Genomic DNA, 125904 nt, shown 5'->3' with positions numbered 1-125904 from the left:
ACCTCCTAATACCCTCAGCTTGGGGGTTAGCATTCCAACACATGGAGTTTGGAGGGACACAAACCTTGAGACAATGGCACCTGACCTAAAGCCTAAGGCTGTGCTTTAGGCATGTTCTGAATTTTTCTTCCTCCTGTCCATGCAGAAGCTGCCTGCTTTACCAGGGTTCTTTGCTCCCCCTCAGTCCTCTCCTTCCCGGATGATGGCTGTGCTGGGGTCTCAGGGCCTGTTACTCTCCCTTGACCTGAACTTGCTCCCTCTGGAGGGGTGAGGTGGGGAGAGGCGAACTCTCCCTCGCTCTGCTGTCTGTTAATTCCCCAGAGCTTCACACATACAAGGACATTGTCAGGTACAGACGTTAAGACTTTATCAAAGATAAAAAAAAAAAAAGATGACCAGAAAAATTGCTATTCTTAGGGTTTAAGAGACAAAAATTCCTAAACTTTTGACAGGAAATCTGAGAGATTATGTCAGTTCTGGTGCCTGGCTTAAAGTCTGTCCTCCTCAGAGAAATCACCCCTCTCTCAGCCCTCCACCTCGGCCAGGCAAATAAATCCCCCTCTCCTGCCTGCAGGGAACTGGTATGTCCCTTGAAGGCAGCCCTAGTTGTTCACCGTGGGATGTTCCTGAAGTCAGGGTTAATCAGCCCGGAGTCCCAGCAGGGAGGATGCTCTCTCTCAGGTCCCTGTGAGAGCTCACTTCCTCTGCGTCTCTGGGATCCTTTGCGTACTGACCCAGGCTAATCACACGGGGGACGTAGGCTCCTGAGGACAATCAGTGGTCCTCGGGAACAAGGCATCCTCCAGACCTACCGAGGAGAGAAACGTTTTTCTAGAAGACAACGTAACCTGTAGCTGCATCCTTCATCTGCCCCAGAGAACATTTGGCTTTATCGTGCCTTGCCCTTTCCTCAGCTCCCAGCTTCCATACTCGTGCCCTCTGGCTTAACTGTGCTAGAGAAATGGGTGCAGTCCCCAGCACCCAGTACCACCCCTCTCCAAGCCCCAGGGCCATCCGGCCTCAGTCACCCCTCTCTATGGGGTAGATCTACAGGAGGTTTGAGTTGACCGGGGCTCCCGTCCCATCCTTGGCTGTTGGCATGGTGGCCTTGCAGCAGGTCAGGAGGACGAAGGGGTCGGGGCAGTGCAGTGAACTCTCCAGGAGGAAGAAGAGATCGGCCCACCTGGCCTGTTCTGGCTTTTTCTGCTGGGTCATTAAGTCATTTTCTAAAGGCCTCAAAGTTCACACCCTTTGCCTGAAGTTAGGGAACTTTTTTTCCATCAGAAGAGTGAAATGAGCTATTTGCACTTTCATATATTTGAGAAGTAGCCTTTCACTCTGGCAGGTTCAGGCTGCTAAACCCACATTTCTACCGTCCCAGGGCCCCACCATCACTGGCACCCAGAGCAAGAGGCAGGTCCCTGTGGTGCCTGAGCAGCAGGTTGCAGCTCTGGACACCCAAATTGTTGTGTCCCTGATCCCTTTACACCTGGCTAGAGGTGTGTGGACAGAGTGTGGGTCTCGGGCCCTTGCCACAGACATCTCCCAGGACTCCACTGCTGCCTTTAGCTCGGGGTGGGGTGGGAGGGGTTTACCTTTAGAAAAACTTAGACCCTGGGGCTAGGGTTGGGGTTCATTCTAGGGCTGGGGCAAGAGGAAGCCATGGAAAGGGAATGAGGTTGAAAATTGCTGGGGGGAAGAAGGGCTCCATTGAACAAAGCATTCTTCTTCCCTTACTGGTGGACTGGAGAATGTTCAGTCCTGGTTACAGAAGAGCCCTGAGGGCCATGGGTCCTCTCCTATCAGTTCCCAGGAGAAGAAAGCCCCAGGGAGGAAGAGGAAATGAAATACAGGGAAAAAGCCCACGATGATAAAAGGGAGTCTCTATTCTTTCTCATCCTTTAAAACCAGAGTATTTGGAGACAAATAACCCTTTATAATGTCTTTAACATCCACAAACCATTTCAAGATGCCTGCTTTGTTCATTTTGGTAGCTGTTTTCATTTGGGTATTTATTTATTTATTTATTTTTGGTGGGGAAGACACAAATCACCAAAGGGAAAGTTCAAGACTGGGGGAAAAGTGGTCGGTGACTATTTTTTCATATTGGTGGAATATCCTTTCACATTTTCTCTGAATGTCTCTTGCCAATTGCCAAATCTTAATTTGATTAAAGGCCTAACAGTGAACACCAGTTTTGGAACAACTTTGCCATTTTTGTTCAGAACAATAAGCAGCAGAAAGAACTGAAGGGTGGGGTGTCAGAAGGCATCTAATGGGGGGTGTGGATACTGTGGGTCACCTGTAGCCACCTGGCTTCGACATGACCAGGAGAGGGATCCCTGTCTTAGCTGTGGGGGGAGGTAGGGGGCTGCACTGGTCTCTGTCTTCAGTGGGGCAGCTTTGGAAATCAATGGAGTCTCCTGGAATATCACACAGACCAGCTCAAGCTGCTGTAAAATGTGGTGTCATTCATGCATTTAACAGATGCTTATGGCGCGGCTGGCCCTCTGCTAAATGTTAGGGACAGCTCTCTGGGGACAGACAGAGCCACCATCTGGCAGCCATATGGAGCCCAGCAGCCTGATGCCCTAGGTGACAGCGCATCTTGGTCTTCTGCCACCTGCTAGCATCACGCTCTGACCAAAACCTTCGCACGGGACACCTGGCACCAAGTAGGAGCATAGACATGTTTGAATCCAGGACCAACCACTTACTTGATGAGTGACTTGTCCTCTCAGAGCTTCAGGTTCCTCATCTATTCCTACTACAGAGTAGGGATAATGGCATACCTCGGAGGGTTGTGGTGACGGTCGTTTGTCATTTGACCAGTGCTGAAACATGTAGGTGCTTGGAAAAAGGTGGCTGTTTAGAAACATATTAATATTCAAGCACAGTTGTACATATTCCCCTCTGGAACACCTAAAATTGTGTGTTCAAGCAGTAGAAAATGTTCAGAATGGGTTGATGCCACATTTATCCACTCTCCCTCTGCAAGCACACACGTGCACCTTGCTGCTGTGGAATTTTCCAGAAGGGAAGGTCCTGAGGATGCCAAGCCTGGATAGACACCCTGAGGGACTCAGGGCACCCCCTCTAGCTGGCTTTCCCAAGACTCTCCACTGCCTTTGGCAAAAAGAGTGTGAGAACCCGAGGAATCTTTATTTATGCAGCCAAAGGGTGGGCCTTGGGGGCTGTAGCTCTCTGACATCTGGTCTGGCAAGAAGAAGTATGAATAACAAACTCAGTAAGCTTTTAACTGATGTTTGGCTCTGGGAATTCCCAATAGTCTGTGCGGTGGTGGTGGTGGTGGTGGTGGTTGTAGGGAGTTTGCCCAGGAGGGACCCTTCGCCTAAAGCAGACTGCGTGGGCTTCCTTGCCTACTCCTGGTGACTTCCACTGCCCTAGACACAGGGGGGCGCTGCAGCCCCACTTTTGTCCAAAGATAGCTGGCTGCCCTCCCTGTCGGAGCCCTGAAAGATAATAGTTTTCCTTTGTGCTTGCATATGAGTTCACATTCTTCACATCCGCCTATGTGGAAATCAATGGAAGGTCAGCAGAGTTCTTAGAAAACAAAGCAGAAAATATGTAGGGCTTCTTCAACCAGGAAACAAAAACTTATGCCAACAATACATTTTTCATTGTATAACCATTTAAAAGTCGATATAAGCAAAAAGAATTCCAGACACGCTGTGAGAATAGTGTTCAAAACACACACACACACACACACACACACACACACACAAATGCGCACACGGTATAGGACGTTATGAGTGATTTTTATTTATTTACCAAGATAAGGTATCACTCTGCAAACTATTTTGTTATATGCTTTTTCACTTAAAAAGAGCCCTAGTAAACTTTTACCATCTTTCCTACACTTATTTTTTTTTTTCAAAGTGACTTTGGATATCCAGGACTATCAAATCTGGGGTTTGAAACCCTAAGATATGAGGGTTGAAAATGAAAAACAAGACTTCTTCATGAAAATTCCTAAGTGGAGGGAGGGGAGGCTTAAAATGCTTAAACTTGGTCACTCTCAGAGCAGCACCTGAGCAATACTGATTTGCATAGTGGATAGAAGACAAGTAACTTCCTAAAACTAAAAGAGCAGTAAAAACCTTTAAATTCCTGGAGGATATGCCTTCTTCCCCCAAACTGATCCCATTTCTTTTTGGACTGGTTGGCAACAGTCAGGTGGGCTGGTTGATTCTCCCAGCTATGAAAGTGGAATTCAGCACTATATTTAGGTGGGAAGGTTTTGTTTTAGGAGGGTGGGGAGGGTATGGGAAGATACACATAGGCAGAAAGGAAGCACAGGCTGTGTGGTCAGACTGGCAAGCTCTGTTCCTTGCTGCCCGGCAGGGTGACCTCAGGCAAATTACTTAATCACCCAGAGCCTCATTTGTAAAATGTGGCAATAAAACTCCTCTTGTTGTCCCCAGTTTCAAGTCAGTAACACATATAAATGACCTAGCACAGTGACTGGCAGATGATAGGCACTACTGCTCTGTTGGGGGCTGCAGACTTTTTCTGCAAAGAGCCAGATAGTGAATTTTTTAGGCTTTGCAGGCCATACAGTCTGTCACGATTACTGAAGTCTGCCATTGCGGTACAAGAGCAGCCACCGACAATAAGTAAACAAATGAGCGTGGCTGTTTTCCAATAAAAGTTTATTTACAAAAACAGACTGGCGAGCTGAATTTGACCTGTGGGCTGTGGTTGCTGGACCCTGCTCTGAACCAGACCTGTCCAGTAGAAATATAACAGAAGCCACATAAAGAATATTAAATGTTTTTCATAGCCACACTAGGAAAGGAAAAAGAAGCAGGTGAAATTAGTTTTAAGAATATATTTTATTTACTTCAATATATCCAAGCTATTACTGCTTCAACATGTAATAAATATGAAAAATCATTGCTGAGACATTTTACTTTATTTTTTGGTATTGTTTTCTAAATCTGCCGTGTGCTTTAAATTTACAGTACATCTCATTTCGTACTGGTCACATTTCAAGTGCTCAGTAACTGTATGGGTAACACAGCCTAGATGGTGCTTCTCAAACTGCAGTATTATGCAACCATTTCATGAGTGGAGAAAGCAATTTACTAGGAAAAAAATCAAATTTGAAAAATGCAAATGGGAGAGAATAGAAACTATCAGTGTAAATTGCATGTAGAAAGGATGTGGATTGTTTCCTACAGTTTCGTGTGTACATGCATGCGTGTGTTGCATGTGTGTTGCATGTGTGCATGTGTGCTGAGTCATGACAAGAAACAGAAGACATGTATTTCTTCCTGTGGATTACAGTCAAACATGTTTCAAATTCACTTTACATACTAAAGTTCAGTGGTTTTTTATTTTGTTTTGTTTTGTTTGTTTTTTTAAATCAGGCTGAGGTGTTTGGCTCCTTGCAGGCTGTGGCCAAAGCTATCTGTTGACTGAATGAACGTCTAAAAGCTGCCAAACCAGTTACTAAATGTCATGCTGACCATTTAAAAAATACAAATCAAAAGTTCAAACTTTAAACTTCATCACCTCTATACTTAGTTTTAAAGAATCCTCATTTTGCAGTTAGCAAACTGAAACCCGGAGAGGAGAAATGCCTCATCAAGACCGCAAAGCCTGAGAAGTAGCTTTGGGAGTAGAATGCATGAGGAACTCCATGACCTTGCCCTGGAGCAAGCTCTTCCTTCACCTGCGCAAATTGGAAACTGGGTCACTTTGCCCAGTGACTTAAGTGTCACGAGTCACTTTTGCTTGGGATATTTGAATATATAAAACAAAAGTTAAAGAGATATTGCTTAAAGCATCTCATTCTCTTATTGATTCTTCCACAAATATTTCTGAGCATCGAAAGGTGAATCACGTGCTGGGAAACCAAGGTGAAGAGGGACAGGTTCTATGTGCAAACAGCTCCCAATGCAGAAGGGGAGTTATCTTTCCATAAACATGTGTCTGAGATTATTTAGAGTGAAGTAGAGAAGACCTTGTTGTGTGTGGCATATGGCGTATGTGTATGGCATAAAAGATGTAAATGTGAAATTGGTAAAACCTGCTTTATATTTTTAATTATTATAGATACATAATAGTTGTGTATCTTTATGATAAAACTCACTTTTCCTGCTGACTCCTTAGCAATGTGATGAACTATATTTTAAATAAATCTATGGTTCATTAGGTCTTTCCTTTTTCAGTAAAAGTTATTTAAGGCTCATTTTCATGAAATAAATTCTGGGCAAACCCCCACCGCCTAATTGCATTCCATTTTCTTCCTTTCCCACAGGGTTGATACGTAGAAAGAACGTGGTCTTTGTATTCAGGTAGACTTGGGTGCAAATCCTGCCTCCGCTACTTGAAGACTATGAGGCATAGGCTGTATTTTCTAAGACTCAACTTCCTCATCCATAAAATGGGGATGATAATGCTGACCTCATAAGCTTGTAGTAAAGATTAGTTGGGAAAATATATGTTAAGGAAGAAAAACTTTAAGTGTGAAAAATGCTTTTATAAATGAATTTTTTATATGAATAAGTTTTCATTAATGTAATGAATCAAGTCTAGAAATGGTGGTTGGTTTCCCCCCCCTCCTCACTTCCTCCTCCTTCCAGAAGGGTGCACTGTGATGCCAAGAAATACGTTTTGGTTCCCTTATGTAAAGGTCCTGATGCTTAATGGCTTGCAGACTTCATTTTTAAGATATCTTTTCTTCACCCATTCACATCTCTCTCTTACATATGTATAGTTTCTGTCAGGAATTCAACATTCACAATAAAATGGCCCAGACACATTTTTTTAAAACAAATAGTCCTTTCAGTTGTTACCATGGCAACCACTCTCCGGTCAGTTATCCAGAAGTGAATTATTAATGAGCTTCGTCCAGGACACAGTCAGTAAACACACCCCTTGTTCTCCAGGGGAAGGTAGCATGGCTACAGTGGAAGCAAGGTCACCGTGCGGGACAGTGGGGGATGCTCCTGCCTCCTCATCCAGTGTGGGAAAGACACGAAAGAGCCAGTCACTCACGTGGGATCCTCTTCAGCGGCCAAAGACCCCATGTTCCTGGCATTTGGAGGTTGCGTAAAAGGCTTGGCCCCTCTCTGAGTCACTTTTCCAGAAGCGGGATGCTTAAACTGGCATTTTCCAGAAAAATTTGACCCGTTCCTGCTTAAATCATCCTCTCCCACAAGTTAAGGCAACCGTCCAGCAATTGGTTGACCAGCAGCAAGTTCATGTACCAAGTGCACAAGAGAATGGGGGAGGCTGCTGAAAGATGGGAAAGTCAGAGGGTGTGTTTTCTCAGCTTACTGAGACAGAGACTCCTGCCCCTCATTCTTATTTGAAAATAAAAAGCACTGTAGCTTAGTCACAGATAAGCTTCTAAGACAAAATAATTTTAAGGCAATTTACTTAAGCTTTCTAATCCTCAGTTTCTACATCTGTAAAATGGGTTTAATAGTACCAAATTTTTTAGGGGTGGTTGTGAAGATAAATGTGTGGAAAATATATGGCGAAATTCCTGGCACACACTAAGCCCCTTAGTTTGTTAGCTATTGCCATCAAAATGATCTATCCCTAGGCTGTATATCAATATTTCTCGGATGTCAAATCACCTGAAATCTGTTATGATATTCAAAATACAACCTTTTAAAGCTCATGTTTTTTTTTCAAAAATAAAAACCAATTTTCTTTAAAAAAAATGCTTGAAATTGCCATCCAAATAATAATGTATCAATGTCTTTTCTTCAACTCTTTTTTTCAGTTGAGTTTGGGTTTATGCCGACATCCCTGAATTTTATTACAATAGTGACTGAAGGTGTCAATGTCTGAAGGTATCTGGAAAATACATATATTTTAAAAGACATCTTTTTCTGGCACAGTAAAAGAGTGAGGAATGAGAGAAGACAAGATAGGACTAAAAATTTAGGTATTTCATGGAAGAGACAAACCTGGCAGCGTGAAAGAAAAATAGCAGGAAACATGGTTGAGGCCCAGGGAAAAATACAAGTGTCATTATTTTTAAAGCCTTGTTATGCTCCTTGCTTTCTGTCTCCTCTGTTTAAATTCTTCTAACTCTGATGAGACAGATTCTACACAGAGTTCCAACCAGAGAATCTGTAGGCGCAAGAAAAAAATTATAATAATATATAATAATGTAAGACTGGTTTGAAGATGCTAAGGAGAACCCAGAGAACCAGAGAGAAATAAAACCGGGCTCTGTGTCTTTGAAGGAACACACCTTGGGGAAAGATCAAATCAGGTGACCAGATGACTGATCTGGCTTATTGTGGAATTGGTGTTCTGATAAAATGTACAGGCCCCGAACTGTGTATCTTTAATGTATTCTGAAAAGAACATTTTACTGCCACCCTTACCCCTGTGCAGGTTCTTCTGCCTAGGGAGGATGGGAGCCAAAGCACTGCAAAACCTGGAGCCTTTAGCAACAGACGGACTAGCTGTGTGACCTTCAAGAAATTGCCTAACCTTTCTGAGCCTCAGTTTGCTCATTTGTAAAAAGGGGCATAATATTTTCCTTGCAGTGTTGTGATGAAGCTGAAATGAGAAACCAGGTTTTAGAGGGGTTGATGATTGGGTTTCTAAAATCCTTTTAAATTCCCCAGATTCTGTGATTCCAAGACTTTGCGTAATAATTCAATAGAACAAGCGTATAAGCGGCCAAACTTCTGTGATCCTACTTCTTTCCCCTAAAACCAGTGAACCTTGTGAAAATTTGGAAACTGGGACACTGACTAATATGCCGTAGAGCAAATGCATAGGTAACTCCAGCAAGTGAATAAGCTTCGTTGATGAATCAGTATTTTCGAATCCACTGAGCCTAAAGCTGAAACTGGGGCTCATTTAGGCTTCTTGGATCCAACATGTCCTTGACATTTTGAAGCCATATGTTGTGCAGATGGCCTCTGAGTTGGTCCTCCTTATTCAAGAAGGAGGAAGGTCATATTCATTTATCTGTACATGCCTTTTCTAAGATTTGGGATTAAAGGATGGAATCAGAACTGTGACAGTCCACGAGCAACCCACGTGGATGACAGTAGTCATCCTCCACATTCCACGTGGGATCTGAGGTCATCTGAAGTTTGGCAAATGAATGTTTTTTATACATTTTCAGTTAAAATATTTATAGTGTTATGGTATCATTTAAAAAAAAATCATTCCCAGATCTAAGTGACTTTGTTGATGAATCACCCAACCACCTGTCCAAACTGCATTTGACAAGAGAGTGTCTATTGTTGTGTTTCATGTTCTTGGTCCCATGAAATAGCTATACTTAGCAATACCATACTCTCCTCTTTTGTCTGCGCTAGGGTGAGGGTGTTTCTCTTTCAAGCAACCAAAAAAAGTCCCGACTAGCACAGATGGCGGGCCATTGCTAAACTTTGCTGTGTTGTGGCAAAACAGTTTCTCAACTGTCCTCCTTATCTTGTTAACCATCAGTGCTCCAAACATGTCAGTGGGGCAACTGCTGTCCCTCCTGCACTAAGAAGCCCCACGGACAAAGTCTGGAGGGACAGCCACGCAATAGATGTACTGAGGGAGATGGTATCATGCTAGTTGCTCCTCAAAATGTCAGCACCGCTCTCCAGAATCCACCAGGCACCATTCAGCAGACATTGATTGAGCACCTACTGTAAGTCAGGAGCTTTGATAGGTGCTGGAAATGCAGAGATGAGTAAGACAGGGTACGTGCTCTTGAGTGCTTTATTCCATAACGATAGCAACACTTACACAGGACCTGTTCTATGTCCAGCACTGCTTTAAATGCTTCCTGTGCATTAGCTACTGTGACCTTCAGAACAACCCCATGAAGTAGGTATTATTATCATCCCTGCTTCATAGATGGGGAAACTGGGACACAGAGAGGCTGGGCGACTTGCCCAGTGACATAGTAAGTGAGCGGAACCCGGACCCACACCCAGGCGGCTGGGCCCATCCCCTGGCACCTTCTGCTTGTACTTTCCCTTTCCTCCTCAAGTCTTGTAGCATGTTCTCAGGCTTACTTCTTTCTTAACAGCCATTACAAAAAATAACAAACAACAAAAAAGATACTTTCAGCCCAAAAAGGCACAAGGCAACAAAACAAAATGAAATCATCCAGATGCTACTACTGTTATTATTTTAGTTGATGTCCTTCAAATCTGTGTGCTTGTTGATCGTGTAAAACTCTACATAGTGTTTTGAAGCTGTCTTTTTTCACTTTGGATTATGTTTGATTTTTCCCACTGTTTTCTTCCTTGACATAACAATTAATACTCATTTTTCATGTTCTTAAATCACAGCTACACCATATAATTGACTAAATTAATCCCTTATTTTGGGACATGTAGGTTGCTTCTGACATTTCACTGTCATAGCACTGTCATCAGCACCTCTGTGCAGACGTTCTGTCCTATCTGTCTGATCATTCCCTTAGATGGTCGTAGGCTTTTAACTTCTGCATTGTCCAGGCGGGGAAAGCAAAATCAGATTTCGGAATCAGGTTCAAAAGAACCATGTGAGTTCCTTTCATTCCTGGTGAGCTGGAAACAGTAACACCTTAAGTGTTTGAAGAAGATCTAAATTATGCGCTTTCTACCTTTAGGAGGAATGTTAAAACTGATTCATCCTTTTGGAAATATAGGGTATCTTCTTTCTGAGAAATGGATTCATGATGTCTCACCCAGGTGTAGCTACACGAAGATTTCACTGGTCCAGTTGCCGCTTCTGACCCATCCCGAAGAGTCACGCTATGGAATGTTGGAGAATCAAGCACGAGAGGGTCAGGAAGAAGCAAAATAGGTTTGACAGGAACTCTGTGGTAGTGAAAGTATTGAGAGCTTGACAAGGGCAGGAGGAAAAAAAGTACAGTGTGAAATAAACAGCAAGTAAAGGTCCAACACACAGCAGGTCATTCTGCAGGAAAACAGTAAGCAGCGCATAGTCGTTGACCACAGGTGTTGTAGGTACACGGAGCTGAGTTCCAAGCCTGACTCTGTTTTGCAGTTGCTCTGTGATCTCACACAAGTTGTTCAATCTTTCTGAGCCTCAGTATCTTCATCTGTTCAATGGGCATGTTATAATACCTGCTTCCTAAGGCGGTTGTGAGAACTTAACCAAATCATGTAAGTACAGATACCATTCCTGTTTGTTGGTGGCTCTGTGCAGGGCACCGTACTGTTATAATGTCATCATCATTTTCCTCATCATCACTTCGCTCAGTGGAAGGGGACTGTGTGATGAGAGGGCAGTGCTCACACGCTGTTGCAAGACAGGAAAGTCATCAGGAAAGTTGGGCTTTTCTAGAAAAGACAACAAACGAAGAGGGGCGATATGACATCTACAAGAAGCAAATATTACGCTTTGTTTTCCTGAAGCACAAAGTAGAATCAGCGTGGAATTTCCCACCTGCCTTCTGAGGCAGATGGGGGCAGTTTGGGGGCCTCCGCTGAGGGGGCTGGAATCCTCTGAACCAGCAGAGTGGGCGTGAATGGACAGGCTGTGGCTTGTATTTTAATGTCCCCTGATGTTTTTAAAATTTGACATTTAGAAATAGCTCTGCATTAAGATTCTTTTTTTTTTTTTTTTTGGTGTTCTTGGTGGAACTCCAACTCAAAGGGAAAGAAGGGGGAATTTATTGGCTAAAGTAACTGGGGAGTCTAAGGATTCAGCGGGCTTCACATACAGAAGGACTAAGGGCTGAGTTGTGTCACCTGGACTCTGCTCCCCTCCCCATCTCTTGTCTGGGCTGTTTCTGGGTTGTCTTCCTTTCAGGCAATGATGGCTTCTGGCAGCACAAGGCTGCAGCATCCTCACAGCTCACGATCCCAGCAGGAGAACTTCCAGGAAGAAGCCCAGGGTTCATCGTTGGGGCTTCAGTGCCACTCGTTCCTGCTCTGATCTGCCAGGTCTGGGTCATTGTATTCCCCTCTACGGAAGAGAAAGAAAAGGATGGTTCCCCAAAGAGATGCTGGGAAGACAAAAAGGAAAGAATAGAAGGGAAGAGAAAGCAAAAGAAGGAAGGAAGGAAGGCAAGGAGGGAAATACCAGGGCTGTCTGGAAAATATCCAGCCACGTACTATGTTCTCGTGATATTAACAGATGCTTTCTGGATTCCCCTTGTCTATATGTGGCTACTACAAACTCACAAAGTCTCCTAATTAGGTCACTTGCCCCTGAGCTCAGTAATACTTCCTTCTGACTTACTCTGCCAAGATTTCTTTTTCCTCTCTTTCTTCCCACCTCCACCTTCATGTATGTGTGTGTGATTTTGAAACCAGGTGTTGTTTTCCATCACCCGAAGCTGCGGCAGTTGCTGTGAATCCTGCTTCTTTAAGCTCAGGGTGTCATTAGTAGCATAACAGCCACGCTGTGCAACTTAACTTCTCCCTACAGATTCTAAAAATACCCAGAGGCGCTCAAAACAAACAGCCAGGCACGCTGGGTGCAGGGGCCGACACAGACGCATCGGCCTCTCAAAATTGCCTTAGCGCCGTCACTGTAGGGAGAGCCAGCGACTCCCTCAGCTCTCGTATTTATTTATTTTGTTTTTATTTTTGGCTTACCTACCCCTCTGCTTATGCAGAAGAGACGAGAGTTACTGATGGAACAGCACTGATCGGAAGGAAGGGAAGGATGGAAACGAACAGCACGTTTGTTGGCGCTGTCTTTGCGCGGCTCACGGTAGACCTGAACTAAGATGTATCAAGAGATCAGACCAGTCCAGGCAGCAGCAGAGATTAGCTGGGATTTAAAATAAAACTCTTTAACAAGAGATCACCTAGAATAACTCTCACGCATGTACCCATGAAGAGGCCCAAGGACCACATTCGGAGAAGGTTAGTGCTCACAATGGCCAGGGCCACAGCCTGGGATTATTTTTCAAAGGCAAAGCAAAAACCACGCTCCTTTCTGTGGCATCTTTAGGTGGAGTCGAGCCATCCAGAATATCAGGGTCTTTGTAGTTCCAGGAAGTGCTCCCGCAGTGCTGAGGGGATTGGCATCACAGGCTGTGCATCTGCAGTTTGGGGACCTGTCTGGCGTTGGGTGTCTTAATAAACCAGTGAGCTTTTGGGTTTTCCAAAAGCTGGCTGAGGGATTAGATGATAAAATCAGATGGGTTATGAAAATATGTGAGTCATAAGGGATCTGACCTTTTATAGATTGCCTGGAACAATCAGATGTCTGCTTAACAAGACAAAGAACCTGACCCAGGATAAAGCACGCAAGTAAAGTCTTCTGCTGTTGGTGGTTAAATGCAACCTATTAGATGTTGCTAGTGATGATTATGGAAAGGAGTGAAACAAAAGGCCATAGCTTCCTACCAACTCCGTGGGTGTCTGGACTACAGGGAACATTTGTTTTAGCTGTTGGGAATTGCTGCACGATTAATAGATCGCCCAGAAGTTGTTCTCAGAGCAACCTTTCTGTTTGGCCAGTTTATGGCAAGATCCTGGGATTTAAATTAAAAAGTTAAGCCTTAAGGATAAGCAGGAGCAAGTTCTTGGGACAGAATGTGCTTAGCATTGTTTCCATCCATACGTGAGTGGAGGAAGCGTGTGTGCCCCAGACATGTGCTTCTCATTGGAAAATTCACTCACATGTCTCTCTCTTTCTTTCTCTAGACTGGTTCTCATAGAAAGTCCTTGGCATGTTCGCAAGCCTCAAGTAAAGGTTTCTAAGCTCCCAAATTGCTAGGTGGTCTCTTCCAAGGCACATGTCGGAGGCAGGGGCTCCCTGCTCTTTGTAGGTGAGGGTTGGCTCACCCAGGGTTTCATGTCTGCCTTAAAAAAAATAAATGAAAAGTCTGCATTGCCTGTTGAAATTGCATTGCCTAAATGTGGCAAAGGATTTGGAATAGTTTTATGAATCAGGGCAGCCTAAAAATGTTATTAGTAATAATAGCAGCAGCAGCAGCAACAGCAGCAAGAGCTAGCATTTATGTAGCACTTCCTATGTGGCACTTCCTACACAGGCACTGCTCAGTGTGTCACAAATTTTAATGCATTTAATCCACAGATGACGGAGTTTCAGATTCACCCCTCCATCTTCTCCTTTGCTTTCCATGAGCTAAATTTAGCCAGATTGGCTATGCGAGATGGTCAGGTGATTGCCAACTTTAACCACATCCTTATAGACATGACTTTTAATAGAGTTTAATTGAAGAGAACCACAGGTTATATATTTGTCTGGAGATGGCCCTTGCCTTTCATTACTCTTGGTTTTGTGAGCAGTGAGTTTGAGGCACAAGAGTTATCAATTCGATTGAGAGCTTCAGCAAAGTCCCATTTTGTTTCCCCTGTCTTCCTTGCTTCCAATGCATTGGAAAGGTTCTTAATTTTATGCTAGGCGGTTCTTAGTTTTTATGAAAAAGGGAAGTGGACTTTTAGAGTTGATCCCAAAGACACAAATTGCCTATGTGAATGAGAAGGAAATAAATCAGCCCAGGTTTGTGACAATTTTAAACTGTTTCAGACCAGCAGCATCAACGTTCTTTTTTGGCCTTTCCTCTGCCTTTGGTGACAGAGGTATACTGCGCAGCCGTGAGCTGCTCTCATATTGCTGTCTCCCCAGGAGACAGGGCCCCCAGGTGTTCTGTGTGTCATTCCCCAAACAACGTTTCAGAATAATCAGTCCCTAAAGAAACACTTTGCAAAGGCATCAGGCCACTTTGATTTGAGCCTGGGTTTTAGGATCTAGGGCTTCTGTCTTTTTCTAAATTTGCATGTTGCTTTTCCGTTTCAGAATTTGACGTTCTGAATCGCAGAAGGGCTTTTGGGATGGGAGGCAGTGGTGGTGCTGATTATATTTCCAAGTGTGAAACCAATCGACTGAGCTTAGATTTATGGAAGCTTGTCTGGTTCGATGCGGCTTTGTTCTTCCGGCTGAAACTTCTAAAAGAACTTCCAAGTTCCTATACAAGGCTGGTTCCATTTGCCGTGTGCAAGTATTTTTATCTAGCAATGGCCATTTAGTGAAATGGATTGTGAATCGGTATTTCTTAAAGAAAAGCCCATGTTGGAAGGAAGGAAAGGAGTGTTTGCAATTTTCTAGATAAGTTAGAACATGTGGGTGTCTAAAATAGATGAAAACAAAACAAAACAAACAGAACAAAGTAAACAAACAAAAACTATTTGCTTAGGGTCTGAATTATTTGGATTTGGTAAACATGGCGGCAAAATCAACTGGATAATGCCCAAGTCAGCATGAATATGCCTCTTCAGGCCTCTCTTTGAGGATCTCTTTTCAGGGGTTGTTGGGAGGTTCATTTCTTGTTAGCTGCTTGATGATATCTCCACCTTGGGAGTTTTCTGTGGAAATAAATGGACAGAGTGAGCAGGTATGCATGGCCTTAAATTCTGGCATGGTTCCACATAGCTGCCCGGTGCTGGGCAAGTTACTTAACCTTTCTGAGCTCAGTTACCTCATTTCACAAGGGAACTGGTCATCACTCTCCTTTTGTAATGGCCAAATGGGGTGACGGATGTGGAGTACCTGCTGCGTAGTGTGTGCACTGTGATATTCATCTGGCTGACTCTGCATCCCACTCTCTGGGTTGAGGATAAATCAGGCAATTATTTGACAGGCACAGCTAGTCCGATATTGGCTTCAACAGGAAAATTGAACAAGATGCTTACAGTCTCTTGAGACCCGGTGTCTACGCTATCTCCTAATTTTACTTGCTGTGTGATTTGGGGAAGTTGCTCAGCACCTCTGATCTTCCATTTCCTTATCTGTGAAATGGGCTCCTTCCTCCCTAAGGCTGTGGTGAGTATTAAATGAGCTAATGTAGACAGTGTTCTGCACATAGGAAAGGGGACCGACGCCTCTGTTGCTCCTTTATCCCTCTGGCCATCAGCTGTCTCGACCTCATGAAGACACTTGCCCATTTCTTCCATTTCTGGAAGCTCATTTCTGCCTAGGAAGTGATCCCTCAACCACCAAGTGATCCAGGCCATTCCTACCAGCAGACACATCCATGTGGTGGGGTTGGGATTTGTTCAATAGCGACATTCAGGATGTGAGTCAAAGAGAGTGAAAGACGGTAGATTCACATCTTGAAGCACGTGCAAGTAATCTGTTCTTCTGAAGCGGATCCAGGTTTCTAAACATAACCGTTGCCAGCTTTGTAAAAAAACCATTATTCACAATTTAAAACAGATTTAATATTACATCAAGATCAGCACTTATTCACATACATGAGTGGAAACAATACATTTGGCTACAATTACAAAGATAAACATATACGTGTATAAACTGAGAATGACAATGCCTTTGATTCTTTTGTCATTTGTATTTTTTGGTTTTTTAGCACTTAATTTTTTTTCTTTTCAGATAATGTTAGACTTACAGAAGAATTGCAAAAATAATGCATAGAGTTCCTATATTCTTCTCATGCAGCTTCCTTTATTGGTAACATCTTACATAACCACAGACCATTGATTAAAACTTAGAAATTAACTTTGCTACAATATAACTAACTTAGAATTTATTTGGATTTCACCAGTTTTTCCATCAAGGTCCTTTCTCTGTTCTAGAATCCAATCCAGGGTCCTACATTGCATTTAGTTGTCATGTCTCCATAGCTTCCTCCAATCTGTGACAGTTCATCAGTCTTTCCATGTGACCTTGACATTTTCAAAGAAGATTGATCAGTGATTTTGTAAAATGTCTCTCAATTTGGGATTGTCTGATATTTCCCATTTCTAGCATTTTAGCTGACTGCACTCCATATGTTGTATTGCTCAGGCCAAAAATCCAGTGACAAATGGAAGTTACTAGGCCTAATACATTATCTAGATACTTCTGAGACTAGCCTGGCTGGGCATTATAGATACTGAAGGTTTAGAGTATAGACTCTGGAGCCACACAGCCTGGGTCCTGTTCTTGGCTCCGTGACTTACCTGCTGTGTGACCTTGTGAATGTTACTTGACCTCTCTGTGCCTTAATGTCCTAGTCTACAAAATGGGGATAATAATAGAACCAGCTTCTTAGGGTTGTGGTGAAGATTAAGCAGAAGTGTGCAGTGCACAGAACAGTGCCTTGCAGGTAGCGATCACTCAGTGTGCCTTAGCTGTTACCTTCTTCCTCCACAGCCCTTCCCACCCGAGTCTAGACCCAGCGATCTGCCGGTGCCACTGCTCAGGGCTACAAGTGCATGTGTATTTCTGACACCAGTGATGACTTTGCTGCAAAGACCCGGGGTTTTTAGACATGGTTCTCACACCCCAACTGGAATAGCCACTTCAGCTGGAGGGCCCAAAGCTTGGATGGTAGCACCACATGGAGCTTCTGCCTCCAGGCCTCCCGCTGTGCCCAGCTCACTAGCCACCGCCTCCTGCAACCGGCACAGCAGCCCTGGGACCTGCTCAGAAACCGCCCCAGCCCCCCTTTCCTATTCTGTTTTTATGCCCGTTGTTCTGCATGTTTTTGGACCTCCCACCCAGCTCCCCTCTCTTCCCCTGTTCCTCTGGATTGATGTGAAGCAGCGGTGCTAGGTGGTAATGCCCAGCTTCTCCAGAAAGACTGACTGGGTTTGCTTCCCAGCCCTACCCCTTCAAAATTACCTCAATCTCTGTGCTCCAGTTTCTTTGTATCTAAAAGGGGCTAGTGCTTAATAATAGTAGTAATAATCATAGTTCAATTTAGTGAGGCTTTATTCTCTGTGAGGCACTATTTTCAATGTTGCCTCTATTATTTTATTTAATCCTCATCACCACCATATGACATAACTACTAACATGATCCCATTTTACAGATGAGGAAACTGAGAAACAGAGCGTGTAAGTCACTTGCCCAAGATCACACAGCTAAGACATGGAGGAGTGAGGATTCAAACTCCACCTGGATTTGGAGCCCACGTTCTTAGGTACTACGTGTGAGGGTTAAATAAGGCAATCTATAGAGAGCACTTAGCAAAGTGCCCGGCTCAGGGTTAATACTTTAAAATTGAGCTGTGATTAATCCCATGATCTGATTTCTGTGTCCTCTGGCTGCTGGTTTACATGACTCCGGGATGCTGTTTCTAGTGTTTGTTAATCGTTGCCCCCGGGCTCTGTACCATGGCAGTGGCGCTTCGCCTAGTTTTCAGGCAGTGCCCCCCTGCCCACGCTGCGTAGCTCTTCACCTGGATGCAGTGCAGTCCGCAGTCCTCTCCCTGTTTCGCATCTACTCATTTTCGGGGGTTTTCTCTCTGTTCCCAGTCGGTTCCACCTTGCCCCTTAGCCCTTGTTTCTGCCTTCTTCCCCTCACCCACCACCCGGCCTCACCGCGTCCCTGGGCCAGTTGCTTCCCAGCCTCTTGCTTGGTCCCTGGGACCTGTCCCGTGGCACGGGCTGGGGCAGATGCTTGTGATTGGTGTCCCTGCTGGGTTTGCCCAACTCACGAGGGTGCCAACCCTGCTATGGAAACAGCAGCACTTGGCCATGGCCCTTGCGGTCTGAAAGAAGGTATTGACAGGGGAAGGGAGCTGACAGTGAGCACAGGCAGCCAGCACTCCACACGCGACGCTTTGTTCCCTCCTCTCAGGGTGCCCTTTGCCTCATTCCGTGACTGGAGGCCCCTCCTGCCCCTCCAGGCTCTGTCAAGCCACTGTCTCTGGGAGGAGGCTGTCTCAGTGCCCCACTCTGGTGAGTCTCGGTGCTTGTGAATTTGGACCCTGGGTTGCACGCAGGCCTGAGTGACCGTGCTGTGGATAGTGGGCACAGTCCGGACGCTCCGGCCAGACAGCCTGGGCTCGCATCCTGCACTACCACCTGCTAAACGAGCTCAGGCAAGTCACTGAAATCCTCTGTGCCTTGGTCTCTCCACCTGTAAAATGGAGATCCTCCAAGGTACCGACATCACAAAGTTATTTTAAGGATTAAATGAGTTAATAAAAATGAGGGGCTTAGAATGGTGCCTGGCACAGAACTCTAAAAGTGTTATTGATTATAACTGTGAGAATTTCTCGAGGCCACCTACAGCATCATACTCGTATTGGTGGCTGGTCCTGGGCTAGGTCCTTCCTGGTTCTTGAGAATAAGTTTGCAATAAGCACTTTATTTGAGGATTTGAGGATAAATATCTCAAATAAATTGCATGGAGTGTGTACTTGGGAGATACTAAAAGAAGTAGAAAAGTTCATAATCTAGCTCAGGGGGTTTTAATGTGGGCTACATGCTTGGGCCCCAGAGCCACCGAAGCAGGAGAGAGGGGACTGGTACACAGACACCACAAGAGAACAGGACAGAACGAAATGATTGGCTGATGGTGTGAGTGGTTGATGAAAGCTCTGTATAAAGGGAGGAGAGTGTGGGTCTAGCTGAAAATGAGTGACAGATGCATCTGATCCGAAGGGACCAGAGAGCAGGGAGGCAGGGCTGCGGGGAGGTGTGCCAAGGAGTGACTCTTGCCAGGCACGCTTCCTTCTCCTGCCCTCTGTCCCTTCTCTGCTTTCTGTCCAAGTCACTTCCTTGCTCACCTCCTTCCCTTCTATGCTGTGCCCCCTTCTGTAGCTGCAGGCAGTGGTCCAGGCAGCACGGCTGGAGGGGGATCCAGATGTAGTGCCAGACCCCAAGGCTCCTTCATGCACTTCCCAGGAGCATTAGTGGCTTCGTGACTGTCTGGTTGCTCTCACTTTGTTTTTGCTTTTCAAATTAAAAAAAATTTTAGACCTGCAGCCTGGGTGAGTGAGCCTCAAGATCAAGTAGAGGAGTGCTTCTTACTTAAACTCTCACATATTTAAGAATCCCCTGGGATTCTGCTAGAAATGTGGTTTCTCCTTCCGCAGATCTGGTTGGGGCCTGAGATTCTGCATGCGTACCAGGCTCCCGGGTGACGCAGGTGGTTGCGTGAGTGCACTCTGAGTGGCAAGAAGTCAGCCTGTTAATTCAGCTAGTTGCACTCCTGACTGTTCGGTAAAGAATTGAAGTGACCATAGCGCGTGTCTCAAGCATCGTTGCAGATGTTGCCTACTCCTAAAAACATTAAATGAGGTTACAGAAACTTCCTTTGCAAAGATTTTGAGGCATCCTGGGCGTGTGCTCTCCCCTGGTGGTACTAAGGAAAACAAGGCCACAGATTCAGGTTCAGCTTCTCCGGAGGCCGGTCAACTTCCCTTGGCTCCACTGATGTAGACTCTGCCCCGTAGCCACCGGCCACCAAGCTGTAGTAGGAGAGGGGTGGCGTGGAGGGTGAGACCCATCTGTGGACGCTGAGCAATGAGGTCTGAGGGCCCAGCTAGACCATGGCAGTACTTGTCCAGGTCAGCGGGAAGGGAGTGAACCTGGTTGTGGCCGAGTTAGAGCCACATTAGTGTGACAAGAGGAGGTGATAAACAGGAGGCAAATGAAACGGTAGAAAGCAAGGAAATGGAGCTCACATTGGGAGTCTCAGTGGCACGTGGGGCAAGGTGAGCTGCTCGGGATGGACGAGGCAGGGGTTTGTCACTGAGGGTGGCCCCCAGGCTTGGGGGTGCAGGACCAGAGTGAATATGGGTAAGTCCACTCATTCCACCGCCCCTGCAAGAAAACAGCTGGAAACTCACCCTACTGACGGGAGAAGGGGATGCCACCCTCTGGGACTTTGCAGAAATGGAATGATTATTCAAATAGGAAGGGCAAGGTTCATATCTTCCTTGTATTCTAAACTTATATCCTGGCTACTTTTTCTTCTCCTTGGCCACCTGGCATGTGCAGCTCATCCTTTTCTTGGCCCGGGAGGTCATAGAAGCTCTGAGATGCTGGGAGGAACACTCAGCACTGGGGACTTTGACTTCTGCCCGGGCATGTCTCCCCTCAGCCACCACCTCTAGTGGGACAGCCACTCAGAGAAAAGGAAAGCATTCTCACCTCTCCCTGGCCCTGCCCTCATTCCCCCTGCTGGGCCCTTCTCCTCACTCTTAGCTCTGTGCCGAGAGCCACTCTACCACCCACTAGACCAGAAAAATACCTGATAATGCTCACCCCATTCTTTGGTCTTCTTTTCTAATCCATAAATGCTCTCTGCCAGTCTCTGGGTATTTGCCAAGACCAGTCTGCTTCTCTCTTGGCTGAGAAGCCATAGTAACCCCAAATCCAGCATTATTTTTGTTCACTTGAAAGCTAAAGTGACTTATGTAGTTATTTCAGAAGGGAGAATTTGACCCCTTTCTGGACGAGGCTTAGCCCTGCATTGATGGTGGACCACCCCTAAAGGTAAGTAGGAAGGGGTAGAGGAATGTTCTGTGGTCATCCCTCCTTCACCCCTTTCCCTAAATAGCCTGAGCTCTGGAATCATGCAGGCCTGGGCTCCATTCTTAGAGCTATCCCTCGCTTGACCTTCAGCTAGGTCCAGCCTCAGTTTTCTCATCTGAAAAATGGGGCTATGAACACTGTATTTTCACATGAAGACATTGTGCATGTGAAATCAGATGCTCTGTATAAAGCCTGGCTGATGGTTTGTGGCATGATAAGTACTAACGATTGTCGTTGCTGGTACCTGTGCTGCAGCCTCATTGAGGGTAGCATGTATTGCCCCTCCGTGCCTTTGTGCAAGCGGTTTTTTTCTGCCTGAAGCGTTGTCTCTCCTCACCCCACCCAGTTTTGCAAATCTATTAAATGTTACCTTACCTATCACCAATTCTTGATTTTCAGCAACCAGATACTTTATTCCTACATGGGATATCTCTTACATTGCTAGAATTTTATTGGCATTCGTTGTGTATTTGGATTACTGACCTGCTACTCCACCCCAGGCCCCTGCCTCAAATACGTACACCTTATTGACGGCAGTGGTCAGTTCTCAAAGCACAAGGTCAGCCTGGTGTGGCCTGCAAGGTGGAGCACAGAAGGCAGTTGATGAAAATTCAGGGTAAATGTATCACATCTTGAAGCAGAAATGCCAAGCTCTTTTCAGGCATGTACCCATGGCTATATCATGCTTTGGTGGGTTCGAGGGATCTTGTGTTTGGGACAATGCTTTTTGGTAAGAGTCAACAAAACCATTTTCATAAATAGGAGAACAGATGTTCCCGCCCAAAACATTCCCTTTCCTGCTTCCCACGGATGCCCACCCTGCAACCTCAGGTGTCCTCAGCCATGGCACTGACTCCTGGCACTGCCAGCCTGCCAGGACTCATGGGAGACTCCTGAGAAGGTCCATGCTGTCCTCCACCTCAGAATCCAGGGGTCAGATCCAAGCCACGCAGAGCCCGGCAGGCACTGGGGTTGGGGGGCAGCTCTTCTGGTCTCTTCTGCAGTCTCAGGGCTCCCAACACAGGCTCAGGCCTCAGCCAGAGGCTCTGGGGGGTGCTCAGGCTGCAACCCCGTGCTGGGCTGAGAGCACCCTGGGTCCTCAAACCACGTAGCCTCTTTATCTCCAAGGCCCCATGGCTTTTTATGTCCAGCCCCCGGCGTGGGTTTCCATTCATTCTGTACACATTTGTTTTGCTTCAGCTTAGGGGAGGGGGAGAACCCCGAGGCTTCTGATAGGGAAGCTTGAGCCCTGTAAGCTGATTTTAGCCTAAGGATGGAGAAGCTACAAGCGGGTGATGCTAAAATAGAACTTGTCACGTTTATGCTAAAGGGGTGTTACTCTCCTCTCCCCCCACCTCAGTTACATGGCAGAAGACCCCTCTATTCCTTTGATCTCTAAAGCCTCCAGTCTCTGGGATGTGGTGGGGAAAGAAAACCCACTCTGGGACGTGTTATTTCTGCTGCTCGTACACTGTCCCCTCGGGAGCAGGGCTTGATGTTTTAAGACCAGAGAGGGACAGGGGAGGGAAGGCGAGCAACATGTGTGGTGTGCTCTCGCCCAGACTTGTGCTTTTCCGAGATTTGAAAGTATTCTCTCCAGGTGGTGATCTGAAGTAGAGTTTAATTAAAATCAGGTGAGAAATGTAGAAATGGAATATCTTAAAAAGAGAAAGGTACAAGAATGGCGTTGTCCACACACACTCACCCCCATCATGACGTGAATGGCAGGGCTGTGCGTTTTGATGCTTCTGCACGTGGTATCGATGAGACCTCTGTCCTCGTGCACTTTATTCCACAACATGGCAAACCCCGGGGCAAGTTGGCATGCTTTGGCGGCCAAACACATGGCAGGTGCGTCACAACGGGGCCTGAATCTGCTCTAACTGACGGAGCAGTTGTGTCCATGCACCAGTGCCTTCTCTGTTTTAGTGGGAGGCAACTAAACAAGCAGTTAGGAAAAATAAACTAAAACAGGACAGAAATAAACATACCTGAGTTAAAATACGGAAGACAACCCTTGCTGCTCCTTAAGTCTTAGTGGAGTGGGAAAATCAAGGCCATGTGACCTAGGTAGCTGACTCAACTGGGCCTTAATTTCTTCATCTGTAGAATGGGTATCAAAATAGCTACCACACTGATTTGATGATAATCAGTAATAATGACAGCCATAAATGATTGAGCATGACTGCAGGCCAAGGATTTTTTTGAGGTCTTAACGTTAGGAGGTAGCGACTATGATTATCCCAATTTTGCATATGAGGAAAGAGAAGCTCAGAGAGGTTAGGTGACTTTGCCAGAGTCACACAGCTAGGAAGGGATAGAGCAGGACCCAAACCTTCTCCAAGTGGTTAGGTATGACCTCTACATGTGACAGGCTGTAACATCTGTGCTGTCGATCAACCATGTTGTCAATCGACTATACCGGATCCAGGGAAATAACACAGCTTCACTCAAAGTGTGAAACGGATGCCCTGATGACATGAAAGATGACTCTATGGGGCACATGAGATGACTGGGGGGTGCACTCATGAGGGATTAAGTCACGTTATGTCACATGGTAAGAAACTTACTCCCTTTTCAATTCTCTGTCCATCTTTCTGGCTGTGACAAGGGTCAACCCTTGGTTAGGTGCTGTTGTGCCTTTAACACTGTCCTAATTCTTTCTAATCTCCCTTTTTAGCAAAGAGAGAGCAGGTGGCAGAGGCTTCAGCACACAATGATATCTAACTAGAATTCAATAAAAAATGGTTTTTGTCATGTTCATTTTCACTCCCACTTTCTATTTATGGCGAGTGATACTGGTTTTTCATTGATAGTGGCAATGTAAAATTTTCTCTTCGAATACACTTACTGAAGTACAAGAATCAGTCAGTGTCAAATATTACTGAGGAAGTAACAGTAGAGGTGGTTTTCAGATAGGGCAAAAATAGCGCTGGCTGATTGTGAACAACTCAAGCATAAGAAATGCCGCGATAGCCCGTGAGTAGTTTTCAGCTGACGATGGCACGTGGATCAGACTCAATCAATGTCAAGGGCAGAGGGAAGGGAGAAAGCAACTCTCTCTTTTGACTTGTTAATGGAGAAAATAAATCAGCTGTTTGTGAACTGAATAAAACAGTGTTTCCCTGGAAATTTTCCCTGAATTTAGCCTGTTCTGAAGGCTGAGCTGTAAAGCAGGGGTTGGAGAAAAAGAAGTTTGCCTTGGTCTTCACTGAACCATAGACGCTGAATGCTGGGATGGAGCTTAGACCTCAGGGTCAGATCCTGCACTAGAAATCTGAGGCTCCAGATGGGGAAGGGATTTCCCCAAGGTCACCCGGGCTGAGAGCCACTGCAGTGTGACTAATGCTTTCATCCATTTCTGGGCCAAGCTCTTCATCTTTAGTCTCTTTTCCCACAATAGCCACCAGGCCTGGACTGGCCCATGGTAAAACCCAGGCGGCTCAGGGAAAATCTACCGGTCAGTAGGTGCTCACCAATTCCCCAGCACGAAACATACAAGGGGAAGAAAGTAAATAATTGTCTCCAAACTCAAAGTGCTGACAGGTTATACGATATGATTTTTACCCTAAGATGAACGTCATTTGCGAGTTAAGTAGCCCAGGTATTCTATAACAGAGCCGGTGAGGAAAGCCCTCCTAGGTGTGAGAAGCCCTGTATTCGTCAGCTTTCACCTGGTTCTGCTTCAGTAATAAACACCCCCAAATTTCAGTGGCTTCCAACAATGAAAGTTTGCTATTTCCATCTGTTACGTGTTGGTTGCAGGCCAACTGCAGGTGTTTGCCACGTCGTCTTCGTCTGGGACCCAGGCTGAAGAAGCATCCCCTGCCTGGGCCATGCCTCTCTCATATCGGATGGGAAAAGAGCAGTATCAGAACCAGGGGAAGGTTCCTAATGCTTCTGCTCGGAAGCGACACGTGTTACTTTTGTTCAGTGTTGGTTTGGGTTCCTAGGAGCAGATTCTAGGACAAGGATTTGAACTCACGAACTTTGGGAAGTGCAGAAAATGCCAGCAGGGGAGTGGAGAAGCAAGGCAGGGAAGGGAAGGCAGCCAATCGAGTGTGGGTTACAACTCGAGTGTAATCTCATGGGGGAAATTCTGGAAAACAGGGCAGATCACATGCCTCGGAGTTATCCTCTCGGGGAACAAGGGCGCTGGTCTACTTACACAACCAAACCTGCCCGTCAGTGGCTGAGGGCTGCTGCCGGGGAGTGTTTGTTGCCCAGCGCTTCCAGCCTCAGTGGGCACAGGCAGAGTAGCCCTCCAGCTTCCGAGAAAGCCCTCGGCCAAAGAGACAGACCCTCGCAGTTGGAAGTTGGCTGGGCTGCATGAGAGGGATGGGGAGGAGGGCTGTGAGTGGGGGCGCCACACACATCTGAGACAGGCTCTATCTCATCCACCAAAGCCGGTCCTCAGGGCTGGGGAAGTGTCCTCCTCCCACAGAGGTGCAGCAAATATTTGAGAAGCGAAACACAATTTGCAACAGATCTGGAGCTCTGATGTATGAAGTGCGGTAAACTCTTTCGTCTACAGAGTGAGTGATGCTCAACTGAGGGCTAGCATCCAGCCCAGGGTGTCTCGACCTCGGCACTGTTGGCATTTTGGGCTGGATAATTCTTTGTCGTGGGGGCCGCCCTGTGCATTGTAGGATGTTTGGCAGCATCCCTGGCCTCCACACGCCGGATGCTCACAGCCTCCCTCCTCCCCGCCCCGCCCCACGTGTGACAACCCGCAGTGTCTCCAGACAATGCCAAGTGTCCCTGGTGGCGGGAATCGCCCCTGCAGAGAACCACTGGTGCAGACCATTCATGCATTGCTAATTCCCAAGGAAGCGAAATAGATCGTAGGTGCCTGGATGGAGGCGCTCACAGCCCTGTGGGAGAGACAGACAGACAGACATGTAAACCATAATGGCCAGTCACTCTAGTCTGCAATACTTTGAAATATGTAAAGGAAACTGAAATCATTCAGGAGTGGGAAACATCAGTTTTCCTGAGGTCTGGAGATGATCCGGGAAAGGTTACAGAGGCAGAGACAGCTGAGCAAGGTTTTGAAAGACGAAGAGGAGTTTTCTGGATGAGAGATATGAGATCCCACATGTGGAAGTTAAATATAATCTTTGGTGATTGTGGAGACTTGGGAAAGCTGTACTAACAGACGTTGGAGTACTGACCTCAGAGCCTTCTCCTACCCAGCAAGGCCGATTGCAGGGCTGGAGTTAGACCAATTTTACCGTGCTGTGTAAGGAGCAAGGTCGCGGGCTCTGGGTGTGCTGAGAGGAGTTGCCCAAATGGCATGGATTACAGCTCAGCCTCAGGGGGACCCAAAATGCCCTTGCTCTATTATTGTATAGTTTAGAGAAAAGGCCAGTTTATTCTATAGCCCCCTCAGCGTCATTTCCTGACCCATCAACTTTGATGTTTGTCCCATGGTGTTGTACAAAGAAAATTGTATGTGGTTTTATCACTTAACATCTCTCTGCCTCAGTTTCTTTACCTGTTAAACAGAGACCATGAGGTTTTCTCTCTTGCCAGCTTCACAGTCTTGCTCTGACCAGACAATGACATTACATAGCATTGGCCATGTGTTCGGATGGACCATGTTCCTGCCCTGCTCTGCCATCCACCAGGTGTGGATTTCTTTGGCTCTCTCTCCGTTTTCTCGTCTGTAAAATGGGTATAATACCCACCTCAAGAGGTTGTCTTGAGGACTGAATCCTGTGATGTCTACAAGCCCTCGGCCCTACACATGGCACACACAGTAAGAGGAGAATAAATGAGAGTTAATCATTACCATAAATACTACGAAATAGGTTGAGTGTGCATAATGGTAGCTAACTTGTACTGAGTGCCTGTCATGTTCCAGGCACTGTCATAAGGGTCTGTTCGTATTAACTTATGATTATCTGCATTTTACACATGAAGAAACTGAGGCACAGAAGCGTCTGATTGCCTAATGGCGTGGTGAGTGAGTAGTAGTTAAACTCCACCAGACTATCTGAGCAAGTAATCAGTTTTCTGGGCTTTTAATACTTAACATTTTCCTGTAACTCTGAAAAAAAATTAAGAGCTTAGTTAGGGAGTTACTTTTACCGTATGATTAGAGCCAGTGTAGCTACTTTGTGGTAAATGAACTTTTCTCGCTGTTGACTGAAGGCCTTCAGTACACTTACAGAATATTAACAAGAAGATGGGTGAGCAGAGATGTATTTTTAACCACAGTACCTGAGCTGGCTTCTCGGTGTGAGTCTACTTGGGTAAATGACAAATCACCCAAAACTGAGCCTTTCCAGAAATGTCTGTGAGAACAGCACAAAGGCAAACTTTCTGTTGCTTAACTCTCCCCAGAGCCTCCACCCCCGCCCGCTGAAATACAGTGCTGAGAGTTTGCCAGCCTCCCGGACACCACCTCCTCAACAGCAGGCCTGTGCCTTCTCTCGCTGGGTGCTGGGGACACATACGGCGTTCTCAGTGTCAGGGAGAGTGACTGTGTTCCGGGAACTGCACTTTAATCCAGCCTCTGTGCACAGAGGGGTGGCAACGGAGAACAGCACAGGTTCCCTGTGTCTGAGGTCACCCCTCCTCTGCCCGTGCCCCTGCCACTCGCTAAGCTCTTGTCTTTTCTTTTTTTTTTGAGACAAAGTCTCACTCTGTTGTGGCGTCAGCCTAGCTCACAGCAGCCTCAAACTCCTGGGCTCAAGCCATCCTCCTGCCTCAGCCTCCCAAGTAGCTGGGACTACAGGCAGGTGCCACCACACCTGGCTAATTTTTTCTATATATTTTTAGTTGTCCAGGTAATTTCTTTCTATTTTTAGTAGAGACGGGGTCTCACTCTTGCTCAGGCTGGTCTCGAACTCCTGACCTCGAGCGATCCACCCGCCTCGGCCTCCCAGAGTGCTAGGATTACAGGCGTGAGCCACCGCGCCTGGCCAAGCTCTTGTCTTTAATGAAGCAGAAAACACCACTGAGCATGGGCACGGACCCGGCCTGCCTGGTGTAGTTTTGTGTCCCTCTCACGGTAGGGGCTTGAATGAGAAGGAATCAGTAAGTGAAAGGTATGAAGACCCCGTCTGTCCAAACACACCTATCGAGTACCAGTCGCTGCACCCAGAGATGATTTCTTCTCCTCTTTCTTTGGCTCAGGTCCTGGCTCCAGTTCTTGTCCACCCTGTGTCCTGGGGCAAGTCTCTTTCTCTCTCTATGCCTCTTGAGTAAGGTGGAGGTGATAATATGAATAATTCCGTGCAGAAGGTGGCTGGAAGAATTCAGCGTGAAGCACCTGGCTGACAGAAAGTGCTCTAAGTGTTATTTTTTCTGTTTGTCGTTTTAAGACAGAGGCAGACGTGTTAGAGAGGGCTCTGGGGGAATGAGCATCTTAGAATTCCAGTTTGGAGGGATCTTAAAGCATCCTCTGATGACACGTGGAAACCCTCTGATGAGCTCCCTGTTTTACAAATTGCAAATATCTTTAGCCACCCAGAACAAGAGGCATCTGTGGCCACTCTGCTCTCAGTAGCTGTGTCTCAGGTTCCAGGCTGTCCCCCACCTTGCCTGTTACCAGGCAGCAGGCTGCCGTCTGCCTCCTACTCAGACAGCCGTGCTCTGAGCAGCACCAGAACCCAGGCTGGGCCTGACTAATCGATGAACTGGTTGTTGTCGCTGAACAACACCCAAAAGGTGGTTTTGCTTTCCACACCTCACCCACAGCCCCGCCACCGCCTCTCCACTTTCCATCCCTTCTCACACACTCATGCCTCACACCTCTCCTTCTCTGGAGCCACGGGAAGCCCCTCCAGCCAGAGGCAGGGTGTAATGGTAATACGCACAGGCTCAGGATCAAGGGCCTCTCGTTGACCTGCTGTGTGAACTTGGGCAGGTTACTGAACCTCTCTGTGCCTTCTCCTTGTCTACAAAAAGGAATAACAGTAGTGCCTACCTCATAAGGGTGTTGAACGACTCAAACAAACCAATGTGAAGCACTTAGAATGTGCCTGGCACATAGCAAATCTTCATGACAATTAGCCAATAGCAATATCCTAAAGTGGTAAATGGCACCACAAGAGGATGTAGATGCTGCAACCAGGACTTGAATGTAGTCAAGCTGCCAAGACATGAGACCGGAAAATCCAGTTTGCTGTGGATTTGCCATGGGTTCCCATGGCAACTCTCAATAGCAACATTGCTCAAAGGGCTCATAAAGTCAATGGTTTTTGCCTAAGAAATATTTATGGAATGAAGAAATACATGATCATGATAATAATAATTGTTTCCATGTGCTGCATGCTATAATATGTTCCAGGCACTTTCACATAAACTGATTGATTTCATATTCACAGCAATCCTATGAGTTGTTATTATCATTATTATCCTCCCATTTTATGAATGAGGCATTTGTGGATCAGAGGTGTTAGGTAGTCTGCCTAAGGTCACACAGCTCACAAGTGGTGGAAGTAGGATTGAAATCTCAGGTGGCTCTCCAAAAGGTGTCCACTGCATGCTACAGTATGCTTCTTCTGGCATATTTATCTATGGTTGCTACTAGGAACCAGCGGAAATGCAATCCTTTCGCAGATGTGAACATTTCAGACTGGGATTGAAATGATCCACGGCGGGGCCAGAGTCACTTGGTGAGAGAACCACAGATATGGTGAGGAGTGTGTCTAGGCGATCAAGACCTCAGGACACGGGGTCGTGCAGAGGCCCCACAGTGGGGGAGCTCTCCATCGGGTCACCTGTCACACATCTTGGATGTCTGCTCTCTGGAGTGGGTGACAGTTCAGATATTCCCCTGGCCCCTTCCGCACTGTCACCTGTCCTGGTTGAGAACTGAGTCTCCATTCTCTGTGCTACACTTTGGTCAGATTAATAATTCTATAGGGCAGCCTGAATCCTAACAATCTTCTCACCAAAGTCTTTAATTATTCTTCCGCACCATGAGAATAAATCCAATTATGTAGCATAGGCTCAGGGCCATCTATGATCTCAACCTAATTACCCGCTCTTCTCAGCCTAGAGGATAGCCACAATATGGAGATTTGATGCCTGAGTGGGGGTGAGGGGTGCGGGGAGGAGGTAAGAGTGATGAGAAGCCTTCTCTGGAAGCTGGAGGGGCCAGCCAGCCTGGATTCCGAGGGCATCATGTGCTGTGTTAAGGAGCTTGGTCTTTATGCAGTAGATCATTGTTTCTGAGTATGTTCCTCTATCACTACTAAATCTATAATATGTGTGTAGTTCTTATGTAAGAAAAATAAAACAAAAAGTAATCAGGCTCTGGGTTCCGATAACCTTGGGTATGGCTTGGTTAAACAAAGTTGAACAAGTTTCTTTGCTGCAGAACTTCTCAGAGCCTTTACTACACTAATGCACATTATAAGCCTTCAAGACTAAGCAGCTCTTTCCAATCTTATCTGACTCCCTTGACTTTCAAATCCAGAAGCATTTTGGGGGATTAGTGTTCTGAGAGACACAGTCTGAGAAATGGTGCTGTTTTCCATGGAAACCATGGAGGGAGATGTGGGGCTGGTGTTTAGGCCTATCTCAAAATTGCAAGTATTCCTCCATTTTACATTTAATTAGAAAACAAGCAGAGGTCCTTCAACAAAATCCAGGAGTAAATTAAGCTATAGAACAGTTAGAATTTAAGCATAGAGAAAGGACCAGAAGCTGGGACATCTCTGGGCCTTCAAAGAGGCTGGTTTCTTTCCTTGGCATTGGGATTTGGAAGTTAAAGACTCAGTACTCTGATGGGTCAGGCTAAATGTCAATGAGCAAGGCTTCCGGGGACGAAGCAGCTAATGATGACAGTGGCTGGAAGGACAGTGTTAGAGAAGTGAAGGCAGGTGCCAAGGGAGAATCACCTGGTGACAGAGTGACCTACCTCTCCCAGCTCAGGCACTTACTAGCGAGCTGCTGGGATCACCCAGTGGGAATTCACAAAACCTGAGAAGGAAACAGCCGTGGCTCTTGCCTGAGGAGAGGAAAGCGACCTCAAAGGCCAAAGATGATCCTGATGAGGTCTTTAACTCCCATAATTACACAACTTCCAAATAAACACGTAGTGGCCTTGGCTCTCACGTCAAATGACAGCAGTCAATAGGACAGTTTGTGATGTCCTAGACATCAAAACACGGGCTAGGTAAACTTTAATGCCACCGACAGGATTTCCTGTGTGGTGCAGCAGGACCGGGATGGACGGCAGCGTGCGCTCCAGCGCTACGTGGCCAGTGCGCTCCTACAGCCGGCAGAATGGTCAGGTGGGTGAGAAATCCTGAGTGGGGTGGGGGTGGGCTGTGAGGGGCCAGGAGAAGGGAGGAATGGCTTTGCATTCCTGGAGTAAGAGGAGAATTGAGAAAGTGGAAAAACGGGTTACTATAAAACACTCCTGAGAGCCGATTTTGGTATTTAGCAAAGACACTCTCTTTTCCTGGGGGCTGAAGTGATGTGAGGCCTTCTCTCCTGTGAATCAGATCTTCCTTAGACACGTGGAGGCTCAGAAAAAGAAGGAATCAGAATTGGGAAACACACTGTGATTATCAGGAAAAACAATTGGCTTCTGAAACGTCTTAGGATGGTAAATACAGTGTGCAGGTCCCTGGCAGTGCGCCAGGCATATGGTATGTGTCTCAGTGAATACTCTCGAATGAACTAATGAATGAATCGGTGATATTCATATCTTTCCACATAGAGTTTTCCCCATTTAATTGACTGCTTACATCACATTTAACAAGATATTGAGTGGTGAGTTGGAAAAGCTGTTATCTTTTACCAAAATCATGATCTGTGATTGCATCTTAAAGAGCTTAAGCACCCAGAAGTATGTGGCACTGTCCTTGATGAGTATGTCCTCTGCACTGAGCCGCAGGTTCTTTCTAGAGGTTATGATGTTAGTGTCGTCAGCAACCACTGCGGAAGCAATTGGTCCAGATAAAGATCCTTGAATCCCAGCTCCGCCATTTGCCTGTTGTAACTGTATTTCCAGGGTGAAGTAAATGACGCTATTAAGATTTTACTGTCAACCAGTTTACCCTGCTGCAAAAGTCCTTGGGTCCAAAGATTCAAAAGTGTAAGTGATGTTGCACTGCTTCCTGTATTTGGTGGGAAAACCAGCAGGCCTGGCTTTGATGACGAAAAATGTATTTTCTAATATTACTAAATCCATAAAGTCTTTGGTCCGATGTTATACCCTGGGACCTTGTTAAGTATACAGAGTGTGGGTGTTACAAAGACCACCCCCTCCCACTTCCCCTTGCTATTTATTCCTTAAAATTACTCTTTCTTTTGCTCCATAATTGGAAAGAAAATGGCTGGTACTTATTTAGTCTTTTAACACACATCTGTCTACTCAATGTTCACCAGGTTCTGGTTACTGTTTTCGGGTTACCAGATTAAACATTGCTCCAATATTTACTACTCTAGCCTTTCACATGTTAGTTTCCATTTTCAGAAGTCCAAGAAGATAATAAAAAATAAGTCAAAACAAGCAGAAACTGCGATAGCAGTAACTCTGGTCACTGGTGTTCTTCCATCCTAACAGTGAGGTCTATGCTTTAAGACTTGCTACCAACAGGGTGGAAGAGCATGAGCTCACATTGACCAAAGGAGCCCGCCACAAGGGAGAAATTCTTTGAAGCCTTGTATGTTATTTTTGGAAATCAAACGAATTTTACATCACACTCCATTATCTATTTGTTTTAACTACTTCGATATAAACATTATGATTGAAACTGCCATGTTTCTCTGGTTCTATTATATGTCATCATTTAGAAGAGTTTCCATTGATTTCATAACAGCATTTTTTGGAGAGGGGACTACATTAGTTATAAGACACATTCCATTTTCAGAAATGTTAAAACATGGAGAAAATGTGTAATTTATTTATTTATTTATTTATTTATTTAGAGACAGAGTCTCGCTCTGTTGCCTGGGCTAGAGTGAGTGCTGTGGCATCAGCCTAGCTCACAGCAACCTCAAACTGCTGGGCTTCAGCGATCCTACTGCCTCAGCCTCCCAAGTAGCTGGGACTACAGGCATGCGCCACCATGCCCGGCTAATTTTTCTGTATATATTTTTAGTTGGCCAGATCACCTCTTTCTATTTTTAGTAGAGACAAGGTCTCACTGTTGCTCAGGCTGGTCTCAAACTCCTGACCTCGAGCGATCCACCCGCCTCGGCCTCCCAGAGGGCTAAGATTACAGGCATGAGCCGCGACGCCCGGCCGAAAATGTGTATTTTAGAATCGAGGAAATTCAGTACAATTTCTGGTCTTGGAAGAGGTGCCATGTTTCTGTGGGGGCTGGGCCTGTCTTCTGGTATCTATCAGCCCCACGGGGGGTGGAAAGTGCCTCAGTGTGTGCTGCACAGTCTCAGATGTGCTGTTGGGTGATAGGGTGGGAGAGAAGTCTGAGGAATCACCCAGGGCTGCTTCCTTCTGCCTCTTCTGACTCCTTTTAGGGTAGGGTTTCTCCATCTTGGCACTATTGGCATTTGGGAACAGATAATTCTTTGTCTTGGGGGATGACTAGCAGCGTCCCTGGCCACTACCCACTAATAGTGACTTTTCCCTAGTTGTGACAACCAAAAATGTCTCTAGGTGTAATAACATTGCTCGTGGCTGAGAACCACCATGGGAGGGCAAAAGAGAAACATCTAAAGAAGTGGACCAATACAGACTGGCCTCAAGATTTTCTTTTTATTCCAGAAGTTTCTTGTCCCAGTATGCCACCAGTAGGACACCTTTGTCCTTTAGTAACAGATCTATGCTTTGCCCTCTAACTGCAAAGTGGTCAGACCCGAGAGTTTCTAAGGACCGTTCTAGGTGTGAAATTGTTCTCAGTAGTTGCTAGGATTATAGGCTTTTAAAGAACATTAATAATAACCCGTAGTCACCATTCTAACACCCCTGTCTGTTGAAGTCTTCCTTCTTTAAAGTTTAGTATGTATATTAATATTGCACTAAATGCTACGTTCTTTATTTAGTTAACATCCTTTCAAGAGAGGCTTTGGCTTGTAATTGAAATAGGAGTAAGGAGGAGTCACTAGGAGCCAGGAGGGCAAAAGGCACAAATAATAAGCGTCTAAATATCACTTAACATTCAGTGAATTAAATATCAACATGCTCTGGTGATGGCTGAAAGACAACAAGACTTCTTTCTTTTCTGAAGGTCTAGGTCATGTGCGCCGTTGCTGTTGGTTATTTGCCAGGGATTACTGAAAGAACTTTTGATCATCTGAGGTGAGAATCAGTCATTTGTCTTTTTAGCTCTGTACTAGAGACTCGAATTTATTCATACAGCAAAAATTCACTGAAATTCCTATTGTGCGCTTTATGGGTGATTGAGCGGTGAGGAAACAAGGTCTCATTCTGCCTCAAGGAGGGTTCAGTCCAGTGGGAGAGAGTGGACATCAGTCAATCACACGGACCAGTCAGGCAATTAGACCTGTTCAGTTAGGCCAGGGAGGCTTCCTGGAGGAGGCAATGTTTGATCCACATTGGAAGGATGAGCAGGAGTCTGCTAGGCAGAGAGCTGAAATGGAGGCATTGCTTCTGAGCATGCATATAAATAGCAGGGAGCATGGAAACCTTAAGATCAAAGAGATAAAGAGAAAGTCAGCACATCCTCATCTGTCTCCAGCAGAAGGTTCTTAAACAGCTGCATTCACTCCATTCTAAATCACCCTTAGCTGCAGGTTGCACTCGGAATTTACTAATAGTATTTCTGTAAACAGAGAAATACTACAATAGATTACATATTGACTAATATACATCCCAATTTGAGAAATATTAAAAAAATTAAAAGCCTATCTTAGAACCAAGGAAATAAGGTGTATCAAAATTCAAATGTCAGTCTTGAAATGGTCACTGCTATTATTGTTTTTCTTACTGTTGTTCCCTTGGCCACCACTACCAGCTGGGATGGTTTCCATTGGCTGTCTCCGCTGCTCAGGCACCTGCCTCCCATTATGTTGAAGGATGTTTTGCTTCCTGCCCAAACCCCTCCCCTCCCCTCCCAGCTCCCTAGTCCCAGTCCCCTGGGTTCCCATCAATTTCTCACGCGGTACAGTTTAGCCATGCATGGTCTCACTCCCAAACGTCTCAGCCCAGTCCTCAGAGTGAAATGTGTCCATCCAGGTGAGACCAAGGGCAGCCCTCCCCCCAGGCAGCGCAGCACGCTCAGGGAAGGCTCACAGTGCTAGACGGGGTGACAATATCAGGGGGAGAAACTTTGCCACTCTTTGGAGAAGGGAACCAGGGCCTAGCTGGTTTCTCAGGAGGCAGCATTAGAATGGCTTCTAGAAGGGTGGGCTTGGCCCTGGGCGGCACGAAAATGCCCTCTCTCCGTGAGCTCTGAGGCTCGGCCAAGGCAGGGGTGGCTAAAGAGCTAACCCGCCCCACCGGCCAGCTAGCCATAGCGCTGACTGCTTCCCAGAGCTTTTGGTAATTAAATGTCCCTCTGCAGAAAGCCGTGGCTTGGGCTGGAGAGGGGCCACAGGTAATTCATTCCCAACACTGGCATTCTTCCTCCAGCATCAGGAGCAGGCTTGACAACCGAGCCGTGCTAGGTGAAGGTGGACATTTGTCACCAGGGCACTGTGTGTAAGCAGCAAGAAGAAGAAACATGTGCCAATGAGGTTACTTGTAGACTAAGTAATTCTTTGTCTTTACTCTGAATAACATACTTGTATTTTTAGCAACTTTTTTGTTTCTGATTATAAAGCCGACTTCATTTTTGTTGTAGAAAGTTTGAAACACAAAGGAAAGAATCAGTAAAGAAATAGAAACCATCCTTCATCTTACCTTTCACAGACAGCCACTGGGAACCTTTTGTGGTGTCTTTTTTTTGTTCTTGATGCAATGTGCATTTTTTATAAAATATAGGTCGTTTTCCATCATACCTTTTAAATGCACACACAATACAGTCCTAATTATATTGTATCTGATAGGAACATTACATATTACTTGGAAATCAGACTGACTATGTTTTAGCTCATGAACCCCCTCAGTGCCAGGGCTGAGTGGGGTGGCACAGCCAGGAGAACACATGTCCGTGTGAGTAGGAAAATGCTGTGGTCTGCGGCGTTCCTCAGACAGACTGCACAGTCCCAGGAGAAATCAGTGAGCTGTCTGGGAGAGGAGAGAGGTGCTGCGTCATTCCAGCAGGCGGAGAAGGAGTGGGAAGCTCCCTGGGGAAGGCATCATGCAGGGAGTGGAACACGGGCTTGTGAGTGTTCATGGTTTGGAATCTGTCTCTGGCACTAACCAGTTGTCTGATCACGGTTAACCTACCTAAGCCTCTAAACCTCAGTTTTCTCATCTGTAAAGTGGGACCGATGATATTATCTATTTCACTGGGTGATTGGAGGATAGTACCTGACTTGGAGTAAGTACTCAATGAATGTCGGCTATCATTAGTATATTATTATAGTTAATCTCTCAGATGAAGACTGGGTCAGCTGATCCCATTAGATGAGGATAGCGGGTAGATGGGTTCACTGTTTAAGATAATCTTTAAAAGGAAGTAAAAATATTGGTGGGTTTTAGCATAGTATTTCAGAGAGGAGGTGCTTTTAAGGGTTGGGGGAGGTCAAAAGAATGGAATCTAAAGGCTCCTTCCATGATGTTTCCAGGTCATGAGTTGGGGGCACGTCCACCCAAAGGTCTGAGTCCAGACCAGAAAGAGCTTCCCAGTCAGGCTTGATGGGGCTGCTAGGAGTATTTGAACAATTTAGCAAAAGGTTTGTTTTATCAGCCAAGCTTTTTTAGAGTCCTAAATCTAAAATCTGGGATAAAATCTTGTCTTGGTGTGTACTTCTGGAAGGAAACCCAGCCTCCTAGGGTTGAATCTGACTAAGGTCATGAGCTTGGAAATAACATAAGGTGGTCGGAGAGATTTGAGTTTGAATCCCAGCTCTGCACTTTATTAGCTATATGACCTTGGGCAAGAGTCTCAATTTCAGCCTCTCTTTACCTTCTCACTTAATCTAAACATTTGTACCTTTTGAGTTATTGTGAGGATTAAAAGGGACAAAGTCTATGACGTGCCTGACTCAATATAGATGCTTAATAAATGTTGATACCGTCTTCCACCCCCTACATCCTGTAAGGTAAAACAAGGCGGAATAAGAATGTCCAGGTTTCTTTACCTATAAGTAAGTAACTGGAACAAGAAGAATTAAAGGCAGAAGCTCACTTAGCCTCTAGGGTCTGGGAGATGTCCTCGTGTCATTTGACAGTCCATACTTCCTAAAAACCAGTAGTGGGCCTCCAGTATTCCCTGGTACATCTTAGCAGATATCTATTGCATGTACTACGTGTGCCAGGCACTGTACTGAAGCCTGTGCATGGGCGATCAGTGCTTTCATTTCATGGAGGAGAAAAATTGAGGCTCGGAGACATTAAGAAACTCACCCAAAGTTTCTTTGCTGTTAAGTAGTGGAGCTGGGAGTTGTACCCAGGTCTCTTTGTCTCTGAGCCCATGTTCACAACTACGCCAAATACATGGGTCTCTAACTGTATAGGTCTGGTAAGTACAAAACAGATGAGGATGGCCTTTTCAGCTGCTAGGTTGTAAGCCCCCCGAGCCCAAAGACTGTCTGTTACCCTCCCTCCCTCTCCCCTCCCAGGCACGCAGCAAATGGGGATCCCTGGCGGTGCGTATGGGGAATCTAAACGTCTGGGTGAGGCTTTCTGTACAACACAGACGTCCTGGGAGGAGTAAGCACTGATTCCTCAGAACCTGAGCTCATTAGATGTTTATCTTTGGTATGGGAAAGACCGGGACTTTCTCAGATCCCGGCGGCTGCCTGCAGCGACAGGCACTGAATGTCTGGCGAGGAAGGGCGCTTCCCTCCCTTTATTCCTCACAAAGGGACGGGAGTAACAGGCAGAGGAAGGGGAGCTGACATGAGGAAGACTCTCAAGCCTTCACAAGAGGAAAACATCTGAATTACTGGTTCCCAGGCCCTGGGCATTTGCCGGACAGGGTTTGGAGGGTCTGAAGGCCACATGAAGAATCCACGCCTCTAAGGATGCACAGAACATCGTGACTGAATCTGTCATTTCCTTTTATTTACTGTTCCCTGGCTTTTGATTCCTTTTGCACTTGTGATTCCTTCATGGTTCTCCATTTTGATATGGGCTTGGTCTTCATCTTTACTTTCATCTGTGTGGCCCCTACCTCAGTTCAGGCCTCGTGCCTCCCTGCCTGGGCACCTGCCGTCCCCCCACACCACGTCCCTGCCCCCTGTCTCCTCCCTGCTTCTCCCAGATCAACCTCCCTCATGGGGCTGTCTGTCTCTGAGCCTTTCCCCACCTGCCTGCGAGCTTCTGCTCTCTCTCCTCTGTCTGATGTAGCCTCGGCCTTCCCTCTCCTGTTGAAAGTCTGCCTGCGGTCTTCCGAACTCGGCTCACGTCCTTCTCCTTCGTGACTCTGTTCCAAACTATTCCATCAATTTCTTTGTCTTCTTAATTCTAGGAGCACTGACATGTGCCTGCATCGGGTCCTTCGGCAGTTTGTCACATGCTTCCTCCTGTCCTTTCTCAGGGTGTCTTCCCCTCTTGGACTGCAAGACAGGTTCCTCGCCTGTCTGCTTTCCTGCCCGTCTGTGTCAGGAGCTCTTTAAATGTCATGTTTCTGTCTTATTTATTGAGTATCCACTACCTGCACGCACCCTGTTGAGGGTTGAGGGACAACAAATAGGAACTATTGGGTTTGCTCATCAATAAATATTAATATTTGAGGTGAGCCCCCCCAGAAATGTGTGCCCATTGCCCCAGCCCGATTCTAGACAGTTTTTTCACCAACCCCGGGGAGGCCAAGCCAGGCGTGTCTCAGATGTTTGCATTCCGCGTCTCTCTTCTGTAAAAGCAGATGCCCCAGGAATGCTTTGGATAGCCCCAGTTCTCAGGCCTGTTCCTGGTGAGGCCCTGCTCATCCATGCAGAGCTCCTTAGCTGTGTCAGTTGGTACCAGCCCCTCCTGCAGAGCAAAGAGGGGGATCTGTCTCTGGGGTGGGCGCTTCCTATGATCAAGAGCTGCCCGAGTTCGATCCAGGTGGAGCTGGGACCTGTCACTGGGAGTTCAGACCTAGACAAAGTCAAAATGGGACGCTGGCTTCAGAGGAAGAGACCCTTTCTGCCATCCTTGTATTCCAAAAGCTCACAGCAACCAGCTTCTTTGTCCTTATTTTCCTTAGGAACAAATGAATTTGGTCATTCATTTAACAAACATTTGTCAAGCACAGTGATCTCTGTTTCCCCAGTGCCTACCTGGCACAGGGCCTGGCACAAATGTAAATATGACGGTTTATGTTTTAAATGAGCCGACATCTAGGAAATAAATTGAATGTAAATTACTGAAAGCAAGGATAGCAAAATCGGGAACATATGTGGCTACTCCTTAATTTTGTGTCCAAGGCAGATATTGTTAATGGTAGAACTCATTCACTTTGAATCTGGATTCAAGTGAGGAGTCGGCCTCAGAATCCTTCTCAACACATTGCACCAGCAGCCACTTTTACCAAATTGCATTTTGTCCATGAAATGAAATCTGCTTGGAATCCACTTTTATCTTTAAAGTGGCCCCCAACAGCTCAGATAGAAGGAAGAGGGCTCAAAACTGCCAGTATATTGAGTTGTCATGTCTGTCCAGTGTAGACTGGGAGGCTCCATTAGTGGGACTGTTCAAAAGTAACGCTGTTCTTGGGGGTACCCCATACGATCGCTCCCTAGGACACTGTCATGCTTCTGCCCTCTCTCGTGGCTCCTTTCTGTCTGCCTCTTATGGATTCTTCTTCCCCAGCTCAGAGGTAGCTGTCTTGTAGGGTTTAGCTCTCATCCTTCTTGAGGTCTTTTTTTCTTGCCTATTCTCCTGGGTGGAGAGCTAATCTCTTCCCTCAGCTTTTTATTAGCACCCAAATCTATATCATCAGAAAGGTCTTTTTCCCAAGTCCAGACTCCTTCCTTTAGCATTGAAGCAATTCCACTACCTGACCCTGTTTGTCCCGACAGCCTCCTCCCTAGCCCCGGCTCCTTGACTACACAGTTTCTGCCCTGAGCACCTGGTCTTCGTCCATCCTGGGCCCGAGTTGTAAATAGCATCAACCGGGGTCCTCCTTCCATGCCTCGGCACATGCCCCTCTGCTCTGCTTTGTCTCTTCACATCCAGCTTGTGAGTCTCAGCTTCACTGTCACTTCACTGAGAAAGCCCTTTCAAACTTCTTCGTGATTTCAGAAGAGAACACATATGGTGGGCTTTCAGTCACTCAACAAACAATTGCCACGTGCCTCCTCTTGACTCCTCAGTGCTTACGGAGTGATCCTGCCCTCAGGGAGCTTGCAGTCTGTCCATATTGCTGTCATTAGCTGCTCTTGTTTATATGGCACATGTGTGCCGTGAGACATGCACCCCCTGTGGTCAAGGGCTGGGTCCCAGTCCTTGCATCCCCTCCATCCTGTGCACATGACAGATGCTCAGCACGTCCTGAGTTGACTAAAAGGTGGCTTCTTCCCCCTGCCTGGTTTGCCGTCCACTCTCCTGAGTGGGTGGTTCTCTGGGAAGCTCGTGAAGGGCTGGAGAGCTGGCAGGGGAAGGAACAGCCCCTGGAGACTAAGGGAGGGTGACGTCCCCCCTCTGTGCTGGACCCCAGAGCAGCGGGAGCTGGGGTGGAAATGGATGCCTCAAATGGAAAGCAGTCCTGGGCAAGATGCATGAGGAACATGGGTCTGGGGTCTAATTTGCACCTCTTGTGCTTAATGACTTTGAGACCTTGAGCAAGTTGCTTATTTTCTCTGTACCTTGATGTTCTCATCTGCAAAATGGATCTTCAAATAATACAAACAATCCTACAGAGAGGTTGTGAGGTTTAAATGAGTGAATGAGTTTAAATGAATATAAAACATTTCAAATAATTCCTCGCATAAGTTTTGGCTATCTTAGATTTTTCTGGCAATGGGATTTACTGACTTTCACTTTCATTTTTATATCTTTCTGTGACAAAATGCTTATTATTTAGGTAATCTGAAAAACATACAGTAAAACTATTTCTTTCTTTCCTTTTTTGGTTTAAAAGACAAGGCAAAGGCATCTAGTGGGTAAGAAGGTTATAGTGAACCCTGCTAGCCTCTGCCCCTTGCCCAGCGTGGGTATTTCCTGGGTATTCAGGCTCCTTGTCCCACGCCTGTGCTTGTCGCTGGTCCCCTGCCAGTTCCAGCAGTCAGACTGCTCACAGTGGAGGCGCCAACCCGCCTGGATGGTGCCACAATCGGCACACAGTAAACGGGGAACAGGGAATAAAACCATCCAGCAGTTTCTCCGCAAGGAGGATGCGATGGTTCGACAGTGCAGTAGCAGGCGCACGGCTGGAGTTTCTCAGGATTTAGCAGAAAGTTCTGAGAGCTGGAAGGCACTTTGCAGAGCCCAGGGGAGAAAGGAAGGAGGGCAAGCTTTGTAAAAGTAGGAGCAAAGCCTGCACGTTTTATGAAGTGTTTTGTGGTGGAGCTGTAACTGGAGCCCTGGTACTTAGCAAGAGTTATTAGGTGTGATGGTCTTAACACTGAGAGCCCCATGGCAGCACGTGTGAGGCTGGCATGAGACGGGGCTGAGCGTCCTGGAGTGGGCTGCTTGGACTCAGCGTGCTGCTTAAATCTGCATATTGATTGTTTTAAAAATGACTATTATTAGTTTTTTACTCTTGGGTCATTCAAAACTCTACTTAAAGACAAACCAAAAACAGTTGTCAGTAACTTGCTCTCTGTTGGACACACAGCTAAGCCTAACTGAATGGTCTGATGCTCTTACTACCTTCTGGAGACTAAAAGCATCTTCAATGCAGAATCCAGTGGAATCTGATGCTATCAGGCTACTCAGGACTCCAGAAGCCCTTCCTGCTACAAAGGACAGTGAGCAAGCTGCAGATTGTGCTCAGTCCCTCAAGCTTTTGGAAATTCAGAACGAGCAGATTGTCTGAAAAAAGGTTTTGGCCTCCTTTTTGTCTTTCTTTCACCCTACGAGGGATGGCAGCCAGGACTCAGCCTTTTGGAGCCACAGTGCCATGCCAGAAGCAACAAATGCTTGGAGTAGAACAGAGGATCTTAACCAGGGGCCATGGGTACAGGTCTTCAGGGGTCTGTAATTGTAAGGAAAGTTTGTCTGTGTGCATTTTCAGGGGAGAATCCCTTAATCCCATCAAGCATGCACACATAGAATTTTGCCTGTGCACTTACTAGTGACGAGATCCTCGTTGTTGTTTCTAGAATTTACCATGCTTGCTCCTGCCTCAGGGCCTTTGCACTTGCTGTTCCCTCTCTAAGGATGCTTTTCCCCAAGGTCCCACGTGATCACCCCTACTTTCTTCAAGTCACTGAGTATGTCATCTCCTGACCACCTTATATTAAATATCCCCTGTCACTCTCTGTCACACTCACCAGTTCCTGGCTTATTGTTCTTTACAGCACTTATTCCCATATGGCTTTAATTATTTGTTATCTCCCTCCTGTGGTAGGGAAGCCTCTGTGGTGCTTGCGGCTGTATCTGTAGCATATAGAACGGCGCCAAGCCCAGAGTAGATGCTCAGTAAACATCTGTTGAATAGGTGAGGAAATGGACAGATTAATAACTTTGATCCTATGGGTCTCTGATATAAAAAAAAATTTTTTAACGATGGAAAAAGAGGATCTAAGTTCTCAGTAGGGTCACTTCTCAGCCACGTACCTTGGGTCCCAAACATTTCATCTGCTATGAAACGGTCCCTTGGGCACTGCAGTATATGTTTTAGGCAGAAGCCTTCGAGGGATTTCAGAATGCTCCTGCATTTATTATTAATTTCATCAGTCCTTGAATACACCAGGGGCGTGTGCATGTGTGTGTCTGTGTGTATAAAAATGGAGGGCCAGGTCCTGGTGCACAGATATTATCATCATCACTATTATTATTATTCTGGTACACAGATAATGGGTTATTCCCATCTGAAGACGGGGAACTAACATTACTGACACACTAATGTGTTTTTTTATGTCCTGTCTGAAGCCTCACAATGTGTCAGAGCAGGACAGTGACAGAAGTCCCACATGCACACTCCAGCGCCACCGTAGAATCATCATTATTTCACGGTAACACACTGCTGGTTTGCTTCTTGAACTGGTCACTGCTTTGTTCGCCGACTTCCCAGGATTATGTTTACGTAATTTCCTTCTGGCCTCAGCCTGCTCACCATAATCCGAGAGGACACGTTGGGGGACTAAGATGACCCTTATGTAACTTGTTACGTAACAGTCCAGAGATGCCGAGTCTCGCTCGAGTGTCTGCAGGGTTTTCTTAGAAAGTTCATTTTGATGGAGTTTTACGTTGTCCCTTTCAGCCAATGAATGCTTTAAAAAGCATTCCCTTACTTCTGAGACGGCCAAAGGGAAGGAAGGAAACAGGACAGTCCCGACTGTGGCCCTGTAGCAGGCACTTAGCAGAAGTTCTTGGATCTAATTTATTCGTTCCTGCAATCTTCTTCCCTTGTATGAACAAGGAAACTGAGGCTCTTGGGGATTAAAGTGAATTGCTGAGGCTCGTACAGCTAGAAAGTAGTGGAACTGGGCTTTAAAGCCAGATGCAGTTTCTTCCGATAGAATGTGCGCATGCGCGTGCGTGCCTGCGTGTCTCCAGGTTTGGGGAGCGTGGAGTGGTTCAGAATCGTGCTGGCCGGCTGTGTTTCATGTCCCATTCTTTTGAAATCTTAAACTTTGTCCACTGACTGTAATAAAGCAGATAGGGGCTCAGACCGTTCCGAGGACTCAGTACCTTGGAGGCCAGACTGAGGCCAGCTCTTGGGTTTCCGTGCCCGGGATGCCCCGTCCTGGACCCAGCTGTGCCGAGAGGGACTGGAGGCCTTTGTGGCTGGTACTTTGGATGCCCTTCTGCCACCCTTTGCCCTTTACCTCTGCCTTGGCACTGAGCTGGGTCGGACCCTAAAGAAACAGGTCCTATGTAATGTTTGCCGGGCATGAGCCGGGTCCCATGGCTCCTTCTCTCTGCTCAAGGAGCTGACACATGAGCAGAGAGCTCACGTCAGTGTGACTGTCTGCAATGGCTGGTATGACAAAGCCTGAAAGGACAAGGCTTAACCAGAAAGTCCAAGGAAATGAGATTCTGGCCATTTAACTTTTAGGGTCATTGAGAGAGGAAACCAAGAGGGGTTTGTCGTGAAATATATTTTTGGCAGTTTCCTCTTATTGTTAATCCTGACATTGAAAAAGTAATAAACATAGATGGGAAACCATTCAAACAGTGCTAAAAAGTATGCAGTGATCAGTGAGTCACCCTGTCATTTGAGATACCCGTTTACTCACTCTCCTCAGAGGCCACCACTATTAACGGTGTCCTGTGACCCCTCCAGAAATATAATTTGTAATCTTTGTATATACAAATATGTGTATATATATTTGTGTTTATCTATCTTCTATCCATATAATGTTCCATCCATCCATCCATCTAGCTTATGCTTAACTCTTTTGGTTGAAAATCATTCAAAACTGCTTGAATTCATTCTCTTGTCCTGGCGTGGTGTGTTGAGAGCCGTACAACCCTGCCAGAGGGTCTTGTGAGTCCTCAGGATGGCTGTCTGAGAGCCAGTGCTCACTAGAAAGTTCTCCAGCCATCGAAGGTATAATAACATTGAGCCACACACCAACCAGAGACATTCTGGTTTTGTTTCCACACTATGTGTCTCCTCCTGGAGTCTGCCCTTCTCTTTAAAGCAGACTACGAGAAGGTGCCCTGTGAGATGGGCAGTTCCAGTTAGCTGTGATTTTATGGAATCTGTACTTCAGCAAAGTCTGTCCTAACTCATTCCTTGGTGCAAAAGCATCCTGACTCACAATCTTGCTCCCCACATTGAGACGCCCGATGACATACCTTGCTTGCTGAATGACCAAATATCCCAACAGAGGGAGGTCAATTTCCTCCCCAGCAAAAATTTTTGCCGGTTGAATGGCAAGAACGTGGGACTGAGAAATGGCTATGACACCACCCTTTATTATAACTTCCCCAAATGACTACATGAGAAGCTAGTACTCTACTGGGCCTCGTCATGGGACAGTCACAAGTAGAAAACAGGATGATCCCCACAGAACTACCCTCTAGAGAGCAGCAATGAGGTTTGGAAGGCTCCCGCTTCAAAATTGGGAAAACAATCTGTTGGTTAGGACTAGCTATGTGACTTTGAGCAGGTATATCTTAATGGGGAAAGTAATTATGTCTATCTCAAAGGATTGTTTTGTTTTAGTTGCAGGAGACAGAAGCCTGACTTAATCTGACTTAAGAAAACGAGAGAATGTATTGGTTTATTAGCTGAAAAGTCTAGAGGTCACTTCAGGCATAGCTGGATCCAGAGGCTGAAATCTTATCATCAGGACTCATTCTCCACATCTTTTGGTCTTCAAACATGGGCAGGTCATTTCCATGCGGGCTCCTGGCAGCTCTGGACGCATCCTAGTAGCTCAGAAACCTCAATAAAAAGCAGCTTCTCCTTCCCACTTTTTCTAGCAAAAGTCTTAAGACTCAATGTCATTGGACCAACTTGGTCCACATGCCCACTCACAAATCTCCGTGGTCATGGGGATGGAGCATCCTGATTCACCAGGCCTGAGATGAAAATGGGTCAGCTCCACCCAAACCAAGAGACAAAGCTGAGGAGGGGGAGTGCCCTAAGGGAAAGTCAAGAGGCTGGAACCAAAAGAGTAGGAAATAGACACCAGGCAGGGAAAAGCAATAGATTTGCTATGTAGGGTCTACGTGATGGGGGTCAGGAAGTTTTTTCTATAAAGGGCCAGATAACAAATATTTTAGGGTTTCTATTGCAACTACTCAACTCTGCTTTTGAAGTGCAAAAGCATCCACAGACAATAGGTTAACAATAGGCTTGGCTGTGCTCTAATAAAACTTTGTTTACAAAAACAGGCAGTGGGCTGGATTTGGCCCACAGCTATAGTTTGCTGACTGCTGGTCTATGCAGAGCCTACACAGTCTTCTTGCCCCACATATGCTAGAGACCTCAAGAAATAAGATCTGGCATACGCAGATCTGGCATACACAAATGCCGGCTATTATTATTATTGTTATTATTTATGCTGTAAGTAAAGATAATAATGATAATATTGATGGTAATTATAATAACACTAATTGGATAATGAAATTGTGAGTCATATGTCAGCAGTGTAATCTAGAATTGTTTTCTACACTGTTGGTGGAGTGTCTACTCCATATACTCTTAGAGCTAGAGGGCACTGCAAAAGTATCCAACTCAAATACCTCATTTTATAGATGAATTCTAGGTGCAGATAAGAGACAGCACATGCGCAAGTTCACACAGCAAGCTGTGGCAGTTTTGGAGTTTGCAGTTATTTCCTCTAGCCCTTCTGCAACTTGAATGACTCTACCCTATAGGCGTGGTATGCCTAGTACATTTGAGCACACAGGTATAGTCAGATATCTATCATTGATTTTTTAATCCAAACTAGGTAGTGTGGTGATAGTATTAATAAGATTCTTGGCATGTTTTTGGGCCTGTGGAAAGACCTGATTTGGGACTAGCATGTGTTATATGACTCATGAGAACTCCCTGCTGCTGAGATGACTCAGATGTCTGTTTTACACGAAGATTACCAAACACCTCTCACTAGTTTGAAAACAGTGAGTAAAATGAATGGTTACTCATTGCCTTTCTGACTACCCTCTTTGTCACTATTTCTGTTGGCCTAGCATGCTGGCAGCCATTTAGACAGCGAGCCTTCAGTTTGGCTGCATGCTGGTGAGAGGATTCCCCTCTAATCCCCCATCAACTTGAGTCGAGAGAGGCCTGTGGGCACTTTTGTCTACACTCAGTGTGAATCCGTTCACTCATTCTTTATGACTCCGGCAAAACCCTCCCTGGATTTTGGTTAACCAGCAGCTCTGCACTGATCCAAGAGGTGGATAGTTTAGTACCACAACTCTTTAACTCTTGGTTTTTCTTTTTCCAAATTTATTTTCAACTGTCATCACTCAGGGTCATTTACATAAATCAATACAATAAAATATTTTCACGAATCAAAAACAAGTCATAGAATCTTCTGATCTCAAGTACTACAGAGACCTCAGTAAATAGAATGGAAAATTTGGGGTTTGGTTTACTATTCCTCTAAGCCAAGGGTCAGCAAACTTTTTCTGTAGTTCCTGTATAGTAAATATTTTAGGCTTTGTGGGCCACAGGGTGAGCCATGATTTGGCCACCCCTGCTGTAAGCTCTAGTAAATTATAAATACAAAACCAGAGGATGGAATATTTGAATTGGCTGCCCAGTTACTTGCATATAGTCTTCAAAATCTGGGCTTTGGAGTTGGGCAGATGTAGGTTTAGCTTTATGGTTCCACTGGTTACTAGGTGATTTTAGGCACATTAGTTCCCTTAGTTCCTTGTCTATACAACGAGGATAAAAATAGTACTCTACCCATTCCTCCATTCCTCCCACCTACCCACAGAGTTGTTGTGAGGATTAAACAAAGGAAATCACTTACCCCAGAGCTGGTATGCTCTGCAAATAATGATAATAATATTATCACACCCAATACTCTTATTGATATCCAAGCCCACTGGGCAGAAGCAACCATTCAAGAACATAATACAGTTAACGCGTTGACCAGATTACCTTCACAAGGGTCTAGGTGGAGACCATCAAGAAATCTTTTTTCAGGATCTTTTATGGGAGAAAGTCTGAAGAGACTGGAATGGATTTTGCTTTGCGCTGTTGCCAGAATCCCGATACTAACTCATGACAGACTGTCTTCCTTTCTTCAACAAATGAGGCCTCACATCAGGCAGAAGAAAATCTCAAATTAAAAATCCATTTCTGAACGTTTTCTTCAGGCACAGAGTTAAACTACATGGCATGCCTGGGGTCAGGGTCCTCAATGTAGTCTGAGAACCAGTGGTGAGGGGCGAGTCCAGGCCAGAGGAGCGCTAGGACCTTGGCGGATTAGCTCCCAGCAGCTTCCTTGTGCTGCCTTGATTGAGCAACTACTGTTGCTATGGCTGAGTTTGAAAGAATTTGGCCTGAAGCTGCCTATATGGCAACATCTTGGGGTAATTTTGCTTTCATTAAGCAAGTTTTATGGGTATTTAGGAAGAATTAACAGTTATGAAGTTGAGGTTGGGTGTATTGGTGAAACTGGACAATGAGAACACACACACACACACACACACACACACACACACACACACACGCAAACTACTTGAGACAACTGAAGGTCACTTCTATGATGCAGTAACTAGAGGAACATCTGAGAATGTTATTCTTATCTTAAAGTTCCAGGCTCTTGCAGCTGCCATGTTATAGGAAAAAGGGATTGGGTTTGGATGAAGACAGACCAGGGCGTGCTTCCCAGCTCTATCCTTTCCCAGCTATTTGACAATGAGCAAGTTACTTAACTTTGCTTGCTCATCTGTAAAATGACTAACAGTTGTTTCTCACATTGTACAAAATGTCTGTCTTAAGAGATGCTGCAAAAAAGTCTGTCCAGCCAGGCTCTACAGCGTGTGAGCACAACTCACTAGATCTGTACATCCTACATCCCCCACCCCAGTGTAGACTTGTAAAGAAAAGGTTGACGTCATGTCTCAACATTTTAGCACATACTGAGTCATTACTCCAGACAGTTCTAATCTTGGGGCCATTGATAATGATGAGAAATACAGAGAAAATGATGAAACCCTCTTCCAGCCCCTGAAATCTCCCAGGCTGCCATTGGTTATTCTTCATGCACCACCTCTGCCTGCTCTCAGGAAGGTGAGATCACAGGTCACTTGCTTCTGTTTTCATACTTATCCCCAGGGAACCTCTGATAGTAGTGGTAAATTAAGTGACATCTTTGGTAACAACAATGTGATCCACTCTGTTAAACCACTCCATACCTATGTTGTAGCCTGGTGAATAAATACTCTTGTTTGGGGATTTTATTTAAGCATAAATAAAGAGAAAGCTCCCACCTGTACATTAATGGGACCAAATGGGATAGGGACTGCTAACTTATCAGGAGCCAGCCAGGTACTCACCTGACATCAGGAGATAGTTTGTTTTCCTCTTAACAGTTCCTTCAGAAAAATAGCAGTACAGGCATTATGATAAATGGTAATTGACATTTGGCATTGGTGTTAAGGAGGCAATAAGGACTGGTGGGGACTGTGGCAGACTGGAAAATCCATGCCTGTCTGAAGGATAATCACTTCTCCGTTCTAGCTGATTATTGCCATTTAGGAATCTGAGTTCCAGGATAGCTGTATTTTCCAGTACATAAGAGAAAGGTGAAATCTGAATTTCAGTGGGAAATATACCACCTTTTAAATGTTGTTAAATGATTCAAATTTAGAAAGCAACAGCAACAACCCTGTCCTATCCTCGAGTTCATAAGCACTTATATAGATTGAAGGGGAGAATTGAGTGGGGAGGAAAGAAGTTGGGGGGAAATGTTGGTATGGACTAACACTCCCCAAATTGTATATAGCATTTATTGTGACACTCTCCAAAGTAAAAAAAACTTGCCTATTTTATCCTGTTCCTTAGATGCTACTTACTAAAGCAGGAAAGTGGACAAACACCTTGAGTACCTTTCAATAACAAGTTTGAAACAAAGAGCATTGATGTTTAGTTAAGAAAAACTTCAATGATTAACAGCTTACTGGAATTTATCACTGAAAATTAAAAGGTTTTATAATTAATTTCCAACTCTTTATCATTAGCATTGTTAAAGTTACTGCTTTTTTAAGTTTAGCAATAAAGTAAATGAATCCTTACCTAAAAAGGGTGAATAAATTCTGTGACTTCTCTCCATTATTTTTGGTATGACGTTATAGGAAAATGTTTTATTTTCTTAGCAGCTGAGAAGGAGACCTATTTGGGGAGTGAATACTTGATAAACGGTCAGGGTGGGAGGTGAGACCCCCTCCAGGGAGTGTGGCTGAGGAACAACAGCTCGCAGCGGTTTGACAAGTCATCAGGTTTGTGTTTAGCTCAACAGACTAAGGAGGTTAAGGGTGAGGAACGAAGTAAAAGAGAAAGAGGAGAGATATTTAGGGGTGTGGAGAGGAAGAACAAAGTTGCTTAAAATGAGATTTTATTGCATGTTCACTGGGTGGTGTATGGTGCCAACTTCTTCCCTTTCTCCCCATAAAGTACAATATCCATTTCTCAGTAGTGGAGTGTGGAGTTGGATCTGTTCTCAAATAAGGAACAATGGACTGAGTGTGCGCTGAAGGTGGCCGTGGGGCAGATGGGGAGAGAGTGGGTGGAGGAAGAAGGCGAAAAAGCATGTCTCTTCTGTGTTAAAGTCCAAGGAGGTATTTGAGTCCAGAGATCTCATCTGGACTTCTCTGCAGATCTTATTCAACCCCTGTTACTGTATTTTGCCCTAGCACTTAATGCAATCTACCAGTTTGTACTGAACAGCTATTAGGTGCCTAGCATGGTGAGTGCCATTATATGGAGGATTCAGGCAAAGGCAGGACGTGATCCTTGCTTGGACGTCATGATTTAAAAGTCAACCAGATGAGTCACTGACTCAGGAAGAAACCATGCTCAGCAATATATCTAACATTTTACACATTGAGCAGGAGCTAACCTTTCTTCCAAGGCACTTGGGATGAAGAGTTTTTACCTCGGTTGCTAAGGAGTCAAGTGATGTCGAGGATCTGGCAGCCAGTGTCCCACACCGTTACCACTTCCGGGCTGTCCAGGAGATGTGGAGCTGCTGGAATGACTCCAGGAAGTACATAAGTCAAGTCATGACCACTCGTGGTCATTAGAAGCCATAGTTGCTTTTGGCAAGGTCACTAGACATTAGTTGGACTTCTGGTGGACTTTAGGCTAAGGAGTTCTATAATCCTATCCATGTGCTTTGTTTCGGTTTCTGTCTAAATCCATGTCTATAGGAGGAGCCACTTACCCAGTGCTCAAGCTGAGAAGATTCCTGCCACCTGCTGCCAGTTCCTGTAGACTGGGATCCCTATAGTACCTCCACATCATTAGTCTCAGCAATTCTCATCAAGTACCTAATATGTCCTGGGCACAGGGGTAGATATATGGTCCTTCCTTCAGAGTCTAAAGTCTAGTGGGGAAGGCATTTAGACCTTAAGCAAACCATATGATTGTGATGAAATGTGCAATGTAAGATCCTAGAGGCATGAAAAGTGCATTCGGGGTTCAGGAAAAGATTATTCAAAGGGACAACATCAAAGAGTCAATTAAGACTTCAGGTTCTAATGTGAAAAGTAATATAGTCCCCAAACACCATGCACTGCATCTGCCTATTAAAAAGGCGGAGTGGGAGTGGATGATGACAGCGGACACCTTCCACTTGTGCACTATGCCCTGTGAGCACAAAGCACTGTGAACCAACCCGGTTCTGTAAGCTGCCGGTGCAAGAAATGCACATTCTTCTCCTGTGAAGAGCAAGGGATGGCACAAGTCCTCTGGGAGGCCTTGAAATGCCTCCCTGGGCAATGGAAGCCATTTAGACACCATGTTGCTGAGCCTTTTAAATGGCTTATTGGCTAAGAAGAGAAAAATGTTGCTTTAGTCTGTGTCTGTCTAGGACCTCCCTCAAAGCAGGAAGAAACGAGGAAGGCTGGCGCAGAAGACACCTGCCTACGTCTCAGCAAGGGGGTGCTGAGGAGTCAGGAGCTGGCTGAGCGCGCTGCCTCTGAACAGATTTCTAGAAGGAGCAGAGGAGCGAGTGTTGACGGGGAACTCTCAGCATCTGCCACCTTGCCTCTCAGGCTCTCTGTAAACGTCTAATAAGACGTTTGGGGGCCAAAGATAGATATATTACATATATTTACTTCTAGCTCCATAATTTAGTTTGCCTGTCTGTTTTTTAACTTTTTACTCCAGTATGGCACTCTTACAAAAAAGCACAGAAATCTTATGTGAACAGCATGATTAATTTTCACAAACTGAACACACATGTGCAATGAGCATCTGGATTAAAAAGAAATAAGAAAGAAAATTGCTAGCATTCAAGAAACCCTGCTGAGCCCCCAGAATTTCAAATGCACTTGACTCCAGGACTGCCCGGGCAATGAATGGTGTGCACCTGGCAAAGTTTGTGTCAAATATTTTGGCATCCTCTCCTTTTGTGTGGCTTCTGGGTGTGGTTCCGACCAGGACCCATGTCAAGGTGTTCCCCCCGGAAATTCCTATTTTCAGGGAGAGACTGAGAATCTCCTTTCTACTGGGGTGGCAGTGAACGGGTCGCTTTTTCCATGTACTTTTGGCTTAAATCTGGGTTTCCTGCTTGGATGCAAAGGGACAGGTCTTTCAAGGAGGAGTTTTAGACTTCTGAGAGCCAGAAGTGGGTGACTTTGAAGGTCTCTTGGGAAACTTTGAGGAAGCCCTTAAGCATCATCTGGCAAAAGCATAGTGTGGCACTTCCAACCCTGCCGTGGGAAATCTCACCATCCGCATGGCCGCGATAGTGACTCGCCTTCTTGCTTGAGGTTGTTGCTGTGTTGTGAGGGTGGCTGCTCAGTCTAGGAAAGAGACGAAAGACACACAGACAGACCACGCTGGAGAAAAGCAATTATAAGGTGTGACCAAAATTCCCAGAAAGTCCCAGCTACTGTATACAGCACGTGGCCCGTTTCTGCCAGGTGCCTGAGGTGCTGCCGCTTACCAATCCACTTGCTAGTCACCAGCCCAGCCACTCCCCTGTCTGGGAGACTGATTGGGAAGGCTCAGCTTGGGAAGGTTCAGGGTCCAGAAAAAGAACCTCCAGGGCCTGACGGGCCAATCTGGGGCTCTGTTTACCAAATGTGTCCCTCAAGGTCAGGATCCATGGAGTCTTGGAAAGGGAACGAATGCTCATTCGCTCTGTGGGAAGGACGACATTTTGGAAGGCCCAAATTTAGAGATGTTGATGCTTGGCAGTTGGGTCCTAAGAGACCCTTCAGGGACCAGGGCATCTTCCTGGGTCCTCATCAGTTTCCCCCAAAGGCCCTGTTGGCTGAGCCTACCTGGCTCATGGTTCTATATACGTCCCCCCACCCCCCACTCAGAGTGCTGGGAGCACCGGGGCCACCACGCCTTGGCAGGGCACCTGGATCAAAGCTGCCAGCAGAGCAGGGCCAGCCCTGCTGCGGTGCTAAGCTGCCCCTTCCCCCTGCCTACTGGTTCTTCTAATGCAAACATTCCCTGCTTCTGGCAGGACAAGGACTTTCCCATGTGAAGCCATTTCTTGTCTTCTCAGATTTCTTAGGCTTCCGGATCACTGCCCCCTAGAACCTATGACCACAACGTATTTTTTATCTACTCATTAGTTCATTCATTCATTCAACGTACACTAATTCAGCATCTACTAGGAGGATGCTAGGTGTGGGGGAGACAGAGTCAAACAAGATGCATTCTTCCCTTCAAAGAGACTATGTTCTAGTGGGCAAAACAGACATGTAAACTGTGAGAAATGCCTGCGGAGCACTGGGGATATGGTCACCTGCAGAGGGAGCATCTATCTAAAAAGCAAATCTGGGAGTCAACAAAGCCTTCCCGAGGGAAGTCATGTTTGAGTCGTCTTGAAGGAGAAGTACAAGTTGGTCTGAGAAGGCTGGGCTGGAGGGTGGGGCAGGGAGGACTTCTCAGCCGGTGGAGACAGTTTGCTTCAAGGCCAACCGCCTTATTCATCTGGAAAGGGGGCCAAGTTCCCTGTGGCTCAAAACCCAGAGTGCACACTGTGTGAATCTCCCCCAATTTATTAGACTTGTCTGAAGTTTTCAAATTTTCTTCGTGTTGTTCCAGGAACCAGAGGCGGGTAGCAATTACTTAAGAATTAACATGACTTTAGGGACTGGGTGGCCGGTGTATTGCTGGGCCATGGCATAATCTCTATTTTTAGGAGACATTCCCAATAAGGGATGATCAAACACCCCACCCCAGTCTCTCGCCAGGTTCACTGTTTCTTGTCTTATTTCTGGTTCGGGTGGAGAACCTATCCGGAAACGGGCAAAGCTGTTTGGTCAGAGCTGGCTTATGTCTCCACCCTGGGGAGGATTTCACAAAAGTCTAGAGGTTTTTGTACTTCAGGTTGTATTCCTGGCGTTGAGAGTCATTCCACTGTAGCAGGGCTCATGGCAGCGGGAGCTTCCCAGGCCCCCCCACACTCTGGCCCTTCTGGGACTTTTCCTTTATGAAAAGCACAAGTACCAATTTATTGGCAAAGAGATTTACTAAGACTCAACTGTTAATGGACATTTTGCAGCATTTGAAGCATTTCAGACAAAGAAAGGAAACTAAACTTGAGTATCTATTATGTATCAGATACTCTGTGGGTAGTTTCATAAATATTCTCTCATTAGGGCTCTCTAATGACCCATTGAGTTGGGTGGTATTGTCCAAAAGACTAAATGTCTTGTCCCAGCCACAGCTAGAAAAGGGAGATTTTCCACCAAGAATCCAGTGGCCATGTAATTATATAATTGCATTCCACCAAGCTGCCTTCTGGAAGTTGCTAATCAAAGCTGGTGTTTTAACATCTGCTTCTGGGCAGAACAAATAAAATTTTTATTCATCCCTTCAGAATTTTGTCTCCTACTGCTTCCTCTTTGCTCCTTGGGTGAGGACACCCAAAGCCCAACTTGCCATTCATGTCGTTAACTGGGTTGGGCCACTGGGCCTGGGAAGTGATTCGGAAAGAAGATTCTTTTCCCTCAATTTCTCGTCTTTTCTGGGAGTGCCACCTCCAGTTCCACAGGAGTTGACTGTAACTGATGTAGGTGGTGTGTTTGGCAAGTGGCTGGTCCCAATGCCAGTTTGCCTGTTTGACTGGGTTCCCACGGCATTGACCTGCCCATCTTAGAAATCTAGACTGAGAATGGGCCAGGGTGGATGAGGGTTGGAAGATGCCCATGTCTGCATTGTGTACTGAATTTGACCCCAATCCAGCTTCCGTGGCCCTAGAGAAACATGCTTCTGTAGCAGAGAGACAACGGTGAAAGCAGAGGTAAAGACACAGAGAAACGGTTGTGGTTTGGTTGTTACTGGCTTGTCCCTTGTCTGGCTTTCCCTGCGAGGGTTGTGATGCAGCCACCGGGCTGTCCCTTCATGGTCAATGAAATGACTTGCTTCACGGTAAACTCCAAACTTACTCAGTCCTGGGCCCCTAGAATGGAATCCACATTTCTGGAACTGAGTGCTCTTAATATCCTTTTCCTCACCTGGAGAGTTAGAGAATCACAGAATTTTAGAATGTTAACACATTTCCAATCCAACCCTCCTATTTTGCAGATTAAGAGACTAAGACCTAAAAAATAAAAATAGGCAAAAATTGATACCTAAACTCTATTGGTACCTTACATTAAAGAGTGTGTTTTTACCATTTCTTAGCATTTCACCCGATTGTCTGTTGATCACGGGCAAGTAACTTTACATTCGTTTTACCCTCATCCTATTCCTGACACACCCAGTTAGCAGCAGCCCTGGAATTAGAATGCAGACCTCTTGACTTCCAAGCTCATCAGTCTCATCTTGCACACTAGGTCCAATCCTGTCACAGTTGCATGATATCTGTAAACAGGGCCTTTTAGCCAGATTCTTGGATGTCCAGGAAGAAGCTACAGAGAAGATGTATAGTTTGTGAAGTCTGGAGTGCTCACTGGCAAGACCCTTCCAGAAAGGACTTTTGTGATCTAGCAAATGGACACAGTGAGGACACAGTGAACAGAAGACAGGAATGAAGGGGACTCTGGAGGCTGTGATCCTCTAGGTTTCATGCACAGGATCTGTGAGGATCCAGGATCTGTCATCAGAGAGTGACTGACATCTCAGTCCATAAGCATCTTTGACACAATTAAGCCGGGTGTTACAGAACCCAGCAGGGATGGACAGTCCTGCAGGCTGTTGGAAATGCCAGGCTGTCTTACAGTTCCAGCCCCTTTCACAGCAAGGGTGGTGTTCTTTAGGGAGCTGGGCAAATCCCGGATGTGGACAACGATGGAATCACCATGTCATGGTGCTCGGTGCTCAGAGCTGACACCACTGGTATTTCCAGCATCCTTATCGAACCACATCAGCTGTCTTGGGGAAAGGCCCCTCAACAGGTGCTGTTTTTGTTGATGAGGGTTAGTCTTAGGCAGCAGTGGGGCCGATGGGGAAAGCCCTCAGACCTCATGTCCTCCTGGAGAAACACTCCAGTTCCTTTTTGGCTCCCTAGGGGAATGTTCTTTTGCCACCTCATTGAACCAGTGAAGGAGGAAAAAAGAATTTGGTGCCAGGTAAGATGACACTGAAGTGTGCAGCAGGAAATCTGAATCCAACACCACATCTAATGAGCCTATTATTAGAGGCTCTTGGCAGAGTGAGGGAAAGCAAATGCTAATGAAAAGCAGGTTCTGAGAATAGTTTGAAACTTAGCATTAGCCCCATTACATGTTCCCTTTTGAGTCCCAGAGGATGATTTGCACGATAAGCTGAGCTTGCTGTTAAAATAAGACTCACGTGGATTTGCATGAGAAAGAACTGGGCAGCGATTGCAAAAATTAACAGCTGTTTAAATAATTCAATGGAGAGACTAAGACCGAAGGAAATTATAGACTCATTGTTAAAGTTTTTAATTATTCCAACAGCTGTCTCATCACATGGCCTTACTTTGTTGGGCAGTGGAGGCCCCTTGAAAGATCAGATTTAGTCGGTTCACTGAAACCTCCAACATTAAGGAATTGCAGTGCTAAATCCTTCAGCTAGGAGGCACTCAGGTAGAAATCAAGGTGGTCAGCAGTGTGGCAGAGCATTTGCCTTGATGGATTTGCTATGCCCAAGCCCCCCCTGGGCTTTCAAACTCTTTGTTGCTTTGTTCCGCCCGCACAGCCACAAGATGTAGGAAGGGAGTATTAATAAGGAGGTGAGTGTGCCACACTTGAAATCACTGTGTTTATCCAGCGGACTTACCGGACCAGGTCTGGTGCTTTCTGCTCGTTGCCTTGGAAACAAACCCACAGCCTGTTGAGACCTCAGGTTTTCCTCCTGTGTGCAACTCACTTCTTCCTGGTAACCACTTCTCTTGCTAGGAGCTGGGATAGTTGTTGAAACCCCATCATATTCATGGTAGTAATAGGGCCCAGCATTACGTATTTGGCATTCATTTGAATCCATGTGAAAACCAACACGTGGACACCAGAGGTTGCATCTGGTGGGAGATTTAGGCTCTGGGTGGCTACACAGATTTACAAATTGTGTATGTTGCATTTATTTGCTAAGCTCTAGACAAATTGCATAATTAATCTAAGGAGACCCCCTCATTTCCTCCAGGTTTCTGTTCAAATGTCCCCTCCTCCCAGAAGCCTACCCTGGCCACAAGATTGCACTGTGCCTCCCCACACACCATCCTCATCTCCTTCTCCTAGCACTCAGCACCACTTGAAATATATTTATCCACTTCTTTGTTCTCTCACTAAAATGTACACTCCATGAGATCAAGGGCTTTGTCTTTTTTGTTTATTGCGATACCTTAGCACCTAGAACAGTGTGGAGCCTGTTAACAGGTGCCCAGTAGAGATTTGTGGAATCAACTAAAGCATGGCCAGAGGCTTGCGAAGAGGCATGCTGCCAGCCAGTCTGTATGAGGGCCGCATTCCCAGGAGCAAGCAAGAGGCCTTTGCAGTCCTTAATTTCTTTTAGCAAACTTTTGTCAAGTACTTGGTAGTAGGTGTTAAAGATTGTCACCCTGTTCTCCCAGGGCTCACAGGATGGTAGAGAATGTAGACATTTAAATCAAATCCACCCTTTAAGGTTCGACTCAGGTATCAGCCCCTTCTGGGAGCCCCTCTCGAACATCTCTTCCTCTTACCCAAACCTGGGTTAGGCACTGTTCGTGCGATTTCCCATAGCATCCTGTGCAGAGCTTGGTCATGGCCCATACTTAAAGCAGACAATTACAGTGCAATGTGCCTTGTTTCCTCCTTTAGTGAAGGCTCCTTAAGAGTAAGGACAGTACCATACTCATTATTGAGTATAGTGTCTGACACATAGACAGTACTCAAGAAATGCACGTCATCCCTTCAATTGCCACGGTTACCATATACATTCATAATCAGTATTTGTATAGCTGTGTGGGAACACATTTAAAAAATGTATCTGTTATTCTAAAGGTATACAGGCTTAGAAGCAGCTCTATATTACATTATATGACATTCTATAATGTTATATTCCATAGTAGTCCCCATTTCAGGCTCTCTTGGTGTTCTGGGAGATGCAGTGGTTAGTTAGACTACTACAGAATTTTACATAGAGTTCTTGGGAAACTCCCTGTGTCTCCAGCTGCAAGCTGGAGTCTCTGATTTACTTTAAACATTACATTCTATGGGCAAGTGTCAGGAACTCTTACAAGCCTGGAGTATCTGTCTAATTCCAAGACGGCAAGTCACAGAAATTCTCTCAATAAATACTTGTGTGTTTCTGACATTTTGATGCTGCCACTTTGATGTGGCTGTTTTGATTCAGGGCTTTAGGGACATTTTGTCATAGCCTACAAAACAAGCCATTAACCATGTATCAGTTTTGTACAACTAAGAAATGTGTGCAGCAGGCATCCAACCACCTCGCCGGGTTGAGTGTGTATATTAACCTAATGTTTGTGTGTTTTCACTTTGACATGACTGTTTTGATGCCCGACACTTTCATTACATCATCTGGATCTTGCCAGAATGTTTGCTTTAAATACTTGTTAGTCTTACTTGAATACCATTATGTGCCTGATTCTAATTTCAACGGCAGAAGGGATTCAAATGTAGCAGAAGACAAGGAGATTAACAATCTCGAGGGGACTGCAGAGTTTTGCCAAGGGCTGGCTCAGGAAATACATTCACCCTTGCCGAAGCCATATTACCTCTGTTCTTTGTTCGCCATTTCCCAGTTTAGAGCTTCAGATGACTGGCTGGAGAAATGTTTAAAAATGTAAAAAGATCCCAGTGCAAACACAGAAATATGGTCTATCCATGTTAAAAAGATCATTTTGATCATTTTCCCCTGCTGTGCTGTAAAAAGAACTTTTCTGTCTGTTCCACTTGGTGGCGGGAGGAAGTGGTATTTGTTGCTCACTGATCAGAAAGGCCCTTGAACGCGTGCTGGCAGGAGTCATGGCCTATTTTCTTTTTCAGATGGTCAGAGTGGTCATTTGTGCACACAAATGTCAGGAAAGCAGAAGTTGCCTCAAAAATTAACTAGATGAGTAGAAAATTAGGCCATTAAGGGGAGAGTAAGAAGCTTATATTTTGACCAATATTTTCATCTGAGTATTTCACCAGACCCTACATTATTCCCAATTTTAAAATAATCTGTTAGTAAGTATGTTAATCAGCTTGTTATGAAAAAGCAAGTAGTTGTATTTGGGTCCAGGTCTTAACTCTGAGACTGGAAGTCAAGTTCTTGGGGTCTTGTTGGAATGGCTGTGTGAGTGGGTAAGCGCCGTTTACTAAATGTCACCCTTGCCATGAAGTTGACAAGTGTTATGTGTCTCTTCTTCGTGTTCCCCAGAGAAAGGAACTACCTGTGTCAGGTGTCATGCTAGCACACTTCTGTTTAATTTACACGAGGTAGGTAGCTGGCTCTTTTTTTACGCACCACACAGCCAGGAAGTGATGGAGTCAGGAGGTGAAGCCAAGGCTCTCTGACTTTAAACCCCATATTACCCCTGTTACAACCAGGGATTCCAAACCACTGGTCTACAAATGGGGGTTAGTTCCAAGCACAGGTTTCTCCTGTCTGGAGTGAGAATGTCTGGATAAGGGGAACACCCTCGTGTCTTGGAAGGTGCTGTCATCCATTCAGAGATGGTGGACTCCCTTTCTCGTTATTAAAGCCTTTTTCTTTCTTTTATCAAGTGATGGCGATTGTAAATGGCAGCTACAAAAATGTCCTAAGATGTCAGAGTAAACAATTAAGCCTCCTTAGGGCAATTTCCAAGCTTAAATTTGGAATCTTACTGGCCTGGGAAAGGAAAAAGCTGGGAAAGGGGCAGGGTACCCACTACCCTGACGAGGGTTCCACTCGGCAGACCCCGGGATGGCTTAGGTTCATCTGGGGTTCATCCAGAAAAGGGCTGGGCTGCACCTACAGATGAAGGTGATCAAAATGCTTCTTACGGCCATACTTCTTTGACTCTGAGTGATACTGGCTCTTGGGCAGTTTGGCAGAGTCCTGGTAATGCAAGTGACCTTTTCAAAACCACAACAGACTGAATTTTTTTTTTTTTTTTTTTTTTTACTAGATGAACCATCTTTTCCACAAGAGAGGTTAAACTTGGATTATCAGCTTTTGTGAGCTTTATTTGTCACAGGGTGGGGAAGGCTTGAGCTTGGAGGCATTTTAATTTTGATGTAACTCAGGCCTGACTCTCCTGAAGAAGCTACCTTTTTGCTATTGTTACAAGAACAATAGGGCTCAGGTTTTGGAGCCAGAAATATCTGCATTTGAATCTCCATTTCTTTTAGCCTTTGCTAAAAGACAAGGCTTAAGTAAAGGCGCTGTAACAAAGGACAAGGACACTTCCCTCCCGGGGTTACTGTGGGGGGCAACTCTGGGGAAGATCCTACCGCTGCAGGGGAGGTTCCTTGTCCTTACTGCGAGGATCCGAGGTAATGGGGATGAAAGCACCTGACGGGTCAGTGTTCACTGGGTCCTGCCATCCTGCTTATAGGTGAACTAGAAATCCGGGTGCCCTGAGACACTCTTGTTTTTATTTCCCTGCTAATGGTTCCAGATTCCACCTGTGCCTGGGGAGGCTCCTACTCCCTGAGTCCCTGAAGCTGCACAGGGGAGGCGCCCAGTGTCTCTAACCTCTGCCTTCACTTCTGTTTCAGTGCCAACAATATGCCCAAGCAGGTGGAAGTGCGAATGCACGACAGCCACCTCACCTCGGAGGAGCCCAAGCACCGGCATCTGGGCCTGCGCTTGTGCAAAAAGCTGGGGAAGAATCTCCTGCTCACCCTGACGGTGTTTGGTAGGTGCCTGACGCCCCCCAACTCCCTTCCCGTCTCCTGGCTCTCGGGGGGAGCTGGTCCTGGCAGCCAGCCCTCCAACCCCACGGGAAGCCACACGCTCTGCCTGAGGCCCTGGCTGCCTGGTCATCGCTGCTTCCGTGGTGGAATCTTCCCCCTTCACCTGCTCTAGCTGTTTGTTCTCCTCCTTTGGATTCTCGTGGTTCTCAAATTTTATGCTTAGAAGTTTCCTGTAAGTGTGTCAGCATGCAGATTCCCAGGCCATACTCACAGAGACTTTGCTTTGGGCCTTCTGAAGTGAGACCCTGGAATCTGCATCTTAGCAAACCTTCTAGGTGATTCCAAAGCAGGTGGTCAGTGGACCACATTTAGGAAACTACCTGCATCAAGGTAAGATGCACAAGTTGCAGAAAACCCCACTAAAATGGCTCCCAGGGTCGGACCTTCTCCAGATGTGTCATGTGTCTTTGGATTAGCTGGGCACGTTAGCTAATGAGGTCACTGTGGAAGAGGCTTGTGCCGGTGCCTTGGTCGGGTCCAGCTCCAACCTGCAAGTCTTCTTCCCCTCTTTCCGGCCTCACCCAGGCTCTGGTTGCTCTTGGGCTGTGGATGCAATCTCAGTCTCAGGTTTTCCACCAGGGTTTATTGAAAACAGGGCAAGGTGCAGTTTCTTGTAATGACAACCACACCATTTCCTTTCTCAATCCCTGTCTTCCTCTTCAGCTCTCACGTGGGCTGCACAGAGAAGCGATGAACAACTCCTCTTCCTCACCCGCCTGCACACACCTGCCTGCACACACCCGCCTGTACACTCTCCATCCCCTGCCTCTGCTCTGAGCCAGACATCTTGATGCTGGAGCCCCAGGGTAGGACCAGCAGCTGCCACAGCTCAGCTCACCTGATAAGAAACCACAGGCATGCTGGGGGTTTTCAAGGGTTTATTCCATGTAAGCAGATCTCATTCATCACAGGACTTGAGGAAATTGAACAGTACGATTTTCACCTGTAGAAGAAAGCAAGCTCAGGCTTTACTCCTTCCACAACCCCAGAAATTAACACCATAACCCAGGTCCCTAGGAACTGCCTCCCTCCCTATGGCCAATGGTGCTGTGACCAGACTTGTGGTTTCCCCAAGGGCCTTTTATGTCAGCCGCCTGTTTGCAGAGATCTGAAGTTTTCCTCATGGGATCTTTGAGTTTGTAAAGTGAAAGGTTCCTGCCAGCATCTCTGCCTAAATTGTTTCCTCCCAAATTACGTAGTTTTAGAGCTTCTCCTCGAGCTCCTATAAGATCAGTGATCTAAAGACTATATACAAGGACACAGTAGTCAAGGACGAGCATTGAGGATGAAGCCAAAGAAAGTAAATGGGAAGAAAAAAAAATGGAACTCACACTCGCTTGGCCAATCCTTTTCTCTGGCCTCCAGTTAAAATGACAAGACATGCATTGAATGCCATGCCACATGGGCAGGCCTGGGCTGGGCGGAGAAGCAACAGCTGGCGCTGTGGGTTATTTCTACTGACAGTTCTGGCTCCAAGTAGACAATATCCTCCAAGAAGCTGGAGTCAAGTGGCCAGGGCCTTGAGAGGGATCTCCCTGGCGCTCCTGGTGCTGCCTTTTAGAATAGTTGGAGGTACAGAATGTTCTCTTGCTAGTCATCAAAATCAGCATCATTTATCTAATGTTGTTCTTGTTACATGTTATTCATCATCCAATAATGCGGAAGCAGGAGAAAGGTCAATGTCACTGAAATCAGTCCTTAGAGCTATTCATCTGACTAGGGCAGAAAATCAATTCGGATTTTCCCCATCCTTTTTAGGTGTCATCCTGGGGGCGGTATGTGGAGGGCTTCTTCGCTTGGCAACTCCCCTCCACCCTGATGTGGTTATGTTAATATCCTTCCCGGGAGACATACTCATGAGGATGCTAAAAATGCTCATCCTCCCTCTGATCATCTCCAGCTTAATCACAGGTAAGACCACCTTCCTGGTGCCTGGCTAATAACTGCAGAATCTCAAGGCAGTTGAGTGAATGTGGTCATCTATGTCATTTCATTTCTGAGCCTTGGTGTTCCTGTCTCTAAAATGGGGATAATCAACGCCAAAGAAAAAAAGCTTGCCATCCATTGGCTTCTCTCTCTGACAACCAAAGACAAAAAGGAAACATAGTCCCCTGTTACAAGTGATGATACCTCTAGTGATTTTAATTTTTAATGTATACTTTTCTCAGTTTTCTAAATTATACTTGTTTTCAGAAGCATAAAAAGGTAAAACATGGAAAAAGAAACCATCTTTACTGTGTAATTGGGCGTAGAGAAAGGTTGGCATAAATAAAATAAATGAAATGGTACATATGAAAGCCCTCTGAGTTTTTCAAAACAAAGCTCCCCTTAGTGTGTGGCATCACACTCACTTATTTTTGGCTAAAAGAATTAATTATTTTATTTGAAAAAATTTTTATCCCCCTCCATGGGCTTATACTGGTAGTTCCCTCCTTACCAGATAACATTGCTCAAACAGGGTATCGATTGGTGTCATTTAGAGAGTAGGGTCTGAGTGAAGGGTGGGAAGCTGGGCTTTGGTCCATATTTGGGTGCCAACCAGAGAGATGACCTTGACAGGTTGCCCCTCTGGACTGACCACTTTGTGAAGAAAGTGAAGCTCCAGTAACCCCAAGAGATTCAGATGCTACGCTGGATTGTCACAAAGCCTCAGCGGGTTGACCAGTGACCCGAGTGACCTGAAATGCTGGGACTCAGGATCAGGCACTCAGGGGTTAAATGGAATCTTATCATTCAGCCCTAGATTGAGTGAAGCTGCGCTTTACCCTGAATGCTCCCTTCCAAACCAGACAGAATGTTCTCCAAGCCTGTTTAACAGATTGCACGTTGGCCAGCCTGGTAAGGAAGTTAGCTCCCAATGGCTAGAATTAGACTTCTGGCTGAAAAGAAAAGTAGGTCATATACAGGCTAGCTTAATTCAGTGATGCTCACGTCAATAACCTCCTCTCCCATGGCAAAAAGGACTGGTCTCCAGAAAGCGGTTCAATCTCTCTGTCTACTAAAAGCAGGAACTGAAACCAGGAAGTGGACAAATTGAAGAAACAACTGGAAAAAAAAACCCAATGGAGGCTGGAGTTTTTGTGACTTGCTTGGAATTTCCTCTCACTCCCTCAGTAGAGATGAAGTGCCCACCGCCGGCCGGGTGCTTTACGGGGTGGTCTCTAATTCCCATGTGAGGCTGGGAAATGTGTGTCTTCATTATGTTTCAGCTCAGGGAGATGAGAGGGCTGTGCTCACTCATCACTCTTAGATTCTCGATTTCAGTGTCTTGTAATGTATTCGAAAGACATTTCGAGCATGACATAGAGCTACCAGCTTTTTATTTTCCCAAGTGAGGACATTTAAAAAAAGATAACAGACAAGAAAAAACTAGCACGTACCGGCACCATCACTTCATAAAAGAAAGGATACCTTAGGACCAAAACAGCAAACAGGATGTAATCTCAGAATTTAAAATGGAATATCTCCGACTGTATTTGAACTTGCTATTGCAGACTGACAAAAAAAGTTGTCACAGACCGCTTGTAAACTCTGAACCTGGCAATCTCCAACTCTTCGCAGTTCTCTAGAGTGTTGAAGATGTGCTTGGAAAATGGGATTACAAACTGTGAGACTGATCAAAAATACTCAGTATTGTCGGCCCCCCCACATCCGAGGGTCACACATCTGTGGATTCAACCAACTGCAGATGGAACATGTTTGGGGGGGTAAAAAAAAAACCTAATAAAAATAACATAATAGTAAAAATTACAAATTGTAAAATACAGTATAACAACTATTTACATTATATTAGGTATTATAAGTAATCTAGAGATGATTTAAAGTATATGGGAGGATGTGCGTAAGTTATATGCAAATATGCCATTTTATATAAGGGACTTGAGGGGTTCTGGAACCAATCCCCCATGGACACCAGGAGAGACCATAGTAGGAGGTTTAATTAAACATTAATGCATTTGAGTAATACGAAGGCATGGGCCACAGGTATGTAGAGATGGGTCATTAATATAAACGTAATAGCATTAATCCATCTGGATTTCTTTCGATCCAGGGTTGTCAGGCTTGGATGCTAAAGCCAGTGGCCGCTTGGGCACGAGAGCCATGGTGTATTACATGTCCACGACCATCATCGCGGCTGTGCTGGGGGTCATCCTGGTCTTGGCTATCCACCCAGGGAATCCCAAACTCAAGAAGCAGCTGGGGCCCGGAACGAAGAACGATGAAGTGTCCAGCCTGGACGCCTTCCTGGACCTTATTCGCAATCTCTTCCCTGAAAACCTTGTCCAAGCCTGTTTTCAACAGGTAACACAACGTTCTCATGTTCCCTCTTCCCCAGTCTTCTAAGTTATCAAGGTACTAAGTCAGAGACTATTTCAACAAACCAACTCTGGGTAGCAATTTTCTTCATATTTAATTATCTTTGTCTAGGCCCAGGGGTTGTATGAGGCGGTCTGGGGCAGGATTTTGGGATTGGAATCTCGTGGTTTTTGCTTTTTTAAACCTTCCCTCTTTTGTTCAGCTCACTTAATATCTTCTTGCTCTGGGATCTTCCCCCCTTGTTTTGTCTTATATCTCTTCCTTTCCTTTTTGTTTCTGCCTCTGAGTCGTCCACGGGCACATTTTCATCAGCCGTGCCCGCAACCCTCTAGAGTACCCAGCGGTTCTCAAACTTGGCAGTATAGCAAAACCACATGTGGCACTTTTAAAAAGTATGAATACGCTACAGAATCAGAATCTCTAAGATGGAGCCGGGGCTTGGGTATTTTTTTAAATTGTGGAAGTAATATATGCAGATTGTGAAAAATTTAAATAGTAAAAGCACATAAAGTGAAAATCAGAAGCTCCCACTCCCCTTCTCTCGAGCTATTCATTTTGAGAATTTTGTTTCCTCTCATATATTTTCTTTGCCACATATGCATGTGTGCATAATATTTAAAAGAATTCAGCCCAAGGGATTACATACCATGTTGCACTTGCTTTTTCATTTAACAGTGTTTTAGAGTCAGCTCTCTCTTTTTTTTTTTCAATGATTGCATAGTATTTCTAAAGGGTAAATTTCTAGAAATGAAAATGTCCCAGCAAAAAGTTTTATATTTTGCATTTGCTGGATGTTGCAAAATGACACAACAAAAGTTTGTAGCAATATATATTCCTACCAACTGCATACATGCATATGTACTTTTTTAAACCTGTGATTTTTAAAAACAGATGATTCTCTGGAGTGGAACCACTGAGTTAGCTGCCTAAACCCAGTCATTAGCCTGTTTTCTAGCCCCAAGGCCAGCTTAGGTTAGAAACACACCTCAGTTTCCACTAGTCCAGGTGGGAACTAAGCTAGAACCAAGGAGCCTCCTTCATGTATTTCCAGGGAATCGGTGAAGAATGAACTTGAGAAACAGGTAGTAGAAAAGTCTGCATTCCCAGCTTCCCCCAAATGCACTTGCCAACCACTGCTGAACCCAGATTGCTCTGAGTTAGGATATGTTCTCTGACTCTAAATGCCATTTTGGTGGCACATGTAGCATGACCCTATATTGAGGAAACCATTCCAGGCAGGGGAAGTTGGATGGGGAACAAATAGAAACAGGCTGCAGAAGGGGGTGCTTGCTGGGCTGCCTCTGTATAAGGTGTTCACCCCTGAATCAGCCTGCTTAGGAAGAGAATTTACTTGTTTTGGAGTGATACACGCAATTCGGTGCCAAGTCTATTCTTGACATTTTGGAAAGAGTGCTCTGGAACTATAGCTTCTGGAAGCCGAGCTGGTGGGAGATGGGTTAGGGGGAGCATGGGAGGGCCCGAAAAGGGCAGATTTGGGCTCTGTGCCTGGTTATGGCCGTGCTGTACAAAAACGAGATACCTTTAATCTCAGTCCAGAAGGCAAGACTAAGGAGCAGGCAGGCTCCCAGAGCTCTTGCTCTGGTCTTGGAGTGAGTTTTTGTGGAGTCAGCCACGCTCCCTCTCAGTGACCTCTCTGATCAGTGGGCAATCTTTGCATAGAGCTGCCCATGGCAGGGGGCACTGTCTGTGACACTGGGATAGAGACCTTAGACATTCCCTGCCCCACCCTGGCCCTGACCTCACCCCTCCTCTGCCAAAATTCCTATGAGGACTGAGCCTTAGTCTCCAATAAGCTCAGCGTAAGGTCTTTTTGGGGTTAGACAACCTGAGGAATAATAGTATAGAATCCTTTAGCTCAGGGTGAGGGAGGGTGAGCATTCCTTAAGCCTGACAAGCAGAGCCTTGAAGAGGACTTGAGGAGAGGAGGCCCATATAAAAGGATGTGGCATTCCCAGATAGCAAGGGTGCCCGAGAGGTGTCCTCTGTGTCCACGAGGTACAGCTGGAAGTGATTTGAAGTTACCCTCTCAAGCGGAGGGGGCTTCCTGACCAGAGTTGGAAATAAAGATGTAAAGGGGAAAGTGAGCTGTCCCCAGAGCAGAGGCTGCCTCCCCTACAGTGGCAGGACCTGGTGTGCCCAAGGCAGGGTCCCTGTGTCTTTGAGAGCAGGGAGGCCTCCTGCTTGCTGTTTAGGGCTGACTCTGAACCAAGGTGAGGTTTCCAAGAGAGTAACCGGCTGTAAAGTGTGGCCTGACAGCATTAAATCAAGCCCAGTTTTAGAGACCTCACCTGTTCTTTTCTTCCAGAAAATTCAGTGATCTGTGTATGTTCACTGAGCCAGTACTTGCATGCATGAACGGCGGCCCGGCTCTCTGCTTTGCACGAGGATGCCGCAGGGGATGGGACAGCCAAAGCCCCTGCCCCACGGAGCGAGCTTACCTTCGAGGGGAGGGAGCTAGCCCCCCACAAACATCGTGGAAACACACAAGGGACTTAGACAGTAAGAAAGGCAGGATGAGGGACCAGGTGGTAAGTAGGGGAGTTGTTAGAGCTGAGAGGACAGGGGAGCAGAGCGAGCCAGCCCCGAGAAGACCTGGGGCAGAGCCTTCTCGGCAGAGGCACAGACGGGCAGAGGCTCTAAAGAACTTAGTGTGTTCAGAGAAGAGACAGGCGGTGGTGCGGGGCCAGCGTGGGGGTGCAGCCAGGGGAGGAAAGTGGAACCCAGCCCAGCCAGGACCTGGTGGGCCAGGGTCAATTTGGGTTTCTAAACTAAGAGAGTTTTAGGCAGAGAGATGACTGTTTTTCTATTTTTTAAAAAAATCTGGCAGCTATGGATATAGATCGAGCCTTAGGTAGCCACTTACCCATAGATTGTAGGTAGATGAGAAGAAAGGTGGGTAGGTCAGTTAGGTGGCTTTTGCAGGTTTTAAGGTGAGAGATGATGATGGTGGCTCGTGCTCAGGTAGACTGGAGTTGGCACCTGCTGTGGTTTTAATGTTGGTCCCCTCCAATCCTCATGCTGAAATGTAGTTGCCGTTGTAACAGTATTAGAAGTGGGACCTTTAACAGGTGATTAGGACCTGACATCTCATGGGTGGGATTTATGCTGCTATAAAAGGGCGAGTCTGGCACCTTTTGCTCTCTCTTTGCCCCTCCATCTTCTGCCATGTGTTGAGGCAGCAAGAAGACCCTCACCAGATGCTGGTGCCTTCATCCTGGACTTCTCAGCATCCAGAATTGTGAAAAAATTAATTTCTGTTCATCATAATTTACGCAGTCTCAGGTACTCTGTTACAGCAGCACAAAATGGAATAAGACAGCACCCAGATGGAGCTGTTCAGCCCAAACAAGTTCTGTAAATCCAGAACTCGGGCAGAGAACTAGGCCCGTGGTGCAGTGTTCAAGTCTTTTTCACAGTTCTGGTTACCACTGACATGAGATATTAGATATAAAACCCGTAGCACCTGGCATCCTACCTGATCCTGCCAGCCACCACTTTTTTAGGTCCATGAGCATTACTCCTTTTAACCCAAGCTTTGGCTTCTATAGCATTCTCAGGATAGGTCGACAGTCAGTCAGCTTGGTTCCCTTTTCTTTCCTGGAAACATGACTCCGTGGTTCACAGAAACTTTCCTTCTGATCACTCCTACATTCTCTCTTCACACCAATGCTGCCCAGATGAAGGGGCCAGTGAGCTGCCTGTTCTCCCCTCACACAGCCAGCCCTGGGCTTCCTCTCTCCCTGCACAAGTGCACATGGCCAGGCTAGAGCAGAGAGCACCCTGCCTCACTTCAGAGAATGCTGACCTCCCTTCTGTCCCATTACAGATGGCTGGGCAGTTCAGCATTGCTTGCTCGTGGGCCCAGCTGCAGTGAGATCGGGTCCATATAGTTTCACATACAGCACGGGCAGTGGAAGGAATTCAATGGAGGTCAGGTCATCTGAGTTGAAGTCCCAATTCTGCCAGTAACTCTATGACGTCCGACGAGTCACTTGACTTCCCCATGCATCCTCTTCCGTATCTATTCAGGGTTCAGCCATCTGTTACCTACTATGTGCCAGCACTGACATTCTAGGATTCTGCATTGAATTTTATTTTAATGCCTTTGGAGGTGGTGTTTTTTTGAGCTCAAATGTGAGTTTTTATAGCACTCGGCATGTAGGGTGCCTGGCACCTTTAAAAATAGGACCATTGCCATGAACGTCGAGGAATAGTGTGAGAGGTTCCTTGTGAGCCATCTGCACAAAAATGCTTGGGGAACATCAAGCAAGGCTTGGCATCACTGCCCGGAAGGAGTGTGTGTCTCTCCACCTTTCATGTGGATCTGAAATATGAGCGAATTCTCCTGCCATGGTGGCTGCTGGCTGCTGGGACACTTGGTGCCCGGATGGAGATTCCCAGCACAGCCTGGCTCAAGAAGGAGCCCAGACCCCTGTGACAGCAGCCTGTGATGACTCTGTCCAACAGCAGCCAGGCAGGGAGGGAAACAGGTGGATCTGACCCCTGCCAAGGCTCTCTCCTTCCTACTCCTGAACAGTCCCGGGGCCCAACACAAGGGGCCGGGGGACCATCTAACGGGTCTCACAATTGTGAAGAGCATCCGAGTTAGACGTTTGATGTTATCCCTGAACTACAACCACGAGACTGAAAGAAAAAGACACCCATCCCCCAATTTTAAGCTTGTGTCCCGTTATTGGACCACACTTCTTATAATAGATTTACAAATTAATTTTATAAACTGTATTTATCTGTGACTAGCACAGCTGTAAACCACTGCCTGTGTGTCATGAAATATCACTTTGTTAAACATAATCACATAAAACATTCCCCAATTTTCATAACCTTGTTTTGTCATTTCTTAATTATTGTCAACATATTGGGAACATTAACATATATGAGTGGACAGGCTTTTGTTTATGTATGTATGTATTTATTTATTTATTTTCTGACCTTTTAGATCAAACTTCAATTTTATGTGTTTTTTCCCCCTCACTCCATTAGATTCAAACAGTGACGAAGAAAGTTCTGGTGGCACCTGCGTCCGACGAGGAGGCCAATGCAACCAGCGCGGTGGTCTCTCTGTTGAACGAGACCATGGCTGAGGCCCCCGAGGAGACGACCATGGTTATCAAGAAGGGCCTGGAGTTCAAGGACGGCATGAATGTCCTAGGTAGGCGAGCGGGCGGTGCGGGAGGTGGGGGGGAGGGGATGGTTGGGGCGAGGGCATGGTGGGGTGGGGGGAGGCCCCTGCTCCCTGACAGGCCCCCTCCCCTGCGCGCGTTCTCAGGAGACAGTACCGCCACTGTCCTCTGGGGGGAGCAGGCGGTCCTCTCTGGGGAGCGGCTCAGGGTCACTTTGAGCGGTGAGCCATTGAGGGAGAGGGAGAGGCAGAGAGACCACGAGGTGACACGGCTGCCCGGAGGGCTCTCGGTCGCTAGGCACGTCCCCCGACCGTGCGTGGTGTTGGCAAGTCATTTTCTCTGACTCTCCATGTTCTTAAGTGACACATCCATTTCTTCCATTTCTTAAGCATTTTTTTTTTAGCTGCCCCCGTGTACCAGTGCTGTGCGAGGCGTGGGGGCTGGAGCACGGAGCCCTCACGGTCTGTAAACAAATGCAATGCCACCAGGCTTGTAAAGTGTTGGAGCAGGTGCAAAGGGGCTTTACAGATGATCTTAAACTTTCTGGGATCCCAGGGAGCCCTTTCCCTGAGCCCATTGCCTTCTCAACATTCCATCCCAGAGTCTGCAGTAGAGCAGCCCCGGGTTGGGATCCTGGATGGACCACTTACTGATCATCTGACCTTGGGCAAGTTGCTCCACTCTTCTGAGCCTCGTTTGTAAAATGGACATGGGATTGGCATCGGTTTTGTAGGTTGTTGTGAGGATTAAATGAGATAGTGCATACAGAGCACAATAGTCCATGCCATGTGCTCTATGCATAGAGCTATGGTCCTTATGAAAGTGGAGGGAGAGCTGAGGAGCTCCATAAGAAACACCCCCAGGGGACAGAGATTTCCCATCCTGTGAATGGGTACAGTTTGCTCAGTTCCCTGCCCTGACCCGCCATGGGTCCACTCCCCTCCATAACCCCATCCACCATCAAAATGGTGTCCCCAAGGCAAGAAATAGGGACATTTGGCTAAGACCTGAGAAGAATGAGGATCTGGATGATGTTTATCCATCCAGGTGAGGTTTCTAAGGGCTCAGATGACAGCTGTTTAGAAATAGATGAGCTCAGTGGTCCTCTCCATCCTTTGTCACCTAAAATACCAATGCTCTTGTCTCCTTAGTTGAGTTGCCAGATAAAATACAGGATATCCAGTTAAATTTGAATTTTAGATAAATAAAAAATAATGTTTTAGTCTGTGTCCCAAATATTGCATGGGATGTAGTAATACTAAAAAAAAAAAAAAGTATTCATTGTTGATTTGGACGTCAAAAAGTAATTGAGTGTCCTGTTTTTTGGTTCTCCATTTGGTACCCCTACTCTTTACCCTTCCAGAATGGTGGAGAGAAAGAGTAGAGGGAGCAGCATTGCCCAGCCACTGAGAAGCAGAAGCGGATCTTTCTTGTTTGTCCTGAAAGGAAGCAAGTTGCGTAAGAGAGAGTGAGGGAGGAGATTAGCTGACCAGGTTGCCAGGCAATGGAAGATCAATAAACATTGTTACTAATCAACCAGTGGGAAGTGAGGGGCAGAAGATGGAGGAGAAAGAGGGAGAGTTCCTCTGAGAAAGAGGTTTTGTGAATATCCTTAGCATTCACCTGTGAGCAGATATCTCTGCCCAGATGTCTGTGACACCCTTTCAGGACCTTCCCAGCTCCCACCTGGTCCCTTCTGCTTGGTCATAACTGAAGACTCTACTGTCTTTGTCATCTTCATGCTCGGGAGGAGGTGGAGGCCTTGAGTAATCAGGCCAGGGCTTTGGAGTGAATCATTCAAAGACTTTCCTGGTCGTTTCCAGAGTCTTGGTGGATTCTAGGACATCACATGACCTTTGGTTGTACTGGGAGTTTCAACACAACTCACTACTCTCTCAACTCCAGTGACCAAGTCTAAGAGGGCTTTGTTCACATGAAACACCCCCGTTCCAGTGAGCGATTTCAGTTAGGCAATGTTTACAGAGGGAAATAACCAGCTGAATATGGGTTTCTATCCAAGTGCAGATCAAGGCACTGGAAAGCCAAGGGAAGTTAGATTGTTGAGAAACTTCCCATTTACAAATCGTGGCTGAAATAAGGTTCTTTCCATGATTTTCCAAAGGCAGAGATGGTGGCCTTTTTTTGTTGTTTTGTTTTGCTGTCTTTCTGTTTTTTTGACTTTGGAAAGTCCCCAGGATTAAGCGTGCAATAAGTGAAGACACAAGCCTAGCCCTGGTGTCCCACTTCTGTAAGGACCTGTTTCTCCCCTAAAAAACCTCCAGAACCAATTCTGGGCTCCACCTTACTCCAAACTGCTTAAATCAACTGCAATTTCTCATTTAAAAACCTACTTCCTGCACTCAGATACAGCCAGTTTCTGCGGACACCTAGGGAAGCTCTTTCGTTCCAGTTCTTTGTGACCTTGAGACCTTGTGTATTTTCCCTTAAAATTTTGTAAATGGAATTAACCAAGTAATCCCAGCTATTCTCAGCCATAATATTCAGACTGATTCTTTTTTATTACCCACGTAGAGAAATCTTCCCCATGGGTTTAAAAGAAGGACTCATGAATAGCTCGAAATTGATTTCATACCTTACTACAGAATTAGCCCACTCTGTCCTGGATCTAATCTTCACTAAGCTTTTAACTTTCCTGGGCCCATAACTCACCTGTGAAGTCATTTGTCAAGTTTTCTGGCCCAGAGCTAAAAGGGGAGATCTTAAATACCAGGTATTAACAATCCTGAGTGCAAGTGCCAGAGTCTTTTTGCTGTAGACAGCAAGGATCCAGCAAAGGGTAGTTAAACAATCTGGGGTGATATGTGCTTGATGTAGACAGGTGAGTGGGTTAGGTAACTGGGGAAAGAGTAAAGTCACAGGTTCAGAGAGAAAGAACTCCCTTTTAAGAGAATCAAATCATAATGCTATAATTTCCCTGCTACAGGTCAAGAATCCAAGCATAACTAGACACTATAGGAAACCGGATATAATAGGGAGGAACTGGATTAGTCCTGCCAAACTGGGGCAGGGTAGGTGTGGAGAAAAGGTGGGAGGGGGAGGGAAGAGAAGATGGCCTGTACTTCAGGGTCAGAGAAAAAGTCAGGTGGGCAAGCAAACTCCTGTAGCCAAGGGTATAGCAACATTGATTTATGGTCCATGCAAGTAGTTAGAATTGGGGCCCCAAGACTGGCAATACTTGGTCATGGGTCAGGGAGCACATGGTGATTGGCACTCAGAAATCCAGACAGCCCCCAGGCACACAGTGTGCCCGGTGTCTGCGTGGGCTCGGGGGAGACTCCAGGCCTGAGGGTGTGATACTAAGAGGGGAGGGTAGAAAGGACTAACTGGCACATAGAGAAGAGAAAAGCCAGGCTTAGCCTTGGAGGAACTAAAGTATAGGGCAACTTCCCAGGACCTTGGGCACCAGGATGAGGCAAAGCCACACAAAAATAAGACCTAAGGTTGGGTATTGGAATTAGTTCGAGGCCTAGCACAATCTGATGCTGACATTAGAGGGCGGGATCCAAGCTCCTCAAATGCTTCCTGCCTGGGGTTAGGATTGACCTGGAGGCTGGCTAGGGGTGAACATAGATAAAAATCAAGGTTGTCAAGTGAAAGAAAAAGAGGGCTGAAGGGCTAGGAACTCCCAAAATCTGCCAATGAAATCCATGTTGTCTTTATGATCCTGAAAAATATAAATAAAATTTAAAAAGAAAGTGTTCTTAGCATTTTGACCACTAAATGAATTATTACAAATTCATAAATAATAGATTAAATTCAAACAAACTGGGTAAATTGGAGTTTCCCAACTTGTCTTGGATTTCTTATTGCTTTCCATTTGATTATTCAACATTCCTCTTCCCCCTCATGTTAGGTGCGCAGCAGTAAAAAAAAAATTCACATTTAAGATTTTCCTAGTGTGAAACATACCAGCCATGTATTAATTTGGGATAACATCAGAACAATCTAGACATAATCCTAGCAAAGCCTTTATTGGCTAATTGGTCTCTGCTGTTCCAATATTGGCTCCAAAGTTCACATGGAAATCCCCAAGTCCCAACAGGCCTTTCCAAACCTTGTTAATCTATGTAATGATAGAATCTGCTTACACATGGTTTCACATGATTTCATAAGTGAGGGGAGAGAAAAGACAGCACCTTGTAGTTTAGAGTGAAAATGAATTCATTTTCTTCAAGGAACTACTAACACAGCTTGCAGTTTAACTTGCTTGTCTGGAAAATGTTAAGGAAAGCCATAATTATCCAGGGAAAAGTTACTTTCAGTGTGAAATAAAATGCTTTTTTCTTTTCATGCCTAATTCATAGGGTAACCAGCCGTGAGAACATGGCTCTGTAGGTCGGGAATGGTAAAGAATGAGGGGAAAGAAATACAAACTTTATAATTTCCTTCTGTGTAATGTGATTCACCCAACAGGTCTGATAGGGTTTTTTATTGCTTTTGGCATCGCCATGGGGAAGATGGGCGAGCAGGCCAAGCTGATGGTGGAATTCTTCAACATTTTGAATGAGATCGTAATGAAGTTAGTGATCATGATCATGTGGTAAGTGGGCTTGTTCTTATTTCCTCTTCGTGGGGGCATGAGAAGGCCTTGAGGTCCTCAGAGGATGCTGGAGCCATCCGAGCAGGAAAGAGTGGGCATGGACTAATCATGGCACTCTAGAAAGACTTTGAGAAAGGGATGAAAATCTCTTTCTTGGTACTTCCCTTAGAACAGGGGTTAGCAAATTATGGCCCTTGGGCCAAATCTGATCAGCCATCTGTTTCATAGGGCCAGCAAGTTGAGAATGGGTTTTATGGCTTTTATGTCTGTCTTCCTTAGTTCAGGCTGCTATAACAAAGTATCATTGGCTGGATGTCTTATAAACAACAGACATTTATTTCTCATAGTTCTGGAAGCTGGAAGTCCAAGATCAGGGTGCCAGTATGGTTGGGTTCTGATGAGGGCCTCTTCCAGGTTGCAGATGGCTGACTTCTTATTGTACCTCCAATTGGAAAGAGAGCGAGAAAGCTCTCCAGGGTCTTTTTTGTAAGAGCATTGTCCTAGTCCATTTGGCTGCTGTAAAAAAGTACCATAGTTTGGGTAATTTATATATAATAGAGATTTATTGTTCATGATTCTGGAGGCTGGCAAGTCAAAGATCGAGGCACTAGGAGATTTGGTGTTTGGTGAGGGCCCATTCTTCATAGATGACTCTTTCATGTGTGTCCTCACATGGTAGAAAGGGCAAAAAGGCTCCCTCAAGCCTCTCTTATCAAGAGCACTAATTCTAGTCATGAGGGCAGAGCCCTCCGGGCCATCACTTCCTAGACGGCCCACCTCTTAACACCACTTCACTGGACAACATATGAATTTGAGGGGGACACAAACGTTTAGTCCATTGCAATGACTAAAAAACAAAACTCAAAGGAGGAATAATATTTTATGATACATAAAAATTATATGAAATTCACATTCAGTGCCCATAAATAAAACTTAATTGAAACAGAGCCATACCCATTTGTTCACATGTTGCCTGTGGCTGATTTTATATTGCAATGGCAAAGTTTAATAGTTGCCACTGAGACTATATAGCCCGAAAAACCTAAAGTATTTACTATCTGGCTCTTCACATTAAAAATGTTTGCTGATCCCTGCCCTGGATGAAAAGAAAAAGAGACAAGCTTGGAAAACCAATCAGCAATACTGAAGATGAACAGTATTAGAGACACAAAGATCAATGCAAGCTACCAGGGACATGGCATGACCCAGGGAGTGTGGGGGAACCACTGCTCCAATATTCTGGTATCCAAAAGCAATGTCTTGGACATGGGTTGCTCATGACTCTATAGCAGAGAAAATAGGCAGTTGTTAGGGGATGTACACAAAAACGAAATTGCAGAGGATATGCTGGAACTCTAAGTGCTCTTGGAAATCTGGTCTCATCCTCTGGTTTTACAGAAGAGAAAACTGTGGTCCGGAGACACTAAATTGTGATTCTTTTAACATCATCATAATCATTATTGTAATAAAAGCTCTCATTTATTTATTTCCTTTTACCTGCCAAGAGCCATGAAAGGTGCTTAATACCGATCAAATGTAATACCAACAACCCTGCAAAGATGGTATTATTATTCCCATTTTATAGAAAATTCGACTGGGGCTCATTGAGGTGAATTAACTTGCTAAGATTATTTAGCAAAGAAAAGGAATAGCTGGAGTTTATATTGGTATCAAAATCCTTGATGCATAAGTGATTAAGTTTTTTTATTTCAATTGCCTAAGCCTGTGGTCCTCAACCTCCAGGCCAGGACCGCTACCCTTTAGGGCTGCCCCCCCAACCCCCACCCTGCCAGGGAAATTTTCTTCCATGAAACTTAGAGGGGCGGGCAGGGGCACAGCAGGAGGTGAGCTGCGGGCAAGTGAACTGAAGCTTCATCTGTATTTACAGCTGCTCCGCATCGCTCCTATCACTGCCTGAGCTCTGCCTCCTCCCATCGCCGCCCCCACCTGCCCCGCCCACCCCGTCCATCGAAAAATTGACTTTCATGAAACCAGTCCCTGGTGCCAAAAAGGTTGGGGGCCATTGGTCTAAGCAATATCGTCTCCACTTTATTTTGTATATGTTTATAGACAGTGGTTCTAAAATCTAAGGCAGCCCAAGAAAGCATGAGCCTCTACTTCCTCATTAAGAAGCTGTGTCAACTTCAGTCACTGGAACTTCTGGGGTCCCGTCTCTATCAGACAGCTTTTTCCATGCATCTGTTTCAGACTCCTAGGATGGTCCTGTATGTCTGCTTGGAAAAAAATAAAACCACTGTCACACCAAGTCCCATCTGTGCTCTGTTTTCCGCAGGAACTCTGGGTTGCACGTTGCCCTCTGCATGTCCCAGGCCCAGCCACCTTCTCCCCTTTCCAGCTTTCCTTAGGTGCCTTCCATTGACATTCTAGCTGTTTTTGTCTTCTTCCTTTCCTTGCCTCACACCCCGCATCATATGGCCAAAAATCTGTTCTTGGCTCATTTTTCATCTCCACAGAACCAAACGCAGTGATGTGCCTGTAGTCAGTTCTTACTAAAACTGCAGGAATGAGTGGGATAGCCTAAAGCGCCAGCATTTCAGATCCGGGAGATGTTCCTCGGGATTTCATGAACCATATTTAATAGACCTGGCTTGTTCAGATCATTGTTTTATGGTGCTTTTAAAACACAGAAAGGATGCTAGTAAAATAATATGTTCTCTTTTATTATTGTACCGATTCTTCAGCTTCCCAGGCAATGTTAGATTTCTGAGTATTTCTTTTGGATGAAGATCTAAGGTAACATAGTGGTGCTGTAAAAAATATTTTTAAGTCCTTCCGATCCATTTGAGTCTGTGAGGAATTTAATAAATGGTAATACATAAAGCAGAATAGGTCTCTTGGTTAAATATTAGGATCTTCCTTGTTTCCTAGAATTTCTAGCACAGTATGCAACCTGACTCTAATATGCAGCCCTTGTCTCTGCAACATGATGCCAACAAGGTGCGCAATGTATCGATTCCTTCCCGGAGTCATTTCTACCAAACTCTTGCAGGAAATGGAATCTCCTAGGAACAATCAGATGAGTCAGTGGGATGAAGTGTAGGCCCCCTTCTCCCAAGGCATGGACGGTGGTGTGGAGTAATAAGTTTCCTAGTCACTGAAAACAAAACTCCTAAAGATTTAGCGTCCCATCCCAGGAGATGAAAAACCGCCGTGAGGCAGGAATGAGACCGCGGAGTGATTCCTGACGTCTGTTGGTTGCCTCACCCGGACAGAGTCGGGAGGACGCTGCGTGACGTCACGTGCCAATTCTACACGTTTCTTTCATTCTTTAGTTCTGTGGTCCCCTGGGGCCACGGCCGGGTACCAGTCTGTGGCCTGTTAGGAACTGGGCCACACAGCAGTAGGTGAGCGGAGGGTGAGCCAGTGAAGCTTCACCTGTATTTACAGCCCCGCCCCATCACTCGCATCATCACATAAGCTCCGCCTCCTGTCAGATCAGCGGCGGCCTTAGATCCTCATAGGAGCTTGACCCCCCCCTACTGTACACTGCGCATGCGCGCGATCCAGCTGGCAAGCTCCTTCTGAGAATCCAATGCCTGATGGGGTGGAGCTGAGGGGGTGATGCTACTGCTGGGGAGTGGCTGCAAATACAGATTATCATTAGCAGAGAGGTTTGACTGCACAGTAAATGTAATGTGCTTAAATCATCCCAAATCCATCCCTCCACCACCTGGTCTGTGGAAAAATTGTCTTCCATGAAACCAGTCTATGGTGCCCAAAAAGTTGATGACCGCTGCTTTTTCGCTAATGATATTAACCTGCTAATAAGCAGGTTTTGAGTAAAACAGCCAACCACTCTTTGATCCCTCAAAGCTGAAATAATCAGAATTCTTTTGCATTCTTTTCTATGAATAGTAATAATAGCAAAAAAAAAAACATTTAGGAGATTACAGTTATTATTATTGCTAAATTATAACTTATAATTATTGAATTCTTACTGTATGATCAGCACTTTTCCAGTTACTATACATGTATTAACCCATTTATTATCAAGGAAATTATTATTAAATTATAACTGAAATTTACCAAATTCCTGCTATATGCTTAATAGTATTCCAATTACTTTACATGCATTAACTCGTGTATTCTTCACAATAGTAGCTAATATAGGTGTTTTTGTTAGCCCATATTCCAGATGAGAAAACTAAGCTCAGAGGTTGACTTGCTCAGTGTTGTGGAGCTGTATGGAAGTGGTAGTGGTATCTGAATCAATTTTTTTCTCACTTTAGACTAGATTGAATCCATGATTCTCCTATTACAAGGTGTGTGACTTTAGGCAGGTTAAACACTCTCTACACCCCCAATATCCTCTCTGTAAAATGGGAGAATTGTAGAATCCACGTCATAGGGTTGCTGTGAGAATTACATGAGATTGTGATCAATAGTCACAGTGCATTTCCTATGTGCTGGAAACTGTCTGAGCATTTTACTTGGATTAGTATTATAGCTATTTGTTATGACCATTACTATCATTAGTTCAATCCATATCCTTTGTATCTCTGTGTTCACGAATTCTTTAAGAAGCCTGAAAAACCCTTAATTTTGGGGTGGTTTTCATATCCTCATTCTCTTACAAAGTTCTTTGAAACATTTTTTCAAAATCTGAAAAACTTAAACAGAAAGTAAAACTTTTCATAATCTCACCACCATAAAAACATAAAGTGAGAAGTAAAAGCTCTGCCCACCCTTCCAATTCTCCATTCCAGTAGTAAAGCACCATCCATCCACATTGTTAAAGAAAAAAATCCCATGACACTTGTTGAAGCATTGTAAGGCAGACTTTATTCAGAACCATCACAGTGAGAATAGGGTCCGCAGACAGCAATGGGATTTGGCAGTGGGTGAGAGAGATTGGGCTCCACTCCAGATACGGCATGAGCAAGTGGGAATTTATGGCCACAGAGTGGGAGGTGGGGGGTGAGGGGGGGCTGTGAATGGAAAATTACCAAGAGAAAACATCAGGGGGCAGGGATTTTCTCACCAACCTAACAGGATTCTTGCTGAAGACAGGCCAGGGTGACCCGACATCACCTTGGGGATGGGGGAGGATGAGGATCCCTATCGGATATCAAAGGTTATCAGATTTTGAGGATAGGGATTCTTGCTAAACCGATTCAACAGGGTTCTTTGTAAAACTGATTTTATAAGGAGGTGTCCAGATGGGCCCAGGAGAAGGTTCAGGAGCCTCACTAAAGTTTGATTAAGCAAAGCATCTTTGTCAACCCATCCATTCTTTCATTCAGTGCATATTCTATTCTGTGCTGGTAATGATTTTAGGTACTAGTGATATAATGGTGAATAAGACAGAGAAAGGTTCCTGCCCTGGTGGAGCTAATGCAAGGGAGCAAATAGGAATTCAAATGGTAGTCAGTGCCACAAAGACAATAAAATGGGGCTGTGGGATGGAGAGGGATATCACTGGCATGGTCACATATTGGGCCACCTGGGGCTGTCTGGGAAGGAGATTTTGATGAAGACCTGCAGAGTGAGAGGCAGGCAGCTTGGTGAAGAGCTGAGGGAGAATGTTCCAGGGGCAGAAAATGGCAAAGGGAAAGGCTTTCCAGGATCAGAGCAGAGGTCTGGAGAGGCTGGAGGTGGTTGGTTGGTGAGAGGGCCCTGCAGGTCACCATGATGGGTTGGAGTTTATTTACTTGGAAAAGGAAGTCCTTGGAGGGGTGATAAGCCTGAAGGCTGTACAAACTGATTTTCACTCTGTCCTGATGAAAAGTTCTAATCCACATATGGTAACTCTCAGCAAAAGTCACTCTTTGGGTAGCCAGAACACCTATCCCCACGTGGATTGGGGAAAATGGAGATTTGTGTTGCTTCCTGAGCCTGAGTACAAACAGCACCTTTAGGCAACTCTCGGGATGTGTTTTTAACTCTGTTGAGAGGCTTTTCCAATTCTGCCTTCTTTTGGGATCTCTCCCAAACTGGCAAACTGATCTTGCTATTGGACATGTTCGGGACAGAACCAGGGTGGCTTCCCTGCAGGACTGAGGAAGTCCTTCAGCTGACCGCCATTCTAATATCTGTCCCACCATCTGTTCTGGGCCTGCAAGTCCTGAATTAATTACTTCAGTGGATTAAGACCTCAAAGATCTTGAATAAATTGGAGCTAAAGTAAATGGTTTCCAAAAGCTAATCAAGTAACATCTGCATATTGTCAGTTGCAGATAAGATTTCTGTTCTTTAAAAATATTGGCTTCCAAACACATCAGAATGACTTGGGGTGCTTGTTTAAAATATAAATTCCCCAAGTCAGCTCTGGAAAATTCTGACTCCATAGGTATGTGGTGAGCCCAGGGAAATTGCATTGTTGACAGACAGCTGGGGGATTTTGATGCAGGTGGCCCATGAGGACACAGACACTAACTGAGTTCTGGGGAATCTCATGTGCTGTACTGAGTTTGTGTTTGTGGAGTTGAGACCAGTCCTGGGAGGGGTGTCTTGGTGGGACCCTTGGGCTGGCAAGGACTGAGGTACAAAGTGGGTAGAGGCTAAAGTGGACAGAGCAGTAAGAAAGACTCGACAGGCCAGTCCTGGATGACTCAGGGGCCTAGAAAACAGTGCACAGAACTGAGAGTAGGACCAGTCTAAGAGCAGCATGGCGGCCATTCCGTCTCCCTAGCTCTGTAGTCACATCCTTCTAATGTAGAAACCAAACCAGCAAGTCCTGGGCACCGTTTGGCTTCAAAACTCCCAGTGGGGCCCTCAGCTGCTTTACACACTTTGGTTTGTGTGCTTTATCTCAGGAGCTTTGAGTGGTGGCCTTGAGTGCTGGGCACTTGCCCTTTATTTTCCGTGGAATGTCATTTTCTATGAGAGAAGTCATTGATTTGGAAACTCAGGAACTCAGAATCCTCAGTTTCTGAGTGAAAGCTCAAGTTACTTGTTTCAAAAAGAGGCGCAGGAAAGTAATGGCCCTAAAAGACATCATAGAACAAAGGCTCTTCCCTTGTCCTAATTAATGCTCCTACTAGTCCTGAAGACCAAGGTGTTTGGGTTAACAAGGGGCTCCTGCCTGCCATATTTATTAACCCTAACCTTCACCTTTGGCCTTTGATTGACACTCTCCATTTATAGTGAGAACGTGTGCTTTTCCCAGCTACCTGACTGCCCCAGAGGTAGACTGTCAACCTCTCTCTAGCTCCTTTGGCTCTGGGTCAAATGCATCCACCAGGGGGACTCTGTAGTGGGTCTTCCTTGGCAAAGATCCTTGAAAACATTTTCTCTCCATTCTGCAAATTGTCCCAGAAGAGAAGGGAAATTGAATGGCACCCAAAACAGCTTGTATTTGTATTTTTCTAGAACTCTTTAATTTTTCTAGACATCTTGGGAAAGAATTAATCTTGTGGTTTATGAAGATAAATGCCTTTTGGCTTTACAGGAAGGTGCATTGTGTTCAGTTATTTACAATCTCAGTGAACAAAGCACCGGCCCCTGAGACCACCCTGCTAGTGTGAGATGTCATGACTATGGGCACACCAGGAGAATGCAAAATGGCAGGAAAGCCGAGGGTTTCATGAGGTGACAGCAGGTTTGTCACAGACTCTCCAGTGTCGAGGGAAGCAGTCCTCAAACATGGCCAGCCTGCACCCCTGGGAGAGGACCAGAAGAAGCTTCAGACTCCATGCTCATCTGGGAAGAGAGTAGCTACACTAATGTTTTAACTAATTAATGTCAATTACAAATCAGTTCTTTCAGGATCAGTTTCCTCCAGAGAGAATATTTTTCATATAAAAATATCTGCAGTTGAGTAGCCCGTGAGATGTTCTAGAAAGCCTCACTAACTTAGACTTGACTCATGGAGTGTGGGTGACAAGAGGACATGGGGTGTGTGTGTGAGAAAGGACCCTACAAGAGATTCCTTTGTTGGGAGTCAGAGAACTAAAAATGTTCTCTGGGGCAAGGGGCTTTTGAGCAGTGCACACTGTGCATGTTCAAAAATGTGATCCTCGCAGCAACCCTGTGAGGTTGGAGTCAGCCTTTCTGACCCTTGACATCCATGTCTGCAAAATGGGAATGAGCCACTAAGTAAGGTCATGTAGCTGGTAAATGACAGGACAAGCTCCACGTCTCACATAGAAGTTGTATACCAGGCTCTCATCTACTCTGCACATTTTCTCTTTAACCTAGGAAAGGACTTGCTCTGGGAATAATTGCAAAAAAATAGTCTGTTTAGGTGTTCATCTCATTTTCCTGACTCCCTGACCCCCGCTGGGAGCCTACTCTGAAGACTTCAGTTTCCCCATAGTCTTTTTCCCAAGTATGTTCAGAATTTTTAATACGGTATCAAGCTTCCCACAGATACTTTCATTTCAGTCAGAAATTGTCACAGGCTGAACAAATTCATGCCCCAGCAACCCCACGTTGGATAACAACAGAAGGATGTTGCCAAACTTGCGAAGAATAGAGCAAGATGGGAGAGAAAATGGTTAGCTTTCCCCAAGAGTGAGGACAAAAATAGTTCCCAAGCGCTCCATGAAATAGTAGGACAGAAATTGCTTATCTACAAAGAGCTAAGACTCCTCACTAAAGGGAAGCGGTGTATCTTGGTGGGGGAAATCCCCCCCGTCGTGGAGTTTCACAGACCTGAGATTGTTCTTCTCTTCCTGGTTTCGTGATCTTGGGCTGATTAACTTTTCTGAACTTCAGTTTCCTTATTTGCCAAATAGGAATAATGATACCTAGACTTCAGGGTTGTGGTAAGAATGAAGTGAGACAATGAGTGTGCAGCTCCCACCATAGTGCTTGAAACACAATGAATAATAGTGAGTATTATTGTTAGAGTAAGATGGGAAAAAATACTTCAGACTTAGAAGTAATAAAACCACATTTCTCTAAATGTACTTTTTGGCTCAGATGGTTTTCTTATTTTGGCATCTCACTCTCTTTTATTTTAATATATCTCTATCTTTTAAGGCAAAGACAATGCAAATTTACAACGTCTGCAGTTTATAGCTTTCTGTAAAGCTCAAAAGTTATCCACAAATGTCTAGGCTGGAGCTTAGGAACACAGAAATCAAACAAGATTTCCAGGGACATAATAACATATATCTGGTGTCTCTCAGCTTTTAACTTGAAAGTTACCTAAAAGATGGTAAAGCTAAAATATGGTAAGGCATGTCTGTTTTTATTCCTAAAACTCACCTTAACAACCAAGTTTGCATTTGGACTTTTCATCAGAGCAGTTACCACCAGATCCATAAAACAGACTTCAGTTAGGGCAGTCAGCCCGAAGTGGAAAATAACATCTTTTGAATCTCATGACCCTTTCTCCGCAAAACTCTTTTTGTACAGAAAAGCGAAGGGTTTTCCTCAGGGTGCAGAGCCTCAGATTTAAGTTCTGAATGTGATAATGATCTCTTCAATGCTGGTTTTTTTTTTCCTTTGTGTTTTTCAGGTACTCTCCCCTGGGTATCGCCTGCCTAATTTGTGGGAAGATCATTGCCATCAAGGACTTGGAAGTGGTTGCTAGGCAACTGGGGATGTACATGGTAACAGTGATAGTGGGCCTCATCATCCACGGGGGCATCTTTCTCCCCCTGATTTACTTTGTAGTGACCAGGAAAAACCCCTTCTCCTTTTTTGCTGGCATTTTCCAAGCTTGGATCACTGCCCTGGGCACCGCTTCCAGGTAGAGAATACAAGAAATCGCCTTTCTCTCTACTCACTGCTTTGGTCTCTTTGCCACTTCCTATTTCTCAAAACCCATCACAAAGTTCAATGAGAACACTTTTCACATATTACTAAAATCTTTTTGAAAAGTTGAATGCTTGGCTCCTTCTAGGAACTTCTGAGCCTTGTGATAAACATTTTTGCTGGTATGTAACTGTATTGGAAATAGGATTTCATACTAAAATTTCCAGATGCTATTAATTTGCATGCCTAATTTGCCACATAAAACATTAGTTTCATTTTAAATGTTTTCTAAAGGGGTGTAACAGAATACTGTTCAGTTAACATTTCACCCATGATTTGGAAAATGCTATCCTAAAATATCACTCTATTGAGGTTTTGCAAGTAATTTTTCAGAAGTAGGAGAACCAGCTTTTACAAGATAAATGATATTATAGGTAAGATTTTTCAAACAAACAGAAGTCAGCCAAGTCTTTGACCTTGGCAAGAACTTCTAATGGACCATTCTGCCCCAGACTCGACATTGATGGAGAGTTAGTTCCTCCTTCATTACCTAGTTCCAGTGCCTTCATAGCCAAGAGGACCCCAGATTTAGGCAGAGAAAAATCATTTTTTTAAATATCATCTTGGACTGAAGTTAGCAGAAACAAAACAAAAAGGAAACAAAAAGAAATACATAAGAAATGCCTTATAATTTAGAATTTTAAAGACTAGAGAGTGTTATTCTTTAAGCTTGCAGTAGTCATAGTCTGTGGTGGCTGAGGTCGTACAATAGGTGGCAGGGAGGCTAAGCAGACTCTGAAACCCGTAGCTCATGGCTGGGTCCTTGTTGGAGAGCCTATGACCACACCCTCTGCTAGTGGGGTGGTCACTCTGTGACAGGGTGGTCAGGCACTCAGGTTTTCCATAAGTGACCTATCAGACCACTAGTGGTGACCACCTGAGAAGCCAAATTATATTTCCATTTTGCAAATCAATGAGAATTTGGTGCTGGTAGAAAACAGAGTTTCAGAGAAGGCTGGGATATATACAAACCTTGGGGATCTAGATTCTGCATCCAGTTTCCTAAGATGAAGAGAATCACTTCAAAATTTCCTTTTTCCTTCCTGGTCCTATAAATTTCCTATGGCTAAGTATCTCTGTCTAGAAAGATTCTCTCTGTTTGGAGAAAAAGTAATTTTTTTTTTCAAAAATAAAAACAACCTTGTTTAATTTTATTTTTGTTTTCTGGTTATGAGCCTGGTATAATATTTGCTCATTATGAAAATGTTCAGGCAGTGAATAAAATTTTGAAGAAGCAAATGAGCTTCCCCAGTTAGTTATGCCATCACCCAGTGATAATTGCTAGTAACCTTTTAATTAATCCTTACAGTAATACATCTTTCCAATTGTACATATATTGTTTTATAAACTGCTAATTTTTACTGGTCAATATACCATAAACTTTAGACTACGGACTTTACTACTGTGTTTTTTATTTATTTATTTTTTATTTGGATAGGGTATCATTATTTTGCCCAGGCTGGTCTCAAACTCCTGGGCTCAAGCTGATCCTCCTGCCTCAGTCTCCAGAGGAGTTGGGATTATAGGCACCCACCACCATGCAACTTAGAGCTTCTTTTTTTTTTTTCTTGCTTATTTGTTTTAAAGATAGGGTCTCACTTGTTGCCCAGGCTGGAGTATAGTGATGTGATCATAGCTCACTGAAGCCTTGCCTTCCTGGGCTCTATTTTTTAAAAGTGCGTAATAATGCACTGTGTATGCTACAATACAAACCCCACCCCACCCCTAGTGATGTACATTTAAGTCATGTCTATTAAACAGGGCTGTGACCAACATCCTTATAAATACATCTCTTCAAGGTTGTCTGATGATCCCTCTGGAGAAGTGGAATTTCTAAGTCAAGTGTACACATTGACGATTTTGAAACATTTCACCATCAATAATAAGAAATTCATTATTTTATGTTCCTACAAACTGGGTTTGAGAGTGTAACTTTCTCTACCTACTCAATAGCACTGGATATTATCAATCACTTTAATGCTTTCCAATCTTATTGGTGAAAAATAATCTCATTGAATTTGCATATCTTTGATTACTAGTGAGGGGCAGCATCTTTCTGTGTTCTTATGGACCATCCTTCCCCTTGGCTTTGCCTCATGAATTGTCCATTAATTTGCTCAATTTCCTGTTGGGTGCTCATCCTTTCCCGATGGGTCTTCAAGCTCTCTTTGTGTATAAGAGTATTAGCTCACATGTCACATGTTGCAATTAATGCCCCTCTTCACTTGACATTTGTCTTGAAAATTTACAGCACTTTTTCCCTGCAGGAGTTTTCAATTTGTGCTGAGTCAAAGCTGTCAATATTTTCCTTTAGCATTTAGAATTTAGATTTTGCTCATGGATGTCTTTTCTACCCCAGATTACAAAACATTACTTTATGTTTTCTCCTAATGCCTTTATGGTTTTGATCTTTAAACTACTTAAAAAATATTATTATTAATTTTTTTTCTTTTGAATGACTAAACCATTATGCTAGTACCTTTACAGGACAAGATGGGTCTTAAAGGGATTGGGATGGCCTGCATTTGTATTTAAATCAAGACAAATGCTTAGGTTATCTGACCAAGGCAGCAAATGTTAGATCTATTTCCCTCCTTCAACCTATATTTCATTTGAAAAACAAAATGTGGTTTTAAAATCTTCAGTTCAAATGTGGCTTTTGCCTGGATGTGGAATTTCTTTTTTTAAAAAGGCCGTGTGGCATGAGTCACGTACCAAGAATTAACTGAGGGTTTCTTTGCCATGATGGCCACGAGGGAAAAAAAAACACAAAACCCAGGGACAGCCCACTAAATATCCTTTCTGCCTCCTTGGACTTTGTAGTGAATGAGGATATCAAGGGTGGTTAACTGGCTTTTCCCAGTGGTTCCAGAGGCTGGAGTCAGGGAGGACAGATGGAGGAAGGGTGGCCTGGGACAGACCTGTCTTCATCTCTCTGACTTCGGGCATGCCATTAAAACTATTCTGAAAAAAAAAAAGAAGAAGAATCTCAAGTATCTGACAGTTATTATTAGCAACATTTGAAGACTGTCATGTGGCCATGGAGGCAGGAGCCAAAAGCAATGTCAGAATGTCAGCCTGTCAACACAGGAAAGCTTGAAATTAAAATGCTCAAGTCCCAGTTTGCATGGGTTGAGTATATGTGGATTTTTAAGACACAAAGCAATCCTGTTCAGTAGGGAAATGGAAGATATTTTCATACCTTACCAATGATTTTTTCCAATCTATTTAGTTGTCTAAAGACCCTTTGATGGCATTTTGGAAAAATGAATGCAATAGTAAAAATTAATGTATTCCAGTGATCCCAGAAGTGTCCTTAGATTCATGCAATCAAGAATCCTGGCCACCAGATGCACAGCTGGGCAGTCATCTCAGACCAGTCCTGGTGTCCTGGCAACCCTTCTGAAGGGCCCCAGGAAAGGGCGGGGTGAGAGGAATGAAGGGACACTAACTTCTCATTAAGACAGCTGGGGTGACAAGCCTGATCTGAGGATGTCCCCTGCATGTGAATGAGGCCCCCTAACTTTACCCTGGGTTTATAAGGTTTTAGTAATGAGATGCCCCCCATCAATCATTTCTTCTCCCTACCTAAGACCAAGGAAGTGACAAGAGACAGACCCCTGGTTTGAAACCCCAAAGAATATTCTGGTAAGATGAATCTGGCTCTGCTAAGGTTGTTTTAGGAGCTTTCAGGCCAATGGTTTGATAAGATGCAGATTTGGGCATCCCTAATTTTGGAGCTTCTGGTTCCTTGGTGCCAAGGAGGCCTTAGAATCTGCATTTCATTTGGCTTCCCTGAAGCAGAGTGTTTTCTCCCACTCTCTGAGAAAATAAGACCTCTGCTGGGATCTATGTCTTGCCTAGTCACTAATTCTGACCGGTAAAAGGAGGGATCTCTGACTAAGACTGTAAGTGCAAGAGAGAAAACACCTCCAAATGCTGTCCACATTGCAGGTTTTCTAATTCACTGTGCTAAAGTTTGAATAGAAAAAAAAAAAAAAAAAAAGGTGGACCACAAAGCACTCCCATTGTAGTTTGAGTGTTCTGCATTGCTTTCTACATCACTCAACTTTGCAGCAAATCCACCCACCCTCTCCTGCACCTCTATCCACATGGAAATAATATTCTGGCCTTCAGCAACCCTGTCCTCACAGGTCTCCAATTTTAGAAGACATATGAACATGTCAGGAATTCTGGCCTTCAGGCTGGGTCATGTGGCCATGAATCTACATCCCATGCCTGGGAGGAGTGGGGGTGAAGTCACTCCATATTGTGTCTTTGATTAGCTATGGAGCACATGCTTTTCTACTCTGTGTTGTTGGAGCGACTATAAAGTTGGCTGCTGATGATATATTAGGGAGTTGGACTGTCTGTGAGGTTCCCCAGTGAATTGCTTGAAGCTCAGGTTTGTGCCAAAGGGTGCTCAACATGTTTGTTGGTCTCAAAATTAGTAAACCCTGCTCAGGGCCATTCCCAGGGGCTGGATGCAATCCATGTAGTCATTTTGTTGGAAACAGCATTTCTAAGCATGAAATTATGGGTCATTCAAAAATTCCTCATTCCATTTCACCATTGACAGCTGATTCTTTTCTAACACAGTTTTTTTGTTTGCTTTGCAACCCAATTTATGTGGGCAATAAGATGCACTTCAATACTGAATCCAAGATGGAAACAGTGACCAAAACAAAAATAACTACTGGAAGCTCTGAGTAGATCTCAAAAACCAGAACCAACAAAAATATTTTGCTGCCTGTTAGCATCTTAATAGGATTGAATTTGAGCCTCCAACTTGCTGGTTTTTAGTTTGGCTCCAGATATTGCCTTTTTTGCACGTCACATTGTTTGACTGGAACAAAAGAAGAAAAACTTTGCAGTGACATTCCAGTTTGTGCTTTGTCCTGCTTCTCCAAAGTGGACCTGACCTTGTCTTTGTCTCTTTGTCCCTCAGTGCTGGAACTTTGCCTGTCACCTTCCGTTGCCTGGAAGAAAATCTGGGGATCGACAAGCGTGTGACCAGGTTTGTCCTCCCAGTTGGAGCAACCATCAACATGGATGGCACAGCCCTGTATGAAGCAGTGGCCGCCATCTTTATAGCCCAGATGAATGGCGTTGTCCTGGACGGAGGCCAGATTGTGACCGTGAGGTGAGTGAGGGCGGTGGGGGAAGCACGTGAACAACTTCCACCCTACGCCCCCTCCACACTAACTCCATATAACAGAGGCCACCTGAGTTCCAGTTCTGCTGAAAGAATGATGAGGGTAATAAGAGGGTTACTGTTAGCTATTGAAGGGAAAACATTGCAATAGAAAGAAGACGTGTGTTAATACCTTCTATTTGTATTGCGCATGTCACCTTGCTATGGAAATTGGATACTGTTTGATTTTTAGCAATCTTGTGATGCAGGCAAGGCAGCTATTTTTCTGCCCATTTAATAAATGAGGACACTCAGGTGCTAAGAGCCATGGTAGTTTGTCCAAGACCATAGCACCCATAATGAGCTTGCAGGGCTGTCACCAGGGCCAACATTGGTTGAGTCTGGATCCAGTGTTCTTTCATTAAAATATGCTCCTATGCTCCCTTCACTGTTTTAGGCAGAAATGAAGAAATACTGGAAGAAAGATTCCTCAATATGACATATACTATTTTATTACAAATAAACTGCACATAATTTTGCTTTGCTAAAGCTATATTTACTTATATGTATTCATCATAAAAAAATTCAGAAAGAACCTTTTCCCAAGAGATCACTAAAAACGCATTGCTTCTCCCTAAACTTAAAGATTATACCTACTGGCCAGCTCAACTCCTCAGTTTCTTGTTTATAGGTAGAGTCATTGAAAAACATCGGCCTTCAAACTATCCAATGTTGTATATTGACATTATAGCATGAAATAAAACTTTTTGCAACCATCGTTTTAATATTATCACTCTCACTACACAAATGATTTTCAATTAAGCCAGGAGCCAATTTCTGGCTTTAATTAATGTAAAAAGACCACAATGAGCCAGTGATACGGTCTTATTCGTGTCATAGCCCTACTCCCAGTGTCTCAATTTCCTTATCTGTGAATGAGGAAGGTATTCAGAATTTGGGGCTGTAAATTGGTAGTTTGTGAATTGAATCCAGCCCAGAGTGTTGCTTTGTTTGCCTTGCAATATATTGCAAAAAATTAGAATTTATCCTCTTATAAGATAGATGCCCTTCAGTTTACCACACTCTCCCCTGCTTCCTTTTACTTAGCCTGTTGCACCTGCTTGGCCCTTTAAGACATTTGAGTTTGTGAACTTTTTCTTTTTTTTATTGAGGCAGAGTCTCACTCTGTTGCCCTAGGTAGAGTGCAGTGGCATCATCACAGCTCACAGCAACCTCAAACTCCTGGGCTCAAGTGATTCTCCTTCCTCAGCCTCCTGAATAGCTTGACTGTTGGTATGCACCACCACACCCAGCTAATTTTTTCTATTTTTAGTAGAGACAAGTTCTCACTCTTGCTCAGGCTGGTCTTGAACTCCTGACCTCAAGCGATCCTCCCACCTCTGTCTCCCAGAGTGCTAGGATTACAGGTGTGAGCCACCATGCCCAGCCAGTGAACCTTGAACTCTATGATTTATGTTTTCTTTCCTCTCTGGAATACCGTAAGATCAGAAAATACTGGGAGTAGGTGAGTCACATTCTGTGTAACAAATGCACTTGCAGTAGAAAGAGAATTCTGAAAATTGGAACAGCCAAGACCAGCTGTTTCACTTTGGGAAGTGAAAGGTAGGCACTGAAAGACACTTCCAGGCTCCATAATGATAATAACTCCACTTTCTTGGTCCCTCTAAGGTGGCAGACTCTTTACATGCATTGCCCAGCAAGCCTGAAGGCATAGTCATCATTCCCATTTTAAGGAAAATGAGGCTCAGAGAAATCATCTGACAAACCCAGGTCTCATGGCTGTGGGTGCCAGAGGCACAAGTCAAATATCTACTCCACAGCCAACCTCTTTCAACTGCATGTCATTTCTGCCTTCTGACCAGAACTCAAAGGCAGACATTAGAATAGTGGTTTTACTTACGTTTTTCCTTGGCATTAGAAGAGGCAATGTTCTTTGGGTTAAGGCACTGGCCTCTTTTCCCCATTTCAAAGTTCAGACAACACTGTCAACCTCTCTATTAGAAATTCCTGTAATCATGTAGTGTCATGGTATTCAACAGTTCATTTTCTGGGAAGCTTTTAGTGGCCTAGGGCCCATTTTAGGAGACTTCTTCTAAAAGGCAGGTTCTTTTCAGGTCTGATTTCTCTACATGCTCAGATTATTAAAAAGTCCAAACTCAGGGACTGCCCAGCGTTTGTCATAATGCTGGAGATTGACACTTAGCCACGTCTACCCCGTGTTCTAGGGGCTGATACTGCCCTGGAATGACACTTTAGAGTCTGTGCTTGATCTGCCTAGCTCTGAGGTATTCAACCAGCTCAGGGACATTTTTGTTGGAACACATATTTCTTCTCTGTCCTCATAACCATTCCGAAAGACTTAATGAGCATGCCATATGCATCTGAGTTCAGTTCAGCAACTAAGTCAGCAAATAGAGAAAAGAAAAACTCGCCATGTCTAACACATAAACACACACAATATGAAAATATCAAATAATAATCACATTTTTTTAAGCTGCTAGAATGCATTATCTGAAAAATTTCCTAGAGAATCTCTTGGCAAACCATCTCATCTAGTAGAAAAGTAAACTGCGGCTCGGAGAATAGGTCACACACAGCCATCTAGAGGAAGACCTAAAATTTAGGTTTCCAAGTAGTGATTATGCTTCCATTTATTAAGGCTTTTAACTTGTGATCCTACAAACAGCCCTAAAAAGTAGGTATTGGGTTCTGCATTTTACAGAGGGAGAAAATGAAGCAAGTAAGGTGAAGTAACTTGCCTGAGATCACACTGTAAGTGGTAGAAATGGGATTGGAACCCAGGCCACCTAACTCTGGGGTCTGTGCTTTTAACTATACACACACTGCCCCTACTATACTATATTATTGGGTTGCATATATTAATTTATATATGTAATGTGATCCTCACAACCACCCTATGAAGTATGTAGTATACGGGAGCCTCAGTTTCCTCATCTGTATAATGGGAACAATAATCACACACTCTAGGGTGGTTGAGAGCATTGTGTCTTGTTCATGGTCAGCTGTAAATAAACATTAGCTACCAGTATTGTTACTATTGTTGGTGTCCAGTAAAATACAATGATACTCCTAAAAGATTAAAAAAAATCTGTCAGTGATGCAGTGAGTACTGTGATGCTACTGACATTGGAAAACATGCTTCAAGTCAGTGTCAAGCCTTCTATATCTCATAGACATGACGTGAGACTGTAACGTTACTTGCTTTAAAATTCACAGATGGAAAGAGCTTCTTAATGAAGCCGTTTGTCAGGCAAAGATGACTTCCAGCCCTCAATTCTTGGCATTGCTGGCAACTGTGCTTCCCATCAAGTCCACGCTATTAGATGGGAACTTAGACACGGGAAAATGGACCAGTGACTAAGTGATTAGGATTGTGCATGAATTCTATAAATTTATCTACATAGGGTTTATTTTACATTAACAATGCTACTACTGAGGATTTTCACTTGGCAAAGGGTAAGGTTGGCCCCTGGGCAAGTTCAGCCAAGTCCTCTTTAACCAGAGACACCACAAGGGCTGCGTCTGGGAGGACCCACCACGGGCGTGTGTCGTTCACTGCCTGCAATTGAATTGGAGGAAGATAGCCAAGTCTAGCTTCATGCTGTGCTTCCAGATAAATTCCTCGTCCTCTCCTTTCCCTGCATGCCGGAGAACAGTGATGAGGCATTCTCAGCATGTTTATTAATTCACAGAGTTTTCAGTGTGGGGAGGGATCAGGGCAGCAGGAGCTAGCATGGTGCTGGGATAAGCGGATTAGAGTTCAAATCCCAGAAGACCATGTTCAAGCCGTGTGACCCTAAGTTGCTCCACCCACCCAATCCGTGCTTTCCTCATGGGGTTGCTGTAAGGTTCTGCCCTGAAGTTGTGTGTCTAGTACCTTGCACAGGTTTCAGGAACCGGAGGAATGGAAAGTCAGACAAAGCAGAGGAGGATGCTGGGACAGAGGGGAAGTCACTGCCCACGAGCTGTTGCAGGGCTGAGAATTCCGCAGACTCTGCCCATGGGAGGGTGGGGTATTCCTGGGGTGGAGGAACACAGGGGGAGCCAACTTCCAGGAGGAATTCTCTTTATAGGGTTTTGTCTCACACGGCGGAAAGATAACCGGATAATGTGGCCGCAGCACAGAGGGACATGCAAGAGTGACTCATAGCAGAAGCAACTGATGCTGTAAATAAAACAGTTGAGGCCAAGACTGTTGGAACTTGGGAAGTTCCCCTTCCCTGGTGTTCTGTTTGTCTTGGTCAAATGGCTGAGAATTCCCACCTCCCAGCTCGTGGGGCTTTAGGGAAGTTTTCAGCCTGGCCCTGCCTGGATTTCCCGGTGAGAATAACAATTCTCATTTACTGGGGTTACATGTGCCTGGCCTCCCCTACATGCTTTGTATTAGCTCCTGAAAGCTCCTGACTCCCGCATGAGGGAGATGCCATTGTTCTCTCCTTTTCACAGAGGAGGAAATCAAGGCGCAAAGAGGTTCAGTTGCCTATAGACGTTTGGTTAATAAGTAGCAGAGCTGGAATTTGAACCCAGGCTGTTCAACTGCAGAACTTTCACTGATAAAAGTACCTCCTGTGACCCAGATGGGTTCAAGGGAAATGGAGTTCTTTGAACCCCGACACCAGCTACACACTGGTGGGACAGGCGGAAGGCATAGACAGGGTCCGTAGGTCACACCCAGGGGAGGTGTCCATACCAGCACAGGCCTAAATTTGGGAAGGGTAGCAATCTGGAAAAAAACAGCTCAAATCACAGGCTTTCCAAGGGCCTTCCTTTCCTCCAATGTAAGGTTAGGTAAATTCAGGTCCGATGCAACTGTAAGACCCCGGGATTCTGTGCTTGGTTATACCGATGGCCCAGATTTGGTTAAAACACTTTGGGAGGCTGTCTCTCAGGGTGGAGCTTGAGTGCCTACTCTGGAAACTCTAGAATTTCCTAACCACAAAGAAAGCAGCCTTCTTTTCTTTTCAGAATCCACCAAACCAACTTGGGAATCCATACTTTCAAAAGTACCCTTGCATTTGGATGTGACAGCTTGTATAAATGGCATCCAGAAAAGAGAGGAAAAAAGTCACTGCCCTTTGCTGGACCACAGCCACCCCTCTGTCCCCCAATGGTGTCTCGATAAGGCACATGTACCCTAGATTAATCCTCTCCCACAGACAAACTTCAGAATGGTGCTGGGTGTGCCCCTGGCATTGCTTGGAAAGAAACTGATGAGTTGCTTCAGAAAGAAAGCCTTTCGCTATTTCATTATCATTTCTTGGCACTCTGTTTCTGAATAATGTGTTTTCCAGCCCATGGTGAAACGTCCAGGTGTTGGAAGCTTAATGTCATGTGGAATCCGTTGATCTGTTCTCCTGATGGCCACTCAGTTGGGTCTGGATATTTGCTATTCTGAGTTGTCAAATGAACGTTGGCAGTGGGCTTCTCAGACCCTTGCCACGTAGCCCAAGAGTCTCTGGTGCTTGCAGAGACATAAGGGCATCAGTAGAAATGAATGCAGTCTGTTCCCATGGGAAGATTAAGGGTGATTTTGTTGTTGTTGTTAGTATTTCCTTGCCTGTTTTTAAAGCCACGCTTACCTTATGTGAGCCCCGAGATGCACAGGGCTAATTGGATATCATGACAAGGATAAGGCTGCGATTCATGAATTTATAAGCTTCCATCACAGCAGAACAGAATCCAAACAGACCTGAGTTCCTGGGTCTTGGAAATTTAGATTTCTCTACTCCTTAGCAGTTGGAGTGGGAAGCGATTTTATAGTTACAAGAAAATTAGAGTTTAAAATTGCCAGGGATGGTCCCTTCTCTTCTCATGACCTGGTCTTTTCTGTTCTCACAGTCTCACGGCCACCCTGGCGAGTGTCGGCGCAGCCAGCATCCCAAGCGCTGGGCTGGTCACCATGCTCCTCATTCTCACGGCCGTGGGCCTGCCGACGGAGGACATCAGCCTGCTGGTGGCTGTAGACTGGCTGCTGTAAGTGCCCACGGACGGGGTTCTGTTGGGGATGGCGAGTGCTGCCTCCCGGGGGGGGGGATTGTTGGCAAGGTTGCAGCCAAGATCTCAGCCAGTCCCCATGACAACTCCCTCGCGTCCCCTCTCCTTCCCTCCCTCTCGCATGTACTGAGTGCCTACTTGGGAACCAAAGAAGAGGATGGAATTTTTGAGGACCTCACAGTCTAGTGCCGGAATCAGATAGATTATAATACCAAGTTAAAAGTATGGTCATAAGGAACCAACTATTGATGCACGCAAGGACTCTCAGAACATTTGAGAGCATTGAGTGAACCAAGGCAGACACAAAGGAATATGTATTGTATGATTCCATTTATGTGACACTCTAGGGAAAGACAATAGAATGTAGAGCAATAGAAAGAGATCATTGGTTGCCTGGAGCTAGGGTTGGAGGCATGGGGACTAACTGGGAAGGGACACGAGGAAACTGTTAGGAGTGATAAAAGTGTGTTATATCTATAGGTGTGCACAGGTATCTACATTTGTCAAAACTCATCAAACCATGTACTTAAAATGGGTACATTTCATTGTATATAAATCACACTTCGCTAGAGTAGATTAAAAAATAGCACACACATAAAAACACAGTGGTAGAGAGAGGTTCCATCCTGGACTAGGATGGAAGAGCATAATGGAGAATCTCAGGAAACAATGGAAATGGCTACCTAACTTCAGTACTCACGAAGTGCCAGCTACTACACTGAGCACTCTGCATTTTCCTCTTATAACAATCCTCCAAGCCTAGTGTCACTACTCCCACTTTATATTAACAGATGAGAAAACTGAGGTTTCGAGAGGTAAAGTGTCTCGGGAATGAACAGAGAGTCAACCCTAGGTCTGCGTGGCTTTGGAGCACTCCCTGTTTGCATTCATGGCTGTATTCAAGCTTCCAAAGGCAGGGTAGCTGAGCTGAATCACCACTGATAGATGGAAGTTACCGGCTATCCACAGGTGGAAGAGGAAACATTCCCACCAAGGGCAGCCTGCATGAAGGGTACAAATAGTGTGGACGTATGAGTGGTCTAGTGTTGTTGGAGGCAGGGATGGGTGAAGGGTGAGGCAAGGTGGGCAGCCTTGAAGGCCACGAAGAACAGCCTGAACTTGACCATGCATGTGTAGCCCAGCTCCCTTTCCCAGGGAAGGACATTTTCCTTGTGTGGAAGACTCACTGCTCATCCCCAAAGGTGGGCAGGTCTAGCCAGATGGTCTCCAGTAAGAAGGTTGGGAAGGCTGCTTTCTCCCCATGGGGCTCTGATGTTCTAGGAGATGTGCTGTGATGCCTCCTGTCTGGTCTTGGAGTTGAATGATAGGGCCTTGGATGATGCCAGGGGCATCAACATCAGAGTGACAAGTGCTGGCACAGAGGGCCATGGCCAAAGTGCTGCCCACACTTTTACCTTTCAAGCTGCCTCACACGCCGGTGGCAAGTTTTCTGAAATTTACTGGCATAGATTTTGAGAGCCATAAGCCACATTTTATGAACTTGAGTTTGTTCTTTCTCCCTACCCCCAGCCTTCTAAAGAGAGAAAAACGTGAGTGGCTGGAGGGAAGGACACTGGGACGGCTAGAAGGAAACCTGGTCTCACCCTGAGACGGGCCTGCTGTTGGTGCAGCCAGTGGGGCTTAGGTTAGAGATAAGAAGTGGCTCCCTGAGCGTGGTCTGCTCAGCTCAGGAGGGCTGCAAGGAAGGTCCTGGGTCTTCCTGCCTGGCTCTTTCATCATCAGAAAAGTGCTCTGGAAATGCCTTTAGCACGAAGGAGAAAAGCAAACTAAGTAACCTCACATCTGTCCCTGACAGTGTCTCGGTGGCGAGAGTGAGGTGCTGGGGCCCTTCCCTGCTAGCTTGGTCGTCTCTGTGCCCTGTGTTGGCCCCAAGGGGCAGCCTTTCCCGTGACATCTGTTCAGAAAGGCAGCCGGGACTGGATGGTGGGGTGTGGGCGGGAAGGTTTGGGAGAGGATGACAGGATGGTGGAGACATGGGCATGCGGTAGGATTTGGACAGGGAGGGGTCGAAGGGGAGATGAAGACATTGGCAGTGGTCTGAGGACGGAGCTCACCTGAACCGCAGTTGCCGGCTGATAATCAGGGCCTCTCCGCACAAGAAGAAAGACTCAGGAAGCCATCCCAATGCCACCTGCTCCCTGGGACCTGCTGCTTATTTATACCATGTCCCCCTTGCCTCTTTGCCTTCTGAAGCCCCCTCAACTCATGTTGTCATTAGGGTCCTGCCTGCTGTGACTACATCACCTCGGCTCTTCTTGCACTTATTTCTGAAGCCTGAAACCGCCTTTAGAGATCCATCTTTGTAAAAAGTACTATTCCAAAGGCTGCCCCCTGTTATAATACAAATGCCTTTGAGTGGGAAAAAATGCACTGATCTAATCAGGAATGAGGAACAGGAGCTGACATTTGGTGAGCACTATCGGGTTCATTTAATCCTCAGCATGCCCTGCAGCATATGTCACAGATAAGGACACTGGCGATGGGGAGGGCCCGGTCTCCTGCCTGACATGAGGCAGAGCTTGTGTAGCCAGGTCAGAGCCCTTCACCCCACCCCACATGGCCTCATAATTTGTACCAAGCAGTTCTAACCATGGGAAGGATGAACAGAGAGGTCCAGAGTTGGAAAGACTGGGAAAGACAGATTTATTAGGGTCACCCCTGGGCTGTGCTTTGAATGTTTGAACCCTCTGAAACTCAGGTTGAAATTTAATTCCCATTGTAACAATATTAATAGGCGGAACCTTTAAGAGGTGATTAGGCCATGAGGGCTCCACCCTCCTGGGTGGGTGGGATTGATGTCATTATAAAAGGTTGAGTTCGGCCCTTCTTGCTCTCTTTTTGCCCTTCTGCTTTCCATCATGTGACTGTGCAGCAAGAAGGCCCTCACCAGATGCCAGTGCCTTGATCTTGGACTTCCCAACCTCCAGAACTGTGAGGAAATAAATTCCTGTTCTTTGTAAATTCCCCAATCTCAGCTATTTTGTTATAGCAGCACAAATGGACTAAGATGCCCCTGGTTCTACATACTAACTAGAGAATTTTTTGTTTGACCTGTTTTCTTCCTCTCCTCTCAAGATTAAAACAAAACAAACAGCCTAAATGAGGACAGATGGGGCACAATCGAGGTCTCAGCCAGTCTTAGAATTGAAGTCCTCCAGCCCCGGTAGTTCTGCCATTGTGGGCCCTGGTCTTCTTGGCAGTCATGTGCTTTCAAGCCTGTTGGGTGAGAGTTGCTTTGTGAAACATTCAAAACCCTGCCTGCTGCTGACCTAGATGTCAGCAAATGGAATATGAGGGCCAGGTCCTCCCGGCTGATCACCCCAAGCAGGTGCTCACATGCTTGTACTTGCGCAGGGAAACAGGCCATCCTAACTCCAGGGCTGAAACATGTCAGCAGGCGGGAGTTGGCTGAATAATAAAAAAAAGTGATGATCCTTTTGGATTAGCTATATTGATGAAATCATGTAAGAGAAAACCTTATCCTGGGCTGGAGCTGGAAAGAAAGGAGCAAATGACGAGCTCTTCTCTAGTTCTGGGGCTCTGGTCCCAGATGGAGGGAGGTGTGTGCTCAAGAGAGAGAAAGGCCAAGAGGCAGGAGCCCTAGGTCTGAGCTCTGCACCTACTACCTGTAGAACTCTGGGCAAGTTACTCCACTACATCGTACGTACAATGGGAACAATAACTTATCAGCTTGAAAGCCAGAGTGTAGGCCCAATGCCTTTGAGTGCCCTTCTCGTTTTCAGACCTAGAGTAGGATTCTGCTGGTGATGGATGTTTGTATACAAATAAGCGTGAACATTCCTCTTAAGAAGAAAAAAAAAAAAAAGGAAAGGTAGAGGATCCTAGGAAAATGGGGCATGGATGTCTGTAGCTAGGTCAGATCTGCTTTGAATTAGTAATGGTGCCACATTCTTTCTCACCAGCAAGAGGAGTTTTGGAAACCAGCTCTTGGTCATGAGCTCTGTGGCTGTCTGGTGCTCATTAGTATGAAAGCTGGGTGGGGGGTGGGTGGTCTGAGTTGAGATGGGAGTGCAGGGGTGATTGGCCATTCCCTAGAAAAGTAGTCTGTGGAGGACAAGCAGAGAAAAAGAAAAGGGGGGATTTTTTTTCCCTCTCTAGGCAAGGTTTGTAAACTTTCATAACTCTAACACTTTTTCAATTTAAAATCAAACAAAGCCTGTAGTGACATTTAACATGTTGTGGTGTTTGCCAACTGCTGAAGACCAGCCAGCCTCATTACTGCCTGCTAAGCTCTGGATGCTTTTCAATGGGCAGGCTTAGCCACCATATAAATGTCATGGTGAAGACCAAGATTCTGGAGCCCTGAAAAGTGCCTGAATCCTAGAACACTGGATGGGTAGGACTGATCAACACCAGCACCTTCTCCCAGGCCCAACAAGCCCTTTGTGTAAGGAACCCTTCGTAGATATTTATGAGACCTCACTGACACCCCACCCTCTCTGAAGGTGGCAGGATGGAGTGAAAATTGGGAGCCAGTACCAGGAAGAGGAAATAAATAACTAGGTCTGCTTATGATGGGAAAAGGAAAGCCAAAATAAAGTGAAACTACATGGACCTATGGCCCACTTGTCACATAAGACTCTGCTGGTGAGATCTTTTCTGGGTTCATATGTGCTAATCGAGGGATATAGTTGAGGTGGCACTTATAAGGAAGACCTTAAAGAGTCTCTGCCCTGCAGGAGGGCTCTGTAGCTCCCCCACGGGCATCCTTCTCTGGAGGGAATAGAGCATTAGTTCTCAAATTTGAGCATGCACCAAAATCTCCTAGAGATTTAGGAGGTCTCAGGTGGGGCTGAAGAGTTGGCATTTCTAACAAGTCCCCGGGTGATGCTGATGGAGCAGTCTCCAGGGTCCCCATTTCCAGAAGCAGTGGACTAGTGACAGGGAAGGAGAGCAGGATTTTCCAACTGTAGGTATATGAGCACGTCTACTCTTTTGAGTAACTGTTGATAGTTCATGCATTCATCCAAACAAAAATTGATTTGGAGACTTATTTAAACGTCACAGCAAATTATGAGACTGCTAATAGTTTTATACCCGTTTTACAGTTGAGAAAATTGGGGTTGAGAGAGAAGTAACTTATCCCAATTTAGTGGATATTAAATGGCTGAACTGGGATTCAAACCTATGGGATCTGGATGTTCCAGGTGTGCCAATCTGGGTTTTGTTTTTCTTACTTAAGGCACACACATGCATGCACGCATGCGCGTGCACACACACACACACACACACACACACACACACACACACACACACAAACCTGAATTACCCTCCACTCGATGTCTAGTGGAAAAGAAAACTAATTCCTACATCAGCCATATCTCTAAGGATTCTAGGGGCCTATGTTTATCTTAGTCTTTTGCTCTGATTTCCCACTTCCAGTGAATTCTCCTCTTTTCTGCATCTTATTTTATCTCTAATCTGCATCAAATTCACCATGGAATGTGACCCCTTTCCCACTCCGTCCTCTCTCCCACCAAAGAATCCTTGGCTCTAGGCGGTGTAATTGTAGATCAAGGGAGTAGGGTGAGGCTATACTTCAGCATAAGAAAACCCTTTTTTAATATATTACAAAAGAAATGTGTACTCATTGGAAGGGAAGGAGCAAAGCTCAGGAGAGTAATAAAATGAAAATGAGAAAGCCTCCCTTCACCTGCCATTTAATCTCAAGTGTTTCATTGTTAATAATTTCAGGCAGCACAGGAATAAAATAAAAATTTAATATTAGGCATTTCTTTTTAAAAAATCTTTTAGTGTTTCCCACCCCTAAGAATCTCTCTCTGCCTTGGTTTTCACCTTTCCTTGCCTTCCTTCCTTGTCGGGCTTCTTTGTTCTCCATCTTTTTTGGGTCTTCCCCCAGCTCTCTGGATATCTCTCTTATTTTCATCTGAAAAGCAACTTGGGCTTTCTATGTCTCCCTCCTCATCCTTCTAGATCATGCTTGGCATCCTAACTTTTCACCCCTAAAGCATCCACCCAGATGTTTATTAGGCAAAACCCAATTCTGTCTGCAGAGTTGATCTGCTTTCAACTCTTAAACAATCCATTCCTGCCCTGCCCTCCTTCACATACTGACCTCCCCACTCTCCCCCACCCCACCTGTGCCATAAGTAAATAAAACATGGTCTCAGCACTCAAAGAGCGTGTAGCCTAGTAATGGCGTCAAAAAATCCCAACAGTGTGCTAGGTAAAAAAAGAGGAGTATCATAAGACTTGGTGGAGGAATAAACGAGGGAGTGATCTGATCCCCTTTTCACTTGGACTAATTATAGAAATATGATGAGCAGTTTGTTTGTGTCATATAAGCCTTTTATATGCAAAAGTTTGGTTGAGGACCTCTCAGTTGACAAGTACTCAATACATGTTAGCAGCTATTACCTTCTCAAATGTGCTTGGAAGTGGGTGTTAATTTCCATATTTTACAAATGAGAAAGCTGAGTGGGAAACGCTGATAAACTTGCCCTGCTGGAGCCAGAATTGCCGTCCTGGCTGGAAACTAAAACTCACGCTCTTCACCAGTGCTTAGGTGGGTCTCCTTCCCCTCACTAACCCCATCGCCCTTAGCCCTTGGGTGCCCAGAATTATGCCAGCTTACCTCATGTCTGGGACCCCTTTGCCATGTGGTGCCCCTAAAGATAGTCCCTCAACACCCTACATTCTGAGAGGCAGACACTATGGTTTGTTTCTATTAAGTTGAACCATATGAAATTGCCTATATTTGGTCTTCTTAGACCTACAGAAACTGCAATTTCATTTGGTTCAACCCAATACAAGGGCCCAGATGAGTTGTGGGTGACCCAGCTTCCTTGGCTCTGTTCTTCTGTGAGAACCGACTTCCAGACAGCCCTACATCTTTCGGCTAGAGGATTTAGATTGAGAAATAGGAAAAAGACAGAGCACCTTGGCACTTGCTTTTCTTTCAATGAGCCAGACCCAGTGACTCAGTGTGAAATAACTGAGTCAAGCCCCTCTCTCATTTTTGGTTCCTGGTGGCCCCCAAGGATAACTGTAGTGAATCCACTGAATGCAAGATTCTGCTCTTATCTCCATTCCCTAATGCACAGCATCCAGACCCAAAGATAGCATCAAGTGATCTAAAATTTGTTTTTACCAAGTAGCCTTAAAGCTCCTGAGATCAACATGAAAGACTTGGTTTCCTGAGTGGTCAGGGGTGATTGTGAGAGAATATGAAACTATTTGCCTGTGGAGAAACTTTCCACATATGAACCGTAAGTTCCCATATCCTGCTTCAGGCCAGAGTGAAACTTCCCCAGAGCTGGTCAGACATCCCCCTGGTAGCCTCAAGGTATTCTACGCTGCAGAATTTTCAGGAAGGGAGATGCATACAGAGTGGCCATGACCCATGTCCTGTCTGGGCACCCTGGGAATTTTCCCAGTATGCTTTGTGGCCAGGGAACCTTGCATGGTAGAGTGCTGATATTTTAGTTTAATCCAAATTAACATCTTGCTGTTCAACAGATCTCCTTTAACTTCCTGCCATATTGCTTAGAAGTCTATCTTCATAAACTTGCTCTTCACTGCTTCTCTTTGGTAGTGACTGGAATAGAGTCCCTCCACCAAAGGAAATGGCCTTCATCAGCCCCCTGGATTGCCATCCTCTCTGGCCTCCCGAGGGACCTAACTCTGTCAATTATTCCCTGTTCTCTGTAGCTTCAGTTTCTTCTCTACTAGCTTCTTCTCATTCTGGCTTAAACATGTGCAAATATTCTACCTCTTAAAATAAAACAAAACAAAATTCTTCTATCTCCTGTCTCCATCTACCATCTTTTCTCCTCATCTCAATCAATCTTCTTGAATAAGCTGATTATTCATAATATCCATTTCTTCACCTCACATTCAATTTTTTGCCTGTAGTGAGCTGTCTTCCATCCCCACCTCTGTACTGAAATTGCCCGTGCCAGGCCAACAGTGGCCTCTTTATTGCTAAAACCAAAAGATACTTCTTTTCCTTGTCGTATCTGAACCCTAGGCAAGAGCTAGCATTGTTCACCACACTTTTATTGTAAAAACATACTTCCCTTTACTTATGATATGCCAAACTCTTCTAATTTCCTTTCACTTTTGCAGGCTCTTATTCCTTTGCCTTCCTTAAATGTTGGTTGACCTCAGTGTTCCAGCCTAGACTGTCTGCTCTTCTCACTCTGCATTCTCTCCAGTGGTGAAGCAAACACCCCTGTGGCACCCCTGCCATTGCCATGTGATGATTCCTGATTTACCACCTGCACCTCAGATAGGTCTTCTGACCCTCCGTCCCTATCCACAGCCACCTGTGGGGCATCTCTTCTGGACTGAGTCGCATGCCTCACAATCAACATGTTCAGAATCTCTCCCGCCCCAACCCATCACAGCCCCTACGTAAGGCAGCGCTGTTCCCTGGGAGGGATCCTGGCTACGTTTTTGCTAGGATGCGGGACTTTGGGAAGCCACTAATCTCTCCAGGCCTCAGTTTTGTCATCTAGTAAATGTGAATAATAGTCCCTCTTACAGAGTTGTGATGAGGATTAAATAAGGTAGTATCTGTAAAGTATATTCCTATACATAGTAGGTGTGATATAAGTGTTAGCTACCATCATCACTATTACCACCACTGCCACCGTCTTACCTTTGGTCTCTCCCTTTGCCAGTCAGGCAGATTTTTCTGGGCCATGAGATCGATGGATACTCAGAGCATTGCTCTTGAAGACTTTAGCAATCTTTGGAATTTAACAATTGGTCAAAGGTATCGGATACATGACTTGGGACACATGCCAGGATGGATTGAAAGTATCGTTGAATAGCTCCAAAGTAGACCACAACTACGTGTTAGACAAATAACACATGTAGTTAGTTGGGAGTGTTACCGTGGGGATTGTTGTTCTATAAATAGGGGTAATGTTTTCATGGGGAGATAGTAGCTTGACCAGGCACATTTGGGTGTTCTGCGTAGGAGGTGCCACAGATATATTTGAATTGACTTGATAAAAATTTATAGTAATATTAAAAGTACACATCATACATTAAATCACGTTTTTTGAGTTCTTACTAAATGTCCGGAACTGTGCTAAGCACTTTGTTGTGTTTTTTAATCTTCACCACAACCCTTATGTATGTGACATTTTTATTATTTCTATTTTATAGATGAGGTAACTAAGACTCACAAATGTTCAGTATGATCAGGATTGTACAACAGGTGAGGGGCATATCTAGCATTTGAACCACGTCAAGCTGCCTCTAGAGTCCATGCTTTATAAAAACTACTACCATGCATTCCTTCTTGTGCCCTTTTCCTGGGGCTTCTTCGCAATCTAAGTGCCTGATTTTGTGGATGACCACAAGACCCAGTCTTCATTCACATGCAGATTCGATCACCCTGAGGCAGACTCTCCAAATCAGAAGAAGGGCAAGAGCATTCTCAGGTGGAGAGATGCCCCTGAGAGCGACATTCAGCTCTGAGCAGTCTTTTTCCCCCCATGGACAGCATCTTCCTGGTTGAAATCAGAAGGACCACTGGCCTACACCTTGCAGACAGCTGGCCTTGCAAGGGAGCCAGGCCAGACTCTTCCTAGCGTGGTTTCATTATTATTTTTCTCTAGTAAGAAACAGGTTCAATAGTAGCAGCTAGAATTTATTTTAGACCTTTGTTCCAAGAACGAATCAAGGTTTCCACTGTGCCTGGAACTAATATTATTTGAATGGAAGTCTAGAATGTCCTGGACTTAGAATGTCTTGGCAGCATCTTTACCTAACCTCCTTCCTTTTATATATATATTTTTTTACTTTTTTCATGTGATTTTCCAGCACCCTTCCCTTTAGGACTTTGTATATCTATTAAACGTGACCAAAAGGATTCTTCACACTGATTTGGCCTGAACTTATGGATGAGAAGACACAACTTACTCTTAAAAAGTTAATTAGCTTTCTTGGCTCTGACCTTCTAAGAGGGAGAGTTACTAACCATCATATTTTTCAAGTCAGAACTGGCAACACAGGATTTGAGGAAGGGTTTTCTTAATACTTCCTGGTTTCACAAATACCCTGGAAGATTTAATTTTTTTTAGATTAATAGAGAGAGCAAGATCAAAGTATTTTGGTTTTATCCAGACACATAGTCATAACACATATTGGTCAATGAGAAAATTGTGTCTGGGTTTCTTATCCAGCAGCTGTGTCTTGTTGGTGGGGTGTGCAGAGGAAAGGGAGGATTAGTTTCCAGTCTTATAGAAAGATGGGAGAGTTCACAGGCGGTTAGTCTTTCCAGTAGAACTAATAAATAAAGTAAGTTGAGATAGTGCAGAGTCTTCAAAGAACTGTTTAAATCAGGAGGGATTGCTGGACACAGCTAGGTGTGTTTGGAGCATGGGTATTAATTGAGATTTGGACACATTATTTCTCTCTGATTCTTTCTTTCTGCCTCCTCCTACTTTTCTTTGCCATTGTTTATTGGCTGCTTACCATTTACCAGACATTTTGCCAAGCACTTTTTATATATTATCTCATTTAATTTTCTCACAAGCCTATGAGAAAAGTATGAGTGTTATCTCCAAGTGCCATGCTGGAAATCAAGGTGTATGAAGGTTAAGTAACTTGCCCCAGATCAGGCAGGGGGAAGAGGTTAGGGCCAAAACACAACCCTAGGTCTCTCTGGTTCCAGACCGTGACCTCTCAACCACCACATCATATTGCCTCCTCCCTAAACTTTTTCTGTGCTTTGTCCCCAGGGACAGGATGAGAACATCAGTCAATGTCGTGGGTGACTCTTTTGGGGCTGGGATTGTCTACCACCTTTCCAAGTCTGAACTGGATACCATTGACTCCCAGCACCGAGTGCATGAAGATATTGAAATGACCAAGACTCAATCCATTTATGATGACATGAAGAACCACAGGGAAAGCAACTCTAATCAGTGTGTCTATGCTGCACACAACTCTGTCATAGTAGATGAGTGCAAGGTACCTTTCCCATTCATGGATATTGAGACCTGTATATAGTAGTGCATGCTCAATTTCTTCAAAAACTAAACACGAAGCCCTGCATGTATTATTATCACATTTATTTTTCTAAAGAGTCATGTAACCTGAGCTTCTATGTGTCCCAGATCATCTCACTCTGTGTCTAACATGGCGGGAAATCAACAGGTCTAACAGTGAAAGAGCCAATCAGTTGCTTATTTCATCCATGTGATGTAAAACAACCATTCTTCTGCCCCCATCTACCCCACTTGACTAATTTGATCGGTTTTCTTGAATATTTTGCCCAAGAATTTGTGGCTGCTAGAGCTTTGCGGTTTTCAGATATTCTATTCCTCAGATGAAACACCAAGAGAAATCCCTAGCATCATTTGATTGGAATAGCGCAAGTGTTCCTCCTTGCTGTGTATCATGCATTGGTCAAAAATGTGCCCACCTAACTTCACACAACTCTTTCTCTTAATAATTTTTGTGAGAAGGGTGAGTTTTGACCTGGAAGTCACTTTGCTCCAAAAATGAGGAAGCAATTTCAGTTAAAGGATAGCTATCGTCAAAATAATTATCCAGAGATGTCTTTTAAAAAGCACTACATCCACACACTGCCTGGCAGCGCCATCTTTCCTGCAGCACGGATGTTCTGGGCTCTCCTCCAAGCTGTTGGGTGCTAGGTCATCAAGCTTGATGGGCTCTGTCTAGCTTTCATTGTAACTAACTTGACATTGTCAAAATCAGAGTGTCATGACCAGAGTGAAGCAAACTTGGAGAAACCCTGGCAGGTGAGCAGAGTCAACTCTAGGGTTTGGTTTGCCAAAATGATACTATGCAGCCACTGAGGACAATCTGAATCCAACACAGATATCTGGTACCATTTTGACTTCTGCTGACAAGGTCACATTTAATCGCTAATTTCTTCCTGTGTCACTTCTGGGCCATTCCAAATACATACTATGGTTTTTGTCAGGCAACTAAGGGCAACACAGATGCAATGCTCTTTATTGGACTTTGACATAGGTCCAGAATTCTAGTGGACCAGTGCAGTCTTTCGCTTGGCTCCTCTACATCAGGTACATGGGTGGGCAGATCGGAGATCTGATACAAATTAGGGAGTGAACCCACCCATCAAGAGGCAATTGCACAAATTAATTGACTCAGTGAAAATGATTCAAATTATTAGAAATTCAGATGTACCTAAGGGCATAATCCATTCTCCTGGAAAGTTAATGTTTCCCGCATCTGAGTGAACGAGCTGGATTATTCCCGATGAAAATGTTAGTTTGGATCAACAAGTTCAACATTCTTATAAACGGCTTTATGCTCTGTTATATTTAACAAGTGCTTACTGTGTGCCTTGTAAGGTTTAGGTGAGTGCCCCATCTCATTCCTGTCACATCCTATATTTTGATAATTCATCAAGTATTTATTGAGTGCCTGTTACCTACAAAGCCCTGAATTAGGCACTAGAGGACAGCAAAAACAAGGTGCAACATTGTAGCGGAGATAAGACCTGAACTCAAATTATTGCCATACAAGGAAAAAGACATTTTTTTTTAAAATGTCACAATTGTATGTAAGAAGAGTCCTCATGGTTAATTGCTGGATGGCCCTTTTGGAGCTTCTCAAGAGGCATCTTAATATTGTGTAGGATGTGTTTTGAAAAAGAAGGTGTGTGGGCATGGAGATATCTTTAGATTTCAGACTTCCTGGATTTCTTTTTTCTTGAAGGGTACCAAGCATATCAGCAGAAATTTGCTTCATTTTAAAAAGTAGAATATTTCAAACTCTAAAGGGAGATGTTTATGAATTATCCCTATACCCAGGAAGTAAGCCCACAAGGAGTGAGACTTTGTCCCCAGTTATCCTACTGTGTCCCAGCACCTAAAACTGTCTGGCATGCTGTAGGTGCTGAAGAAATATTTGTTGCTTGTATCCTCTTAGCATGTTTATTTCTTGCTATATTTCAGATAAGCTTTGTGTTGGACAGTTCCAAAAAGATAGAGGTTTAGTCTCTCTATAAAATTGACTACCCAACCAACCACCTGCAGACTCGTTGGTTAATTAGCATTTAGACAGCCAGTGGTCAAACTGAGCAGGTCATGAAGATGATTAAAATGGCCCCTTTTGATTTAATAACTATTTCAACTGTTTGCATTTTTAATGAAGTGATTGGGTTCAGCTAAGTGAAGGTTATTTGGTCCTCAGCCTTGGCTAGGTGAAGCAAGTTGACTCTTCTCACTCTGAATCAGTTAACTGTGTTGACACTGCCATGGGGAGGAGGCAGGCAGAGCTATGGATATGAATCTACAGTCTTTCTGAGACTATCTGGGTCACATGTATCCATTCATTCCTTTCGACTTCCTTGTAGTCAATTCTCAGTCTCACTATTGCTCACTTTTTAAGAACTGAGATGGGGGATGTTAATACTTATTGCCAATGCCACTTCCTTCTTTCTTTCCTATTACCCAGGTGGTTGGAGCAGAAAGGAGTGGAATGAGCTGGGGAGTGGAGTCCCAGCTTTCTTTAGCGCAGCCAGGAAAGGAAATGCCAAAAAAAAAAAAAAAAAAAAAAAGCTGCTGTCCCAACTACTTTTGAAACATAGGCCCCAGTACTTACAAACAAAAAACAAAACAAAAAACACCTCCCCCCAAGTGCCGTCTGGCTCTTCCAAAGGCACGACACTGTGATTGATAATTTTGCACTGCTATTGATCGGGCTCATTACTGAGGACGAAATAGGCACATTTTAGGTCACAGTGAAGAGGCAGCTTTCTTCAGGCAGTCTGTCCCTGGCAGTCTTTCTCGACAGTTCACTGAAAGGGAAACAAATTTGCCGCAGCTCTGGTCAAAACTTTAACCACTTCAAGCATTGTTATGTTATGCTGGTCTCTCTAGATTCAAACTCTTGCCTGGTAATAGTAGTTTGAAGTTATGCAATAGCTTTTTAATTTTAATCACAATAACTGCATGTGGAGCAGTCAATGCTAATTGCATGATCTTTCTAAAAAAAGCAGAATCGTGTGGCTAACAGGGATTGGAGGAGTGAGTATTTTTTGTTTTCATTTGCTTGGTTCGTGAAGGGCACTTGGTTCTCTGTTCCTAGCATGTTGTGTGTGCTCATGCTGCATGCAGTTCACTTCCACTTGGGTAAGAAGAAGGTCAGATTTCTTTCAAACATTGCTGCGTTTGTCATGTCTCCATATTCTAATGCTTCCATAAATCCAGTCTCTCCATTATGTGGAATATCAGTCGTGGGTTTAAGTTTGCACATGACCTTGAGGACAGACAGACAGAAGGTAAGCTAGGAAAACTACTTAGAAGTGGAGGAGAGACCCTCCCATTCTGCGTAAGGGTTCAGTTCACTTTGAGCCAGCAAAGCGTTAATATAGATGGTCTGGTAATTATATTTAATTGTTAAATACCTGCATTGAAATAGTTTATACATACATTGTCACTGATTTTGGACTTTTAATCGCCTCCCCTTTTCTTTTTAATTTTTAAACCTGGGGTAACTTATTCGGTAGAGCCAACCCCTCATGATTTTTGATTTTAAAATTAGACATACATGAAATCTGCCTGGCCTCATTGCAACTGAACCTTTTACATGCATGAGTAGAACTAGCTGCCTTGTTCTGGATTGTTTTCTCTGTGGTTGTATGGAGTAGCACATGGGCACTGTACTTTAAGGACTATGTTAACGTGTGATGGGTCTATGGGTAGCTAGACACCTCACAATCCTAAAAACATACACATTATTCCCCAAATTGCAAAGCATCTATAGTCTCTCAATACCCCTAAAGCAAATATAGACTTTTTTTTTTTTTTTTTTTTTTTGAGACAGAGTCTCGCTCTGTTGCCTGGGCTAGAGTGAGTGCCGTGGCGTCAGCCTAGCTCACAGCAACCTCAAACTCCTGGGCTTAAGTGATCCTACTGCCTCAGCCTCCCGAGTAGCTGGAATTACAGGCATGCACCACCATGCCCGGCTAATTTTTTCTATATATATTTTTAGTTCGCCAGATAATTTCTTTCTATTTTTAGTAGAGACGGGGTCTCACTCTTGCTCAGGCTGGTCTCAAACTCCTGACCTCGAGCGATCCACCCGCCTCGGCCTCCCAGAGTGCTAGGATTACAGGCGTGAGCCACCGTGCCCGGCCTTAGACTTTTTTTTTTTTAATTCACAAATCAATGTTGCAAATCAAGACAAGTCCAAAATCAATTTGGAAGGAACTCCGTTTAAAACGAGTATTCCAGTCACGTAGCATAAGCTTGGATCTGGTGCTTCTCCACATAACCCATGGGGCTTTGTTCTGGTTCATGGCCTGTAAGCTGGATGTTGATGGTAATTATTTTCAGGTAACTCTGGCAGCCAATGGAAAGTCAGCCGACTGCAGTGTTGAGGAAGAACCTTGGAAACGTGAAAAATAAGGATACGAATCTCAGCAAATTCTTGAATAAGCTCCCCAGCGTACCTTATGGTAAAAGATGATATAAACAAGCTTTCTTTAAAAAGGAAAAAAATGCATATATTTCTATGTTTACTTAATCTGTTAGCCGAGGCTTAGAGGAGCTCTTGTGAGTCAGTGATGACAGGCACGGTGCTGTGTCTTTGCCAAATAACGCTTCATAATCATCTAATGTTCTCACTTGTATTATTGTTTGAATGGATGCTGCTGGAGGAATCCCTTTGAGTTGAAGACACGTTCCTGCCAGCTCCCCTGTTCTCTCAAGATACAGAAATGTGGATGCTCTTTTCCCAGGGGACACGTCTAAAGCAGTGTGGTACACTCCAGGGACTTGGGATCGTGAGAACACACAGTGTGTTCTTCCTTAAAAGTGTTCTCCATGTCTCGCCTTGTTATGCACAAGAGATTCTGTTAGAAGCCTCTAGAAGTAACTCCCCTTAAATGTCTTACAGAATTTGCACATGCATTGACTAAAAGCAAATACCTGTCTTAGGGAACTCTAACAATTTATCTTCTGTGTGCTCTTTAGGTTAAATGTTTCAAAGAGAGTTTTAGTGGGAGCCGTACTCTTAAAGGCAGCTGATTACGGAGCCCATTGTGTCTCTGCCCTGCCCTAACTAGTCTGTGTGAATAACGACTGAAATTTCAAAGTATGTTTCATAATTGTCTCTAAATTTGATAATGGAATAGGAAGTATTTTACATATAACCACTGTATATATTGACAAAAGTAAGAGAGCACAGCCAACATAAAGTTTAACCAGATTGAAACATTCAAATTCATTTATGTTGGATTTGCATTCACCTGGCATAGTGAGATTATTTGGTCTATGTTTTTGCTTTCTTGTTTCACCCATAAGCTTCTTTTCTGGATTTCTAACAAAGAAGACATTTTTTTAATCTGCAAACTATTTCAATCCTATTCTCATCAACCTAGAAGATCTGATCATTTTACCAACCTTGCATACAGAGGGCACTTGTGTTGGCTGTGCCTCTTTTAATATCATCTCTTGATAAAACAAGAAAACCTGACACTTATCTAATATGTAGAAAGCTTTTTGCTATGTTATATCAAAGCACATAAAACCAGTTCTAGGACACAGGTGGAAGCAGAGCCAGTCTTCCTCCTCAGTCTTCTCAGTGGAAAGGAACAGGAAACAAACAGCGTGCAAAATCCTATAAAGGTGACATTCCTATGGCAGAGTCTAGGTAGCCTTGAACCAAGGCGTGGGAACAAAGGATGGCTCTACACAACTTCACAGGTGGAATCTTGTTTATGGCTGTGAACGTTTAAAGGAATAAATAATATAATTGGCATAGTACAATGCCTTGCATGTGGTAGGCAGCCAAAGAATCTTTAATGATTGGTTATACAAGTTAAAGTTTTTAATATCTCTACTATCACTTCTTTATTGAATAATGAACAGTATTTTCTTAAGGTTGCTTAATTTGGGACTGAGCTGGAGGGGGGCTTGAATCATTGAGAACTAAAGCACCTTTGACTCTAAGGAGTGCGTAGACTTAAGTCCACAGGTAGGAGTAGGGTGTATCATCTGAGATCAGCAGAAGGATGCTGAGATAGTCATGGTTATAGAACCCAAAATCTTTGAGGTGAAGGTGTTTATGGGTTTCAAATACCCTTTATTACCTACTCCTTGTGACTTCTCTCTTCCAAATCAGACACCTTCGTGATGTACAAGAGACATGAGATTCCAGTTGTTTTTGTCTCCTAAGTTATTTTTGGATAAGGATCTCTATTGAACAGTATTAAGCAGCTTTTTGTTTTTGTTTTTGAAACAACATTGATCTTTATTTTCATGTGATGGGCAGTTAACAGGGTGGCCAAGGACATGCACAAATGTAGTAGTGGAAAATATATCCTTCACAGTAGGTATTGTGGGCCAAGAGGACAATTCCTAGATTTTGCTGTGAAACTGATTAGGATTATCTTTAAGTGATGCTCCCAAGAGCTTTTTTTATGTAAATAGAAGGATGGAGGCAAGGTTTATTTTGCTGTGGAAGGCCACCTTGGCACTTGTATACACTGACCTGTTTCTCAAAGGAGTGGTCACAGGATTGTTTGGTCAAAACTCTGCCTAAAAATCTTTCTGGTATGTTTTATCTTTAGCTTTTTCCTAGCTGTCCTGTTAGCCTATAAATGCACAAGCAGACAATGTGTTTAGAGGAAACAAGATATACAGCTTAACAAAGCAGGTTTTTCTGGTTTGAGACTGTATGCAGTAAGCCTCATGAAAATAGACATAGGAAATCTCATTTATCTGGAGATTCAACACATCATATTAAAAATAAACAATTTCTCAAACTCAGGACTAGCCTGAAAATTCAGGATCTATGTAGGGTTGACACATGTCTTCGTCCTCTGGTTTTTTTAGGCCTCGTTTATTCTTCCCATGCCATACCCATTGGGGATTTCCCTGCCCAGCATATGTGCCATAAACAGAACAAATGGATCCAAAGTATACCTCTAATAACCATTATCTAAATAGGATAAATATACCTTGTCAATAATATGTGTAGATTTATCCTAATAGGTCCAAAGCAGACATGAATGCTTGTAATAGTCCATTAATATTCAGTGATGCATAAATATTATGTTTATATACAGAGACAGCAGGCCAGATACATACACTGTATCCTGGAAGGTCTGTATGTCAGGGCTTTGGCAATACCATTTTGTTATAGGGTCTTTCACTTTTTTTAGGAATCAAAATTATTTCAGGAGAAAGCCAACTAAATAGACTTCAATCCTCCTCTTTCTCATTCTTGCCCTTTGGGAAACCCAAGTGGAATCGTCATTTAATGGCTTACTGAAATTCAATGATTCAAATCCCGTCAGTGAGAAGAGTGGCTTATCTCTCAAAGTAATACTTTACTGTAGATCTTTGAGGATGTACCTCCCATACAAAGAGCATCAGTGAGTCAAGGCAACTACCTGGATCACATAAATCCTCAATATAGGACGTTAGGTGATGGGATCTGAACCATGTAGCTACCAGATTCAATTTTTTACTTCCTACTGGATGTAGAAATGCAGCCTATGGTCTTGTTGTCTGTGGAAGTTACTATGCCCCATAAAAGACAAATATTTATTTCTCCTCTCGAACCACTAGTCAGCCTGGATATTCATAAAAGCTTAAAGAAAGAGTGCCAAAATGCCTAGGTCCTGGATTTAGGCTCGTGGAATCTGAGAAGCACTTAGGGAAAATTCAGTTCATGGAGAGATTCCTGATAGGTGAAGCCAGGAATCCCAATGACCAGTTGATGAGACGGTCTCAGGTCACTTCCACTTGTGCTTAGAGAAATGTGTCATTTGCAAATGGATTTAGTCAAGAAGCCCTTTTGGAGTGAAGTGGTTGGGAAACTCATTTACTGGGTCCCCCCCTAAAAAACCCCCAGTCCTGACATGGTTTTGCAAATACCACACTTTCCTTTGCTCTCAATAGCAAAAACCATGTTATAATTTTTCACCTTTGTCAGAATCAAGGCATCTGCCACCTGTGCAATATTTTCCCATGGAATACAGCAATAAATCCATGTAGGCATGTACTTGCACAAGGGTGATTCTCCATAGTTCTGACTCCTGAAAAACAAGTCTCAGCAGCTCTTGCCTGGTGTGATGACTAAAAGTGCACAGCAGTTACACCCTAGTGGAGGTGATTTTCCCACTGAGCTGCTATCCGGCTCCAGGGGCCGTCCAGTTGTCTGTCTGAGCTGCTGGTTTTCTTCACTTGTTCTCCAACTGAACTCCTACCAAGCCAAGAAAAAGGACCAAATGGGATTTCTAGTTTTTATTATACTTGCTCTTTGAATAAGTATACTAGAGTCTGGGGGCATAAGAGGATTAAGTTAAAGCAAAGAGTCTGAAAGAATTCTGAAGTGAGAGTTGTAAATAGAGTTGTCAGAGAAGACTAATGGTCTCAGTATCTGTCGTAATTTTGGACTAAACCTAGAAGAGGAGTCACTGAGTGCCAAGCCAGGCAGGTGGCACTAGAGGCAGACTGTTCTCTTTGGGTGGAGTGAGTTCAAAGCTGCTCATCAAGCATTTGCTTATGATTTTCTCTAAAGGAAAACCCAATTTTCTACTCTTCCTCCTCCTTTCCTCTTACTCTACATATTGTTGCTGCTTTACTAAGAGACAACTTAGTAAGCCATCACACAAGCTAATGCAAGGGTTGGTTTTAGAATAGATAACAGGGAATCTTAATTGAATAGTATCCAATCTCATAGCCTAACACAGCTAATTCAGGCAATGACAGAAATGAGAAGAAACAACATGGTTTGGTAGAGGGAACATTTGATTTAGACTCTGCCCATTTTTCACCGTGTGACTTACACAAGTCACTTTATGTCCAACCCTCATTTTCTTACAGATGAAAAGTTAAGGGGTTGGATTAAATGATTAAAACCCCCTTCCAGCCCCATGAATCCAAAGTATTACGATCTCTGTTTTACTTTCTTCTTTAGTAAGAGACTCACTACTATAAAATGTTACTTATTTATATTTTAAGCTGGAGGAGCCCTCAATAATGCATAATCAATTTAGATTTTTCTCATCTCCTTTGGGGGAAATTAAATTCAAGCCTCTATTCATTTGACATTTTACAAGCTTGGAAGGTGGCCATGTACATCCACAGTTTGTATTTTGGGACATCAACAAACAGCCTTTTAGAAAAGTTCCCTTTATCTAAACTCACTGTCCTAGCAGAAGTAGCAACTCAGCTCAGGGAAAAATGCTGCCAGAGTCACCATGAGGGGACCCGATGAATCTGTAGCCTCACTCAAGCTCTTGCATCATTTCTGCTGTAGCAACAGAGCCCACTCTGAATACTCAAAACACACTATTTTCTCCAAGTAGTCCTAATTGCCAACTCAGTATGGGAATTTGGGAGCCTTTGGCAAAGAAACTTGAACACTCTTATGAAATTTGGTGCAAGACTTACACAATCACAGCAACTGTCTGTAAATACCTTCCCTCTGCCTGTATGCAGACATGCACATCCATTCACAAGTAAGCCGGACTGAGTTCTTTCTCTGAAGGGATATGCAGGAATATTTGATTGAATTCATTTGCAAATTCTCCTCTTGGTTTGTTTTTATCATGGGCATCCTATTGCAGGTAGTAAAGCTTACAAGAATGGAGTTTTGTGACAATCATCACCCTCTTCAATGCCTGAGGAATTTCCAGGGTGGATGGGATACAATGCATGGTCCACCAGGTGCATGTCACCAGCCATCACTTTTAAACAACCTTTTGCCCTTTCTGGCACTGCTGTAATGGGCCATTGCTTGCATTTTTGCTCTTTGTCCAAATTTTGCTAAATACAGAGTAGAATTGGTATTTATTGTGTTATGAGCACCTTTATTGCCAGAGAAGACTTCAGTTCTTTAGGTTTTAGGGAGTGAGATGTAAAACTAGGGTTAAAAGGATTGGGTTTTGTATGTTTGTTGGTTTTTTCCATTGGCGCAAAAGACCTGATGCAAGGGCCACAAGATAAACATGCTTTTTTAATTGACCCATATAAGAACCTGCAGAAAAGTGAGTTCCTATTTCATTCATTCTAAGTGATATCCTGAATAGTTACGGATTCCTTTTTTTCCATATCCAGCCTTGCTTCACCTTCCAACCTCCAGGCCAAGTGTCCATTATGATGTTTTACAAAGTCCTTCTGGTTGTTATGCAGGGCCCTTTTGTGCTGAGGATAAAATCTACTACTGGAAGAGAGCTCACTGATTTGCAGAGTCAGCACTTGACCTACAGAATGGGTAGCAACAGGCCGTCAGTTCCTCTGGAGACACCCCCAATCCCTGGGGAGTGTCGGAATCTGACAACGGACTGTTACCCTTGTTGTCATCCCTTGTGGAGATGGGGATGATGCAGTCAGAGCCTCACTCCTCTTGGGGCTGTTTGTTCTCATGGCAACCATTTTGCCTGCCTGGAAACAGCCTTCGGTAGGGGACAAATGCACACACTAGCCAAGGAAGTTGGTCCAGCACATCTCTGAGGTTTCTCCCCTGTGGACCAAATTCTCTGAGATATATCAGAAATTTGGCTCTCTGGTGGTTTAATAATCCATGAGAGTTACTTTCCTTACTAGAAACGTCCTTTGACATCTAGATTCTTCTACAAATCACCTTAACTCCCTTCCTCCTCCTCCTGGAAAACCTCAGCATTGCATCTCCATGTTGCACAACACAGATCAGATTATCTGGTCACTATAGAGATTTGTATATAAAAAACTACTTTTTTGAGGATTTTTGTATATTGTTTTTCTATTTGTTTTCTACAGCTTGAGGAGAGAGCTGGCAAACTGTGAATCTAATTTGATCTTGTTGCCAGCAGATATATTTTGGCTTCCTGGTAAGAATCTCTGTTACCAGGGATAATATATTGCCCTCTGATCAGTATTGCACCCCAAATCCACAAATTCCGCCAGCCCAATCTTACATTCTTTTTTAAATAAATCCCCAACCTTCTTTGCTATTATTTATAAAGAGCATGAGAAAATGTATTTATAATCCTAGATATTATATGTTTAATATTAATTTAGCCTTTAATAATGTTATAGGTTTGTATCTATTCTTCAGAAATCATAAAGAACTCAGTGTAGACTGAATTAATCCATTTAGTATCTGTAATTTTACAGACAGATATTTTCTTATGGTATTTTCTATACAACCACACATGTAGAATTATAACTAATTAGAGCACAAGAAGTTTCTACAGCAATTTAGAGCTATCAATTGTTTCCTGACTATATAATCACACTTGAAAAATTTAAGAACCCAGTCCTTAGTGATGCAATGAACAAAATGACCATTAAGAACAAGGAATTGTTTAAATCCTTTAGCTGGTTAGGATATATATCTAAATGATTAATCTTTTTAACTCAAGGAATGGTGCTGATTTCTTATTTTTGGTACCAGCCCTTGTTTTTCCAGCTGAGCATTCTAGTTTAGCTTTTCTCTAAGATTATCAAAGACAAGGTAATAATAGTGGGATCATTTCTATATTAGAATGTTTCACACCTTTTTAAATGTTTATGTGAAAATTGGCTCAGGAAAACTTTGAGTAGCAGAGACTGAGGATGAGTGCTACAGAGGAAATCAGGACAGATGTGTTGCAGTTAATTCTTGCCAAGCAAATTGGTAGTAAATGTCACATTGTTACATGAATTGAGCACATATTTTTTTAAGAAAGTTTAAAAAAATAATTCTTTTCAGTACCAGCTATGAAGCAATACTGTGTCACTGGGGGCTGGAAGTGGGGGCTTAGAATCACATTGAAATTGTTTAGAAGCAGCCCAGGTAGATTCTGTCCTCAGGTGAATAACAAACTATGTAACTTCCCCCAAAGCTAAAACAATAGCCACTGCAAAGACAAGTTGTCTTCTTTCTGCCAAACACACTTTCTGATCTGGTGGTGGGGCTAGTATTTTTACCATGTTTTAAAAAGTAGTCAGCTACATAGAAAATGTACTGGTATGTATTTGAACCTGCTCTTCATTAAGAAAACAAATTAGATGTGCCCTCAACTGGCAATGATTGTATCTGTTTTCAAGTACAGCTAGCTGTCAAAGCATGAAGCTCTTGTGTGTACACACTGACACTTGGTTCACGCATGAAGAACAGTGCCTATGCACTTTGTGTAGCTATGATGTAGATATCTAGGTGTAATTTCAGTGAAATGGTGTATAGATGTATTGAAATTTAATTTATATGTTATTTTTGGCTATTCATCTAAATGCAGTAGACATATTGATTGGTGTTTTACAAACCCTTCTTTTCCCTTCTTAGATATCTAGCTGTGAATCATTGTTCCTCTTTGTCAATGTGGTTTGGGGGGGCATATATGAGTGAAGAACTTATCTATGAATCCTTTGTACTGATGATTGTTTGAAAGTCTGTGTGTGTCCAGCACCTTTGTAAATACACAATTCAGAGCAGGGATGGGCTGGGTGTGTGTCCTGGTTCTTAGTGAAAGGTCATCCCATGTCTGTATAATATGTGGCGAATGCAACTGTGGAACTTTTGATTATCTAGGCTTAGGTAGGTTTAGAGTGAGGACATTTACCTACAGTCCTCCTTCGCTTGGTGGATTGGGCTCAAAGAGACAAAAGGTTAGTCTGCCCCTGTGCATGTTAGCATCGTGTCCTTAGGGAAGGGTCAGCCTCTCTGGTTGCCAAATACTCATCATGATGCTCGTGACTTAAAGGATTTGAAGAGCCTTGTGCCGCTTGGCTTCTTGAGTCAGGGTATGGGAAAAACATTTGCTGACTAACTGCCATGCAGGTGAAATCCCACAAAAGCACAGTTCAGGCTGTAAACTACACAGTTGTCTGTAGGAAGGTAGAACACTAGAAGCACAAGAATAGCCAATGTGCAGCTTTGGGGGTTGTAGAGGGGCAACTGATGAAGCACAGATCCCACATATATGAGGGAGTATAACCTCCTCTACCTAATATGCTCTGTGTGCATGTTTTGAATGAATGCAGATGAGATTAACTAATGCAAATATACACCTGCCTCCTAAAACACATATTCTGTGTAGTTATCACTAAATACAATGCTGTGTGGTCTATAGTTCCTGTAACCCCTTTCTCCTCCCCAAGGACAGAGAAGAAGTGGCCATGTGCTTTAGGGAACACTGAGTGCCCCTCTCTTTTCCCAAGAGGAGTGAAGCCTAAGATATTACCCGAGGGCATGAAGCACATTAATTTGCAGTGGCTTCTTCATATGAGTGGAGTGAGGGGATACAGTGGATTGGCAAATTTTTCCTTGAAAATGTGGCTTCTTCAATGCCTGTCAAATTCATGATGGAAAATTTACTGAAAGAAAACCAGCCTGCATGCAGGATTCTCTTTGAAGATTCTTGTATGTCCAGAATGAAAGAATAATTGTTTCCCTAACATTCACAATCCCCCTTGGTCTGAAGTCATGTAGCATAGAGCATCAATAGCACATAGTGTGTAAAGACTAATGAATGCAGAAAGATAAAAGCTTCAACTAAATTTTTTGGTTGTTTCTCATATGTGATACTAGAAAATGCCTTGTTGGCAAAGCACATTTTGGGTAGTTGAGGTCTTTTGTTTTCACCTTTAGCTTTCTTACAATGTGGACTGATTACTGTAACATTTCATGTGTAAAATAACTGGATATTCTTTATATACTGGAAATAACCTGTGAATCCAATATTTCACTAAGTGTTTTAACTTTTATGTATATATCTCCCATCAATAAATGTGGATTCCAATTTCTCTTGGTTGTTGCCTCTTCTTCAGTTCCTATTTTAGATTCATCCTTGGTTACATAGTGATGGTCTGTAGTGTTCCTTTTGGAGAAATTTATGGATTGGAGTCTGCAGTATCCAAGTGAATATTTTCTAGGAAGCCTAGATATATAGCGGAGTCACATCTTATGATTTAAAGTTAGTGAGTTGGACAAAAATGGTATATAATCAATAAATCAGGCAGTATGGACTAGCCCCCAAATCTCAGGGCTTAAAACAACTGAAGTTTATTTCTTACCCATGTGACATGTCCATCACCAGCTGGCTGGGGCACTATGCTCCATGCTGTCCTCACTCAGGGAGTTGAGAGAGGCTCCATCTCCATGTTTCTGCAGTTGCCAATGCAGAAAAAGAGGAACAGGGGCAAATCTTACACTAACTTTTTTTTTTTTTTTTTTTTTTGAGACAGAGTCTCGCTTTGTTGCCCAGGCTAGAGTGAGTGCCGTGGCTTCAGCCTAGCTCACAGCAACTGCAAACTCCTGGGCTTAAGTGATCCTACTGCCTCAACCTCCCGAGTAGCTGGGACTACAGGCATGTGCCACCATGCCCGGCTAATTTTTTCTATATATATTTTTAGTTGGCCAGATAATTTCTTTCTATTTTTAGTAGAGACAGGGTCTCGCTCTTGCTCAGGCTGGTCTCGAACTCCTGACCTCAAGTGATCCACCCACCTCGGCCTCCCAGAGTGCTAGGATTACAGGCATGAGCCACCGCGCCCGGCCCTTACACTAAATCTTAAAGCTTCAGCCTGAATGTTACATAACCCCATTCCTGTTCATACTTCAGTGGTCAATGCAAGTCACATAGCTCCACCTAACTTCCAGGGGACAAGGAAGTGCAACCTTACCAGGTAGACAGGAAGAAAACTAGAAAGAGTTGGTGAATAGCTCTAATGACTACTAGCCCATGAAAATCCCTTAAATCATTCATAAAGACAGTATACAAATATATAGTTTCTCAATAAGTCCAGCACAGCAAGTTTTTCCTCTAGTATTGGAAAAATCATTACTGTGGAAGTCAGTGGAAAGCACTAAGTGATGTAGAAATAAAATGCATGGTCTTTAATGGTAGAATCACACTCAGCATGGTAAGAGTCTTACGTAGAGAAAGGTGTAGGTATAGGAATGGAGACCCTCCGAGAGAATGTCAGATTTCTCTTTTTACACTCCAAGGCATTACTGGTAGATGGCCTAGATGCATTGTATTGTTCTCTTTCATTCTTTTTTGGGGGAAAAGGAGACAAATATTTGATTTTAAGTAAGTAAAATACATAGATGTGATACATCACTGTTCTTTCCCCCAGTGTCAGCAATTTATTTAAATTGTTGAAAATGGACACTTCATTTGAAAAGACACATTTTTTTTCTTCCCATGGAGCCAAGTCTACATCTCATCCTCATTCAAAATGTTATTAAAATCTTCATTACAGAAAATATCCTCATCAGTAAATTTACAAGCTGCCATTTTACTAATATTTTAAGGTAGCAAAGATCCACGGATCAGAGTTAAGGTAAAGTTCTTAATGTTTTTCATATAGATACAGTTTGGTCAAAACCAGCCACTCCTTCCAAGGGTAACACAGCTAGAGAGAAATTTGACTTTGCTTGCTCAAGAGTATGATCCCCTCTCTGCATCGGAGGTATTTAATCCATTTGTTGTGAGAGCCTGTTAAGTGTTGCTTTTACTTACCAGTGCGAAAAATAAAAAGGAAAAAGAACTTGGGGGGCTGAGTGAGTGGAAGGAGCAATTGTGTACCGAGAGTTATGACACAAGAGCTCTGATCTCCGCTCAGGCACTACCGAGTCATACAAATGTGCCCAAGTCCCTTTGCAATCTGGAAGTCATCTTGGCATCTATAAAATTCAGGGTCCAGATTAGATAATTTCCTTTTGAACTCTGAAATGTGAATTCTCTCACCCCAGGTAAGTCATCATGACTACAAATATATTTTTACTTTTTAATCTTATTATCTTAACATAATATCTCCTCCTTACAAAAAAATATATGTAACTTCTATCTCAGTCATGATATTCACGCCCACAAACCACTCTCCAGTGCAAGAACTAGAACATCACCAAGAGCGTTCCTTCCCCCCCACCCCATGTTCCTCCCTGACCTCATTCTTCTGCTTGACTCCCCAGAGGAAGCTCCTGTTTGAATTTTTGTGTCTGTCATTCTCCTGCTTTTTGAAAAAATAGTTTTACCCCACCCATATGCGTGCCTATGCCAGCTTTGCTTATCTGAGCTTTATACAAAGGGCGCCACACTGCATGGGCTCCTTTTGAACAACTGTTGTTCTACTCTGCATGGTGTTTCTCAGTCCGCCCATGCTGTTTCAAGTAGTTGTGATTTGTTCATTTTCATTGCTATAGAGTAACATGACAGTGTGTGAAATATGTCACATTTTGTCTATGTGTTTTCCTACCAGTGGACAGGTGCTTCATTTCCAGTTTTTTTTTTTTTTGACAGAGTCTCACTTTGTTGCCCAGGCTAGAGTGCCATAGCGTCAGCCTTGCTCACAGCAACCTCAGACTCCTGGGCTCAAGCAATCCTCCTGCCTCAGCCTCCCGAGTAGCTGGGACTACAGGCATGTGCCACCATGCCCGGCTAATTTTTTACATATATATATATATATATATATATATATATTTTTAGTTGTCCATATAATTTCTTTCTATTTTTAGTAGAGATGGGGTCTCACTCTTGCTCAGGCTGGTCTCAAACTCCTGAGCTCAAACAATCCACCCGCCTCGGCCTTCCAGAGTGCTAGGATTACAGGCGTGAGCCGGCCCCAGGTGTTTTTTTTTAATGTCAAACAGGCCTGCTATGAACATTCTTGTCTGTGTCTCCTGTGTATGACCTAGGAGGCTTTGGTACATGTACTCCTAGATACAATTTTTAAAAAGTATGTGTGCATAACCAAAAAGTTCCTATTCAAACCTTCCCCTCATTCATCTATGGCCCCCTCAGTGGGCCCACTTGTGGACCACTTTGGCACTTCTAGTAACACATACACTGCTAGTAACACCCTAGTGATCCAGTCACTGCTAGTAATTTCCTAGTAATCCATACATGCGCTGCTGGCTGTTTGATGGAGTCCATCTTTGCAATGGGGATACTGAGGCAAACAAGCACAGATCACTTTTTAGGAGGGGAGTTTAAGGTTAAAAGCTAAGGCCTTCTCTCCTCAGGCTCACATGATAAGGCCTTTGAGCACAGGTTTGGTAGGAGCTAAACAGAGCCCACTTAGTTTTTGGTCTCTTCTTTGAGCAATAATGTGTGAGGCCCAGCCATCTCCACCTGGAGTCAGCAGGATGTTCACCTTGATGTCTGCTGTCATCTGACAGACGAAGTTACAGGAAGTCACAAAAAGTCCCTCCACCTACCCCAAGAACTGCCAGAAGCCCCTTCAGCTACACCCCTGTCTTAATCAGTTCCAGCTGCTGTAACAAAATGCCATAGACTGGGTGCTTTATCAGCTACAGGAATTTGTTTCTCACAGTTCTGGAGGCTGGAAGCCCAAGATTAGGGTGGCGGCATGGTCGGGTTCCGGTAAGGGCCCTCTCTGGGTTGCAGACTGCTCACTTCTCCTTGGATCCATGGCAGAAGTGGGTGAGGGAGCCTCCTGGGGTCCCTTTTATAAAGGCATTAATCCCATTCATGAGGGCTCCACTCTCATGACCTAATCACCTCCCAAAGTCCCACCTTTAATACTATCCCCTTGGGGGTCAGGATTTCACCATATGAATGGGTGAGGCACAAACATTAAGTCCATCACAACCCCCTGCCCCAAGACGGGAGGATCGCAGAACCACAAAGGGCAATGCATCTAAAGAGGGCAACCTGAGAGGCCTGCCACCTAAGGCATGCAACCTTGTGGGCATCTCCTTCCCAGCACAGTGACACAAACAGGAAGCCAGGGCTCTGTACATCAAAGAGCCACAGGTGACAGAAGGTTCAGGCACCACCAGGGGAGCTTTCCCATTTGTCACCTCTCAGCCCAGGCAGGAAGGTGTGGGTGGAGATGTGCACACATTTGACGTGGGTCGTGCAAGCACAGAAGACTGTGGAGTCCCTGGCAAAAATGCAAACGGTTTTAGCTAAATACTTTTTCTTCCTGGTAGTTTTCAAAGTTCATTTAATTCATCCTTCCACTGAAACAGTGAGAGGCCATCATCTTTAATTCCCACTCTGCTGTGAGCCACGGAGTCAGGCTCACATTTAGGAGGGCTGATCGGGTCCATGCAGCTTGTCCAAAGAGAATATAAAAAGAATAAAGCCATCCAATGTAAATACTGTTTTTACTCTTGAACATTTAAAAGCGGTGACTTTGAACTTTGAAGAAGTCCATAAAGCAGATAAATAAAACATTATTTCACTGCTTCCGCTTTCTTTTTACCAGGTGAATGAATCTGTAAACCCTCAAAGTCTTTTTTTGTCTGTTATTTCAGGGAATCAGATTTTAGCTTTCCAAATATTGTCTGGAAAAATCTAGCGGCCTCCAGTTAAGGGAAAAAAGGCAAATATAGAATTGCAGTCATCTGTGCTACACTCCTTTTGTTGCATGACCTGGCTCTCCTGGAATTCTCCAACGGCTTCTGTCGCTGCTCAGACGTTTCCCAGGCCTGGGTAACATACTGCCCAGAGTGGGAGGAGCCGCAGAATCTCCCCTTCATCTGAGTGAAAAGTTCACTTGGAACATGGCCTTCCTTCTCCACCTAATCTCAAACTTTTCTTTCATCTTGATGAGGAGGACAGAGACCAATCCAGATTTTAAGACTACAAAGGACCTCTGAGGGAGATTATTTGAAGTTTAGCCCCTGTCTTTTCGCAGATGAGAAAGTGATACCCCAATTTAAATGAATCCAGGTTAAATAAATCTTGGTTCCATTCCTTTCCTGGCCATGGGCCTTTGGATTGTTAACTTAGCCTCATT

At 44.5% G+C, this 125904-nt stretch overlaps 1 protein-coding gene across 1 annotated transcript; it reads left to right on the top strand.

The window, feature by feature from the left end:
• Positions 1–61065: 61065 nt before the first annotated feature.
• Positions 61066–111701, top strand: SLC1A2 (solute carrier family 1 member 2). Its single transcript, XM_045557813.1, has 10 exons — positions 61066–61202; positions 63019–63171; positions 65312–65562; positions 70600–70768; positions 75174–75300; positions 84728–84961; positions 89975–90169; positions 96041–96175; positions 106957–107188; positions 111553–111701. Exons 1-10 carry the CDS (start codon positions 61073–61075, stop codon positions 111622–111624), a joined length of 1698 nt encoding a protein of 565 aa, XP_045413769.1. The 5' UTR covers positions 61066–61072; the 3' UTR covers positions 111625–111701.
• The last annotated feature ends 14203 nt before the right edge of the window (positions 111702–125904 follow it).

The sequence above is a fragment of the Lemur catta genome, chromosome 7 (genome assembly GCF_020740605.2).
Source record: "Lemur catta isolate mLemCat1 chromosome 7, mLemCat1.pri, whole genome shotgun sequence".
In the NCBI taxonomy this organism is placed as follows: domain Eukaryota; kingdom Metazoa; phylum Chordata; class Mammalia; order Primates; family Lemuridae; genus Lemur; species Lemur catta.
The sequence above is the reverse complement of the archived record's forward strand: the minus strand, read 5'-3'. Positions and strand labels throughout refer to the sequence as shown.

Coding starts and splice junctions, on each gene's coding strand:
- SLC1A2 (XM_045557813.1), top strand. CDS start 61,073: ATGCCCAAGCAGGTGGAAGTGCGAATGCACGACAGCCACCTCACCTCG. Junction 63,172..65,311: donor CATCTCCAGCTTAATCACAG/GTAAGACCACCT, acceptor CTTTCGATCCAG/GGTTGTCAGGCTTGGATGCT. Junction 90,170..96,040: donor GGCCAGATTGTGACCGTGAG/GTGAGTGAGGGC, acceptor CTGTTCTCACAG/TCTCACGGCCACCCTGGCGA.